The following is a 126546-nucleotide window of genomic DNA, read 5'->3' on the forward strand; positions in this document are numbered from 1 at the left end:
CAACAGTAGAACAAGGTCTCCCAGCATCATGAGTACTGGTTTAGCGGTAAGGGAGGACTGAGAACTGAAACTGCAATAAATCTAGCAGGCCTTTCTGTAATGTCCACAGTCAAGACACACACACACACACACACACACACACACACACACACACACACACAGTGCTCTCATTCACTTTGGATTAGTGAGGGCTTTCCCCTCTGCTGAATGCTTTTACGACCATTGGTTTTTGATTTTTGAGCTTTAATGTGACTTTGGTTGCTGGGGAACTGTTCCCCCCTAAAAGTCACAGTGAGAAATGGGGCAAATGCAGATGCAGCTGTTTTGGGTCTAGGAGGTACAGGGTTTGGGAGATTCTGTCTCTCACTTTGTCTCACCACGTCCTTGCCTTAAGCCCGCCACACATTAAATGCTCTCATTACGAGCATGCCAAGCGTCCACCTGTGACTTGCCCTAATCCAAAGCGGCCACTTCAATGCCCTCAGGAGGCACTGAGGTCAAAGTTACCCCCCCCCCCCCCCCTCCAACCAACCTGGCGGTCTTCAGTACCAACTTCCCATAGGAACAGCCCCTCCACTCATAAAACCCACAGCCACAAAACACTGCAGTGTTAATGAGACATGTGCTGCCCTAACGGTGTATCTATTTCATCCATTAAATAGCACATATGACATTCATGTAGTGCATTGTTGTTGTCGTTATGAGTGTGCACCTCATAAAGATGAGAAATACTATGAAAATGACGTGTTGCAATCAGGGCTGGGGTCAAATTGAGGGTAGTACAATCAGGAAGTGATTTTAATAAAAACATGTTAAACTTTGGAAATAAATAGCTTCTACTCTTCAGTTTATTGAGAAGTCATTTAAAAAACGTTTTTTCAAACATTGAATTGTTATTTAAGTTTACTTCCTGAATTGACTGCCTTCAATAGCCCTTGGTTCTCCCCAGACCTGACTGTCCTTAACCAACACAAAAACATCCTATGGCGTTCTGCATTAGCATCAAACAGCCCCCGCGATATGCAACTTTTCAGGGAAGTTAGAAACCAATATACACCTGCAGTTAGAAAAGCTAAGGCTAGCTTTTTCAAGCAGAAATTTCAAAAAAGTTCTGGGACATTGTAAAGTCCATGGAGAATAAGAACACCTCCTCCCAACTGCCCACTGCACTGAGGATAGGAAACTCTGTCACCACCGATAAACCCACTATAATTGAGAATTTCAATAAGCATTTTTCATTGGCTGGCCATGCTTTCCACCTGGCTACCCCTACTGCAGTCAACAGCACTGCACCCCCCACAGCTACTCGCCCAAGCCTTCCCCATTTCTCCTTCTCCCAAATCCATTCAGCTGATGTTCTGAAAGAGCTGCAAAATCTGGACCCCTACAAATCAGCCGGGCTAGACAATCTGGACCTTTTCTTTCTAAAATTATCTGCCGAAATTATTGCAACCCCTATTACTAGCCTGTTCAACCTCTCTTTCGTGTCGTCTGAGATTCCCATAGATTGGAAAGCAGCTGCTGTTATCCCCCTCTTCAAAGGAGGGGACACTCTTGACCCAAATTGCTATAGACCTATATCCATCCTACCCTGCCTTTCTAAGGTCTTCGAAAGCCAAGTCAACAAACAGATTACCAACCATTTCGAATCCCACCGCACCTTCTCCGCTATGCAATCTGGTTCCAGAGCTGGTCATGGGTGCACCTCAGCCACGCTCAAGGTCCTAAACGATATCGTAACCGCCATCGATAAGAAACAAAACTGTGCTGCCGTTTTCATTGACCTGGCCAAAGCTTTCGACTCTGTCAATCACCACATCCTCATCGGCAGACTCAATAGCCTTGGTTTCTCTAATGATTGCATCGCCTGGTTCACCAACTACTTCTCTGATAGAGTTCAGTGTGTCAAATCGGAGGGCCTGTTGTCCGGACCTCTGGCAGTCTCTGTGGGGGTGCCACAGGGTTCAATTCTTGGGCCAACTCTTTTCTCTGTATACATCAATGATGTCGCTCTTGCTGCTGGTGAGTCTCTGATCCACCTCTACGCAGACGACACAATTCTGTATACTTCTGGCCCTTCTTTGGACACTGTGTTAACAACCCTCCAGACGAGCTTCAATGCCATACAACTCTCCTTCCGTGGCCTCCAACTGCTCCTAAATACAAGTAAAACTAAAGGCATGCTCTTCAACCGATCGCTGCCCGCACCTGCCCGTCTGTCCTGCATCACTACTCTCGACGGTTCTGACTTAGAATATGTGGACAACTACAAATACCTAGGTGTCTGGGTAGACTGTAAACTCTCCTTCCAGACTCACATCAAACATCTCCAATCCAAAGTTCAATCAAGAATTGGCTTCCTATTTCGCAACAAAGCATCCTTCACTCATGCTGCCAAACATACCCTCGTAAAACTGACCATCCTACCGATCCTCGACTTTGGCGATGTCATTTACAAAATAGCCTCCAATACCCTACTCAACAAACTGGATGCAGTCTATCACAGTGCCATCCGTTTTGTCACCAAAGCCCCATATACTACCCACCACTGCGACCTGTACGCTCTCGTTGGCTGGCCTTCGCTTCATAATCGTCGCCAAACCCACTGGCTCCAGGTCATCTACAAGACCCTGCTAGGTAAAGTCCCCCCTTATCTCCGCTCACTGGTCACCATAGCAGCACCCACCTGTAGCACGCGCTCCAGCAGGTATATCTCTCTGGTCACCCCCAAAGCCAATTCCTCCTTTGGCCGTCTCTCTTTCCAGTTCTCTGCTGCCAATGACTGGAACGAACTACAAAAATCTGTGAAACTGGAAACACTTATCTCCCTCACTAGCTTTAAGCACCAGCTGTCAGATCAGCTCACAGATCACTGCACCTGTACATAGCCCATCTATAATTTAGCCCAAACAACTACCTCTTCCCCTACTGTATTTATTTATTTTATTTTGTTCCTTTGCACCCCATTAACTATTTTTCTACTTTGCACTTTCTTCTACTACAAATCTACCATTCCAGTGTTTTACTTGCTATATTGTAATGGTTTTCTTAGAGAAGTGGAGGAGTCAGGCGCAGGACACAGGGATAAAGGTAAACAAACGGGTTTACTAAAATTATCAATAAAGCTTCTCATCGAAGAATACATAGTTTGGAGAAAACACCTCCAATTACACAAAACAGACAGACAATCACCGACAAGACAAACAGGAAATGCAGATGTTAAATAATGAACATGATTAGCGAAATGAAAAACAGGTGTACACAATAAAGACAAAACCAAACGAACAGTGAAACATCGATCGGTGGCAACTAGTAAGCCGGTGACGTCGACCGCCGAACGCCGCCCGAACAAGGAGAGGGGCCGACTTCGGCGGGAGTCGTGACATATATTGCATTTACTTTGCCACCATGGACTTTTTTTTGCCTTTACCTCCCTTATCTCACCTCATTTGCTCACATTGTACATAGACTTATTTTTCTACTGTATTATTGACTGTATATTTGTTTTACTCCATGTGTAACTCTGTGTTGTTGTATGTTGTCGAACTGCTTTGCTTTATCTTGGCCAGGTCGCAGTTGTAAATGAGAACTTGTTCTCAACTTGCCTACCTGGTTAAATAAAGGTGAAATAAAATTTTTAAAAATAAAAAATTCAAATTGACCCCAGCCCTGGTTGCAATAGTTAGTTTACTCTGTACTGGTACTCCTTGTATATAGCCTGTATATAGCCTCGTTATTGTATTGTGTTACTATTTTATTTGTATCTATTTGTAAAGCTTTTAACTGCATTGTTGCGAAAGGGCTCGTAAGTAAGCATTTCACGCTAAAGTCTACACTCGTATTCGGCACGTGACAAATAACATTTTATTTTATTTGATTTAATTAGTCACCTAATCCCATCAGTCCCTTCCAAGATAAGAGATCTCTATGATTAGTAGTAAAGCATACCTCAGCTTCAGTCTGTTAGTGTGGAAGGGTTTCATGTGCAAATGATGCATAGAAACTATCCACAGTGTTCCCTTGATTGGAAATACAAACAGCATGCATTGTTTGTCTGAATTTAAAACAACATCATATTATGTTATAAGATTACAAGAGGAACACATGCCCACTGGCATAGCACACATCCCCACAGCCCCTGCAAGGTGGGATTTGGGGGCCCCCAACCCCCCAACAATTTTTTTTTTTTTAAGTATGGGTGGGGTCCCCTGGGGGTCTGGCCCCCCAGATAGCATATGAACACGTCATAAACCATGCTAAAAAAATGGAATTACAGGAAATTAGCTTACATTATCTTTGTTTTGAGTCTCAGCCTCATAATAATAATAATAATACAAATGTATTCAGCTTCTATAGCACTTTTCATTACAGAAAGAACCAACCTCCCCTAAAAAACATTGAGTGATTGTGTCTGCCCCTGATTCGTTGGGCTGACCGAACCACCCTCTGGAGTGCCTTGGTGGTTGTGGACGGTGCAATTGCCGTACCAGGCGGTGATACAGCCCGACAGGATGCTCTCAATGGTGCATCTGTAGAAGTTTGTGAGGGTCTTAGCTGTTGCGCCTTCTTCACCACACTGTCTGTGTGAAGGGACCATTTCAAGTTGTTAGTGATATGCACTGGAACTTGAAGCTTTGAACAGCTTCACTGTGGCCCGGTCGATGTTAATGCTGTCTCCTGTAGTACACGGTCAGCTCCTTCGTTTTGTTGAGATGTTATTTTCCTGGCACCACTCAACCAGGACTCTCCCCTCCTCCCTGTAGGCTGTCTCGTAATTGTTGGTAATCAAGCCTGCCACAGTTGTGTCATCAGCAAACTTGATAATTGAGTTGGAGACGTGCGTGGCCATGCAGTCATGGGTGATCAGGGAGTACAGGAGGGGGCTGAGTACGCACCCTGTGGGGCCCCCGTATTGAGGATCAGAATGGCAGAGGTGCTGTTGCTTACCTTTACCACTTGGGGTCGGCCCGTCAGAAAGTCCTGGTCCAGTTGCACTGGAGGGGTTCAGACACAGGGCCCTGAGCTTAGTAATGAGCTTGTAGGGCACTATGGTGTTGAAGGTTGAGCTGTAGTCGATGAACAGCATTCTTACTTAAGTATTTCTCTTGTCCAGATGGGATAGGGCAGTGTGCAGTTCAATGGCGATTGCGTCATCCGTGGATCTGTTGGGGCGATATGCGAATTGTAGTGGGTGAAGGCTGTCTGGTAAGGTGGAGGTGATATGATATAGCCTCTCAAAGCACTTCATGATGACAGACTTGAGTGCTACGGGGCGATAGTCATTTAGTTCAGTTGCCTTCGCTTTCTTGTGTACAGAAACAATGGTGGACATCTTGAAGCAAGTGGGGACAACAGACTGGGATATAGAGAGATTTAATATGTCCGTAAACACTCCAGCCAGCTGGTCTGCACATGCTCTGAAGACGCGGTTTGGGATGCCTGGTCCGGCAGCCTTGCGAGGGTTAACACGCTTACGTTGGCCACGGAGATCAAGAGCACACAGTCCTCATGAGCGTCGTGGGGCTGCATTGGCGACTCAATGTTGTTTTCCTCAAAGTTTAGCTCTTCTGGGAACGATGCGTCGGTGTCCTGTGGCTGTCTTTCCCTTTATAATCTGTGAATGTCTGAAGTCCCTGACACATACGTCACTTGTCTGAACCGTTGAGTTGCGACTCCACTTTGCCGCTGTACAGTCGTTTTGCCTCGTTGATTGCTTTACGGAGGTCATAGCTGGTCTGTTAATATCCGTCCATGTTCCCAGTCACCTTGCCATGGTTAAATGCGGTGGTCCACACCTTCAGTTTTGTGCAAATGCTGCCATCTATCCATGGTTTTTGGTTTGGATAAGTTCTAATCTTCACAGTGGGAACAACATCAACTATGCACTTCCTGATGAATCCAGTCAATGAGTCAGTGTATACGTCTATACGTCGGAACATTTCCCAGTCCGCGTGATCAAAACAATCCTGACGCATAGATTCCAATTGGTCAGACCAATGTTGAACAGTCTTTACCACGGGAGCTTCCTGTTTAAGTTCCTACTTATAGGTGGGAAGGAGTAGAAAGGAGGTGGGATCTGATTTGCCGAAGGGAGGGTGGGGGAGGGCCTTGTAGTCGTCCCGGAAGGGAGAGTAGCAATAATCCAGGGTCCATTTTGCACGTGTAGCAAAGGAGATGTGTTGATAGAATTTTGTTAGCTTTTTCCTCAGATTTCCTTTATTTAAGTCCTCAGCTACAATAGATGCGGCCTCAGGATATGCGGTTACCAGTTTGCACATGTAGGTAATAATACAAGAAATGTTCTGAGCAACTAATGTAATAAATTAAACAACCAAAAATACGACAAAGTTGGCTAGGAGCTAGAAAAAGGGTGACCGTGTCTCATCTTGCTTTCTGATTCACCATCAGATTCACGGGTAGGAAACAATCAATCAATCAATCAATAAAATGTATTTATAAAGCTCTTCTTACATCAGCTGATGTCACAAAGTGATGTAAAGAAACCCAGCCTAAAACCCCAAACAGCAAGCAATGCAGGTGTAGAAGCACGGTGGCTAGGAAAAACTCCCTAGAAAGGCCAGAACCTAGGAAGAAACCTAGAGAGGAACCAGGCTATGAGGGGTGGCAAGTCCTCTTCTGGCTGTGCCGGGTGGAGATTATAACAGAACATGGCCAAGATGTTCAAATGTTCATAGATGACCAGCAGGGTCAAATAATAATAATCACAGTGGTTGTAGAGGGTGCAACAGGTCAGCACCTCAGGAGTAAATGTCAGTTGGCTTTTCATAGCCGATCATTCAGAGTATCTCTACCGCTCCTGCTGTCTCTAGAGAGTTGAAAACAGCAGGTCTGGGACAGGTAGCACGTCCGGTGAACAGGTCAGGGTTCCATAGCCGCAGGCAGAACAGTTGAAACTGGAACAGCAGCACGACCAGGTGGACTGGGGACAGCATGGAGACATCAGGCCAGGTTGTCCTGAGGCATGGTCCTAGGGCTCAGGTCGTCTGAGAAAGAAAGAAAGAAAGAAAGAAAGAAAAAGAGAGAGAATTAGAGAGAGCATACTTAAATTCACATAGGACACCGGATAAGACAAGAGAAAAACTCCAGATATAACAGACTGACCCTAGCCCCCCGACACATAAACTATTGCAGCATAAATCATGGAGGCCGAGACAGGAGGGGTCGGGAGACTCTGTGGCCCCATCCGACGATACCCCTGGACAGGGCCAAACAGGCAGGATATAACCCCACCCACTTTGCCAAAGCACAGCCCCCTCACCACTAGAGGGATATCTCCAACCACCAACTTACCATGCTGAGACAAGGCCGAGCATAGCCCACAAAGATCTCCCCCACGGCACAACCCAAGGGGGGCGCCAACCCAAACAAATAGATGGAACCCAGACTTAGTCTATGCTCACTTAGCTATTCCCCCCCAAAACATTATAATAAAAATAAATATTTACAAAATGTACTGTACAGGAGTTCTCTGCCTAGGCGACCTCATGTTGCCATGGCAAAATGGCAAATAGTGTAAAATAGCATGAGATTACCAATAAAGCAACACATTTTTCATTTTTGGGGAGGCGGGTCTAAATCGGACCTTGCGGTGGGGCCCGTGATACTGCGCTAAGCTATGCCTCAATTTGTTTAAATTCTGCTAAACACACATGCATGCTAGTATAATGTGCATGTATGCACACAAGGGTGTGTCCACAGATTAGTTGGCATGTAGGTTTTATAAGGAAAAGAAGGTGTGTGTATGTGTGTGACTGTGGCCACATAGTTCTTATAGTTCCCCCAACAATGTGACACTGCTGAGGGGGGAGTCGGCAGTGTTTGATCATACCAGCCAACATCTGGTCATAAGGAGGAGCTAAAGTTAGCAGCAGCACATGCTGCTCTCATTACTGTAAAATGGGAGTCACATTCATGCAGGCATGACCCCCACTACAGCCCAGCGCTGTAAAAGCAGGAGAGAGGGAGGAAAAGAGAGGGGGAATAAAGCAGGGTGGGTGGAAGCCAAGATGAGATCCTGGGCGAGAGAGGCAAGAGAAAGGGATGAGAGAAGTGGTGGGCGTGTTGGGGCTAATGCGGTTGTTTCGTGGTTGATGGTATGCCAGCTGGTTAGTATGAGGATGGCTGCTGTGGCGCTGGACTGGAGGGAGAGAGGAGAGGGACTGGGAGAGGGGCTGTTGGGTAGATCAAAGCTATGACAAGCTTGTTCGATTTTAATCAGCTCTACACACCGAGTGCTGCTAACCACACCTCTCGGCCCAACAAAGCCCAGCACAGTGGTGGATTCTAGCTCCAGCTTTGACCACAGAGCCACCCGCCATCCCTGGCAGGCAGCCATGTTTGAGGACCACCACCCCATCAGAGACTCTGGGGCTAATATGGTTTTCTTTGGATCCCTCTGGGTAATTCTTCTCACTGATCTCCTCAACATGATCAGACACCAGCTAATGACTCATAAGCCACCCAGGCCAGGAAAGGTTGTCAGCATCAAACAGCTGAGGGCTCTGATAATGTCATCAGATGTATGTTATTCCCTCATTGAAATCAAAGGGACTGGGCTCCCCCAAAGGGTGAGGTCATCACTTGGAGATACAGACACGTTGTAGAAGGGTCTATGCAGTCAGAAGTTAAAGTATGATGATCATCACTGTAACTGGGGTCAATCCAGGGGATGTAGAGAGGGAAGAGAAAGAGAAGAAAGATAGGAATAGGGTCCTTAAGTTCAATAAAAGTGATGATGTTTGAGCCTACGTTATCAGAATATTAAAGCAAGAGGATAATATAACCAGCCCCCCCGGCCCCATATGTTCCTTCCCTACACACAATTGTCTTTCTTGGAAAAATACTCCTAATCATCTCACTGCTCCCTGTCCTCTCCAGTTCATTAGAGGTGATGTGGATCCCCATGGCCACGGCAAGTCAGAGGCCCTCACATGGCCTCACTTTTTAAACAGAACCCCACCCCTCTACCCTCCTACACCTCCTCCCTCTACCCCATCTCATCCTGACTGTCCTAGTCTGCAGTGTTGTTTATACACGTGGAAGTTCAGACACATGAAACAAGTAATTTGTGCTCTTTTACACAATCCAAGGCTGCTGTGGTGGGTGTAGACCAAGGTGGGTGGTGTCTGTGATCTGCCATGAGAAACAGAGCAGGATATGGAGCACTTGTGACGTGGTGGTGTGGGGATCGTACAGGTCAGAAGGGTTTCTCCCCCACCAGACACATTCAGGGTGGGCCCGGAAGGAATTGCTCATTTGAGTACATGAACATGTCCATTCCAATGTTCTAGCTAATCATCATTACCATCATTATCATTACTATCAATATCATTACCTTCGATGTTAACACGTTAGGAACACACGTTAGGAACATTACCTTAGAATTAAAAGTTTTAGTAGCCCAACACCCAGATTGAAATGTATTTTCTACAACTATTGCAGTTTTGGAAAAATGTAGTAGATTTTGATATTGATGTGCTACAGAACAGATAGCACTGCCCACCAAATCTTATAATATAATGATAGTCCCTTTATTAGCCTTTTCCACTTAATTTGCCAAACTTTATATATACATATATTTATTAGCCCTAAACAGCCAACGCTAACATAGTATGGTCTGTCTAGAGCACCGTAGTAGGCCTACTAATTACTTTCAGTTACTTTTGGGTTACTTTCCCTTTAAGAGACATTAGAAGTCAAACCACCGCTCTAACCCCCAGCTGTTTGATAGACCTCCCTGACAACCGTTGCCGCGTCCTCAACTAGCGCACTTGGAAACCGAGATTTCAGCACAGAGTGAAGGAAGTTGAAGGTGAATTTGAAGTTAACAAGTGGCAAGTTTTGTCTATTAAAACTCATAGCATCTCCGAGGGCTATTTAAGGTTTAATGTTCTTTAATATATACAGCCTGTTAGAAAGTTTCAAACGATATTATTTACTCCATCATGTATCCTACATTCTGTGTTTTCTAACTAACGTTAGCTAGCTAGCCAGCCAGCAAGGTCATCAGCCAACGTCAATTTAGTTGCTAGTCCATGACATGTATTCATTTCAAGTACTTTTGTCCTAAATTAGCATAATGTCTAAGTTTTCTAGCTAGTTATGTAATAGAAAATTAGGCATTTGCGATTGACCAGGTCTATCTGTCATGATAAAAGAATGGGTTGGGCATTGAAAATAATAAATACTGGTAGCTACAAAGAAGCGCGTGCTGGAATGCTTACTAACGCTTATTTTGTGAGGCAGACATCTACAGATGTGTGTCTGAAGATGGAAGCAAAGCAGGTTCCCCAAAACCATCCCCATGGGGTTGGTGTATTTGTGCCACACAACCCTAGCAAACTTGCAGAACACAAGTTACCCCCACTGCAAAGTCACAGGAGCAAACTCCCCCCTGTCAGAAAGTACCCTGTGATTGAGCAGAAAGGGTACTACTCTGAGCTCATCACTACAGCAGCAAAACCCCACCTACAGGTAATAATTAGCCTACACATTCAACTGTAGTCAGAGGGCAGCTAAAAACACTACCCTGTGATACGTTTGCTCTAAGAAATATTTTATGAGGTTACACTAACTGCCTATTCATGTATCAGTCCTGTACAGATGGGCCAGAAACCCAACAGAGCTTACTGTGTCAAGCGGGCTATGAGTCCAATACTCCTAAAGGTGAGACTTTTACCCAGGGCCCATTGGATGATTAAAAATTACACTAAAATACATCAGCTACTTTACATTTGTGTATGTGTAAATATGTATTGGTATATTCTGTAAATAACAATTGATTTATTTGGGCCCATATGTATTCTGTTCCTCAGTAACCACATTCCGGACTCCGTCTGACCTGCACAGTCTGGTTGAGAGGGACAAGCATGGACCCACCACCCAGCACCAGCAGCACACGGACTTCTCCACTGGAGGTTACACAGCCAAAGTCCAGCTGCCCTACCACAGCCTGCCTGGACAGCACCTCCGCAAGATAGAGATAGAGAGGTGTGTGCATCTGTGAGGGTCACAGCTAAATACACACAAACAGTATGGGGAAGTGAATGCTCTGACATGTGTTGTGTCTGTTCTCAGGCGCCGACGGGAGTACCTGAAGCTGGATATTGCCCAGCTCCTGACAGAGCAAGGCATAGACTCCAACCTCCTGATGCCTCGACATCATAGCATTGAAGAACATGTGACCACACCAGAGAATCCACTCCCTCCTGTCTCAAACTACCTACCTCTGGAGGTGAGCTCCTCAAACATCTTCATTGTTAAAACATACATTTTTCGTTAATAAAACACTATCACATTGTGGTCACTCGTCTTTCTTGGTTTTCTCCCCTAGGTGTTTGACAATGAGGAGTTTGACTGTCGCACTCCTCAAGACTGGCTTGCCCTGGGCTATGAAAATGGATCAACTGATCACAAACCCATACCTGCCAAAGCTCTGCTGCCCACCACTGACAAGATACCACCAGGTTGGTGCTTTGATAATAGCTCTTAATTTGAATGAGCTGTTTACACAGGGATGTCCCAAATATAAATTATTGTAACCTACAGGTTCTGTCTGTTGTAGTGAACAGTGTACCATATCATCATTCTTCATCATGAGAACAGAAAATAGTTAGACATTTTCCTCTCTCTTGTCTTCTCTGGTTCTGTAGAGGACCCCAAAAGCCCCAACCTGGAGTACAGCTGGCAGTTTGTTGGGGTTCTTGACTACAACCAGGAGAAAGGGCTTTATCTGGTCCAGAAGGCCGACAAGAATGGCAGAGTGAGGGATGCCAATGGAAAACCAGTCCTAAACGAAGGACAGAGAACAAGTAATAGTTTATTACCACTTCTAGTGTATCAATGCAGTATTTTCTTGACCTGTATACAGCATACACAAAGTCTCATTCTCTGTCCCATCTCCTTGACTTTAGTAGGTGTGTTTCTGCTGTCAGCCACTCAGTACTGGATTTCCAGGATCAGGCTGCTGTTCAGTGCAGAGGACCCTCGTCTGTTTTCCCAGCGGGTGCAGTTTGCCCAGCGCTGCAGAGAGAACACAGAGGCCCTGCTGCTCTACCACCTGTCTGTAGACTGTATGCCAGTGTGGAGTGGCACCTCGTCTCTCAATGCACAAAGTCTTGCCCGTGTCAAAGAGCATGCCCTCTCTACACCTGGCCTTCGACTCAAACTGTGAGAGACATCCCTCATTTTCTAATCTAATACTCATATTTTACAGTTAGCCTTTCATTCATGGTAGAGACTGTTTAGCTATCTTTTTTCTAAAGCAGACTGACCATCAGGCTGTGTTTATTGAATAAGAGCAGGATATGAATGTCAGGAGACTGAATTGTGCATAATACTGTACAGTAAATGGAGCATTACCTTTAGGATGCATTTCTGTGTAATGTTGTGTTGTGGTGGCAGGCTGCAGGAGTGTATTGTACGTCTGGAGAAGGAGATCAATCTGGAGTATGACCGCACCATGAACCGGATCAGCTTTGATAGGGTAGTGCTCACCAACCCTGAGGATTTCTCCCACATCACCCTGCCCCAGAGAGAGCCAGAACGTGTGCCCCAGAATGGTGAGTTCACTGGAGGGTTTTTTGTAGACATAAGGATGGGCATGTTTATTCAAATATCCAAACGGAGTGGACGTTAGTGTTCGATTACTTGTGTGAGTGTTATACTACAGTTTACTATAGAATAGTACAGAATAGTACAGTACTTACTATATAATTATGTAGTAAACTAGTATATTGTAGAATACTATTCTACACACTGTTGTACCCCTCGATCGTGTAGTATTTACTATATATCGTTTTGTAATATACTATAATAAATAGTACGGTATACTACAGACCGCAAAAACGCGACAGTAAATACTACAGTAATGACCTCAAAAACTCTACAGTCCGCAAAAACACTACAGTAATTACTGTAGCATGTATTACAGTATTTAATTTTTATATACCCTGCCCATTCCCATTCTCCTCTCCCATATCCCAATTTGTGCCACCCGTAAGTGAGAAACCTACATGACAAGTATAGATCATATATTGTGTTCCCTACAGGTTATAGATACGAGCAGAAGCTCTGAACTATCCATTCAGACCTCAGTCCTACTTACGTATAGGTTATGGAAAATGTGCTCTTTGAGTATTTTGTCCAATAGGTTTCCTCAAGGAAGCCCCCACTGGTATGTCAAAGATAATAAAACAAAAACACTATAGTAAATACTACAGTAAGGTCTGCAAAAACACCACAGTAAATACTAGCAGTCCGCAAAAACACTCAAGTAATTACTATAGTATATACTACAGTTTTTTTCAGTATTTATACAATAGTAAACGGTAAATACTACAGTATACTAAAGCCATGTCTGCAATACTACAGTAAATACTACAGTAAAGTCCGCAAAAACATTACAGAGAAAACTATAGTATTTTTTCCTGTGGGATTATAACAATGAAAAAGCTTTGTCTAAATTAAATTATCTTTGTGACATTGATACATACAGGGATATACCATGACATTTGAATTTCTTTTATTTAATAAAACAACAAACTTTTGAATGTAGTTTTTATGATGGTGTCATGAGCTAGCGCATTTAGCCCTCCAGTCAGCCCTGACAACGATATGCTATTTTCTCCTCTTCAAATAGCAATTACATGCGCACACAGGAAGTTCCACAAGACCTGATGTACATTTAACATTTTAGTAATTTAGCAGATTTTTCACCTAGTTGGCTAATCCTCTTAACTGCTAGGCTACCTGCAGCTCTGATGTAACGGCGTTAAGAACGTTCCGTAAGCTCACACCGCAGCTAGCTTGAAATGTTGCGGATGGAATCATCCAATCGGTACCTTTTGGGTGGCTCAACCCACTGGCTCAACCCACTGTTTCCAATAACTACCGGAGAACTGCAGGCGGGGGGATATCTGAAAAAAAATCATGATATTATTGGAATAGTGAAACATTTAAAATGACCATCCCCAGCCTCCCGAGTGGCACAGCGGTCTAAGGTACTGCATCGCACTGCTTGAGGCGTCACTACAGACCCAGGCTGTGTCACAACTGGCCGTGAATGGGAGTCCCATAGGGCGGCGCACAATTGGCCCAGCATCGTCAAGGTTAGGGGAGGGTTTGGCCGGGGGGGGCTTTACTTGGCTCATCGTGCTCTATTGACTACTAGTGACGGGCCGGGCGCCTGTAGACTGACTTCGGTCGTCAGTTGAACGGTGTTTCCTCCAACACATTGGTGCAGCTGGCTTCCAGGTTAAAGTGTTAAGAAGTGAAATTGGGGAGAAAAAGGGGTTAAAAAAAAAAGCCCATCCCTCTACTAGTAAGACATAAGATTGGGTTCAGGGGGCCAGGGTCTCTTCGTGAACCCTGACAGAAATGAGTTTACGGGATGAGCAGTCGATGACACCTGTAATGACTCCTCTTAAACATTGTACACCTGATATGTCCACAGGCTTTGTGTCTGTCCCTACATACCCCTTTGAGAAGAACCGTGCTGCGTTTGCCTTCAACTCCCTGCTCACCAAGCCGGAGGTGATCTCTGCCTTGTCCAAAGTGCGGGGCGAGTGCAACAGGGTGGCTGCTATGAGTCTGTTCCATGTCACCTTCACCAAGTCGTTGCGTCTAGAGGAGTTTGAGCTCACCCAGTCTCAGACACATGCACAGGTATTGTAACACACAGCCCTAGAAACATTATGATACTCTGCTGGCATCAGTCCTGCTCTCTGAAGAATATCTTTGAAGAATTCTAATTGTTGCGAAATTCAAGACACTTACTAGCAGCCATACACCGCCATACATTGAAAGCCATACACATCAAAAGCTAACCCATCCCTGGTCCCTCGTGGCCCCTCAGGTGCAGCTGTTCCTGCGAGACTCATGGGTGACCACCCTGTGTAAGGGCATCCACACCAGCCTGAGAGACGTGGGCCCTGGCTGGTTTAGTCTGACGGAGTCCCGCTGGGAGGTGTACAGGATGTCCAAGCTGTGCAGCCTCATGGCCCTGGTACGCTACAGCCTGCAGGACTCACTGCGCTTCCTGGTGCAGGACTCCCTGGTCAGCCTGGCTCAGCTGCTGCTGGACGCCTGCCACAGTGTTCTCCACTGCCCACAGGACCTGACCTGGGGCTCCAACCTCATCAACAGCCCCTACAAGTGAGATCACATCACCACTCTGTCTCTATTGCTCTCTCTTTCTTTCTAACTACTCTCTATTGTCTTTCTTTGTCTCCCTCATAGGGTTGCAAAGTGAGGGAGTTTACAAGTAAACTACCAGATTCTGGTAACTTTCAAGTTTTTTAATAAACTCAGCAAAAAAACAAACGTCCTTTCACTGTCAACTGCGTTTATTTTCAGCAAACTTAACATGTGTAAATATTTGTATGAACATAACATGATTCAACAACTGAGAGATAAACTGAACACGTTCCACAGACGTGTGACTAACAGAAATTGAATAATGTGTCCCTGAACAAAGGGGGGGTCAAAAGTAACGGTCAGTATCTGGTGTGGCCACCAGCTGCATTAAGTACTGCAGTACATCTCCTCCTCATGGACTGCACCAGATTTGCCAGTTCTTGCTGTGAGATGTTACCCCACTCTTCCACCAAGGCACCTCTTTCTAAAATGATCTGCCGCAATTGTTGCAACCCCTATTACTAGCCTGTTCAACCTCTCTTTCGTATCGTCTGAGATCCTTAAAGATTGGAAAGCTGCCGCGGTCACCCCCCTCTTCTAAGGGGAGACATTCTAGACCCAAACTATTACAGTCCTATATCTATCCTACCCAGCCTCCCTAAAGTCTTCGAAAGCCAGGTTAACAAACAGATCACCGACCATTTTGAATCCCACCGTACCTACTCCGCTATGCAATCTGGTTTCAGAGCTGGTCATGGGTGTACCTCAGCCACGCTCAAGGTCCTAAACGATATCATAACTGCCATCGATAAGAGACAATACTGTGCAGCCATCTTCATCGACCTGGCCAAGGCTTTCGACTCTGTCAATCACCGTATTCTTATCGGCAGACTCAACAGACTTGGTTTCTCAAATGACTGCCTCGCCTGGTTCACCAACTACTTCTCAGACAGAGTTCAGTGTGTCAAATCGGAGAGGCCTGTTGTCTGGACCTCTGGCTGTCTCTATGGGGGTGCCACAGGGTTCAATTCTCGGGCCGACTCCTTTCTCTGTATACATCAATGATGTCGCTCTTGCTGCTGGTGATTCTCTGATCCACATCTACGCAGACGACACCATTCTGTATACTTCTGGCCCTTCTTTGGACACTGTGTTAACTAACCTCCAGGCGAGCTTCAATGCCATACAACACTCCTTCCATGGCCTCCAACTGCTCTTACATGCAAGTAAAACGAAATGCATGCTCTTCAACCGATCGCTGCCCGCACCCGCCCGCCCGTCTAGCATCACTACTCTGGACGGTTCTGACTTAGAGTATGTGGACATCTACAAATACCTAGGTGTCTGGTTAGACTGTAAACTCTCCTTCCAGACTCGCATTAAGCATCTCCAATCCAAAATTAAATCTAGAATCGGCTTCCTATTTTGCAACAAAGCATCCTTCACGCATGCTGCCAAACACCCTCGTAAAACTGACCATCCTACCGATCCTTGACTTCGGCGATGTCATTTACAAAATAGCCTCCAACACTCTGTTTCCCATGCTTGTTCAGCAAATTGGATGTAGTCACAGTGCCATCTGCTTTGTCACCAAAGCCCCATGTACTACCCACCACTGCGACCTGTATGCTCTTGTTGGCTGGCCCTCGCTTCATTTTCATCTTTGCTAGGTAAAGCCCCGCCTTATCTCAGCTCACTGGTCACCATAGCAGCACCCACCCGTAGCACGTGCTCCAGCAGGTATATCTCACTGGTCATCCCCAAAGCCAACTCCTTCTTTGGCCGCCTTTCCTTCCAGTTCTCTGCTGCCAATGACTGGAACGAATTGCAAAAATCACAGAATCTGGAGTCTTATATCGCCCTCACTAACTTTAAGCATCAGCTGTCAGAGCAGCTTACCGATCATTGCACCAGTACACAGCCCATCTGTAAATAGCCCACCCAATTACCTCATCCCCATATTGTTATTTATTTTTTGCTCCTTTGCACCCCAGTATCTCTACTTGCACATTCATCTTTTGCACATCTATCACTCCAGTGTTTAATTGCTAAATTGTAATTATTTCACCACTATGGCCTATTTATTGCCTTACCTCCCTAATCTTACTACATTTGCACATACTGTATGTAGACTTTTCTATTGTGTTATTGACTGTATGTTTGTTTATTCCATGTGTAACTCTGTGTTGTTTGTGTCGCACTGTTTTGCTTCATCTTGGCTAGGTCGCAGTTGTAAATGAGAACTTGTTCTCAACTGGCCTACCTGGTTAAATAAAGGTGAAATAAATAAAATAAACACCGCCCCAGACCATGATGGACCCTTCACCTCCAAATCGATCTCGCTCCAGAGTACAGGCCTCGGTGTAACGCTCATTCCTTCGACGATAAATGCGAATCTGACCATCACCCCTGGTGAGACAAAACCGCGACTCGTCAATGAAGAGCACTTTTTGCCAGTCCTGTCTGGTCCAGCGACGGTGGGTTTTTGCCCATAGGCGACGTTGTTGCCAGTGATGTCTGGTGAGGAACAGCCTACAAGCCCTCAGTCCAGCCTCTCTCATCCTATTGCGGACAATCTGAGCACTGATGGAGGGATTCCTGGTTCCTGGTGTAACTCGGGCAGTTGTTGTTGCCATCCTGTACCTGTCCCGCAGGTGTGATGTTCGGATGCACCGGTCCTGTGCAGGTGTTGTTACACGTGGTCTACCACTGCAAGGACGATCAGCTGTCCGTCCTGTCTCTCTGTAGCTCTGTCTTAGCCGTCTCACAGTACGGACATTGCAATTTATTGCCCTAGCCACATCTGCATTCCTCATGCCTCCTTGCAGCATGCCTAAGGCACGTTCACGCAGATGAGCAGGGACCCTGGGCATCTTTCTTTTTCTCTTTAGTGTCCTAGGTTTTCATAACTGTGACCTTAATTGCCTACCGTCTGTAAGCTGTTAGTGTGTTAACGACCGTTCCACAGGTGCATGTTCAGTAATTGTTTACGGTTCATTGAACAAGCATGGGAAACAGTGTTTAAACCCTTTGCAATGAAGATCTGTGAAGTTATTTGGATTTTTACGAATTATTTTTGAAAGACAGGGTCCTGAAAAAGAGACGTTTCTTTTTTTGCTGAGTTTAGTTTTTATCACATGATATCTTGTGGCCTTTTTGGGTACTTCAGATTTAAAAAATATGATTTAAAAATATTTTATGTCCAACGTTTCGACAGACAAGCTGTCTTCATCAGGGTATAATGACAATCACTATTGGGTGACTCGTTTATATATTGTCAAAAGACAGACACAGGTGTGTTCCACTCTGCTAGCCAGCACCTCGCCTAAATAGGTGTCCATTTCTTTCACCTCTGGGTAATTCAGATTATCACAGGTGTCTGTAATTAGCTTTGGCCCTCTCTGTGACCTTATCAAATGTAAAATATATAAAATAAGATTATTTTAAATTGTAAACTGAGTGGTTTGAGCCCTGAATGTTGATTGGGCTATGTCCAGGCACTCCACGATGCGTCGTGACTAAGAACAACTCTTAGCCGTGGTATATTGGCCATATACCACACCCCTCGTGCCTTATTGGTAAATTTTACCATGGCATTGAATACTTGTTTCTGATTGGCTTGAAGGGCTTTCTAGAGTGTGCATTATTTTCCTATAACGCACGTTATATCAGCACGGTAGAATTCAATGGCTGTAGTTCAATCTTACGTGTTTTGTTTGAGCTGCTTTTGAAACCAAAAGTCGAATTGAAAACATTGGCATTGTTGAATTCGATTTCCATAGTAGCAAGCTAGGACTGATGGTTTGGTTAGCTAAACTAGAAAGTCTGTTTGTTTGGTTCACATGACAGCTACTGTGGCTATGGGCATCCACACCAAACTCGCTCCTGTCACGCAGGTTGAAATATCAAAACGAACTCTGATATTTATTATTATATTAATTTGGGGACAGGTCGAAACACATGAAACATTCATGAACATTTAGCCAAGTTCTATTTTACCGCCTGGCTACGCAGACGCTCATTGACGAGCGCGAGCAGTTTAGATTAAATGATTGAACAACATGTATGTGTACATTTATTTTGCAACGCTTGCACACACAACGCGAGCGGTGTGGTCAGCATTTTAGTTATGCACTCCTATGTATCTCCACAGGCCGAAGAAGAGCCCGCTGTTCTTGGTAGATCTGGTTCTGGATGTGACTGGGGTCCACTACAGCACTCCTCTGGAGAACTTTGAGACTTCCATCATTACCCTGTTTGATAAGGGGATCCTTTCCACCCACAATGTGCCTCAGCTGGATAAGGCAAGACAAGACACCATGCATTCCAACATTTTGACAATTTATTTAAATTACAGTAATGAAGTTAGAATTGATTTGCTTCACACTTCTGCCGTTTATGATGATGGCTTTTTGTGTCTCTCAGTTTGTGATGCAGAAGATGTTCATCAGTGGCACTCCTCTGTTGGAGTCAGTGGGTCTGTGGGAGCCTGCGGTGGCAGAGCTGAGGGAGAGGGTCCGTGCCGCCCTGCGTCAGGCTGCCATCCCACTCCGGGCCTACGCCCGCGAGTATGAGAGATACCTAGAGCTGCACAACTCAGACATAGAGACCTTCCTTAAGTAAGACCTGTCTCAGTAGAACTTGTAGTTGTAGCACTTGTGTCTGTAACTAAGTCTTTGTGTGTATGTGTCCCAGGGCCCACAGCCAGGAGGAGCAGACTCCCCAGGAGGTGAAACGGGAGGTGGTACAGCACCTAAAGGAGAAGGAGCGTCTAGACCACTCCTTCCCATCCTCCATCGTCATCGGCCCCTTCACCGTCAGCGTGGAGAGTGTCCGCCAGAGCCTGTCCAAGAAACGCAGAGCCCTGGCTAACGCCGTGCTCGACCGGCTTGCCCTCAAGCTCCGCAAGCAAGTGGAGGACGTAAGTCTCAAGACTTTTCAAGAGATTTGTGTAGCAAAGTACAGGAATATCATACTTGAGGATATACAATGGTCAATGTTGTTTAGTAGGCATTGCATGTGATGTTAAGTGCAGATATGTTTGTTAGTATTTGGCTCAGACCAGTCTATACTGTGTGTTTTGTTTTTTTCCAGGCATGTGAAGAGTGTAAGGCCATCAGCAGGAAGCTGCATGAGAAGCCGAACAGCATTGAGGAGCTGACCGACCAACGTGAATGGATGAAGCAGATCTCAGATCAGCTCAAGGCCCATGAGGTACAGAGAATAAATTATACAGACTTGCAGAGAATAGAATACATCATTTTTGGTACTGTAAAGATCATCCTCTTGATTAGAGAGTTCTCATTTTGTGTGTCACTTTCCTCAGGAGCTCCAATCCAAAGCCATGTCAGATTACGAGTTGATCGATGAGTTCTTCTACACCCTGTCAAATGAGGACTTCAATGGAAAGTAAGGCTGGCTGTTACAACACGTTGAAAGATTGAGATACTGGTTTTGTATTGGAGTGAGAACGAGAGGTCAAACTAGGAGTGTAGAAAGTAAATAATAGGTTTGAGTGAATGCTGGAAATGAGAGCGCGAGTGTCTGTCTCTTTTGCTGTGCAGGTGGACAGCCATTGGGTGGCCACATAAGATTGTGACCCAGATGGAGACGGTATCGTCCCAGCATGTTGAGGATGAAGAACGCTTCAACAAGATCCAGCAGGCTGACCAGAACAACTTCCAGGAGCGCCTGGACTCTCTACAGGTGAGCCATGCTTTCAAATCCCCAGACTTTGACAAAAATTACCCTTTTCTGTTGCCTGCCTCTGCATGTTGTTGCAGATGGTGGTGGCTGGCTTTTCTGGGTACACGGACATCAGCCGAGCCCACGAGGTGGCCAACGAGGTACGACGTGTGGGCAAGCAGCTGAAGGAGTCCCAGACCATGGCCCAGACATACAACAACCGGGACCGTCTGTTTGGCATCCCTGTCACCAACGTGAGTGTGGCGTTATTGACTCGATCTGCCTCCCCAATGGCTTCTACTTGAGTTGATGTAGACTATGCTGTTGTTGAGCAATCAACCAACATGTAAAAACAAAGACTGACATGTACTGACTGGCTGCTGTGTCTGTGTTGCAGTACGACCGTCTGCAGAAGCTGATCAGGGACTTCCAGCCGTTCAGAGACCTGTGGACCACCACGTCAGACTGGCTGCGGTGGCACGATAGCTGGCACAATGACCCCCTTTCCATCATTGACCCCGAGCAGCTGGAGCGCAACGTCACAGACGCCTTCAAGACCATGCACAAGTGTGTCAAAATGTTCAAGGACATCCCCGGTGAGCAGTGGTGGAAAAAGTACTCAATTGTCATACTTGAGTAAAAGTAAAGATACCTTAATCGAAAATGAGTCAAGTGAAAGTCACCCAGTTAAATACTCCTTGAGTAAAAGTCTAGATCAGATCAGAGGCAGTAGGGATGACCAGGGATGATCTCTTGATAAGTGTGTGAATTGGACCATTTTCCTGTCAAAATGTAACAAGCACTTTTGGGTGTCAGGGAAAATGTATGGAGTAAAAAAAAAAAAAGTACATTACTTTCTTTAGGAATGTAGTGAAGTAAAAGTAAAAGTTGCCAAAAATATAAATAGTAAAGTAAAGTACAGATACCCCCAAAAATGACTTAAGTATTACTTTAAAGTATTTTTACTTAAGTACTTTACACCACTGCCGGTGAGTGACGCTTTATCAAGTAATCAAATCTGATTTGTATACAAAGTGCTTAACATAACCATGGCCTAAACCTCCCAAAAGCAAGAATCAATGAGTGGCAAGGGGAAAAAAAATATCTGTCTCTCTACCTCTTTCCTTCTCTCTCTCCCTCCCTACCTACCTACATACACATACACACCAGCGTGTCAGGAGGTGGCTTCTGACATCCGGGGGAAGATAGATGACTTCCGTCCCTACATCCCTCTGATCCAGGGCCTGAGGAATCCTGGGATGAGGGGCAGACACTGGCAGCTGCTGTCAGACCGCATCCACATGAATGTCAAGCCCAAGGCCAACCTCACTTTCTCCCGTTGCCTGGAACTAGGCCTGCAGGACCATGTGGATGTGATAGCACAGGTGGCCGAGGTGGCAGGGAAGGAGTACGCCATCGAACAGGTACTGGATAACTGCAGGCAGTAATAAAGTGGCTAATATCTGTTACAGCCAATAGCGCTGACGGACACAGTTATCTAATATCCTAATTTTGGACTGAACTGAATGTGTCCCTGTCCTCCCTCTCCCCATTCAGGCTCTGGATAAGATGGAGCATGAGTGGTCGACAGTGGCCTTCGAGGTGTTGCCCTACAAGGAGACGGGCACTTACATCCTGAAGAGCCCAGACGAGGCGTCACAGCTGCTGGATGACCACATCGTCATGACCCAGAGCATGTCTTTCTCCCCCTACAAGAAACCCTTTGAGGAACGCATCAGCTCGTGGGAGAGCAAGCTCAGGATGACTCAGGTACAGCAGAAAGATACATACGTCTGACTGGGTGTCATTGGAAGGAGAAGGAGGCTAAAGTAACATTGAAAGTGTCCTACTAGGTGAATGGAGAGCCTTAAAAGGCTGATTGGCCCATTCTCACCATTTAAAATCCCTGTAGTAGATGTTGTTCATTCTTCATGAGATGTTTCAAAACCTCATTAATGTTGTGTGACTGCCCTCTGCTGGTGCTTGCAGGATGTGCTGGAAGAGTGGCTGACCTGCCAGCGCTCCTGGCTTTACCTGGAGCCTATCTTCAGCTCTGACGACATCAACCGCCAGTTGCCTGTAGAGGGAAAGAGGTACCAGACCATGGAGCGCACCTGGAGGAAAGTGATGAAGAGCGCCTACGACAACAAACAGGTGAGATACTGTAATCACAACACAATACAACAACAACCCACATCATGCTTAGATTGACTTCAATAAGGTTTAGTGTTGATACTGAGTGTAAACTAAATGTTTATTGTGTGTGTGTGCGTACGTGCATGTGTGTGTCTAGGTGATTGACCTGTGCCCGGACCCCCGTCTGTTGGACAGTCTGAGGGACTGTAATAAGCTGTTGGAGCTGGTGCAGAAGGGTCTGAGCGACTACCTAGAGACCAAGCGTGGCTCCTTCCCCAGGTATGCTGTCACTACTGACTGTGTTTCAGCTCTAAGCAAAATGACTGTTTATTTAGATTCAGTTTTACAGATGTATTCGATAGTTGTTGATTAATACCATAACAAACAGCTTTGAAATTATCTTTCTCAGAAATGGCAACATAGAGAACTTTTGCCTTTGCAGGTTCTATTTCCTGTCTGACGACGAGCTCCTGGAGATTCTCTCCCAGACCAAGGATCCCACAGCAGTACAGCCTCATCTGCGCAAATGCTTCGAGAACATTGCACGGGTTAGTCTGTCTCTCTCTATCCCCCTGCGCCCCTTTTCAAATATTCCTTTTCTCGAGTTTTATCTCTTTCTATCTCTTCTCCTTCTCTGTGTCCCCCAGCTTAAGTTCCAGTCAGACCTGCAGATCACTCATATGTACTCTGGGGAGGGGGAGGAGGTCAAGCTCTGCCTTCCAGTGTGGCCCTCTGGGAATGTGGAGGACTGGCTGAGGGAGGTGGAGAAGTCTATGAAGGCCTGTCTGAGGGACAACATTGAACGCTCGCTGAAGGTCTACCCACAGGTCAGCCCCTTACCAAATCTACAGTAGCAGTGCATGGGTCAAATTTTTGGGGAAGCCAAGCCAAGGGGGGAAAAAGTCATATTACAATCTATGTGTTGTGATAATTGCGTTGTTTGCTCTATAACCTGTTAGTTCATATGCCACCGTGATATATAGGCCTAACGCCCAGACAATAAGAAGACAACAGTCACACAGTGGCAGAATAAATTCAACCACATGGTTGTTTCATTGCAAAACCGGAGAGCAACATCTGTCTGGTGAAGTCTACAAAGGATATTTGAATGTAACAGTTACATGACCTACAGCATGGGCAAGCAAGTTAATGTTTCGGACATTTTCGAACTAGTAAATAACTACAGATTTAGAACCACAGAGTTACCGCAAGTCACAAAGAAAACAGGAGCTGCCTCCTCTATTCAAGCACCATTTCAACTTCAACATTTCAATATCATCAAATCACTTATGCTTGTTCTAATACAGTGACAACTTAAAGATACCAAAAACAATTTAGACCAATTAACGTAAGCTAAATATGTGTGGCTGTCCATGGTACTGATTTCTGTGCGTGCAAGTAGAAAAACATGTAGACTCGCCGTACTTGTAGAGAAATGCCAATGCCATTCTCCTGTCTTTCATGTTGCCCAAATGGTCTATGACTGTCATACAGTAAATGCTTTTTAGTTTTTGTTGTCCTAGGCTACCTGGCTAAAATGCTTGCTCGCTAACCTAACTTCCTTTAATGGGCAATAATGAGCCAGCTAGTTAATATTAGTCTTCTACATCTAGCTACATATTGAACTCACATCCTCTCAGGCCAGGGGCACAAGGTATGAATTTATAGTTGGATCAGATTCACCATTGTAATCATTGGCCAGTACGGAGAATTAAGTAAAAGTCCAAATCCTTATCTCCATCCATGGCTAATTTACGAAAGGGACGATTTTAACTAGTTAGCTAGCCAGCCATCGGAAGACAACGACACTACGAGATGCAACAATTGAAGTTTTTTCTCTCAATTACGTTATGCTTTTGGTGTGAAGATATTTCCGAACTGACTTCCCTTGACACCTTTTTTTGGTTCGCCAGGACCAACCACAGTTGAGCTCACTGAGTTTAGCTCAACGCTGATTTGCTATTATTTTAGAATGTTTTTATCAAGGGAGACCAAATGCTTGTTGACTTCCCTTGCTATTGAATTCAATGTTGTGGGTGGCAATGATATCATACACTTTTAGGCCAGACATCCTCAGATACTTAAGTGATAATGGCCGAAAAGGCGATGTTTGGAGGATAAATTGGCATGGGTTTTGTTAGGCTTTCTAGGGTTGCTACCCAGGCTGTCTGGTCGTTCATTGTATCAGTTCCATTGCCTTAGACGTGACCCAGTCTTTCAGTCTTTTTGTTCTGTATCTATGGACGCGACCCAGTCATACCTTCTAAATGTTCTATTGCCATACTGGCTAGCAACGTTCTTATCCCTTGCTTGCTAGCTAGCCAACTATGGCTAACTTACAGTCACGTCAAAAAGTGCAGGCAGAATAAAAGCAAAGTAGCTGCATTTGCATTTGTTTAAGCTGTTTTCTAGTGACATTTATTTGGATAATGTTACAGCCAGAACATTGAGCTAATGAGGCGCGATTTCGTCTGGTATAGAAAATGTGCTCACTCGTCAGGACACTGTTGTTCAGAGAAGCTATCTAACAACACAATCACTTCAAACTGAAGCTGGAAAGACTGCAAACTAGCTGCACTTCGTTTTGTTTTACCGTTTTTCAATTTACATTTCTTTGTATATATCCATGGATATGATTGTTTTTTACTTGGTCTATTTTTGGGGGAAGCCTGACTTCCGTTGGCAGCCATGAATACACACAACTGCCAATATATCAACCAGTTGACAGAAAACTACACAGTTCAAACATTATTTTGTCTTATTGTATTGTCATCTGTTACACTGGGCTGAGGTTTTTGGATTTTCCAAATAGTGTCCAAGCTTTGTGAAACGCACTGATGACTGTAATGTGTGTGTGCCCTCCTGTCCCTTCCCCTTAGCAACCGCGTACAGAGTGGGTATTATCATGGCCTGGGCAGGTGGTGATCGCTGGCTGCCAGACCTTCTGGACCACTGAGGTGTCAAATGCACTGGAGCAGGGAGACCTGACTGACCGACTCTATCCCCAGCTACAAACACAGGTGTGTATCCTAAGTTTTCCCAAAGCTTGGCTAGACCCTGACCATACATGGGTTAGTTTACAACGTTACGAAACTATGTGTATATTGTTGTGATTATGGATGGCCAGATTGCTAGCAAGAATGACAAGAAACTGCCATGTGGGGAATCGTAAGTGTCTTGTTTTTAAGTGTTTTGACTGATTTCATGTCAATACTATTGCTAAAATGTGCTAGCTAGCTAACCAACAACCGTAACAATGTATTTGAGAGACAACAAGTGCTCATTGTGCAAATATAGCTTACATGTTGTCAATCTAAGCCAACCTCATCTGTTTAGCCCATAGTTGCACACAAGTCAGTTGTTGCTAAACAACCAACATGTCTATTTTGTAGCTGAAGTTCAGATGTGCATGGAACAAATTGGACATTTTAGTCATTTAGTACACTCTTATCCAGAGGGACTTACAGTAGAGTGAGTGCATAAATGTTCATACTTTTTTCTCTGTGGGAATCAAACCTACAACCCTGGTGTTGCAAGCGCCATGATCTACCTACTGAACCAACTGGGACTATCAGTATGGCTTCAATGGGCTATGATATCATATCATTGTGAAGAATGTGAAAGATAATATGTGACTGACAGTGTCCTCCCCTTTGTTATGGTGTAGCTGGGAGACCTGGTGCAGCTGGTGAGGGGCCGCCTGTCTAAGATGCAGAGAGCCGTTCTGTCTGCCCTCATCGTCATAGAGGTCCATGCCAAGGACGTTGCAGCCAAGCTGGTAGAGGAGGGCGTCTCCAGCATCAATGACTTTGAGTGGATCAGCCAGCTCAGGTTTGACCTGCCCAACAAAATATACCTGCTGCTCATATGATGTACTTCTGCCTTAGAGAGCTAACGATTTGGGTTGAACCATTGTGTGTAGATGACATGCAGAAATCTGTGAACATTCCAGATTCCCCTTAATTCATATTTGTTTGTAGGTATTACTGGGCTCGAAATGACCTGTATATCCGGGCAGTGAACGCAGAGTTCCTCTATGGATATGAGTACCTGGGCAACTCAGGACGCCTGGTCATCACCCCACTCACAGACCGGTAAGCTTTGGCTACCCGCCAATGGGTCTCAATGACTCCCGCCCTTGTTATGAAAGCATGTCTCACCCATAGAGATAGATTGAGGACTCTAGTGCCCAAAAGCCCGTTTTAGCATAGGCAGCGCCATTGAGGACTTTTCCCATTTTGAAGTAGTCAATTGGGTGGGTCTTCCTATGTATTAAGGAAGGATCACATAATTACATTTAGATGACCAGGAAGGATCAGCCAATGAATTATACTTGTGATGAAACATTGCATAACTGTAGTTGGCAGTAAATCGCCAACCTTGGCTTTAAACCTGTTCAAACAACACACACTAGGTGGCAGTGTGCAGTTTGTTTGCCAACTCATAGAAGTAGTAGAAGTAGAAAATGGACTACTTCAAAATGGAGACGGCCTCAATGGCGCTGGCGATGCTCTCACAGACGCCATAATGGGATAGATACAATGATGCAATGTCTATCTAAAGCTGAATGTCACTCAAACCGACCACTTTGAGCACTTCAATCACTCGATCACTCGATATGTGTGTTCACGAGTCAATCGAGTCAATCTCAAACGCTAGTTGTCGAGTCATCAAGGGCTCCACGGCGCCTTTTGGAAGCCTCTTTATTGAGTGGGCATCCTATGCCGACTGCGCCCTTGGTAGCAACTTCTTCCCATGAATCTTAGCATGTTGCCAAGCATCAACCGTCACTACTGTGACGCCCTCAAAAGCAGTCAGAATAAATCAAGATAAATCAAGAAATCTGTAATTAATTCATTTTCAAGTTTAATTTTGAGGATGTCTGAGTCTAGCAGTTTACACCTAGCAAAGTAGTCCAGTGTATTTCTGAAGTTTGATCATGTACATGAAAACTTGTCCATTATTACCTTGCTAGCTGAGCCTGAGCCAGTCACTGACTTATATAAACGAAAGAGAAGGTAACCAACCAGCTAGTGCAACACTAAATGCAATTCTCCTTCTATAAGCAAGCTAGCTAGCTACTGTAAAATGCACTGATGCTTCTATACACAAGTTAGCTAGTTAGCTAGCTATTTTAGTAACGTTATTTTATAATAATGAATGCTTTTTAATGAAGCAGCAAGCAACGTGCTCTGCCGTGAGTCTGTACAGTATCGAGTCTGCTGCTGCGCTGTGCATTTATCTGACTCAACGTTACAACATAGCAATTGTTGCTTTGGAAACATGCTGAAATACAGACTGACTGCTGGGAACATGTCTACAACTTATCAGTAAACTGTTAAACTATCGTAAATAAGTGACAAGCTACACACTGTTTATAAGTGCAGTGCCCAAAATCTATAGCTAGCAGGAGATAAAATTCCATCTCAGTGTTTGTCAGTGAAGCTAGCAGCAGGCAGGCTACAACAAGCTAAAACCAGTTGATGAAAACACTGGCGACTGATATACTTGCACATGGCTGTTCGATAAAGGATTTAGGGTTTGTGAGTCTATGGTCTCACCCCTCTCTCCCTCCCCCTCTCAGGTGTTACCTGACCCTGACAGGGGCACTGCACCTGAAGTTCGGAGGGGCCCCTGCGGGTCCAGCAGGAACAGGGAAGACAGAGACCACTAAAGACTTGGGGAAAGCCCTGGCTATCCAGACTGTAGTCTTCAACTGCTCGGATCAGCTGGACTTCATCGCCATGGGCAAGTTCCTCAAGGGACTGGCCAGGTTAGTCCTTATATAAAACACCAAACTGGCAAAAATATAAATTGTATGTGCTACAAAATAACACAAGCCTTATTCTAAAATGAATTAAATTGTATTTTTTCCTCATCAATCTACACACAAGACCCCATAATGATAAAGCAATTTTTAGCACATTTATTAAAAATAAAACACTGAAATATATTACATTTCCATAAATATTCAGACCCTTTACTCAGTACATTGTTGCGATTACAGCCTCGAGTCTTCTTGGGTACAACGCTACCGTCTTGGCACCTGTATTTGGGGAGTTTTTCCCATTCTTGTCTGCAGATCCTCTCAAGCTCTGTCAGGTTGGATGGGGAGTGCAGCTTCACAGCTATTTTCACGTTTCTCCTGAGATGTTCGATTGGGTTCAAGTCCGGGCCCTGGCTGGGCCACTCAAGGACATTCATAGACTTGTCCCGAAGTCACTCCTGCGTTGTCGTGGCTGTGTTCTTAGGGTTATTGTCCTATGGGAAGGTGAACCTTCGCCCCAGTCTGAGGTCCTGTGCGCTCTGGAGCAGATTTCTATCGAGGATCTCTCTGTTCTTTGCTTCGTTCATCTTTCCCTTGATCCTGACCAGTCTCCCAGTCCCTGCTGCTGAAAAACATCCCCACAGCATGATGCTGCCACCACCTTGCTTCACCGTACGGATGTGGCCAAGTTTATTCTAGACGTGACGTTTGGCATTCAGGCCAAAGAGTTCCATCTTGGTTTCATCAGATCAGAGAATCTTGTTTCTCATGGTCAGAGTCCTTTAGGTGCCTCTTGGCAAACTGCAAGCGGACTGTTGTGCCTACTACTGAGGAGTGGCATCCATCTGGCCACCCTACCATGAAGTTAGTGCTGCAGAGATGGTTATCCTTCTGGAAGGATATCCCATCTCCACAGAGGAACTCTGGAGCTCTGTTAGTGACCATCGGGTTCTTGTTCACCTCCCCGACCAAGGCCCTTCTCCCCTGATTGCTCAGTTTGGCTGGGCGGCCAGCTCTAGGAAGAGTCTTGGTGGTTCCAAACTTCTTTCATTTAAGAATGATGGAGGCCTCTCTATTTCTGTCAACTGTAGAGGTGTGTGCCTTTCCAAATCATGTCCAATCAATTGAATTTACCACAGGTGGACTCCAATCAAGTTGTAGAAACATCTCAAGGATGGATCAATGGAAACAGGATGCACCTGAGCTCACTTTCGAGTCTCATAGCAAAGGGTCTGAATACTTATATAAATAAGCTTTCTGTTTTTTATTTTTAATACATTTGTAAAAATGTCTAAAAACCTGTTTATGCTTTGTCATTATGGGTTATTGTGTGTTGATTGATGAAGAAAAAATACAAAAAATACAATCCATTTTAGAATAAAGCTGTAACGGAACAAAATGTGGAAAAAAGGAAGGGGTCTGTATTCTTTCCAAATGCACTGTATATCCTGTTGAATGTATTTAAATTGTTTTGTGGGGCTACTGTGATCTACTGTATCTCCTGTAGTTCTGGAGCCTGGGCATGTTTTGATGAGTTTAACCGCATTGATGTGGAGGTGCTGTCAGTGGTAGCCCAACAAATCGCCACCATCAATAAGGCCCAGCATCAGAGGGTGAACAAAAACATACACAAACACAGTCATAGACAACATGTACACAGTCAAAAGTGCATACACACATGAAAATATTACAGATTTGTATGTCTGTGCGTGCGTGCGTGCGTTTGTGTTTGTGTCTCTCAGGCGGAGCGATTTGTGTTTGAGGGGCAAGAGATCCCTCTTGTTGCGTCTTGTGCTGTTTTCATCACCATGAACCCTGGTTACGCCGGCCGCACTGAACTACCAGATAACCTAAAGGTAGCTACATAAAATTGCCCAAAAACATTTAAAAGTTCACATCCCTGGCAGGGTATTGTAAAACGAAGCACTGAGGTGTGACTGTAACACATTATATTTCTATCTGTTTGTCTTAAGGCTCTGTTCCGTCCTGTTGCTATGATGGTCCCTGATTATGCTATGATCGCTGAGATCTCTCTCTACTCCTTTGGCTTCAGCGATGCTAAAGTCCTCTCCAAGAAGATCACCACCACCTTCAAACTGTCCTCCGAGCAGCTCAGCTCCCAGGTGGTACCCTAGTCTACATAGAATCTTTGCCCCAGTACCCATACCCGCAGCATGCCTTATTGAGGGTCAAGCTTTATATCCAGTGCTCTATTTCTTTGTGAAATTTGTTGTGGAAATTATAATCAATAATGAGTCGAGACAAGGTCAGTCATCAATCAGGATATTACTTTATTCAAAATGTATTAATAACATCAATAAATTATTGCAATAATGAAGCTGGTCGACGACCCACCCGTAGGTGATTCGTTGACAGCCCAACGAGCGGATTTGAGCCACAGCATTTTATAGCAAAGTACATGCCCGGAATGTTCATGACAAACAACAGATGTATGGAATGGGTCACAAGGTTAGGATTTGTATGAAAGACACTAATAATTTACAGCAGATATAGTCTGCTGTAAATTATTAGTATCTTTCATACAAATCTGTTCTCATTGTGTAGAAACCAGGGTCTGACCCCCAAAACAAAGTTCCTCTCATCATTATCCATACCGGAGCCATCTCCACCCTGGTGCCTCCCAGCACATAAACACCAACTCATTCTATGGAATGCGGGCTCCGAGAGAGGACAAGACCATCATAAATCAGTTGTTAGAGTTAAATCTCAGAAGCTCGTCTCAGTTCACACAGACACAATAGAGTTCTAAGAACCCTATTTTGTTGTATAAAACAACCATTTGATGCAATAACGTATTATTAACATAATCATGTATTTTCTCCACGATAATACCCCATTTTGAGATTTTTCTCAACCTAATAGAAAATTACAAGGTTTAAAACATTAATTCACATGTAGAAAACAAATAAGGCATCAAACCACTTATCTCAAACTTATAGGAAGAAAAAAAACTTCCTTGCACTAGTATACTACCATTGTAAATGACCAACTGTTGGTTCATTGTGCCTTTTAACTTAACATAATATGTCCTTCATTGGGAATGATATAAACATTAAAATATTGTTAAGAAATTATCAGCAATCTAATCAGAGTACATTTTTCATCAGTATGAAACAAATCATCTTGTTGATACTGAGTATACTCCCATTGGTCAGCATAGTGGAAATAACTATTTCCATCTCCAAAAACCAAAAATGTGCATATCTTGTTGGATAAATCCAGGTAGTGACTCCTGGTTTAAGGGACATTTATTCCATTGGTGCCTAATGAATATGACCCAGGGCAAGCATCATGATTCCACTATTTATAAGGTAACTCCTGTAGTCTCTGTGCCATTAGCACCATACCTGCTATAGTTCCTGAGTATTATCATTGTCATCAAAAATGTAATTTGGTAATGGATATAAATCAAATAGATTAGGATCAGTTTCACCCTCTCCAGTCACCAATCAATCCATTATACATGAGTTGCTTCACTCAAAGTTAAAAGCCTCAGTTTTAAGAACCCTATTTTGTTGCATAAAACAACCATTTGATGCAATAACAGTGTTATTAACATAATCTTGTAATTTCTCCACAATGAAGTTTGACTGATGTATATGTGTGCAGGATCACTATGACTTTGGTATGAGAGCTGTGAAGACTGTGATCTCTGCTGCTGGAAACTTGAAGAGGGAGAATCAAGATATGAATGAGGTTAGAACAACACTTTATATGCCTAAATACACTGACCAGGCTATCAATAACCTGATGTAATCAGCCCGTCTCCCACCTCTAACTTCCAGGAACTGATCTGTCTACGGGCCATACGAGATGTCAACGTCCCCAAGTTCCTCCAAGATGACCTCAAGCTTTTCAACGGCATTGTGTCCGATCTCTTCCCCAAGATACGGGAGGAGCCCATCGACTACGGCATCCTGGAGAAGTCAATTCGCAACGTCTGTGCCAAGAAGAACCTCAAGGATGTGGATGGTTCGTACTCTATGGGGACACACAGCTTGTTTTTGTACTGTCTAACCTACATTATATCTGCTTATTAGTGATACTGTGCTATTGAGATTAGAATATAGGTATAAGTTAGGAGGGAAATAATATATATTTTTTAATATGGTTTAATTTCCCATGTGTAAATGCAGGATACATTACCAAGTGTATTCAGTTGTATGAGACTACTGTTGTGAGGCATGGACTGATGTTGGTGGGACCGTCCGGCTCCGGAAAAACCAAGGTCTGCATTCCCCAAAAACCTCTCTTTACCAGCAGCACATGATATGTATTTGAAGATGATTCTAGTATTACAAATGAATGTAATATATTGCCATTGGCTTGGTTTGTGTGTCAGTGTTATGAGATCCTAGGGACAGCGATGACGGCTCTGCAGGGCCAGGTCTCTGTGAGTGGTGGTGTTTATGAGGCTGTACAGACCTATGTCCTCAACCCCAAGTCCATTACCATGGGACAGCTCTATGGGGAGTTTGACCTGTTGACACATGAATGGTGAGTAATTGCTCCATGTGCACATAACAGACCATCGTATACCATCTGTAGATTTGGGCACATACTGTACATAAACACTTATACACCTGGTACATTGCAAACACATATACAGTAGATAGCATATTGAATATCCTGAACACTCTCACACATCCATGCACACACACTCATGCTTCTTCTCCCTCTGTGTGTCTCCCTTCAGGTCGGATGGTATCCTGTCCTCTCTGATCCGTGGGGGGTCGTCCTCCATGGACGAGGAGAAGAAGTGGTACATGTTTGACGGGCCAGTGGACGCTGTGTGGATCGAGAACATGAACACTGTGCTGGATGACAATAAAAAACTCTGCCTGAGCTCTGGAGAGATCATCAAACTCACAGACGTGAGAAACCTTTACATCTCTTCTGTCAGCTTTCCCTCTCTCATTTTGTTCTATACTAGTTATGCACATTCAGAGTACATGTGTGTATCCTCCTCCAGGTGCAGACGATGATGTTTGAGGTGCAGGACCTGGCGGTGGCGTCCCCAGCCACAGTGTCTCGTTGTGGGATGGTGTACCTGGAGCCTAGCATCCTGGGCCTCGCACCCTTCACTGAGTGCTGGCTGAGGACGGTCCCCGAACCCCTGAGGCCCTTCACAGACCAGCTCAATTCCCTCTTCATCAGGTTTCTCCAGGTAACACAGACAGCCGCTCAACAGGCATTTTACTAATGTTTATTCCACTTTACAACTGTATCATAAGTTACTTGTTGTGAATGTCTGGCTGTGTCAGGCCTTGTTCTGTTGGGCCTCAGGGGAAATTGAATCTGTGTGTCTCTAGGATTCTATCACGTTTGTAAGGAAGTCTGTGAGAGAGGTCATCTTCTCCATGGACAGCAACCTCACATGCAGTCTGCTCAAACTGCTGGACTGTTTCTTCCAACCTTTCATCCATCGAGAGGTCAGTGAACACCGCTCCATGCCACAAACACCCACACAATCTACCCACCATCAGGAGACAAAAGGGATGAGTGATCTGCTGAGGTGACGGAGATGTTCATCTCTTGATGACTAGTCTGTGTGGTGGATGAATTAGTTGGGTAACATAGATAATTAAGATGTTTTATTCGTATAATATGCTTATGTGAGATACTTGTCATTAGAAAGTGTCCTTTGGACTCTGGCGTCTTTCAGTTGCTCAGTCACTTGGGGCCCAGAGAGGGGAGAGGTCAGACTTGTTTTTTACATGTCTCTGTTGCTATGCAGAATATCAGCAAGAGAGGAGGACTGAATGAAACATTGTCTTCATATGTGAATGTCTTTACCTATTCTTAAACCATGTGAAGGGATGGCGTGATTAATGGGGAACCAATTAATCGTCTCCACAATGTCTGTGCGCAAGTCACTCCCCTCAGTGAGCTTGTCCAGGAGTGGGAACAAGAGGTGTCTTACTGAGGATGGACCTCTATGAGATAGCACTGACAGAGGAGATTTATGATGTATTTTGATAAGAACGCCTAAAAAGCATTCCAGAGGACATGAGCTAATGGTTTTGTTCTATACCGTACCAGGGAGGGACGGTTCTAGGGAGACCAGACACCGGTCTATATATGAACACTGTTGAGATAGCAGTTGCTGTCTGCTGTGTTTTATAGATATCTTTTCATACAAAACTTAACCTTTGTGAACTGTTCCTAAGATTTGTCGTTCGTCAATATATGTTGAAGGGGTGGATTCATGGGTATAAAAATATAAAAAGCTCTTTGTATTGTTGTATAGTGACCTTCCTGGTTCATTCGAGAGAGTGCATTATTGAAGGTCAAAGTACTTTTCAAAAGTATCTTAATGATTAAATATGTAGTTTAACTCAGACTGGTGTGTTTGTAACTCTCCTCATTTGGTAATGCAGAAATTAGCCACCACATCTGTCATATGTACTCTGTGTTTGGCCAGGGGGAGAGGCCTCTTCTGCAGGAGAAGCTGGACCGGTTGAAGGAGCTGATTGAGCCCTGGTTCATCTTCTCTCTGGTGTGGAGTGTGGGAGCCACAGGGGACGCCCCCAGCTGCCAGCGCTTCAGTGCTTGGCTCAGGGCCAAGATGGCAGAGGAGAAGGTTGAGTTGTGTTTTCCAGAGGAAGGCCTGGTGTATGACTTCCAGCTTGATGATGCAGGAATCAGCAACATGGGAGATGAAGAGGAGGAGGACAGAGGGAGGAAGGTGAGCATTTGAAAAGCAAACATTCTGGAAATACCTTTAGGAACATAAAGGGCCATACAAGTGACATACATCCTGTTGTGTAGGTGCACTGGGTCAGTTGGATGAAATCTGCCCAGAATGTGGTCATCACGCCAGAGACCAGCTACTCTGACATCATCGTACCCACACCAGACACAGTCCGCATTTCCTTCCTGATGGATATGCTGCTGTCAAACAAGAAGCCTGTAAGTGCCGTCCAATCAGGCACTCATAAATAGTGTATTATCAGTGTATCATTCCTGGTGAAAGCTTTTGTGAGTGTAATGGAGGAGTCTTTCTGTGAGTAGAGTTGTTTTTAGTCAGAGGCTCTGTGTTGACCAGGTGCTGTGCATTGGACCGACCGGCACAGGAAAGACCCTGACCATGTCTGACAAGCTGCTGAAGAACATGCCTGCTGAGTACATTACACACTTCCTTATGTTCTCTGCTCGCACCTCAGCCAACCAGACACAGGATTATATTGATAGCAAACTGGACAAGAGGTAAGCCTTTTACCAACATCTCTCTTTGTACTGTATGATCTGTGCTGTAATGTCTAAAGGCAGTCTCATTCCTTTAAATACTGACCTCTCTAACCAAAGCATGTATTTGTCAGGCGTAAGGGTGTGTTTGGGCCTCCCCTGGGGAAGTATTTTATCTTCTTCATTGATGACCTGAACATGCCCATTCTGGAGACTTACGGGGCCCAGCCCCCCATCGAGCTTCTCCGCCAGTGGATGGACCATGGAGGCTGGTATGACAGGAAGCAGATAGGTGAGGACCTTTCCTCCAAAGCTGAGTCTGCACGTCCAGCTCCCATGGCTCTGTGAAAGCTACCACATTGAACTCTGCTTTGTCCTGCAGGCACTTTTAAACACCTGGTAGACATCAACTTTGCGTGCGCTATGGGACCCCCAGGAGGGGGCAGGAACCCCATAACCCAGCGTTTTACACGCCACTTTAACTTCCTCTCCTTCACTGAGATGGAGGACGCCAGCAAGAAGAAGATCTTCTCTACTATCCTGGGCAACTGGATGGGTGAGACGGCCTGACTGCCAAAAATGTATCCAACTGATGTTCATTTTGGTGAAGGGTTGAGGGAGGCTAGGTATGGTTGAGGCACCAGTCACATTGAGGAGGTCGTTTGTTAAGTTGCTGCAATCCTTTCTAATATATTTTTTGCTTTCTTACAGATGGAAATATAAGTAAAAAGGAACCAGGGAGTAAGTCAGAGAGGGAGACAGAGAGACAGAAGAAAGAGAGAGAGAAAGAGAAGACTGACGCTCTAGAAATGTGTTACCATGTATCATTATTTTAAACTCAGCAAAAAAGAAACGTACCCTTTTCAGGACCCTGTCTTTCAAAGATAATTCGTAAAAATCCAAATAACTTCACAGATCTTCATTGCAAAGGCTTTAAACACTGTTTCCCATGCTTATTCAATGAACCATAAAAAATTTATAAACATGCACCTGTGGAACGGTTGTTAAGACACTAACAGCTTACAGACGGTAGGCAATTAAGGCCACAGGTAAGAAAACATAGGACAGTAAAGAGACCTTTCTACTGACTCTGAAAAACACCAAAAGAAAGATTCCCAGGGTCCCTGCTCATCTGCGTGAACGTGTCTTAGGCATGCTGCAAGGAGGCATGAGGAATACAGATGTGGCCAGGGCAATAAATAGCAATGTGAGACGCCTAAGTGGCAGACCACGTGTAACAACACCTGCACAGGATCGGTACATCTGAACATCACACCTGTGGGACAGGTACAGGATGGCAGCAACAATTGCCCGAGTTAAACAAGGAATGCACAATCCCTCCATCAGTGCTCAGACTGTCCGCAATAGGCTGAGAGAGGCTGGACTGAGGGCTTGTAGGCCTGTTGTAAGGCTGTTCCTCACCAGACATCACTGACAACAACGTCGCCTATGGGCACAAACCCACCGTCTCTGGACCAGACAGGACTGGCAAAAAGTGTTCTTCACTGACGAGTCGCGGTTTTGTCTCACCAGGGGTGATTGTCGGATTCGCCTTTATCGTCGAAGGAATGAGCGTTACACCGAGGCCTGTACTCTGGAGCAGGGTCAATTTGGAGGTGGAGGGTCCATCATGGTCTGGGGCAGTCTGTCACAGCATCATCGGACTGAGCTTATTGTCATTGCAGGCAATCTCAACGTTGTGCATTACAGGGAAGACATCCTACTCCCTCATGTGGTACCCTTCTGCAGGCTCATCCTGACATGACCCTCCAGCATGACAATGCCACCAGCCATATTGCTCGTTTTGTGTGTGATTTCCTGCAATACAGGAATGTCAGTGTTCTGCCATGGCCAGCAAAGAGCCCAGATCTCAATCCCATTGAGCACGTCTGAGACCTGTTGGATCGGAGGGTGAGGGCTAGGGCCATTCCCCCAAGAAATGTCCAGGAACTTGCAGGTGCCTTGGTGGAAGAGTGGGGTAACATCTCACAGCAAGAACTGGCAAATCTAGTGCAGTCCATGGGGAGGAGATGCACTGCAGTACTTAATGCAGCTGGTGGCCACACCAGATACTGACTGTTACTTTTGATTTTGACCCCCCCCCTTTTGTTCAGGGACACATTATTCAATTACATGTCTGTGGAACTTGTTCAGTTTATGTCTAAGTTGTTGAATCTTGTGATGTTCATACAAATATTTACACATGTTAAGTTTGCTGAAAATAAACGCAGTTGACAGTGAGAGGACCTTTCTTTTTTTGCTGAGTTTAGTAATTTATGTAGATTATTAATAAAAGTAGATGTTAATGAAATTCTAAAGTATTAAATTGCTACTGGTCTTTTACACACACAAAAAGGAAAGTTCTCTATATGTCTTTGCTAATTTTATATCCAACCCATCTCCCATACCCCTCTCTTCCCTCAGGACCTGTTCCAGAGATCCAGCCTCTGAACGGGCCTCTAGTGGACGCCACTATCCGTGTCTACGCCACCATCACTTCCCAGCTCCTTCCCACACCAGCCAAATCCCACTACACATTCAACCTTAGGGACCTTTCCAAGGTCTTCCAGGGCATCTTGATGGCAGAGGCTACCAAGATAGAGGTAAATGACTGACGGCTCAAACAGGAGATCATACAGTATAGAAACCCTGAAAGGGTCTTCAAACGGAGGATGTGCTGCTTGTTTTGATTCTCAGGACAAGATGCACTTGCTGCAGTTGTGGTACCATGAAAGCTGTCGGGTGTTCCAGGACCGGCTGGTGAGTGCTGAGGACCGGGACTGGTTTGATAAGCTCCTACAGGCCCGCATTGAGGAGTTTGGCTGCAGCTTTGAGGATGCTGTGCCCTGCCAGCCGGTCCTGTTTGGAGACTTCATGATCCCCGGAGCTGACAACAAAGCCTACCAGCTCATTGAGGACAGGGAGAAGGTGAGACTTCACTGCTAAACTTAAAGGGCAACTCCACCACTTTTCAACCTTGTTTTCATTAGCTTCAGAACAATACCAGTGCCAACAAACAACACATTTCTACAAAAATATAAAGTTACAAAGTTCTACCCGATGGCTTCATCAAAAGTTAAAGCATTTTAAAAACAGTGATTTTCAAACACTGAGATTTGCGGTGACGTGGGGAGCAAGAAAATACCCTCTCTTGGACTAGAAACTCGTTCCACTTTTTGAAAATCACTCTTTTTTTAGGACCTTTCTTCTTATCTTTTTAACCAGAGATCATAGAATCACGCTGTTTTCACATATGTAGACACTGGTTTGGTATGGGAAATGATGAATATGAAGTTCAAAAGTGGCGGTATTGCCCTTTAAAAGACTTCCACAAAAACGTTTGGTGACACTACTAGGATAGTAGTGAGATTTATGGGTGTTTTTCATCTCAATACTGTCTTGTAACTCCCACAGCTGGCCAGAGTCATGGAGGAGTACATGGACGACTACAACCAGATCAGCACCACCAAGATGAAGCTGGTGCTCTTCATGGATGCCATCCAGCATGTGTGCCGCATCAGCCGCATCCTACGCCAGCCCCTGGGAAACGCCCTGCTCCTGGGGGTCGGGGGCAGTGGGCGCCAGTCACTCACCAAGCTGGCCACACACATGTGAGGCTCATACCTTCTATTTTATTTAACATCTGAAAGTATGTTACTGTGATAATATGGTGTTAATATGTTGTTTTACATCTCAGGTCAGACTATGAGTGTTTCCAGATTGAGCTCGCTAAGAACTACGGCCACACAGAGTGGAGGGAAGACCTCAAGAGCATCATGCTGAAGGCTGGCCTGCAGAATGTACAGATCACCTTTCTGTTTGTAGACACACAGGTGAGGACTTTTTCACAGTGTCAGCACTTACACATACCCAGTTATCGACATGTCCTCTAACCCTGTGTGTTTGACCTCAGATCAAGAGCGAGTCGTTCTTGGAGGATGTGAATAACATCCTGAACTCTGGTGACGTCCCCAACCTCTATGCGGTGGACGAGCAGGAGCGCATCCTGACCGCCATGAAGCCTGTGGTGCAGGACCTAGGCCAGCAGCCCACCAAAGCCAACCTCATGGCTGCCTACATAAAAAGAGTCCGCAGTAACATCCACACTGTGCTCTGCATGAGGTCAGCCTCATGGCACCGTACCCTTACATGTACAGTGCATTCGGAAAGTATTCAGAACCGTCGACTTTTTCCACATTTTGTTACATTACAGCCTTATTCTAAAATTAATTACATTTCATTTTTCCCTCATCAATCTACACACAATACCATGTAATGACAAACCCCCCCCCCAAAAATGGAAATTTTTGCTAATTTCTTACAAATAGAAAAACAAAATATCTAATTTGCATAAGTATTCAAACCCTTTACTCAGTACATTGTTGAAGCACCTTTGGCAGCAATTACAGCCTTGAGTCTTCTTGAGTATAACGCTACCGCCTTGGCACACCTGTATTTGGGGAGTTTTTCCCATTCTTGTCTGCAGATCCTCTCAAGCTCTGTCAGGTTGGATGGGGAGTGCCGCTGCACAGCTATTTTCACGTTTCTCCAGAGATGTTCGATTGGGTTCAAGTCCGGGCCCTGGCTGGGCCATTCAAGGACATTCATAGACTTGTCCTGAAGTCACTCCTGCGTTGTCGTGGCTGTGTGCTTAGGGTTATTGTCCTGTGGGAAGGTGAACCTTCGCCCCAGTCTGAGGTCCTGTGCGCTCTGGAGCAGATTTCTATTGAGGATCTCTCTGTTCTTTGCTTCGTTCATCTTTCCCTTGATCCTGACCAGTCTCCCAGTCCCTGCCGCTGAAAAACATCCCCACAGCATGATGCTGCCACCACCACGCTTTACCGTACGGATGTGGCCAGGTTTCTTCCAGACGTGACGTTTGGCATTCAGGCCAAATAGTTCTATCTTGGTTTCATCAGATCAGAGAATATTGTTTCTCATGGTCAGAGTCCTTTAGGTGCCTCTTGGCAAACTGCAAGCGGGCTGTCGTGCCTACTACTGAGGAGTGGCATCCCCCTGGTCACTCTACCATGAATGCCTGATTGATGGAGTGCTGCAGAGATGGTTATCTTTCTGGAAGGTTATCCCATCTCCACAGAGGAACTCTGGAGCTCTGTCAGAGTGACCATCGGATTCTTGGTCACCTCCCTGACCAAGGACCTTCTACACCGATTGCTCAGTTTGGCTGGGCGGCCAGCTCTAGGAAGAGTCTTGGTGGTTCCAAACTTCTTCCATTTAAGAATGATGGAGGCCACTGTGTTCTTGGGGACCATCAATGCTGCATTAATGCTTTGGTACCCTTCCCCAGATCTGTTCCTCGACACAATCCTGTCTCGGAGCTCTACTGACAATTCCTTCAACTTCATGGCGTGGTTTTTGCTCTGACATGCACTGTCAACTGTGGGACCTTATATAGACAGGTGTGTGCCTTTCCAAATCATGTCCAATCAATTGAATTTACCACAGGTGGACTCCAATCAAGTTGTAGAAACATCTCAAGGATGATTAATGGAAACAGGATGCACCTGAGCTCAATTTTGAGTCTCATAACAAAGGGTCTGAATACTTATGTAAATAAGGTATTTCCGTTTTTTTATTTTTTTATACATTTGAAAACATTTCTAAAAACCTGTTTTTGCTTTGTCATTATGGGGTTTTGTGTGTAGATTGATGCGGAATTGTATTTTATTTGATCAATTTTAGAATAAGGCTGTAATGTAACAAAATGTGGAAAAAGTCAAGGGGTCTGAATACTTTCCGAATGCACCGTATATCTGCCTATCACGCCTACACTGTCACTGTTGCGCACACACTCCCTCACACACTCACCACCATGCACACACCCACCCACCCACCACTTTTGCTGCTGCCATACTGTTTACTATTATTAATCCTTCTACCGGTCACTTTCTCCTAATCCCCGCCTTCATGTACAGTACCAGTCAAAAGTTTGGACACACCTACTCAGTCTGGGGTTTTTCTTTATTTTTACTATTTTCTACATTGTAGATTAATAGTGAAGACATCAAAACTATGAAATAACACATATGGAATCATGTAGTAACCAAAAAAGTGTTAAATAAATCAAAATATATTTTATGTTTGAGATTCTTCAAAGTAGCCACCCTTTGCCTTGATGAAAGCTTTGCACACTCTTGGCATTCTCTCAACCAGGTTCTGGAATGCATTTCAATTAACAGGTGTGCTTTTTTAAAAGTTAATTTGTGGAATTTCTTTATGCGTTTGAGCCAATCAGTTGTGTTGTGACAAGGTAAGGGTGGTACACAAGAACTGCTCAAATATGCAAAGAGAAACGACAGTCCTCATTACTTTAGACTTCAACATTTCAAGAACTTTGAAAGTTTCTTCAAGTGCAGCCATAAAAACCATCAAGCACTATGATGAAACTGGCTCTCATGAGGACCGGCACATGAAAGAAAGACCCAGAGTTACCTCTGCTGCAGAGGATAAGTTCATTAGAGTTACCAGCCTCAGAAATTGCAGCCCAAATAAATTCTTCACAGAGTTCAAGTAACAGACACATCTCAACATCAACTGTTCAGAGGAGACTGCGGGAAACAGGCCTTCATGGTCAAATTGCTGCAAAGAAACCCCTAATAAAGGACACCAATAAGAAGACAATACTTTATTGGGCAAGAAACACAAGCAATGGACATTAGACCTGTAGGAATCTGTCCTTTGGTTTGATGAGTCTAAATTTGAGAGTTTTGGTTCCAAACTCTGTATAGGTGAACGGATGATCTTGGCATGTGTGGTTCCCACCGTGAAGCATGGAGGAGGAGGTGTGATGGTGTGGGGGTGCTTTGCTGCTGACACTGTCTGTGATTTTTTTTTATTTAATTCAAGGCACACTTGAATTCTGCAGCGATACGCCATTCCATCTGTTTTGGGCTTAGTGGGACTATCATTGTTTTTCAACAGGACAATAACCCAACACATCTCCAGGCTGTGTAAGGGCTATTTGACCAAGAAGAAGAGTGAGGGAGTGCTGCATCAGATGACCTGGCCTCCACAATCACCCGACATCAAACCAATTGAAATGGTTTAGGATGAGTTGGACCGCAGAGTGAAGGAAAAGCAGCCAACAAGTGCTCAGCATATGTGGGAAATCCTTCAAGACTGTTGCAAAAGCATTCCAGGTGAATCTGGTTGAGAGAATGCAAAGAATGTGCAAAGCTGTAATCAAGGCAAAGGGTGGCTACTTTGAAGAATCTCAAATATAATATATATTTTGATTTAAGAGTTTTTTGTTTACAACATGATTCTATATGTGTTATTTAATCATTTTGATGTCTTCACTATTATTCTACAATGTAGAAAATAGTAAAAATAAAGATGAACCCTTCGATGAGTAGTCCAAACTTTTGACTGGTACTGTACATATCTACTTCATATTCTCCAGTATCCCTGCACATTGTACATTTTGGTACTGGCACTGACCCTGTGTATAGCTTTCTCTCTTATTTGATATTTGTCATGTTTTCTTTATTATTTATAGTTATATTTGTATTAGTTATACTACTGCACTGTTGGGAAGAGCTTGCAAGGTAAGCATTTCACTGTTCTTGTGCATGTGACAATAAAACTTGAACTGAACTGCTCACTCACAGCATCTGAAAGGTACAGTAAAGAGATCAGCTAATGACTTGAACCTCTACTAATTTCTCTTTACCTCTCTCCACCCTTTTTTTTTTACCTCACTTCCATCTCTTCCCTCACTCTCCTGTCCTCACCTATCTTCTCTCCACCTCTCTGTTCCTCACCACGCCCCTCCTCCTTGCCTCTTTTCCTCCTCTCCCCATGTCTAGTCCGATAGGGGAGGTGTTCCGTGCACGGCTCAGACAGTTCCCGTCTTTGGTGACCTGCTGCACTATAGATTGGTTCAGTGCCTGGCCAGAGGAGGCCCTCCAGTCTGTGGCTGCCTCCTTCCTCTACGAGCTGCCAGAGCTGGAAGCCAGCCCCACCGCAATGAAAGGCCTGGTGAGGAGAAACAGAGAGTGTTTGTTTGTGTTCTCGTCTCCTGCCAGCCTCCCCTCACCACTGTTGTGTCCCTGTCTAGATTATGATGTGTATGGAGATCCACCAGATGGTAGCCAGGAAATGTGCACAGTACCTGGCTGAGCTGTCCAGATATAACTATGTCACGCCCAAGAGCTATCTGGAGCTACTCGCAATCTTCTCCTCTCTCATCGGCCGCAAGAAACAGGAGCTTCACAGTGCCCGGCAGCGCATGAAGACTGGCCTGGATAAGGTGAGAGGAGGGACCCTCAATGCCACAATTTTTGTATCTAAGAGGTAGTCTTCTATTCTGTGTCTTTTGCATCGAATGTATTTTGTATGTTGCTTTAAATGTGTGTCTGTGTTCATATGGAACTGCGTTTAACCGTGTGATTTTACTGTGTGTCTGTGTGTGTCTATAGCTATTGAGGACAGCAGAGGATGTGAGTAAGATGCAGGAGGAGCTGGAGATGATGAGGCCTCTGCTGGAGGAAGCTGCCAAGGACACAGTGATCACCATGGAGAAGATCAAGGTAACTTAGACCAGGAAACCTCATCAGGCTCTTCAAACGCCTACATATGCTGTATCCTTTATATAGCACGTGTTACGCACGTTAATCTTTTGTGTGTGTGTGTATGTGTGTTGACAGGTAGACACTGTGGTTGCAGAGGAGACTCGTACGGCAGTGCAGGCAGAGGAAGCCAAAGCCTCACAGAAAGCATGTGTGGCCGGGGCCATCGCTGAAGATGCCCAGAAAGACCTGGATGAAGCGCTGCCAGCTCTAGACGCTGCCCTCACCAGCCTCAAGTCTCTCAACAAGAACGACGTTGTTGAGGTGACATTCTTTTTCCCAGTAATGGTTTATGGTTGTACTTGTACTTTTGACTTGCAGTTTTCCTAGATTGCTCTATACTCTATGAGGGCTGTTGTACTGTATGTAATGGTGTGACTGGGGCTGGGGCTCTCCAGGTGAGGGCCATGCAGCGCCCGCCCCATGGGGTGAAACTGGTGATAGAGGCTGTTTGCATCATGAGGTCCATCAAGCCTAAGAAGGTGGCCGGAGAGAAGCCAGGCACCAAGGTGGACGACTACTGGGAGCCTGGCAAGAGCCTTCTGCAGGACCCCGGGAAGTTCCTAGAGGGCCTCTTCAAATTTGACAAAGTATGTCAGTGTCCTGAGGACACGTTATCCCAAACAAAGCTTTTTACTTTCCTTCAGTTTAAAGGGAGCTTTTTGACTGGAATCATTTTGGCACTGATCTCCTCTAGGAAAATATCCCAGACTCCGTGATCAAATTAGTGCAACCCTACATTGATAATGAAGAGTTCCAGCCAGCCAACATTGCCAAGGTGTCCAAGGCCTGCACCTCCATCTGCCAGTGGGTGCGAGCCATGCACGTGTACCACTTTGTGGCCAAGGGTGTGGAGCCTAAAAGGGTATGAATATATTTGCTTTAAATGCTGCCCTCTCTTGTATAACAAGACTATTGCATCTGTATATACACGATTTGTGTGAGTGTTGATGTGTATATCTTTCATTCCTGTGCGTGCTCGCGCAGAAAGCTCTGCAGGAGGCCCAGGAGGACCTGGCTGCGACCCAGCTCATCCTGGACGATGCCAATGAGAAGCTGGCACAGGTGGAAGAGGGCATCGCAACGCTGCAGGCCAAGTATCATGACTGTCTGGCCAAGAGGGACGAGCTGGACAACAAGTGCCAGCTGTGTGAGAACCGCCTGGTCCGCGCAGACAAGGTCAGAGAGAGAGAGAGACGGGGACAAAGCTTCTGCATTGCTAAACTGGGTTTCTGTATAGCACTTTGTGACATCTGCTGATGTAAAAAGGGCTTTGTAAATGCATTTAATTGATTGATTGAAAGCTCACTGATAACAACACACATATTTGCGCTGGCTTGGCAGGTGCAGGACAAATCTAAAAGGATATAGAGGCCAGACCATACACTGCTTGACTTGGGTTGCAAAGACTTTTTACAAAATTACCAGATTTAAAAGAAATCTGGGTTATTGATGGGTCATTTTGGTAATCTGTGTAAATTTTGGTAATTTAAACTTGAGTAATATACAGTTGAAGTTGGAAGTTTACATACACCTTAGCCAAATACATCTAAACTCAGTTTTTCACAATTCCTGACATTTAATCCGAGTAGCAATTCCCTGTTTTAGGTCAGTTAGGATCACCACTTTATTTTAAGAATGTGAAATGTCAGAATAATACTAGAGAATTATTTATTTCAGCTTTTATTTCTTTCATCACATTCCCAGTGGGTCAGAAGTGTACATGCACTCAATTTATATTGGTAGCATTGCCTTTAAATTGTTTAACTTGGGTCAAACATTTCGGGTAGCCTTCCACAAGCTTCCCACAATAAGTTGGGTGAATTTTGGCCCATTCCTCTTGACAGAGCTGGTGTAACTGAGTCAGGTTTGTAGGCCTGCTTGCTCGCACACGCTTTTTCAGTTCTGCCCACAAATTTTCTATAGGATTGAGGTCAGTGCTTTGTGATGGCCACTCCAATACCTTGACTTTGTTGTCCTTAAGCCATTTTGCCACAACTTTGGAAGCATGCTTGGGGTCAATGTCCATTTGGAAGACTCATTTACGACCAAGCTTTAACTTCCTGACTGATGTCTTGAGATGTTGCTTCAATATGTCCACATAATTTTCCTACCTCATGATGCCATCTATTTTGTGAAGTGCACCAGTCCCTCCTGCAGCAAAGCACCCCCACAACATGATGCTGCCACCCCCGTTCTTCACGGTTGGGATGGTGTTCTTCGGCTTGCAAGCCTCCCCCTTTTTCCTCCAAACACAACGATGGTCATTATGGCCAAACAGTTCTATTTTTGTTTTATCAGACAAGAGGACATTTCTCCAAAAAGTACGATCTTTGTCCCCATGGGCAGTTGCAAACCATAGTCTGGCTTTTTTATGGCGGTTTTGGAGCAGTGGCTTCTTCCTTGCTGAGCGGCCTTTCAGGTTATGTCGATATAGGACTCGTTTTACTGTGGATATAGATACTTTTGTACCTGTTTCCTCCAGCATCTTCACAAGGTCCTTTGCTGTTGTTCTTGGATTGATTTGCACTTTTCGCACCAATGTACGTTCATCTCTAGGAGACAGAACGTGTCTCCTTCCTGAGCAGTATGACGACTGCGTGGTCCCATGGTGTTTATACTTGCGTACTATTGTTTGTACAGATGAACGTGGTACCATCAGGTGTTTGAAATTGCTCCCAAGGATGAACCAGACTTGGTGGATTTGTTGGATTTATTTAGATTTTCCCATGATGTCAAGCTTAGAGGCACTGAGCTTGAAGGTAGGCCTTGAAATACATCCACAGGTACACCTCCAATTGACTGAAATGATGTCATTAAGCCTATCAGAAGCTTCTAAAGCCATGACATCAGTTTCTGGAATTTTCCAAGCTGTTTAAAGGCACAGTCAACTTAGTGTATGTAAACTTCTGACCCACTGGAATTGTGATACAGTGACTTATAAGTGAAATAATCTGTCCGTAAACAATTGTTGGAAAAATGACTTGGGTCATGCACAAAGTAGATGTCCTAACCGATTTGCCAAAACTATAGTTTGTTAACAATACATTTGTGGAGTGATTGAAAAACGACTTTTAATGACTCCAACCTAAGTGTATGTAAACCTCCGACTTCAAATATATATATATATATATATATATATATATATATATATATATATATTATATATATTTTTTTGTTTATTTTTATTTATTTTTTTTTATTTCCCCCCCTTTATATCTGTGTCCATGTTGTCCGTGATTTTCTGGTAGATAGAACATATGGTTCAAGAGAAAGTAGCAGTACTTAATTTGTAAATTGGGAGGTGCTGGAAACAAAAAGTTAGCACAAGAGGAGGGTGACCTGAGGAGCTCTGAGGTACCGGAACACATTGAAAGAATCGCATTTATAATAAAACATTGCATGCATATCATCATATTTGTGTAGTGGCATAGAGAAGTAGAGTAGGTAGAGGCACTTGCAGAGGTTGCACACATGGGAGAAATTTGGCCTGTTATAAACACATTTCATGCAATTCTATGCCATTTTACATGGCTGCTGACTTAAGCAGAATCTTTTTTTAATACTGCAAAAATTATTGAAATGACAGATGCCTTTTACATGGACTAACTGAGAATATGAGATCAATTAAAAACAACCTTGTCTTGAATCCATGAATATCCTAGGCCTAGGTGTGAACAATATGAGGAGGAAATTATAGTCCTAAAAAAGCTTTCCACTTTCACTGACTCACCCAATGATGCACAGCTCACTCACCGGCGATGGCCGATGCGCTCGTGCCAAAAGCCTATCTCGCTCAAATGCTGTTCACGCAATAGGCCAATTTGGAAGTTGATAAAATATGTTGGTAGCCTACAGACACATTAGAGTCTTCTCTTTTTAGCAGGAGCCATTTGCATTAAAACCCGCGATTGTATTTGAAATATTGCGAAAGGCCTGTTTTGGCTGTATGCTGTTCACTGACAGATTTGCCGCACTTTACCGAATGAAGGCGATGCCTTGTGACTGGGCTACACACAATCCACAGCTAGGCTATTTAAAGAAAAATAAGCTATTGATCTCTAGGTTACGATGTTGCGCAAACCATAAACCCGGGCCGGCCAAACCAGAATCAATTCTAGAATATCAGGCACGGGCTAAAAAAAAACGTTTTCAAATTTCTTTTTTTTAGGGGGCAGCAGAATTACAGAGGAGGCAACTCAAATTAACTCTGACCACTTTTATTTGAATCTTTACATTTCAGACTGATTTTTTTTTTCATGCCTCGAGAAGTACTGGATCCTGGCATATAGGTTACGTAACGAAACAGTCCAAAACGGAGAGTTGACTGATCCTTTTCTGGCAGGATCCGGCTCAAAGCACTGCAAAATAGCCTAATTAATGAAAAAACATCAAATGACTTTTAATGTAATTGCAATTAACTCTTCCAACTATTGACTTATTTCACAACTGCCACCAGTTTGGCCCTGCAACATTTGCAACAAAGATATGTTGACAAACAGTACTTCAAGGGCGACTCCACTTCCTGATTTGGCCACGTTTGGTTTATTAAGAAATGCTAGCGGCTGTGACTGAATTCAAACGTGAGTTGGTTTCGAGGTGTGGTTTGATGTGGGTGTCTGTTGTGTGTGTTCGCAGGTGGGAAGAGTAAGCCAAATTATTTTTGCCAATTAGATTCATTCGGCTGGTGTGCGACTGTGGCAAAATTGGTTTGATTTTGGATAACCTATCTCTGGGGATAGTTAGAAACAGTCAATAAATTACACAATGTAAATTGAACAATATAGTCCTATTGAACATCTTTTAGGTGTCTCATTAAATGATTTCAATATTTGTATATTAATTTCTACAAATTAAGTTGATTAGGGTTTTTAATTCATTGAAATTTGGAGCTATTGACATTTTAAAATATTGTACATTGTGTAATTTACTAATGGTCCATAACTTGCCCCATAGGGATATTGAATGTCAAACCAAATTGGCCATTAAAATAAACCCAACCCATGGAATACTATTACGGTACCCTTCATTGAGTGACATATAATTTTTTTCCTATCATCTCGCAAATCTCCATTTTGGACGAGACTGAATTATCCTATTTACACTTTGTAGTAAATTTTGACACTAGAGTAAATGTTTCTGACTCATATCGATGCCACATAGGCCATTTTCAAAATGAGAAGTTGTTTTTTAGGGGAAGTCACTCTTTAAATAAAAGAATAACTTGTAAAAATATAAAGGATATTCCCTGTAGAAACAGCAACGTATTCAATTTGTTGATGGGTTATACTTAGTATAATGTTTCACAGCTTTGTGATTCTATTTTCCACATTAAAAATATCATATTTTATTATTTTATATATTTTATATGTTATTAAAATTACCTAAAATCCTTGGAAGTAAAAAAAAAAAATGATGTGAGTTTACTGGTACATTTCCAAAATTACCAGTAATATTCCCCACTTTGCAACCCTACTGTTAACTGTTACACTGTCACTTTGTTCTTTTCATTTTACACAAGTTTTTTTTTTTCCGCTTCCAATGTAATTTTTGCAATGCCCTATTTATTTACTTCAGACATAACTCAGTGTTGTCTACTGTGTCTGTGGGTGCTGATGTTATGAGTGTTGTGTGTGTCTCTCCAGCTGATTGGAGGGCTAGCGGATGAGAAGGTGCGTTGGAGGGAGACCGTGCAGCACCTGGAGTACATGGTTAATAACGTGTCAGGAGACGTGCTGCTAGCAGCAGGATATGTGGCCTACCTGGGACCCTTTACTGTGAGTGCTGCTCTGTTGTTGTGCTACTGTTACATGTATGTGTTATGCTGTGGTATTAGTCAGAGTTTTGTCACAGTAAGTAGTGCTTTTAGGTATTTTGTGGAGAGAATGACCCATGGATGACCATTGTGTTGATTTGGTGTGCTGTCTGTATATGACCTTGTCAGGGAGAGTACCGGGCCTCCATGGCAGATGAGTGGCTGCGTGGCTTTAAAGAGCAGGGGGTGCCCCACACAGAGGAGCCCAACCTCATTAGCACTCTAGGGGACAAGGTCAAGATCCGCTCCTGGCAGGTCAGAACCCCTCACAACACTACTAGCACAGATACAACATAATATTCTATATCAGAAGACTGACCCGGGGTGTCAAATAATATAGCAATGTAAAATAATCCCAATATCCCATTGTGTGCATGTGTGTGTATAGATCACAGGGCTGCCTAAGGATAACCTGTCGGTGGAAAATGGTGTGATAACACAGTACTCTCAGCGCTGGGCTCTTTTCATCGACCCACAGGGACAGGCCAACAAGTGGGTCAAAAACATGGTGAGAATGTTCAGCGATTCCTGTGTACTGGTCTGATTCCAAACATAGTCCACAGAGGGAGCCATAGAGCTAATACTCTCATTATCCACAACCATTACTGCACAGCTTTAGATAGTATCTTTAGAAAATAGAGAGATCAAATGTCCTGCTTTACATTGTGTAAGTAAATGTTGTTTTATTTCAGCATCTGTATGTAATGAGACACCTGTATTTAAAAGGGGATATGGTCATATATTTCCTATGTACATGCAGAAGCTATTGGTTAGACATGATGGTTGAACCCTGCTTCCTTCTTCCTCTCAGGAGCGTGACAATGGATTGGACGTGATGAAGCTGAGTGACCGAGACTTCCTGCGTAGTCTGGAAAATGCCATTCGCTTCGGGAAGCCTTGCTTACTGGAGAACGTCGGAGAGGAATTAGACCCTGCTCTAGAACCCGTCCTACTGCGACAGGTCCTTGCCTAGGGCACATAACACGTCGATATGACTCAGTCAACACACAATAAAGTCAACTCATTGCAGTTGTTGCTTGTTGTTACCCTCAGACGTTCAAGCAGCAGGGCAGCACAGTTCTGAAGCTGGGAGACGCTGTCATTCCCTACCACGATGACTTCAAAATGTACATCACCACCAAGCTACCCAACCCACACTACTCCCCTGAGATCTCCACTAAGGTTACCCTCATCAACTTCACCCTGTCCCCCAGGTATTGTGCTCACCCACCTTCACTTAGACACTGGCCCCTACTCCCTGGCCGGTTGACTTCTGACCTGGTGTGTGTGTGTGTGTGTGTGGGTGTGTGTGTGTGTGTGTGTGTGTGTGTGTGTAGTGGTCTGGAGGACCAGCTGCTGGGTCGGGTGGTGGCTGAGGAGAGGCCTGACCTGGAGGAGGCTAAGAACCAGCTGATAGTGAGTAACGCTCGTATGAAGCAGGAGCTGAAGGAGATAGAAGACCAGATCCTGTTCCGCCTCAGCTCCTCAGAGGGAAACCCTGTGGACGATGAGGAACTCATACGGGTGCTGGGAGCCTCCAAGATCAAGGCCGGAGAGATCCAGGTCAGACACGGGGAGCAGTGTAACCACCACACTTCAACTTGACCCCTTTGGATTTCCCAAAATAAGGCTTTTACATGTTATTTCCAAGTGTATTTTTAACTCTGCCCCTTTGTGAAGAACATACTGTTACTGTTCAATCAACTGTTGAGTCGTTGATGTGGCACTATGACCATACAAAGGCTGATGTCATTGTCAGGCCAAAGTGATGGTGGCTGAGGAGACAGAGCGGGACATTGATGCCACTCGTCTGGAGTATGTCCCTGTGGCTGTGCGTACTCAGATTCTCTTCTTCTGCGTATCGGACCTTTCCAACGTGGACCCCATGTACCAGTACTCCCTGGAGTGGTTTTTGGGCATCTTCATGTCAGGCATTGCCAACTCCGAGAGGGCAGGTAAAGATAACTCACACACCCACATAAATGTAGACACACATACTGTATCTGTATGCATTTTAGGACAACCCTTTCACAACTGAATGCTTAACTGCTAACATCACAGCAATGCAAAAATCGTGGCCAAACACTTTTCTGTAGCATGTATCATTAAGCACCAAAGGTAGCATGAATATATCCAACCCCCTTAATAAACTCTTTTCTCATTGTGTTGGCCCTGTGTGTCCCTCCCAGACACGGTGGAGCAGAGGATCATCAACATCAATGAGTTCTTCACCTTCAGCCTGTACAGCAACGTGTGCCGCTCTCTGTTTGAGAAGCACAAGCTCATGTTCGCCTTCCTGCTGTGTGCTCGCATCATGATGAATGAGAACAAGATCGATATGGTAGGAGGAACTGGTGGTGTTTATTGTTTGGTCTGTATTGTTGTTTTTAAAGTGTATCTGTGCTCATACTCTGTTTGTGTTCCACCTGCCAGTCCGAGTGGCGGTACCTGCTGGCGGGGGGCATGCCCCAGCAGCAGCTGTCCAACCCTGCAGTGAGGTGGCTGTCTGAGCGTGCCTGGCAGGACATCTTGGGCCTCAGCGCTTTGCCCACCTTCAACAGCCTGGCAGACAGCTTCCCCAAACACATGAAGGCCTTCAAGAGGATATTTGACAGCAGCGAGCCAAACAGGTCTTCACACACACAAATACTTTCTTCCAGATTCACAGAGATGTGCTGTATACACACACGAACACAGAAGCTACATTTTTTATAAGCACAGCTAGGGTTGTCCTGATACCCATATCGCAATACCACAATACTTGATTTTCCATGTCAAAAAAGAAAACACCAAGCAGACTGAACTTTATGGTCCTATGTAAACTATTGTGTACTATAGCCAAGAAATATAGTCCTCTTCATGTTTTGTTCACTTGCCATGATACTTCTGATTATCGTGCCACTGATATTGTGCCTGCCAACCCTTCACTCTTAGAAAAAGGGTTCCAAAAGGGTTCTTCGTTTGGCTGTCCCCATAGGAGAACCCTTTTTGGTTCCATGTAGAACCATCTTTTGAAAGGAGTTCTAGATTGAACCCAAAAGGGTTCTACCTGGAACCATAAAGAGTTCTTCAAAGGGTTAGCCTATGGGGACAGCTTAAGAACGCTTTTAGGTTCTAGATAGCACCTTTTTTTCTAAGAGTGTAGACACAACACATGCTAGTTTGCAGTGTGTTAATAGATACTGCAAATTACACCTACTCTGACTGCTGGCTGGTGTCCGTGGATGTGTGCGTGTGTGTCTAGGGAGCCGGTCCCAGGGGAATGGAATACCCAACTGGACTCTTTCCAGAAGCTGTTGATACTGCGCTGCCTGAGAGCTGACCGCATGACTCACGGCCTGCAGGACTTTGTTGCTGCTCAGCTGGGCCAGCGCTTCATAGAGCCACAGGTGCTGCACTTTTGCCTTTCTGGGTAGTGAAGACATCCTAAGTTGCATTTACCTCAGTGCCACTGTCAATGCCATCTTTGGTATGTTGTTTTGCCTTGTATCCAACTCAGTGTAAACACTTTGCCACCAGGTTTATTCTAAAGCCATTTGGCTTAAATATTTACAATATAAACTCATCAGAGTTTTTCCCAATGTAGGTCACCTCATTGTTTATTTGATGTTTCTCATACCTCGTTCTGTACTGTACCTCTCTCTCCTTACTCCCTCCCTCCCTACCTCCCTCCTTCCTTCCATCCCTCCTTCCTTCCATTTCTCCCCAGGCATCAGATCTGTCTGTTGTATTTAAGGAGTCGTCCCCCTCCACGCCGCTCATCTTCGTCCTATCTCCCGGAACCGACCCTGCCGCTGACCTCTACAAGTTTGCTGACGTCATGAAGTTCTCCAAGAAGATGAGTGCCATCTCCCTGGGCCAGGGGCAGGTCAGTAGGGCCTGGGGAATGCCTGGGAAAACTCACTCCTCCCACCCACGGGACATCCCACTGGAAATTAATCCTCCCAATGAGGTCACTCTCATTTGTCATGCTAAGAAAAGCTTAGTCTCCCCACCTCAGTGATAATTACCAGTCTATTTCTAGCCAGAGGACTAGGACTCTGTGTCCTGTATGTATCCCCTTCTAAAGACGTGCTACATTCACCATCACCATGAGTGCAAGCCAGTCTGAGAAATAACTGAGACAGAATTAATCCTAGGCTCAAAATCATGATGTTTGAACCGAAGCCTTGTGATATCTACAGTATTTCACTGTCATGTTGGTATCATCTCGAGACCTCTGTGCAACTGGTCCTGTGTGTTGTGGTTGTGTGTCAGGGTCCCTGGGCTGAGGCCATGATGCACAGTGCCATGGAGAGGGGTAAGTGGGTCTTCTTCCAGAATTGTCACCTGGCACCCAGCTGGATGCCCTCCATGGAGAGACTCATTGAGAGCATTGACCCAGATAAGGTGGGCTCACCTAGAAGAACACACATCCACACAAACACACAACTGAAGCTATACAGTAAAGCGAGATGTAGAAACCTTTGTCACTCTTAAACCTGCCAACACCCTATTCACTCCTCTTCAGGTACACCGGGATTTCCGTCTGTGGCTCACCAGCCTGCCCAGCAACAAGTTCCCCGTGTCTATTCTACAGAATGGCTCTAAGATGACCATCGAGCCTCCCAGAGGCATCAAGGCCAACCTGTTGAAGACCTACCTAAGCCTGAATGATGACTTCATCACTACCTGCACCAGGGTCTGGCTCCTCTCACTCCCATACTATACTGTGTACTTCTGTATTGTGTAATTCAAGTGGAAAACTACATACCCAGACCCCTCGTCTAACGCTGTCCCCTGTTCCTCCTCTCCTCTCCAGGCTGCAGAGCTTAAGTCCCTGCTCCTGTCTCTGTGTCTGTTCCACGGTAATGCCATTGAGCGCAGAAAGTTCGGCCCACTGGGGTTCAACATCCCGTATGAGTTCACTGACGGTGACCTGCGCATCTGTATCAGCCAGCTCAAGATGTTCCTGGATGAGTACCAGGACATCCCCTATAAGGTGGGGAAGACACTCTCTCTAACTCTCTCTAACTCTCTCTCTCTCTCTCTCTCTCTCTCTCTCTCTCTCTCTCTCTTCCTTCTCTTCTAGCTTCCTTCTCTTCTAGCGTTTCCTTTAGTATTTCTCTTTTCATCTCCCCTCTCCTTCTTTATCTTTTATCTCCTCTCATTTCTTACCCTGTTATCTCCTCTCATTTCTTACCCTTTTATCTCCTCTCATTTCCTACCCTTTTATCTCTGGTTCCATTCTTTTAGCTATTCTCCACTGTCCACTATTCCTGTCTACAGTCCTAAAACGTATCTCTCTTCTCTCCCTGTAAAGCTTCACCCGTCCTTGTCCACTGTCTGACACACTGCAAATATTCCAAATTGGTTTCTATTGTCATTGAAATGTTATTCTTATTACAAATATTTGAACTATCAGCTGAAACAAATACTTCTAGCAAGATTGTGCATTTTGTATTTTTCAGTGTGTCTTTTTTTTCTGGTGCGTGTATGTGCCTGCGTTCTTTCAGTGATTGATTGTGCCGTCGTTCTCTACTCCATCTGTCCAGGTTCTGAAGTACACTGCGGGGGAGATCAACTATGGTGGTCGTGTGACCGATGACTGGGACCGCCGCTGCATCCTCAACGTGTTGGAGGACTTCTACTGTCCTGCTGTGCTCGGCACCGACTACGCCTACTCTGCCTCTGGAGTCTACAGGCAGATCGACACTGAGCTCGACATCAAGGTCAGAGAATGAGACGGTTAGTTTGGTCTGATTAAGCATTAATAAACACTGGTTAATTCCCAACCAACAACTACTAATATCCGTTTTGCTTGTCTCTCAGGGCTACCTGGCGTACATCCGTGGCCTGCCCATCAACGACACACCTGAGATCTTTGGTCTCCATGACAATGCTAACATCAGTTTTGCCCAGAACGAGGCGTTTGCCCTGCTGGGAGCCGTGGTGCAGCTCCAGCCTAAAGCAGCAGCCAGCGGGGGCAAGGCCAGAGAAGAGGTACTGTGTGTACTGTGTGTGTCCTCTCCTGTGTCTACTCTCGCTGAAACTCTACCCCAGCAAGAAACAGGTTTTGAACTTTTGTTTTGTTTATTGTCCTATCTGGGTCCATGTCAGCAGCTAGTCTTACTTATATTTGTTGCTTATACAGCTCTTACTCTAGCCTCCTTAGCTGTTAGACTTGTTGACAAAAGCTCATAGGTAATACTCAGGGTACCATTCTGTTGACATGCTAACATACAATGCCTTCAGAAAGTATTCACACCCCTTGACTTTTCCCAAATGTTGTTGTGTTACAACCTGAGTATAAAATAGATTCAATTGAGATGTTGTGTCACTGTTCTACACACAATACCCCATAATGTCAAACTGGAATTATGTTTTTAGACATTTTTTGAAATGTATAAAAAATGTACATCTGAAATTTTCTTGAGTCAATAAGTATTCAACCCCTTTTTTATGGCAAGCCTAAATAACTTCAGGAGTAAACATGTGCTTAACAAGTCACATAATAAGTTGCATGAACTCACTCTGTGTGCAATATTAGTGTTTAGCATGATGTCTGAATGATTCCCTTGATCTCTGTTACCCACACATACAATTATCTGTAAGGTTCCTCAGTTGAGCAGTGAATTTCAAACACAGATTCAACCACAATGACCAGGTAGGTTTTCCAATGCCTCGCAAAGAAGGGCACCTATTGGTAGATGGGTAAAAAAACAAAAAAACAGACATTAAATATCCCTTTGAGCATGGTGAAGTTATTAATTACACTTTGGATGGGGTATCAATACACCCAGTCACTACAAAGATGCAGGCTTCCTTCCTAACTCAGTTGTCGGAGAGGAAGGAAACCGCTCAGGGATTTCACCATAAGGCCAATGGTGACGTTAAAGCAGTTACAGAGTTTAATGGTTGTGATAGGAGAAAACTGAGGATGGATCAACAACATTTTAGTTATTCCACATTAGAGGTCGACCGATTATGATTTTTCAACGCCGATACCGATTATTGGAGGACCAAAAAAGCCGATACTGATTAATCGGCCGATCTTTTTTTTTTTTTTTTTTATGTATTTCTTTATTTGTAATGACAATTACAACAATACTGAATGAACACTTATTTTAACTTAATATAATACATCAATAAAATCAATTTAGCCTCAAATAAATAATGAAACCTGTTCAATTTGGTTTAAATAATGCAAAAACAAAGTGTTGGAGAAGAAAGTAAAAGTGCAATATGTGCCATGTAAAAAAGCTAACGTTTAAGTTCCTTGCTCAGAACATGAGAACATATGAAAGCTGGTGGTTCCTTTTAACATGAGTCTTCAATATTCCCAGGTAAGATGTTTTTAGGTTGTAGTTATTATAGGACTATTTCTCTCTATACGATTTGTATTTCATATACCTTGACTATTGGATGTTCTTATAGGCACTTTAGTATTGCCAGTGTAGCAATATAGCTTCCGTCCCTCTCCTCGCTCCTACCTGGGCTCGAACCAGGAACACATCGACAACAGCCACCCTCGAAGCAGCGTTACCCATGTAGAGGAAGGAAAAAAACTACTCCAAGTCTCTGAGCGAGTGACGTTTGAAACGCTATTAGCGCGCACCCGGCCCACTAGCTAGCCATTTCATATCGGTTACACCAGCCTAATCTTTGGAGTTGATAGGCTTGAAGTCATAAACAGCGCAAAGGGCTGCGCGAAGGGCTGCTGGCAAAACGCACGAAAGTGCTATTTTGAATGAATGCTTACGAGCTTGCTGGTGCCTACCATCGCTCAATCAGACTGCTCTATCAAATCATAGACTTAATTATAACATAATAACACAGAAACACGAGCCTTAGGTCATTAATATGGTTGAATCCGGAAACTATCATCTCGAAAAAAAAACGTTATTGCTGTTACATTGCACAACCTTCAGTGTTATGTCATAATTCCGTAAAATTCTGGCAAATTAGTTCGCAACAAGCCAGGCGGCCCAAACTGTTGCATATACCCTGACTGCGTGCAATGAACGCAAAATGACACAATTTCACCTGGTTAATATTGCCTGCTAACCTGGATTTCTTTTAGCTAAATATGCAGGTTTAAAAATATATATTTCTGTGTATTGATTTTAAGAAAGGCATTGATGTTTATGGTTAGGTACAGTCGTGCAACGATTGTGCTTTTTTCGCAAATGTGCATTTGTTAAATCATCCCCGTTTGGCGAAGTCGGCTGTCTTTGTTAGGAAGAAATAGTCTTCACAGTTCGCAACGAGCCAGGCGGCCCAAACTGCTGCATATACCCTGACTCTGTTTGCAAGAGAAGTGACACATTTTCCCTAGTTAAAAGAAATTCATGTTTGCAGGCAATATTAACTAAATATGCAGGTTTAAAAATATATACTTGTGTATTGATTTTAAGAAAGGCATTGATGTTTATGGTTGGAGCAACGTGTACCTAAGCGATTATATGCAACGCAGGACAGGCTAGATAAACTAGTAATATCATCAACCATGTGTAGTTAACTAGTGATTATGATTGATTGATTGTTTTTTATAAGATAAGTTTAATGCTAGCTAGCAACTTACCTTAGCTTCTTACTGCATTCGCGTAACCTCGTGGAGTGCAACGTAAAGCAGGTGGTTAGAGCGTTGGACTAGTTAACCGTAAGGTTGCAAGATTGAATTGCTGAGCTGACAAGGTAAAAATCTGTCGTTCTGCCCCTGAACAAGGCAGTTAACCCACTGTTCCTAGGCCGTCATTGAAAATAAGAATGTGTTCTTAACTGACTTGCCTAGTTAAATAAAGGTCTAAAAAAAAAAAAAATAATACATTTCCGATTGTTATGAAAACTTGAAATCAGCCCTAATTAATCGGCCATTCCGATTAATCGGTCGACCTCTATTCCACAATACTAACCTAAATGACAGAGTGAAAAGAAGTAAGCCTGTACATAATACAAATATTCCAAAACATCATTCTGTTTGTAATAAGGCGGTAAAGTAAAACTGCAAAAAAAAATGGCAAAGAAATGAACTTTATGTCCTGAGTATAAAGCGTTTTGTATGGGGCAAATCCAACACAACACATCACAGTACCAGTTTTCATATCTTCAAGCATCATGTTATGGGTATGCTTGTCCCATCGGCAAGGACTAGGGAGTTTTTTTTTAGGATAAAAATAAACTGAATAGAGCTAAGTATCGGCAAAATCCTGGAGGAAAACCTGGTCCAGTCTGCTTTCCAACGGCCACAGAGAGACAAATTCACCTTTCAGCAGGACAATAACCTAAAACACAACTATACACTGAAGTTGCTTACCAAGATGATATTAAATGTTCCTGAGTGGCCTAGTTACAGTTTTGACTTAAATCGGCTTGAAAATCTATGGCAAGACTTGAAAATGGCTGTCTAGCAATGATCAACAACCAACTTGACAGAGCTTGAAGAATTTTCTCAATAATAATAATGTGCAAATATTGTACAATCCAGGTGTGCAAAGCCCATAGAGACTTAACCAGAAAGACTTACCCAGAAATTGCTGCCAAAGGTGATTCTAAAATGTATTGACTCCGGTTGTGAATACTTACTGTATGTAAATGCGATTTTTCTGTATTTCATTTTCAATACATTTGCAAAAATTTATAAAAACTTGTTTTCACTTTGTCATTATGGGGTATTGTGTGTAGATAGGTGAGGAAAAACACATTTCATCCATTTTGAATTCAGGCTTTAATTAACGCAACAAAATGTGGAATAAGTCAAGGGGTATGAATACTTTCTAAATGCACAGTACCTTCAGAAAGTGTGGGGGGGTTGTGTTGAGTGATTGTGTGTTGTAAGTTTGAAGGAATTCAGGCTGGGCTGGTAATGGATCTTGTTTCTTTCCCTGTAGATCGTAGAGGAGATAGTGGCAGGCATTGTTGAGAAGGTCCCCCAGCCTATCAGTGTTCAGGAGGTGATGACTAAGTACCCAGTCCAGTATGAGGAGTCCATGAACACAGTCCTGATCCAGGAGGTCATCAGGTAACCTAGTCCTGTCATAAACCACTGCTGAAGTCCCTAACATTCTGTCTAGTGCCATATCTGTTTCTCCTACCATTAACTTCAAGACAGTTCCAGTTACCATCACAATATTCCATATCAGAGAGCTCTTCTATAGTCAACATTCTCCTGAGAATCTCATTCTTTCTCTTATCCCTCTCCGCCCACCCTTCTCTCTCAGGTATAACCGGTTGTTAGTGGTCATATCCCAGAGCCTCAGTGATATTGTGAAGGCTCTGAAGGGCTTAGTGGTGATGTCATCAGAACTGGAGCTTATGGCCAACAGCCTATTCATCAACAAAGTCCCTGACATGTGGCAGGCCAAGGTATTTACTGGAACATATACATGAACATATTTAGAGTTACATTATTGTAGTCCTCTATGCTGAGGGACCTCAGTTAATATCAATTTGAACCTAGTATCTAGGTGTGTGGCAATAATAAACTATGTAAGCATGTGAAAATTTAGTGTGTGGACTGTGTTGGGCCTAACCTAGTAGGTAATATACCCCTAAAGAATATATAGTTTACCCACTATGAAATATAATATGCACACACAGTATTGAAATACACACCAATTAGATATCCCTTGAACTATGCAAAAGAATAATCACAAACAACCGATGGTTATAAATTATTATTAAAAGGAAAACATGTCAATTCAGTTTCAATAAACAACGCAAGTTAAAAACATGGTATACACCTACAGTTATCAACCCCTTTTGAATCACTAAATCAATCACAGCTACTGTATATACACACTCATGTAATTAGTACAGATCTGGTACCAGAGTTTAGTTCAACACCTCAGAGCGCTCATAGATACTTTAAATGAGGATCCCCTTCAACACAATAAAAGAAACACGAAAAAATGCAAAGTCACAAATAGACTCACGAATCGTTCTAAACTTTACTGCCACGTCACCGAGGCGCAGCGTGCAAATGGAAACCACTAGTCAACGGACCTGTGGCTATCCAAAATAGATGCAATCAAGGAGTCAATGGAAGATTGGCGCACATTCCACAAATCTGATCTAAAAAAGTGAATATTCGTCAAATCCGTCATGATTTATGTATTGTAACAGGACTACAATGTGCTTACTTAAGTCCGATTTGGCTGTTTTCGCTGTATGACATGTAGAAGTTAACCCTTTTCAGATTTAAAAGTAGTGACTGGTAAATGCTAACTCCCGTTTATATAAGCTGGTTAGCATATCTAGCTTACATAAATCGTTGATGGTAGTCAAACTCGTGTTCAACTGTAATGCAGTTGATTGGTAACCATGACATGAACATGTGTTAGGGATGACATCTATACAAGCATTATACTCAGATTTTTACCTCAACATAGTGTGAAATACACATATAAACAATAGCCTAAATATAGACAAACTTTGCTGGGGGGCAATAGAGCCCCACAGTGGAGGTGTCATAATACCCATAAAACCTAGCGGTCAAATAAGGAAATGGTTACAATCGTTTTTCCACCATTCAGTTTTCCCATAGGGAATTTTATAAACACTTAAAATAAGGGCTGTGTTTTGTGTACGCCTACCCTGGCGTGACGTTTTTTAATAACCATGTAAATCTCTCGGACAAGGTGACTTTTATAAATATATTCGGCTCTATTAACTCTCAGATTCAAAAATGCTAATTAGCATCAAAGTAGATATCATGCAAGACTACAAATCCCTGCAAGCTCCTGCAAATCATATCTAGCAGATACCTTTGCTAACAGGTATTGTGTCAATTTAAAACTTGCCCAAGACAGTTCACAGAATTATCCATTTAAAGAAATGTAGGCAATTTATGAATTCCTAAATTTAGCTAACATTAGATAGTTAATCCAGAGATTCTTACCTTTGCCTCGATTCGGCAGTCTTGTCCAGATCGTCATGACATTTGTAGTTCTTTGATAGCCACATTAGTAGCTAATTAGCATTTCGTTTTTGGGGGGTAAATACAGGCGAATATATTGATAAAAGTCACCTTGTCCTAGAAAGACTTACACGGTTATCAAAATGTCATGTCAGGGTAAGCCTACACGAAACACAGCCCTTAAAAACCCCTATGGGAAAAACTGATTGGAACCATTTCCTTGTTTGACCGCTAGATTTAATGGGTATTATGACTCATACTGTGGTACTCTATGAGGAGGTTCAGAATCTTTCCCCCATGGCTGTTTCCCCCAGCCCTTTCCATGGTAATTCCATTGTTTTGGTCAAGTTCGATTGACCTCTTTACCGCATCTATGAAACACACTGAAATCACTCTACACTTTTCCTTTTGTGAAAACCCCCACGGGACCACTCAAACTATGAATTCCTCTCTCTTTTACCACGATCGTTGTAACGCAGTCTCTCAGCATAGCGGTCGAGAGGCAGAAAGAACAGCCTGTTGATGACAGTTGATCGTCTCAGTCCGAGAAAGTAGAAGCAACAATTCCCTCACTGAGCTCACTGTGATCGGGGATCCTCAACTAAATGTTCATCATTTCTACTACATTTATTTTCCCTCGTGAGCGAGGTACACATTTTTAAACTGCTTGAAACAACTAGTTACAAACGTTGATAGTTTGTAGTTTTTGTGAGCGGACCAAGTCATTTGGTGTCACTCTAAAGTGGAAAGGTGGAATAAACAAGTCCAGAGTAGGTTTTCTTGATTCAACACAGTTCTCTATTGAGGGATTTCTGACAATACAAACACTCCAACACAGTCAATGAGAATCTCCAAAGGAACAACATACATCTTCTTTAGATGACACAGGATCACATTACGATTATCTTCAAACTATAACAACAATCACATATTCGTCACCGTCTTAATGGATCTTCTTGGATAGCACCTCGCTCTCCGTAGCCATTCTCCAGAGATAGTTTATCTTCCTCCCTTCTTGCTGGTTCCATCCTCTCTCTTGTAGGGGAAAGAGAATATCTCATTAGTACCGTCAGCTGTGCTTAATTGACTCTGGTTACCTGGTCTCACATGCCTTGTTGGGCTACTATCCGTGAGCCCAGCCGGCCCTCTGGTGGTCCTTCCACATTTTCTTGAGTCCTCTCTCTTCTCTCTCATGTGTCGCACTGTTGACTAACTGGTCCATCTCCCAAATATGTCCCACAAGCAACAATGTCAGCACACAGTAAATAATTCTGTCCGTGCTAAAAAAACAACAAAGTCACCAGGGTTACATTATGTTCTGTAGTTTTGCCTTAAATGTATTGGTATTTAACCTTTATTTAACTGGGCAAGTCAGTTAAGAACAAATTCTTATTTACAATGATGTCCTATCCCAGCCAAACATGGACAACGCTGGGCCAATTGTGCGCCATTCTATGGGACTCCCAATTACAGCCGAATGTGATGCAGCCTGGATTCGAACCAGGGACTACAGTGAACCCTCTTGCGCCTTAGACCGCTGCACAACTCAGGAGCCCAATTCGTTATTCGTTTTACAATACATTGTTTCATCTGTATACCGGTGTCTGATTCCTGTTCATTTAAGAACCCCATTGAAATGTGTACATGTCATTAAGTATTCCCTCTGTCTCTCCCTGTCTTCCACCAGGCCTACCCCTCTTTGAAACCCCTGGCCTCCTGGGTGTCTGACCTGCTCCAGAGGATCAAGTTCTTACATGGCTGGATCTCTGACGGTGTCCCACCTGTCTTCTGGATCAGTGGCTTCTTCTTCCCCCAGGCCTTCCTCACAGGAACACTGCAGAACTTTGCCCGCCGCTCCGTGGTCTCCATAGATACCATCGGCTTTGACTTCAGGGTGAGATAGCAGCACACTCTCATTCCCTTCCTCCCTTCCCTCCTCCCCAAATGAGAATTTATTTCATATTGGAGGTTACATTTATCGTGAGCAATTAACCCTGTTGGGAAATGGATTACTTGTTTTGATTGGGTATTACTTGGCCGATTTCTACGTTGGAAGTTTTTGATGACATCCTTGAACTTAATGACATCTGTGCCTTCTCCTTTATGTCCCATCCCAGGTGATGAGGGAGTCTGCCTCTGCGCTGAAGGAGAGGCCTGAGATGGGTTGCTACATCCACGGCTTGTTCCTGGAGGGGGCGCGCTGGGACGCCAAGGTAGGCCGGCTCACTGAGTCCCGGCCCAAAGAGCTCTACACTGAGATGGCTGTCATCTGGATGGTTCCTGAGCCCAACCGCAAACCACCCACTTCAGGAGTTTACATCTGCCCCATCTACAAGACCCTCACACGCGCCGGTCAGTGCCTGAGCAATACAACAGGCCAATACTGCACCTACTGTATACACTCATGTACAAGGATCTGGCTCCAACAGTGTTTGTGTGTGTGCTGGTGTTTGATTGCATATCCTTATATTAGTGTGTCTGTCTGTGTAATAGTGTATTAGCCCGTGTGCTTTTTTTAGGTGGTTTATTACATGCCCAAAATAGACCCGGTGTCTAATAACGAAATGCTTCATACTGTAGCTATGCATTTTCCATCGTCAGCTTCCAGGGACTATTACAGTTTGTTGACAGATGAGATCACCATGATTTACCTTAATCAACATAAAATGGAGTACAGTAGTTTGAGTCTGGTCCTGACTGCAGCTCCGTGTTTCCTCTATAGGAACTCTGTCTACGACGGGTCACTCTACTAACTACGTGATCGCTGTGGAGCTGCCCACACACACCACCCAGAGATACTGGATCAAACAGGGAGTTGCCCTCATCTGTGCACTGGACTACTAAACACAATCAACACACACACACAGTTTCTCTTTCCCTTACTACATACACAACAAAAACATCAAAATCAAACAAACTGGACTTTCCTGGCAGGATGCACATTTTAACTGAGGGGGAATGTTTCTATGTTTCTACAGTGCCTTCAGAAAGTATTCATACCCCTTGACTTATTCCACATTTTGTTGTGTTACTGCCTGAATTCAAAATTGATTAAATTGACATTTTGTCTCACCCATCTACACACAATACCCCATAACGACAAAGTGAAAACATGTTTTTAGACATTTTTGAAAATGTATTGAAAATGAAATACAGATATCTCAGTTACATAAGTATTCACACCCCTGAGTCAGTACTTTGTAGAAGCATTTTTGGCAGCGATTACAGCTATGAGTCTTTCTGGGTAAGTCTCTTAAGAGCCTTTCACACTGGGATAGTGCAACATTTTCCCATGATTTTTTTCAACGTTCTTCAAGCTCTGTCAAATTGTTGATCATTGCTAAACAATCATTTTCAGGTCTTTTCATAGATTTTTAAGTAGATTTAAATCAAAACTGTAAGTCAGCCACTCAGGAACATTCACTGTCTTCTTAGTAAGCAACTCCAGTGTAGATTTGTCCTTGTGTTTTAGGTTATTGATCTGCTGAATGGTGAATTCATCTCCCATTGTCTGGTGGAAGGAAAGCAGACTGAGGCTGGTTTTCCTCTAGGATTTTGCCTGTGCTTAGCCATTCCATTTATTTTTTATCCTGTAAAACTCCCCAGTCCTTAATGATTACAAGCATACCCTTAACATAATGCAGCTACCAATATGGAGAGTATAACTCAATAATGTGTTGTATTGGATTTGCCTCAAAGTTAATTGCTTTGACACATTTTTTTCCATTATTACTTTAATGCCTTGTTGCAAACAGGATGCATGTTTTGGAATATTTTAACAGGATGCATGTTTTGGAATTTTTTATTCTGTACAGGCTACCTTCTTTGCACTTTTTTAATTAGGTTAGTATTGTGGAGGACCTACAATGTTGTTGATCCATCCTCAGTTTTCTCCTTTCACAGCCATTAAACTCTAACTGTTTTAAGTCACCATTGGCCTCATCGTGAAATCCCTGAGCGGTTTCCTTCCTCTCCGGCAACTGAGTTAGGAAGGAAGCCTGTATCTTTGTAGTGACTGGGTGTATTGATACGCCTTCCAAAGTGTAATTCATAACTTTACTATCCTCAAAGGGATATTCAATGTCTGCATTTTTTTTACCCATCTATCAATAGGTGTCCTTCTTTGCGAGGCATTGGAAAACCTCCCTGGTCTTTGTGATTGAATCTGTGTTTTAAATCCACTGCTCGACTTAGGGACCTTACAGATAATTGTATGTGTGGGGTACAGAGATGATGTAGTCATTCATAAATCATTTTAAACAATATTATTGCACACAGAGTGAGTCCATGCAACTTATTATGTGACTTTTCAAGCACCTTTTTATTCCTGAATTTATTTAGGCTTACCATAACAAAGGGATTGAATATTTATTGCCTCAAGACATTTCAGCTTTTCATTTTAAATGAATTAGTAAAAATGTCAAAAAACATAATTACACTATGACATTATGGGGTATTGTGTGTAAGCCAGTGACAAAAAAATCAACATTGAATTCATTTTAAATTCAGGCTGTAACACAAATGTGGAAAAAGTCAACAGGTGTGAATACTTTCTGAAGGCATTGTACATTGCCAACCGCAGTGAAGTTTATTTTAGTTGTGCTATTTTGGAAGAGGAGAGCAATAAAGCAGTTTCCTCCACTATAATCCGATAATATTTAAACTGATGAACCAGTAAATCACACCGTTTATTCAATGTACTTTAAGACTGTATGCAAAGTTTAGTTCAGTCTATATTTAGTCTCTCTGCAATAAATGATATTCTCTCAGATGTCAGAATAAGCTATACCGTCATACTATTTATGTTGGATTACGTGTTTAAAATGACTGCCAGAATGACAGTTTAGCTAAGCAGGTGATGTGGCCTGCTTCCCCTTTCAAGGATGTCCATCCCTCTCTCTTTACCCCCACCCTTCTCTCTATATATCTGTTTCTCTCTCCCTCTCTCTTGATCATCAGTTTTTTCCTTGCCACTCATTCATTTTTGCATTTGGGGAGGGTTTAAGCCTGGGTTATATTATTAAGCACTTTGTATTCAAATCACTCACCTGGGATGTCCTTCAAAATGTTGACACACTTGTGCATGCTTGAAGGAGAGTTTGTTTAAAAGCAGATACATTTAAAAACACAAATTACCATCTACTCTGACAGATTGCAGTTAGTCTAGGGTATATATATTTTTTATTTAATTCCATTCAACTCTACCCTGTCGGGCCTAGCTGTCCTAGTACAGACTACTAGTTATTTGCCGACAAATGTACTGCTCCTTTAAGAGAAAGCCTGTTGAGAAATGACTTGAGTAGAGGGTAATGCTTACGGAAACTCCCCCAGTCATTAGCCCATGTGACAAAAGGACGTTGGAAAGTTACGAGGCCAGTTTCACCGAAGGCATCTGACCAGAATTCCCAATTTTCTACTCTAGCCTATTCAAATGTGGACATGTTTATTGTGGATTTTTTTACCCTGTGGATATGCAGGATTATTGTATTGAACTTGAATTGAATAATTGATTGAAGAAGATCAATAGGCTGCTGTTGTGTATATACCGTAAAGTATTTTCCATTTTATGTTTTCATTTTAGAAAAGTTTTAGTACAAAACCTTTTTAATCGTGGGACTATTGACTCTTAGGCTATTGTCTTTTCAATGTTTTAAACATCCCGAGGCACACAGGAACTGGCCAAGAGAAAGTGAACACCGAATGCGTGCCCTTAGCGGTGTCAAGGAGTCATTTCTGCTTAGGGTAAATTACGGACAATTGCGTCATTTCACTTTCAAAATCATATTAGCCTTTTGAGGTCTTTTTTTTTTTTAGAGCCTAGGTGACCACTCACAGACACATTTGTGTGACCATGCTACAAAATGGTAATGGTAAGGAGCAACCTTCTGAATCGCCGAAGGCTGAGCCAGAACTTGACACCCCATCAGAACCTCAAACCGAACCAGACTCCACTGACAACGCGGCGCCGGCTGCACAGGAAGACACGAATTCCACGCAATTCCCTATGCCCGTTTACCCAAAATTGGAGATAAAGCGTAACGCGGTGACAGACGAGTATAAGATCTCCAGTCAGGTCCTTGGGTTGGGGATCAATGGGAAGGTTCTGGAATGCACCAATAAGAAGACTGGGGAGAAGTGCGCACTGAAGGTAATATCACCTAGCCTGTTGCTCAGAGTTTGAGTCCCGATGCCATTTGGTGGTATTGGGATCTTGCATAATATATCCCTAGTCTTGATCAAATCAGCTAGAAAAACTAAGAACTTTGACCTTCTGAGTATTATTTTTATCAGATTTCTCTGCCTCTACAAACTAATGACATTGTGCATACGTCTTCTATTGAGGAAAAGCAAGGAAAGGCCATGATGGTGTAATAGCACAGCAATTAACGTGTGTTTGTGTGTGGTGTACCACTATCCGTGTGTGTGTAATGGATCTTCTACGTATCTATGTGTTTTACGGTGTGCATGTGCTGGCAGTGGAATATGACCCTTGTGTAGGGTATCCGTTCCGGTGCTGACTGCACCTGGAAGATGGGCATGGTGGAAAATGCGATATGCTGAGGCTCAGAACAAATGTGTTACCCTGGTTTTGATTTACACATGTGTGCTTTGCATGTTACATACTCTATTCTGGTTGAGAGTCAACAAACTTGTGATCTGACCAAATAGAACCAACATCATTGGCATGATGCAAGATACTGTTATCCTGCTGAGCTAAACGCCTAGGTTTTGCCCCAGAGCTGGTGGAATTCAAGATTTCTCATCTCATACCTCAAATCAACATTTATTGGTCATGTAAACAGTTTAGCAGATGTTATAGTGGGTGCAACGAAAAGCTTATGTTACTAGCTCCTAACAATGCAGTAAAGTACACAAATAATACAAAAAAGAAGGAAAAACAATTTTTTGAAATGTAACTAATCCAATTAACAAGCCAAGTAGTACTGTAACAGTAATTCAAATGCAATCTATACAGTGATGTAAAGTACTTAAGTAACAATACTGGAAAGTACAATATTTTTGACTACTTCACTTTACTACATTCCTAAAGAAAATAATATATTTTTTTCTGACATGCAAAAGTACTTGTTCCATTTTGAATGCTTAGAAGGACAGGACATGTGTCAAATTCACACACTTATCAAGAGAACATCCCTGGTCATCCCTACTGCCTTTGATCTGGTGGACTCACTAAACACATGCTTTGTTTGTAAATTATGTTTGAGGGTTGGAGGGTGCCCCTGGCTATACATAAATAAAATAAATAAAAAACAATGGTGCCTAGTTTGCTAAATACTTTTGCTTTTGAAACTTAAGTATATTTTAAAAATTACATTTACTTTTGATACTTAAGTATATTTAAAACCAAATACTTTTAGACTTTTACTTAAGTAGGATTTTACTGGGTGACTTTCACTTTTACTTGAGTCATTTTCTATTAAAGTATCTTTACTTTTACTCACTATGACAATTGGGTACCTTTTCCACCACTGAATCTATACATACAGTGGGGGGAAAAAGTATTTGATCCCCTGCTGATTTTGTATGTTTGCCCACTTACAAAGAAATGATCAGTCTATAATTTTAATAGTAGGTTTATTTGAACAGTGAGAGACAGAATAACAACAAAAAAATCAAGAAAAACGCATGTCAAAAATGTTATAAAATGATTTGCATTTTAATGAGGGAAATAAGTATTTGACCCCTCTGCAAAACATGACTTAGTACTTGGTGGCAAAACCCTTGATGGCAATCACAGAGGTCAGACGTTTCTTGTAGTTGGCCACCAGGTTTGCACACATCTCACGAGGGATTTTGTCCCACTCCTCTTTGCAGATCTTCTCCAAGTCAGTAAGGTTTCGAGGCTGACGTTTGGCAACTCAAACCTTCAGCTCCCTCCACAGATTTTCTATGGGATTAAGGTCTGGAGACTGGCTAGGCCACTCCAGGACCTTAATGTGCTTCTTCTTGAGCCACTCCTTTGTTGCCTTGGCCGTGTGTTTTGGGTCATTGTCATGCTGGAATACCCATCCACGACCCATTTTCAATGCCCTGGCTGAGGGAAGGAGGTTCTCACCCAAGATTTGACGGTGCATGGCCCCGTCCATCGTCCCTTTGATGCGGTGAAGTTGTCCTGTCCCCTTAGCAGAAAAACTCCACCAAAGCATAATGTTTCCACCTCCATGTTTGATGGTGGAGATGGTGTTCTTGGGGTCATAGGCAGCATTCCTCCTCCTCCTCTAAAAACGGCGAGTTGATGTCAAAGAGCTCCATTTTGGTCTCATCTGACCACAACACTTTCACCCAGTTGTCCTCTGAATCATTCAGATGTTCATTGGCAAACTTCAGACGGGCATGTATATGTATTCTTGAGCAGGGGGACCTTGCGAGCGCTGCAAGATTTCAGTCCTTCACGGCGTAGTGTGTTACCAATTGTTTTCTTGGTGTCTATGGTCCCAGCTGCCTTGAGATCATTGACAAGATCCTCCCGTGTAGTTCTGGACTGATTCCTCACCGTTCTCATGATCATTGCAACTCCACGAGGTGAGATCTTGCATGGAGCCCCAGGCCGAGGGATATTGACAGTTCTTTTGTGTGTCTTCCATTTGCGAATAATCGCACCAAATGTTGTCACCTTCTCACCAAGCTGCTTGGCGATGGTCTTGTAGCCCATTCCAGCCTTGTGTAGGTCTACAATCTTGTCCCTGTGTCACGTCCTGGCCAGTATAAGGTTAATTGTTTTTGTAGTTTGGTCAGGGCGTGGCAGAGGGTATTCGTTCTATGTGGTTCGGGGTGGTGTGTTTTGGTGAAGGGTCATTTGGTTTAAGTATTCCGGGGTTTTTGGGCACTGTTTGGTTTTCAGTTATTCTATGTCTAGTCTAGTATGTCTGTTTCTATGTCTGGTTAATTGGGGTTGGGACTCTCAGTTGAAGGCAGGTGTTGTCTATCTGCCTTTGATTGAGAGTCCCATATATGAGGGTGTGTTTGTGTTTGATGTTGTGGGTGAGTGTTCTGTGTTCAGCCCTAGGCTTTGCCAGACTGTTTGTTGTTCGTTCGTTTTCTTGTTTGTTGTTTTTGTATTCGTGTGGATTTCATTAAATGTTCAAGATGAACTCTATCGACTCTGCTGCGTATTGGTCTACCTTTTCCGACGATGATTTCGTTATATCGTCTGAAGACGAAGATACGTGTGAAAGAATCACCCACCACTCAAGGACCAAGCAGCAGAGGAAGGAGCAGACGGCGTTCGAGTTGGACTGGCGGGAGAAGTGGACTTGGGAAGAAATTCTGGACGGGGCCGGACCTTGGCATCAGGCTGGGGATTATCAGCGCCCGCAGTGGGAAATTGAGGCAGCCAAGGCGGAGAGGCGATGGTACGAGGCCAGAGACGCGCTGAGGGAGAAGCACGAGAGGCACCCCCAAGAAATGTTTTGGGGGGGCACACGGGTAGTTTGGCTAGGCGAAGGAAGAGCCGGAAGCCAGCTACCCGTGGTTATATGGAGGAGCGTATGAGGTGGGGAGCGCCATGTTTTGCTGAGAAGCGCACTATCTCACCCATACGCACGCACAGTCCGGTGCGAGTTATTCCAGCCCCTCGCAGGTGCCGTGCTAGAGCGGGCATCCAGCCTGGTAGGAGGATGCCTGCGCAGCGCATCTGGTCGCCGGTACGCCTCCGAGGACCAGGCTACCCAACTCCCGCTCTACGCACGGCTACCATCAGGCCCCTGCACAGCCCAGTCTGCCCTGTACGAGCACTCCGCTCGTACAGGGCTACTAGTTCCATCCAGCCAAGGCGGGTTGTGCAGGAGGTAAGATCTAGACCGGCTGTGCGCCTCCATAGCCCTGGGTTTCCAGCTCCTGTCTCTCGTGCGGACCCGGAAGTGCGTCCACCCAGTCCGACTCGTCCTGTTCCCGCTCCCCGCACTAAACGGCAAGTGCGTAAACCCAGCCTCGCCAGTCAACAGTCGTCGGAGCTGCCCGCCAGTCAACAGTCGTCGGAGCTGCCCGCCAGTCAACAGTCGTCGGAGCTGCCCGCCAGTCAACAGTCGTCGGAGCTGCCCGTCAGTCAACAGTCGTCGGAGCTGCCCGTCAGTCAACAGTCGTCGGAGCTGCCCGTCAGTCAACAGTCGTCGGAGCTGCCCGCCAGTCAACAGTCGCCGGAGTGGTCAGACTGCGCTGAACTGCCGGAGTGGCCAGACTGCACTGAACTGCCGGAGTGGCCAGACTGCGCTGAACTGCCGGAGTGGCCAGACTGCGCTGAACTGCCGGAGTGGCCAGACTGCGCTGAACTGCCGGAGTGGCCAGACTGCGCTGAACTGCCGGAGTGGTCAGACTGCGCTGAACTGCCGGAGTGGTCAGACTGCGCTGAACTGCCGGAGTGGCCAGACTGCGCTGAACTGCCGGAGTGGCCAGACTGCGCTGAACTGCCGGAGTGGCCAGACTGCGCTGAACTGCCGGAGTGGCCAGACTGCCCTAAACTGCCGGAGTGGCCAGACTGCCCTGAACTGCCGGAGTGGCCAGACTGCCCTGAACTGCCGGAGTGGCCAGACTGCCCTGAACTGCCGGAGTGGCCAGACTGCCCTGACCTGCCGGAGTGGCCAGACTGCCCTGACCTGCCGGAGTGGCCAGACTGCCCTGACCTGCCGGAGTGGCCAGACTGCCCTGACCTGCCGGAGTGGCCAGACTGCCCAGACTGTCCCGAGTTGCCAGACTGCCCAGACTGTCCCGAGTTGCCAGACTGCCCAGACTGTCCCGAGTTGCCAGACTGCCCAGACTGTCCCGAGTTGCCAGACTGCCCAGACTGTCCCGAGTTGCCAGACTGCCCCGAGCTGCCAGACTGCCCCGAGCTGCCAGACTGTCCCGAGCTGCCAGACTGCCCAGACAGGCTGGAACGGCCTGAGCCGAAGCCACCTCCAGAAATAGGTGGGTTGGGGAGGGGGGGTGTAGCACAGTGCCGTCGTTGACGGCAGCCACCCTCCCTTCCCTCCCTTTAGTAAGGGGGAATTTTTCTTTTGGGTGTTGTTTGGGGTTATTTTTTGTTAAGGTGCTTCCAGGGTAGCACCTTTAAGGGGGGGGTACTGTCACGTCCTGGCCAGTATAAGGTTAATTGTTTTTGTAGTTTGGTCAGGGCGTGGCAGAGGGTATTCGTTCTATGTGGTTCGGGGTGGTGTGTTTTGGTTAAGGGTCATTTGGTTTAAGTATTCCGGGGTTTTTGGGCACTGTTTGGTTTTCAGTTATTCTATGTCTAGTCTAGTATGTCTGTTTCTATGTCTGGTTAATTGGGGTTGGGACTCTCAGTTGAAGGCAGGTGTTGTCTATCTGCCTTTGATTGAGAGTCCCATATATGAGGGTGTGTTTGTGTTTGATGTTGTGGGTGAGTGTTCTGTGTTCAGCCCTAGGCTTTGCCAGACTGTTTGTTGTTCGTTCGTTTTCGTGTTTTGTTGTTTTGGAGTGTTCTTTTGATAGTCAAATAAAAGTCAAAATGAGCATACACGTACCTGCTGCGTATTGGTCTACCTTCACCGACGACAACCGTGACACCCTGACATCATTGGAGAGCTCTTTGGTCTTGGCCATGGTGGAGAGTTTGGAATCTGATTGATTGATTGATTGATTGCTTCTGTGGACTGGTGTCTTTTTTACAGGTAACAAGCTGCGTTTAGGAGCACTCCCTTTAAGAGTGTGCTCCTAATCTCAGCTCGTTACCTGTTTAAAAGACACCTGGGAGCCAGAAATCTTTCTGATTGAGAGGGGGTCAAATACTTATTTCCCTCATTAAAATGCAAATCAATTTATAACATTTTTGACATGCGTTTTTCTGGATATTTTTGTTTTTATTCTGTCTCTCACTGTTCAAATAAACCTACCATTTAAAATTATAGACTGATCCTTTCTTTGTCAGTGGGCAAACGTACAAAATCAGCAGGGGATCAAATACTTTTTTCCCCCACTGTATATACAACACATGAATTTACACAAGATATACTAAGAATGATATGTACAGTGGTAGGTAGCGTGCGCTATTTCAAGAATATGGTATATAAATAAATATGTGGTGTTTATAAACAGTGTACTGAAAATGCAATGTACAGTCCTAGGAGTATTAGGAACATATACACACGTGACACACACAGACGTTGTTCTGGTCAAGCAATGGAAAGCTGTCACCGCCAGTACAGGGTTACAGAGGGAGCGATTTACTGTCTACAGCAGTACAGCCGGATCAGAATCCCCAAACCAGGGGCACAGAGTCACACACATAGGACAAGAGGGGGGCGGGGTCAGGACAAAATGATTGGATAGAGTACAGAATCAGAGAAGAGAGGGAGAGGGGAACAGAAGAGAGAAAGTCATTTTACAGGGGAGCAGAGTCTTATGTGTCTGAAATTGTCCTGAATTCAAATCAATCTTGTCATTCACATTCAGTTATTAGAGTTTTCAGAGTTTGAGACAAAATACTGCAGAGTGCAATTAGTCGGGAAAACACCATTTGTCAAGTGGATGCTGTGGATAATTAGTACTGAGCATGTTAAATTGGATGACTTTATATTGGCCTGCTGCCTGACATTGTCTGCTATAGTTGCCTATTGCAGGTAAGAAGTTGTGTTGTTTTGGTCTGGCTGACACCTAACTCAAAGTCCTCCTGACTTCAGAGTCTGGAAAGGCTATTTTGATGATGTCGGCACGATGTGTTGATAATGGGATGTCCCTTTTTACTGATTGGTTTTCTTCTGTGTCTCTCACTCACACCCACATGGACAACCACACACAGCCCTCCAAGCCCCGCCCCCTTACAATACAACTGTTGGATTTTTAAATCCAAACAACATAAGGTATTAACCTCCCAGGATTTTAAATTTTTATAGAGAACCAATCCAAGCTCAGCCCATTTCTGTGTGAATACTGCATTCACAACGGACTCCTGTCCAGACCAGTGTGTCACTGCGCCCCCTCTGCTGTGCACCATCATCCAGTCTAGTGTTGTTTAGCCATTTCATTGCAATCACAGCTGGGTGTCTCACCAGGTGCCTGATCACAGCAGTGTAGTTAAGGTTAGGGATAAGGTTAGGGTTAGGTTTAAAATCAGATTTTAAGATGATAAATTGTAGAAATAGGCAGAGTTTATGACTTTGTGGCTGTGGTAACTAGTGACGACCAGGTCACAGTAACCAGGAACTACCCAAGGAGTCACAGGGAAAAGCTGCCCTACATGGGCCCTCACTCAGACCTCATTTACAAGCTTGTTTAAGGCTGGAGAGCGAGAGATTGAAATAATTAAAATATTGATTGCAGGGACACCACCACCCACTGTATGCCAAATAAAACACAAAGTGTGACCTGGATTGGAAAATATATTCTGCCAGGTGTGTGGTGGTGTTTGTGATTGCACAGAAACCAGCCTCTCTGTTTATACAGTAGTTATTAAACCTTCAGTTGCCTGGGTGAGCCTTGTGCATAAAGAATCACATTGACACTGCTGGTAATTTACAACTCGATTTCCCCTTTGTTTCTAATGCAAGACAAACAGGCATAGAGAGAACGAGGCATGGGGGTGAAAGGCTGTCAAGCTCAGTCACTTTTTAATTAAGTCCACTCCTGAGTGCTAAGTGTAATGGATGGGTATAGGTTTAATCCACTCTACTAGACCTGGAGTGAAGCCATTATTTTAATCTAATTCAATTAAAGCGATCAGGGTTCTCTCGTCTTGGACTTGCCTGGCTGCCAGCTCTAAGAATCAGTGTCTAGCCTGAAAAGACCCTTTTGTTCCATGAAGGAACTCCTGAGATTCAATTTGCTGTATGTTCCATTAGAACCTCTGTTTGGCAGGTGAATGTTCCATTCTGGAACTCCCATTTCTTCCAACAAAACTTTTACAGCACTCTCTTCATAGCCAAGCTCTTCTTCTTTCAAATAGTTTCTAGATTCATTTCATTGTAAGGTTTTGCATCTATCTGGCTTTAGTCCACTGTTCAGTTTCTTCAGCTTCTGTTCATCTTTGTGGTTGTTCTTCTTATATTATAAGCCATTGGCAGGGCTTTTCCTTCTTGGCAGGGTTAGCAGGGTCGTGGTCCATCTGTGTCCCATTTAAATGACTATGCTTTCGGTTCACATGAAAGTGATCTGAGAATCTGTAGTGTGTAGCAGAGTGAACCTACTAACAGTGGCCCCAGGAAAGTCGGCCATGCCAATAAAATCACTTAATCAGTCAGAGAGGGATGGTGTGATGATATCTATTATAGATTAAACACGTGCTGTTCATGTGAATGTATATTTCAGGATTATATCTGACTACATACCTCAAAGAGGTATTACTATGAAGTACTATATTAGTACAATGTAACAATGTCTACCTGTGTAGCCTACAATATATGTTATTACGATATATTTGCAAAGATTTAGCTACATTTTGTTTCAAGTGGGATCTTATTTTCTCTTGAGTATCATATGTTACTAATCTAATATCAGCAGTATCTATTCATCTTCACATTCATAAGACCTTCAGTATACACTGAGTGTACCAAACATTAGGAACACTACTCGTTCCATGACAGATTGACCAGGTGAATCCAGGTAAAAGCTATGATCCCTTATTGTCAGTTGTTAAATCCACTTCAATCAGTGTAGATGAAGGGGAGGAGACAGATTAAAGAAGGATTTTTAAGCCTTGAAACAATTGAGACATGGATTGTGTATGTGTGCCATTCAGCGGGTGGATGGGCAAGACAAAATATTTAAGTGTCTTTGAACGGTGTATGGTAGTATGTGCCAGGCGCACTGGTTTGAGTGTGTCAAGAACTGCAACACTGCTGGGTTTCACGCTCAACAGTGTTCCGTGTGTATCAAGAATGGACCACCACCCAAAGGACATCCAGCCAACATGACACAACTGTGGGAACCATTGGAGTCAACATGGGCCAGCATCCCTGTGGAACGCTTTCAACACATTGTAAAGTCTGTTGAATGAATTGAGGCTGTTCTGAGGGGAAAGGGGGGGGCAACGCAACAGTAGGAAGGTGTTCCTAATGTTTTGTACACTCAGTGTACGTGTTAGCTTATTCTTTTTTTAATTCCTGGAGTTTGTGGTTTTTTTACACTCCCTAGCTACTTACTCGTTTAATCTATTTTCTTCACTTTATTGGTTGAATAGAGACTTCGGGCTCTATTCAATCCATACTGTGGTAGTTCAACGTTACAGCGTGATATCCATGTAAAGACAATGTTCCCGCGTTAGTGGAGACTGCATTCCCGGTAAACGCTGCATATGTCAGAAATGACCTTTACATTTAACACGCTATCTGTATACAGATTGAATAGAGCACATAAAGGGAAAGGTATGTTAGACAAACTGTCACTGAGATACACAGATCAATATGCAGACTGCCCTCAACCATGAACAGTCTCTAAACTTCCTCATTTACATCAACGTGTAAAGCTTTGATGTTGTGCCAGTGTGTGTGAAAAGGTCTATGAATTGAAAATATGAGATTCTTAAATGGATATCAGGACACAATGCTCTGTTAGGAAGGGGCTGGGTAGATTAAACCAGATTAAGCCTGTCTCACTGCCGGAGCATCATCAGAGAACGGGCTGATTGGTTTAGAGAGGAATCAGGGACAGGTGTGCTCTTAGGGCCCATAGTGTCTGCAGAGGGCCCAGATGATGTCACCTCACATTAGAAATGAGTCCATTTGAGGATCAACTCACTCAACTTTGTGTGTTCTTGTGTGACTCAAATCAAATTCATTACAACAGGTTTAGAATTTACACTGAAATGCTTACTTTTGAGCCCTTTCCAAACAATGCAGAGATAAAAAGTATGAAAAATTAGCTGGAAAAAAGGAAATGGCAACACAATAAAATAACAATAACAAGGCTATAAGGGCACAAGACGAGACACAAATGCAGACACAGGAGGCAGATGGTAAAGCTCCGATTATTTATTATAACAAAGGGAGTAGGCAAAGGTAGGTCGGGGACAGGCGAGAGTTCGTAAACCAGGTCAGAGTCCAAACAGTACCAGACGATAGGCAGTCTCGAGGTCAGGCCAGGCAGGGGTCAGAAACCAGATCCGAGTCCAAAACAGTACACGGGGATAGGCAGGCTGGTAGTCAGAACAGGCAGAGTGGTCAGGCAGGCAGGTTCGGAGTCAGGACAGGCAAGGGTCGAAACCAGGAGGACTAGAAACAAACAGAGACTGGGAAAAATAGGAGCAAGGAAAAATGCTGGTTGACTTGGCAAACAAGATGAACTGGTACAGAGAGACAGGAAACACAGGGATATATACATTGGGGATAATAAGCTACACATGGAGGGGTGGAGACAATCACAAGGACAGGTGAACCAGATCAGGGTGTGACAAAGGCTATTGTTACGAACCGGCTCGTAGCCCATAACAAAGAGGAAGACAATGTGGGGATAGAACAAGCATATTTATTAAATAAAGTAAACTATATCCATGTAACAATAGTATGTGTAGTCAGTAGCGTGAGTGAGTGGATGTGTGAATAGATGTTAATAATGAGGGGTTTTGAGAGGTGCCAAAACTAATTAACAAAAAGATGCCACAACCAAAAAGCAACAGTGGGTCTGCATGGAGAGAGTCTTCTCAATCTATGGGAGAAAGGTGTATTTATCCCCGAGACACACCCGAGCACAGGCTTGTCCAATTTTGCTGAAGACCCTCCCGGCTCCGCCCACCGACATCCTATTAACCTCTCTGGGGTAGCTGAGCGTCCCACCTGCGGGACACACTATTCAACAGCCAGTGAAATAGCAGAGCGCCAAATTGAAAACAACAAAAATCTCATAATTCACATTTCTCAAACATAGAACTATTATACACCATTTTAAAGATAAAATTCTCCTTAATCTAACCACAGTGTCCGATTTCAAAAAGGCTTTACGGCGAAAGCATAATATTAGATTATGTTAGGACAGCACGTAAACAAGAAAAACCTCACAGCCATTTTCCAAGCAAGGAGAGGCATCACAAAAAACAGAAATACAGCTAAAATGAATCACTAACCTTTGATGATCTTCATCAGATGGCACTCATAGGACTTCATGTTACACAATACATGTATGTTTTGCTCGATAAAGTTCATATTTATGTCCAAAACCCCCATTTTACATTGGCGTGTAATGTTCAGAAATGTTTTGCCTCCCAAAACTTCCGGTGAATGAGAACATCAATTTACAGAAATACTCATCATAAACGTTGATAAAATATAGAACAGTTATTGAAAGAATTATAGATACACCTCTCCTTAATGCAACCGCTGTGTCAGATTTAGAAAAAAAGCTTCACGGAGAAAGCACACTTTGCAATAATCTGAGTACGGCGCTCAGAAAACAACAACCGCCATTATAGTAAGCCGCCATGTTGGAGTAAAAAAAAGTCAGAAATAGTGTTATAAATATTCACTTACCTTTGATGATCTTCATCGGAATGCACTCCCAGGAATCCCAGTTCCACCATAAATGTTTGTTTTGTTTCGATAATGTCCATATTAATATCCAAATACCTCCGTTTTGTTCGCGCGTTCAGACGAGTTATCCAAATGCGCCTGTCAACATGTCAAACGATGCATAGCATCAATCTTTAGGATGTTTTTATCATACTGTCACGGTTGTCGTCGGTGAAGGAGGACCAAAACGCAGCAGGTATGTGCAGGCTCATCTTGACTTTTATTAACTACAAAATGAACGTACAAAAATAACAAAACCACGAACGATCAACAAAAAACAGTCTGGTAAGGCACAAGGCGAAACACAGAACAATCTCCCACAAAAGACAAACACAAACACACCCACATATATGGGTCTCTCAATTGAAGGCAGGTGTTGTCTAGACACACTAGACTCAACATAGAATTCATGAAACTCACCCAGTGCCCAAAACCCCGGAATACTAAATCAAATGCCCTCCTAACTCATACAACACCCAGAACCACATAAAACAAATACCCTCTGCCACGTCCTGACCAAACTACAATACCAATTAACCTTTATACTGGCCAGGACGTGACAGTACCCCCCCCTTAAAGGTGCTAACCCCGGAAGCACCTTAAAAAAAAAAAAAACAACAACCCCAAAAAACAACAACAAAAACATTTCCCCCTTACTAAAGGGAGGGAAGGGAGGGTGGCTGCCGTCAACGACGGCACTGTGCTACACCCCCCCTCCCCAACCCACCTATATCAGGAGGTGGCTCCGGTTCTGGCCTTTCCAGGCAGTCGGGCCACTCTGGCAGTTCGGGGCAGTCGGGCCAGTCTGGCAGCTCGGGGCAGTCTGGCAACTCGGGGCAGTCTGGGCAGTCTGGCAACTCGGGACAGTCTGGGCAGTCTGGCAACTCGGGACAGTCTGGGCAGTCTGGCAACTCGGGACAGTCTGGGCAGTCTGGCAACTCGGGACAGTCTGGGCAGTCTGGCAACTCGGAACAGTCTGGGCAGTCTGGCAACTCGGGACAGTCTGGGCAGTCTGGCAACTCCGGCAGTTCAGGGCAGTCTGGCCACTCCGGCAGTTCAGGGCAGTCTGGCCCCTAAAAAATTATTGGGGGTTCCTCTCGGTCTCCCTAAACTCCTCCATCGCCCTGGAAACGCTCCTCCTGAGCTCTGCCCACGTCCATCCTTCCTCCTCGTTCCTCTGCTGCTTGGTCCTGGTGAGGTGGGAGATTCTGTCACGGTTGTCGTCGGTGAAGGAGGACCAAAACGCAGCAGGTATGTGCAGGCTCATCTTGACTTTTATTAACTACAAAATGAACGTACAAAAATAACAAAACCACGAACGATCAACAAAAAACAGTCTGGTAAGGCACAAGGCGAAACACAGAACAATCTCCCACAAAAGACAAACACACCCACATATATGGGACTCTCAATCAAAGGCAAATAGACAACACCTGCCTTCAATTGAGAGTCCCAACCCCAATGAATCCAAACATAGAAACAGACACACTAGACTCAACATAGAATTCATGAAACTCACCCAGTGCCCAAAACCCCGGAATACTAAATCAAATGCCCTCCTAACTCATACAACACCCAGAACCACATAAAACAAATACCCTCTGCCACGTCCTGACCAAACTACAATACCAATTAACCTTTATACTGGCCAGGACGTGACACATACATCTTCGATAATATTCCAACCGGACAAATCCTTTGTCTTCAGAAAGGAAAAAGAAAGCACCTCGCGCTGACGGCCACGCACATTAATGATCTAATGGCACTCAGCCAGACACCTGATACAAATGTATCTCATTCCCTTCCAGGTTACAGTAGAAGCCTGTAACAACGTTCGAAAGACTGTTGACATCTAGTGGAAGCCTTAGGAACTGCAAAATGACCCCTAAGTCACTGTAGTTTGAATAGGGAATTTATTTTTAAAAAACTACAAGCCTCAGATTTTCAACTTCCTGGTTGGATTTTTCTCAGGGTTTTGCCTGCCATATGAGTTCTGTTATACTCACAGACATCATTCAAACAGTTTTAGAAACTTCAGAGTGCTTTCTATCCAAATGTACTAATAATATGCATATCCTACCTTCTGGGTCTGGGTAGCAGGCAGTTTACTACGGGCACACTTTTCATCCGGACGTCAAAATACTGCCCCCTACCCTAGAGAGGTTTTAAGGAAAACAAGAGCAAAGAGAAAATAATTTGTCAGACAGAGTGGGAGGCTCGTCACCCCCCCCCCCCCCCCCCCCCTCATAAAACCGGGGACCACCAAGGACCCCGGAACACAACACCATCCAAACGTAAACAAACTAAATACAATGATCAGATGACAGGAGCGACAAAACAGGACAATACAAAGTAAACAGTGGCCAGTCACGTGGACGACACGCACATGTCACAACACGCTGTTTCTCTGAAGAAACTATAGAACCACTGACGGATGGGGTCAGCATCCCCAACGTCAATATCGTGTTCTATTAAGTTTGTAGGTGTAGTTGTATCAGGAAACATAACTGGAAAACTCAGAATCAGTCAGACCAGCTCGTCTCGCCAATCAGCAGGTAGATGAGTGAGAAGGCAATCCAAAATATCCAGTGACTCTGAATTTTTTATATCTACCCTGCAGTACGCAATCATTGGGACATCCTCCTCACCATGCACAGACTTAGCATGACAAAAACAAGAACCCAACGATGTAACGGTACTGGCCAAAATAACAGGTTTACCGTCCTCTGCAGACTCCCACTGTTCAGTCCCAGAGGAACGTGCGTAATAGGGTTTTAGCAGATTTATGTGGCACAGTTGGTGCGCTTTCCTTCATTCCGGAGTGGCAACTAGATCGTTTTGCTCAGTGCACTGGTGCACAACTGTATATGGACCTTGGAACTTGGCTTGAAAAGGTGAAGCAACAATTGGCAGCAGAGCAATAACCTGGTCACCTGGACTAAAGTGACACGGCTCAGCTCGCAGATCAAATATTCCTTTCATCCTCACCTGTGAAGATGATAGCTTCTCTTTAGCCATCTCACCAGCGGCGTACAGGCGTCACCGGAAATCACAAGATAACAGGGACTGAGGTGGCTTGGGAGACTTCCGGTCATCCTGGAGCACCGCTAGAATCCCACCAGTAACCATGGCAACACCTCCATCTCCGTACAATAAGCTCTCGGCAAAGACTTAAGTGTTTGATGGAAACGTTCCAGCGCTCCTTGACTCTGCGAGTGATAGGCGCTAGCCAAATTGTGTTTAATATGGAACTGTTGGAGAACCTGACCAAACAGATGAGAGGTGAAATTAGAACCTTGGTCATTGAATAACCTTAGCGATTTCAAACAGCGAGAAACTGAGTCAAAGCTTTTAACACAGACTTAGTTGTGATAGACCGGAGAGGATAGGCAGCAGGAATCCTAGTGGTCTGATATCACAGTCAACAGGTAACTACTACCATTCATAGATCGAGGCAGAGGGCCAACAGTCAATAATCAGACAGTCAAAAGGCTGGCTGAGTACGGGAATAGGAAATAGCGGTACCGGCTTAATAGCTTGACTCGGTGAGTGCGTTTATAAAGAAGTGCATTGGAGATGTTGTACCCACTGTGACTATTAAAACCTACCCTAACCAGAAACCGTGGATGTGTGGCGAAATTCGTGCAAAACTGAAAACGCGATCCACCCCATTTAACCATGGAAACCATATAAACAGTGTAGCTATTCCCTCTGCAAGGCAATCAAACAAGCGAAATTCCAGTACAGGGACAAGGTTGAGTCGCAATTCAACGGCTCAGACACGAGACGTATGTGGCAGGGTCTACCGGAAATCACAGACTACAAAAAGAAATCCAGCCACGTCACGGACACCGACGTCACGCTTCCAGACAAACTAAACACCTTCTTTGCCCGCTTTGACGATAATACAGAGCCACATTCTTGGCCCGCTAACAAGGACTGCATCACCCTCCCTCTCCTTCTCCGTGGCTGATGTGAGTAAAACATTTAAACGTGTTAACCCTCGCAAGGCTGCTGGCCCAGACAGCATCCCTAGCCGGGTTCCTCAAAGCATGCACAGACCAGCTGGCTAGTGTGTTTACGGACATATTCAATCTCTCCCTATTCCAGTCAGTTGTCCCTACATGCTTCAAAATGGCTACCATTGTTCCTATACCCAAGAAGGAAAAGATTAACTAAATGAGTACCACCTCGTAGCACCCACTTCTGTCATCATGAAGTGCTTTGAGAGACTAGTCAAGGATCATATCACCTCCACCTTACCGGCCAACCTAGACCCACTTCAATTTGCATACCACCCCAGCAGGTCCACAGATGACGCAATCGCACACTGCACGCTGCCCTATCCCATCTGGACAAAAGGAATACCTATGTAAGAATGCTGTTCATTGACTACAGCTCAGCATTCAACACCATAGTACCCTCCAAGCTCATCATCAAGCTGGAGGCCCTGGGTCTCAACCCCGCCCTGTGCAATTGGGTCCTGGACTTTCTGACGGGCCAGGTGGTGAAGGTAGGAAACAACATCTCCACTTCGCTGATCCTCAACACTGGGGCCCCAAAAGGATCCGTGCTCAGCCCCCTCCTGTACTCCCTGTTCACCCACGACTGCGTGGCCATGCACACCTCCAACTCAATCATCAAGTTTGCAGATGACAACAGTAGTAGGCTTGATTACCAACAACGACGAGACAGCCTACAGGGAGGAGGTGAGGGTGTGTGGTGTCAGGAAAACAACCTCTCACTCAGCATCAACAAAACAAAGTAGATGATTGTGGACTTCAGGAAACAGCAGATGAAGCACCCCCCCTATCCACATCAAAGGGACAGCAGTGGAGAAGGTGGAAAGTTTTAAGTTCCTCGGTGTACACATCACAGACAAACTGAAATGATCCACTCAACAGTGCCTCTTCAACCTCAGGATGTGGCTTGTCACCCAAAACCCTGGCAAACCTTTACAGATGCACAATTGAAAGGATCCTGTCGGGCTGTATCATAGCCTGGTACGGCAACTGCACCGCCCTCAACCGCAAGGCTCTCCAGAGGGTGGTGCGGTCTGCACAACGCATCACTGGGGGCAAACTACCTGCCCTCCAGGACATCTACAGCACCCGATGTCACAGGAAGGCCAAAAAGATCATCAAGGACATCAACCACCCGAGCCACTGCCTGTTCACATCGCTACCATCCAGAAGGCGAGGTCAGTACAGGTGCATCAAAGCTGGGACTGAGAGACTTCTATCAGCTTCTATCTCAAGGCCATCAGACTGCTAAACAGCAATCACTAACTCAGAGAGGCTGTTGCCTCTTTAATAAATGGCCACTTTAAATGGATCACTAGTCACTCTAAATAATGGCACTTTAATAATGTTTACATATCTTACATTACTCATATCACATGTATATACTGTTTTATACCGTCTATTGCGCCTTGCCTATGCCGCTCGGCCATCGCTCATCCATATACTTACATGTACATATTCTCATTCACCCCTTTAGATTCGTGTGTATTAGGTAGTAGTTGGGGAATTGTTAGATTACAAGTTAGATATTACTGCACTGTCGGAACTAGAAGCACAAGCATTTCGCTACACTCGCATTGACATCTGCTAACCATGTGTATGTGACAAATAACATTTTATTTGATTTTAAATGACAGGTTTTGAGGAACGCAGAAACATCCCTCTTTAAACTAGGCCAAAATAAATGTTTCAGTATGCGATTGTAGGTTTTCCTGGAGGATCAGATGTCCAGCAACATCATCGTGGGAAGTTTTCAACATCAACTCACAAAACTTGACTGGTACAATATGACATAATGGCGCCGGAGGGGATGGCTGCCGTTTCACTGGCCCCTAACCAACTTTGCTATTTTGTTTGTTTCTTCAATTTTTTTGTAACTCATTTTGTATCTAATGTTGTTGCTTCCATCTCTTATGACCGAAAAGAGCTTCTGGACATCAGAACAGCAATTAATCACCTCGAACTGGATGAAGATTATCTTTAATGAGTCTGACATGAAGGATATACTGCTTCCCGGAGACCAGGCCCTCATCCCGTCATTCGCGTGAAGAAAAGACAGAAATACAGGGGGCAGAGGTCTGGATGCCTTGCGAGAATTTATCGGCGAGTGAGTAAACCACCACTACCCTCGGTATTATTGGTAATTACGCATTGTATCCCACTGTCATGGAAAAACCCCCAGCACGCTGGTGGATTCCCCCCAAGCCATGGATGTGCCCCCGAGACAACTGCTCAATCCACTGACACCACACAAAAATAACAAACCAAATAACCATGCCCAATGTATTCCAAAGTGGAACACGTCGCTAAGCCTAACAAGGGAAAAGAAAGTCTTAAGCTTCGGGTAGCAAATAGCACTAACATACCCAATCTCCCACTGAGGTACACAGCAGACTGTACTCACCTCCTCGGACCGATGTCCCAACAGCAAGTAGAGCAAGAGTTTCCAGCCTGGGAAAGGGCCTGGAAAGTAACTAATGTTACTCTCTCCAACGCAGCACACAACCAACTATCCACTGCAGTGGCAAGTTTACCAAACAAACAGCAACCAAAACTAAGGACCAAACAGCACAACTCAAAAAAATGAGCAAAAGATGCAAGCAAAGCACCTAAAGAGTTTAACACTAACTCCACGTTTTCTCCCAAACATAATACACTTAACTTAATAACACTAGTATTAGGCCTACTGGCATAGTTTTTCATGCAACGCACCTGTTTGATGACGTCACTGGACAATCAAAATTACTGATACATCTGGAGTGCAATAGAGATTGTGTCATCTGTGGATCTGTTGTGGCGGTATGCAAATTGGAGTGGGTCCAGGGTGTCTGGGATGATGGTGTTGATGTGAGCCATGACCAGCCTTTCAAAGCATTTCATGACTACAGATGTGAGTGCTATAGGGCGATAGTCATTTAGACAGGTTACCTTGGCATTCTTGGGCACAGGGACAATGCCCACAGGGACTATGGTATAGTATGTTTGAAACATGTAGGTATTACAGACTGGGTCAAGGAGAGGTTGAAAATGTACTGAAGTTTTCCAACGTTGCTGGTCTTGCCTACATTACATTTACATTTTAGTCATTTAGCAGACACTTATCCAGAGCGACTTACATTTACTCAAATTAGGAATTAGTCACAGGGAATTTCTTCACTATACAGGAAGTTAAGGGCATGAGGCCATAAGCTGTCTGTTTCTTCAAATGAGGACCCATAGAACACAATAAGGCGAGGTCGAAAAGGTTAGGATAATGTAATAATTTAATGTGGCAGCGTTCGAAAATAAACAAATTCATTGGACCAGCGCCATTGCTGATTATATTCTACAGGATTAGCATTGAAAACGTGACCAGAGATCGGGTAGTAGAGTGCCTGTAGATAATTTGAAAAACGTTTAAATTTAAACAATAACAGTAAAATAGTTATGCTATGTGTTTGCTGAGTAGTTAGCTGAAATTCACTACGATTGTGTTTATTTTCCAAGTTTGATGGTAAACTTTGTGTACTGCTAACATTCACTTCCTGTCATTTTCTCTCATATTGCTAGTCCCATTGTTTAGAATTCTTCCGCATTTATGCAAAGACTTATGGGATATCAGAATCCTCTTGTCCTAACCTGTGTATTTTCGACCTAGCAATAAGGTATCCAAGATTCACTCTCACATGCTCTCCAGATACTGGACAGGATTACGGACCACTCTTTTAGAGGTACCCTGGGCACTGTGGGTTGTGAAGCTAAACAGACATCAGTTAAAGAGGCCAACGGAAGTCCTTTGCTTCCACTTTCAACACACCCTGCAACAAAAAGGGAAGGACTTCCTCTTTATGGAGACTATCACTATAGGCATGGGTATAAAAATACACTCACACACTCATTAATGATAAAGAAGACACGCCTAAGCACATGCATACTCTAAACCAGCCAAACTCAACTGGCGGATTGCGGTCCGGGTCCGGACCCAGAGAAGGGTCAATCCAGACCGGACATCATCGCATTTTCTTATATAAAAGCTTTCAAATCAACCGGGCGCAGCAGCCTCTTTATCACTGTCTCTCTCAAAGCAACACCCGCCTCTACTAGTCCCCGTCTAATCCAATCCCGTGGTTATATGCAAATACAAAGGGCCGCGTCTTACCCAATCACATTAATCCAAATATCCTCCGCGGAACCTTGGGACAAGCAGGCAGAATGAAACAGAAAGATTTGACAGCGGTTCAACTGTAAATATCACAGCTAGAAGGAGCTTAGTCACGAGTATCTTTGTTAATATGGCTTGTTAAAAATGTTTTTGCACAAAACCAATGTGCCTGATATGCAGTGAGTCCGTGGCTCTCGTGAAAAGTGCCAATGTTAAGCGCTATTATGACACCAGGTATAGTAAATTCGATCAGACGTATCCCCTGAACACGGAGGTGAGAACAAACAAGATAAACCAACTCATATCCCAATATGAAAGGTCCACCAAAGTCCTTGTCAATTCCCTTACAGCCCAACAACATGCAATGGAAGGTTCACTGAGGATAGCTTTGGTTTTGGGAAAACACAAAAAATACTTTTTCAGACGCTGAGATGATAAAAGGATGCATGTTTGAAGTTGCTGACACCTTGCTTGAAGGTAAACAAAAAGATGAGCTCAGGGAAAATCTCAAACAGATCCCACGGTCAGATTCCACAGCAATGAGGAGAACTGAAATATTAGCTGAAGATTTAACTCCACAACTTGATGTTGCCATTCAGAATGCAGCATGCATTTCATTATCTGTGGATGAATCAACAGATAACACTGAAAATGCCTAGCTTCTGGTGTTCGTCAGATTTTATAACGAAGCTGCTGCCAATGACTGGAACGAATTGCAAAAATCACTGTAGCTGGAGACTCATATCTCCCTCACTAACTTTAAGCATCAGCTGTCAGAGCAGCTCACAGATCACTGCATATGTACATAGCCCATCTGTAAATAGCCCATCCAACTACCTCATCCCCATATTGTTATTTTTTATTTTTTTTGCTCCTTTGCACCCCAGTATCTCTACTTGTACATTCATCTTCTGCACATCTATCACTCCAGTGTTTAATTGCTAAATTGAAATTACTTCGCCACTACGGCCTATTTGTTGTCTTACCTTCCTAATCTTACCTCATTTGCACACACTGTGTATAGATTTTTTTTCCTATTGTGTTATTGTTTTGTTTATCCCATGTGTAACTCTGTGTTGTTGTTTGTGTCGCACTGCTTTGCTTTATCTTGGCCAGGTCGCAGTTGTAAATGAGAACTTGTTCTCAACTGGCCTACCTGGTTAAATAAAGGTGTAAAAAATATATAATAATCTAGAAGCACACACACGAGGAGAGGATATCCATGAGGCCATCAAAGGGATGCTGACAAAAAGGGGGATAGATCTGAAGTCAGTAGTATCCATCACCACAGATGGAGCTCCAGCCATGATAGGAAGAGGGAGGGGACTGGTTGCACATTTGAAAGAGGACCACTCTGACCTGACATCATATCACGGCATCATCCATCAATCTGTCCTGTGTGCCAGTTTGGGAAAATAGTATTCTGAGGTCATGACAACGATGATGAAACTGATAAACGTTTTGAGTGCCACATCATCCCTACAACACCGCCTGCTACGAGGCATCCTGACAGAGGCCAATGCCAGTTTTGATTACTTACTACTGCACAACAATGTCAGATGGCTCAGGAAAGGCAGGGTTTGGGAACGCTTTTGGGCCATTCAGGAGGAAATCAAAGCTTTCTTATCACAGCAAAAGAGTGACAAGGCAACTCAGTTTTCTCTGCTTTTGGAAGATGAGGAGAAGATGGAAACAGTTGCATTTTTGACAGACATTACATCACACCTTAATCAACTGAATGTTAATCTGCAGGGACGGTTCAACACCGTGTGTGATATGATAACAGCAGTCCGGGCTTTCCACAAGAATTTGGAGCTTTTCAAGAATGATCCCCAGGGAGAACTTGTCTACTTCCCCAATCTTCTGGTGCAAACTCAGGGAGACAAAGATGTTCTCAACCATGTTGATTTCATCCAGAAGCTGATGGATAACTTCAAGGCTCGCTTTGATGACTTCACTGTTGGGAGAGAACTGCTGCTGCTCATCCAGAACCCTTCTTGGTCACAAGTGTGGCAAAGTTGTCAGAAGAAGCAAAACAGATCTTCAGATGGGTAGATGTTGCATCACTGCAGATGGAGTTGATTGAGCTGCAAGAAAATGTGTCTTTGAAGGAGCAGGCTGGTGATTGTAACCCTGTCACTTTCTGGGGAAAGATGGTGCCTGCAGCTGATGTCCCTGTTCTCAAGAAACTGGCACTTTACATCCTGACCATGTTTGGCTCCACATACAGCTGGGAATCACCCTTCTCCACAATTAACTTTATTACAAACAAATACCGCACCAGGCTCACCAATGAACACCTGCTCCAGTGTCTCAGAGTTGCTCTCACACTTTTGTGCCAAAGTTCTCCTGGCAATGCCAAAGCATTGGCTGGAGACAGAAAGTGTAATTTCTCTCATTAATGCAGGGCAAGGCCCAGAGTGACTTATACATGAACATTGCATGGCCCACAGTGACCTTCTGTGCATTCAGATGATTATTTTTGTTGAATTATCCTTTGTTCTCCAGAAAACATGCACTTTATTTTATTTAAATACATTTGTTTTTATTCAAGGCCCAATGGTTCACGGTGCACTTTTTGCATAGACAATTATGCAACCACTTTTGTTTTTCAGCAATGTTGTAATTCATTCAAATTCTTAGTCTCATTTAATGTATTTAATGTACATTTTATATAACAACATGTTTCCAAAGTCGTAGATGACTATGTTTGTTACTACGCTGTACCACAGCGCCAATAAAGGACAATATCCAACCAGACCTTTGCCACCTCGGGAATTTGTGTCACTGGACCTTCTCAAATAGTAGTTGAGTACTTCTGCTCTAAACACACAAATAAAAACACACACTAATTCACAATATAAACATGCATCTACCCTAAAACGAAGAATCATTTTTATTATTTTGTGTGAAATGTATTTTAAACCTAGTTCCTGCTTCCTATAGTAACATTGTAAATCTTCAAAAAGGGTTGATGACTGTTTTGGTTGAAGTTTTGACTGTGTATTTTATTAACTGCTCTTAACAACACATGCCTAACTTGGCCACTCATAGGCCATTCAGTTTGGATGGATGATGCCATGAGGATATGATGAGAGCTTGTCTCTTAGGACCAAATCCTAACTTTTGTCCACTTTACCTGTGTTAAAAAAATGCATTAATTGTTCAGTGAGGGAGACAGGCTGCCGATTATGACTTCTGTTATCGAATGAGACCTTTAAGTCCGTTTATAGCCAGTCATTCTAAAACCACAGCTGTCTAGATGAAACTCCATCTCTATCCGCAAGGGAAATGTACAGTAGCTTCCACATTTCTCACCATCCACATTATCATATCATTTAATCTGTAAAAGGTGTGTTAGAGATTGTGTAAGGTTGTGGTAAAGAATGAGTGGTAGCCAGACTGGCTGTGTTGTGTTCTGTTCTCAGCTGCAGCTCTGTGACTGGCTGGTCTTGTATCCAGCTGGAGCCCACTCTGTCACTGTCAGCACCCAAAAATATCCTCTGATGGAAGACAGGTGCTATGTCAAGGCCTGCTGTGTGTATGTGCATGCGTATTCGTGTGTGTGTGTCTGTGCATGTGTTATGTCTATTTCAAGTTTTGTGTTTCAAGGTTTGTGTTTAAGTCATTGCACACACAGGCCCCCTAACATGTATGGTAGGGAAATGAAAGAGCGAAAAAATACAATTCCTACCCCACCTCTTCCTGTTTCTCTCTCTCAGATCCTCTATGACAGTCCCAAGGCGAGGCGGGAAGTTGAGCTACACTGGCGGGTGTCGGGGGGGCCATACATCGTTCGCATTCTCAGTCTGTACGAGAACATGCATCATGGGAAGAAGTGCCTGCTCATCATCATGGAATGGTAGGATCCTGCCCTATCAGCTCTTTTACCCAGAATCCTCAGCTCTCTGTGGGAATACAAGTTGTATTGCTCTGTCCTCAGCCACTAGCCATAAACTATTGACATTATGCCAATCCCTCATAGCTTCTCTTTGACACCATTAGGCTTGATGGAAAGCTCACTCACTTGGCCTTGGTATGTCTATGCAGGCCAAGTATGTGGCAGGCCTGGGCCATGGCTGGGGCTCCACCTGTGCCTCACAAAAAAATTACACCCGACTCTCTTGATATACTGTAGTATTCTCTCATCCTCTGGTCAATAAACCAGTCAAGTGCCAAGGAAATAAAGAACATATGGTATGTGGAATTTTAAACATGACATAAGAAACATAAACCTCATGTTTAGATACTGACAATTATTTCCCTTGAAGTGCATTTTCAGAGACATGGGAGTATAGTGCACTGACCAGTCGTAGACAGGGAGCCTGACGGTTCAGAGCTGAGTTAAGGGTGTGTTCTCTGTAAAGTCATTTCTCTTTGTGGTCAGCTCTTTCCAGTCTCAGAGAGGGTCAGAGGAGAGCACCAGCTCAGCTTAGCTAGCGTAATGAAGGAGAATAGTCGGTAACTGAGTTGGACATAGATGTTGGATTTGCATTTACATTACATTTACATTTACATAATTTAGCAGACGCTCTTATCCAGAGCGACTTACAAATTGGTGCATTGACCTTATGATATCCAGTGGAACAACCACTTTACAATAGTACATCTGTATCTTTTGGGGGGGGAGGGGTTAGAAGGATTACTTTATCCTATCCCAGGTATTCCTTAAAGAGGTGGAGTTACAGGTGTCTCCGGAAGGTGGTGATTGACTCCGCTGTCCTGGCGTCGTGAGGGAGCTTGTTCCACCATTGGGGTGCCAGAGCAGCGAACAGTTTTGACTGGGCTGAGCGGGAACTGTGCTTCCGCAGAGGTAGGGAGGCGAGCAGGCCAGAGGTGGAGGAACGCAGTGCCCTTCTTTGGGTGTAGGGACTGATCAGAGCCTGAAGGTACGGAGGTGCCGTTCCCCTCACAGCTCCGTAGGCAAGCACCATGGTCTTGTAGCGGATGCGAGCTTCAACTGGAAGCCAGTGGAGTGTGCGGAGGAGCGGGGTAACGTGAGAGAACTTGGGAAGGTTGAACACCAGACGGGCTGCGGCGTTCTGGATGAGTTGTAGAGGTTTAATGGCACAGGCAGGGAGCCCCGCCAGCAGCGAGTTGCAGTAATCCAGACGGGAGATGACAAGTGCCTGGATTAGGACCTGTGCCGCTTCCTGTGTAAGGCTGGGTCGTACTCTGCGAATGTTGTAGAGCATGAACCTACAGGATCGGGTCACCGCCTTGATGTTAGCGGAGAACAACAGGGTGTTGTCCAGGGTCACCCCAAAGCTCTTAGCACTCTGGGAGGAGGACACAATGGAGTTGTCAACCGTAATGGCGAGATCATGGAACGGGCAGTCCTTCCCCGGGAGGAAGAGCAGCTCCGTCTTGCCGAGGTGGTGATCCGTCATCCACACTGATATGTCTGCCAGACATGCAGAGATGCGATTCGCCACCTGGTTATCAGAAGGGGGAAAGGAGAAGATTAGTTGTGTGTCGTCTGCGTAGCAATGATAGGAGAGACCATGTGAGGATATGACAGAGCCAAGTGACTTGGTGTATAGTGAGAATAGGAGAGGACCTAGAACTGAACCCTGGGGGACACCAGTGGTGAGAGCACGTGGTGCAGAGACGGATTCTCGCCACGCCACCTGGTAGGAGCGACCTGTCAGGTAGGACGCAATCCAAGAGTGAGCCGCGCCGGAGATGCCTGACTCGGAGAGGGTGGAGAGGAGGATCTGATGGTTCACAGTATCAAAGGCAGCAGATAGGTCTAGAAGGATGAGAGCAGAGGAGAGAGAGTTAGCTTTAGCAGTGCGGAGAGCCTCCGTGACACAGAGAAGAGCAGTCTCAGTTGAATGACCAGTCTTGAAACCTGACTGATTTGGATCAAGAAGGTCATTCTGAGAGAGATAGCAAGAGAGCTGGCCAAGGATGGCACGCTCAAGAGTTTTGGAGAGAAAAGAAAGAAGGGATACTGGTCTGTAGTTGTTGACATCGGAGGGATCGAGTGTAGGTTTTTTGAGAAGGGGTGCAACTCTCGCTCTCTTGAAGACGGAAGGGACGTAGCCAGCGGTCAAGGATGAGTTGATGAGCGAGGTGAGGTAGGGGAGAAGGTCTCCGGAAATGGTCTGGAGAAGAGAGGAGGGGATAGGGTCAAGCGGGCAGGTTGTTGGGCGGCCGGCCGTCACAAGTCGCAAGATTTCATCTGGAGAGAGAGGGGAGAAAGAGGTCAAAGCATAGGGTAGGGCAGTGTGAGCAGGACCAGCGGTGTCGTTTGACTTAACAAACGAGGATCGGATGTCGTCAACCTTCTTTTCAAAATGGTTGACGAAGTCATCCGCAGAGAGGGAGGGGGGGGGGGATTCAGGAGGGAGGAGAAGGTGGCAAAGAGCTTCCTAGGGTTAGAGGCAGATGCTTGGAATTTAGAGTGGTAGAAAGTGGCTTTAGCAGCAGAAACAGAGGAAGAGAATGTAGAGAGGAGGGAGTGAAAAGATGCCAGGTCCGCAGGGAGGCTAGTTTTCCTCCATTTCCGCTCGGCTGCCCGGAGCCCTGTTCTGTGAGCTCGCAATGAGTCGTCAAGCCACGGAGCAGGAGGGGAGGACCGAGACGATTTGGACTTGGATCTCTCTCTTACTCACTTCCTCCATACTCACTCTTTCTATCTCTCACATACACACACTCAAAAGATCATACACTGAGTGTACAAAACATTAAGAACACCTGCTCTTCCCACGACAAAGACTGACCAGGTGAAAGCTATGATCCATTATTGATGTCACTTGTTAAATCCACTTCAATCAGTGTAGATGAAGGGGAGGAGACAAGTTAAATAAGGATGTTTAATCCTTGACACATTTGAGACATGGATTGTGTATGTGTGCCATTCAGAGGGTGAATGGGCAAGAAAAAAGATTTAAGTGCCTTTGGTAGTAGGTGCCAGGCGCATCGGTTTGATTGTGTCAAGAATTGCAACGCTGCTGGGTTTTTCACACTCAATAGTTTCCCGTGTGTATTAAGAATGGTCCACCACCAAAAGGACATCCAGGCAACTTGACACAACAGTGGGAAGCATTGGACTAAACATGGGCCAGCATCCCTTTGTAACGCTTTTGACACCTTGTTGAGTCCATGCCCCGACAAATTGAGGCTGTTCTGAGGGAAAAGGGGAGTGCAACTCAATATTAGTAAGGTGTTCCTAGTGTTTTGTACACTCAGTGTATAAACAATGCTTTCCACATAACAGAGAGTGATTCAGTGTTTTTCTAAAGACAGAGATTTTGAAGGAGGGTAGAGGAGTTACAGTGTGTATGGACTTTTGAATGTCATTGTGTGTTTATGTGTATAATGACAAAATGGGAAGACAGAGGGGGAGATGAAGTGCATAGCATACTGTTCTGTTCCCAGTCTAACGTTGTCCCACTAACGGAATGCTCATCAAGACTGCTTCTAAATGGTTCCCCTTTTCAAAGTAATATTTTAGGGCCTTTTATTGACGTAGCAGAGATTATCTTGTAGAAACATTTATAATGTGGGAGAGTGATAAGCAGTGTTGTTTTTAGAATGATAACTCCATGACAGCATCTCAATATTAACTCAATGTGTGTGTTTCTCTGGTTCCAGTATGCAAGGGGGAGAACTGTTCAGCCGGATCCAGGCCAGAGGGGACCAGGCTTTCACTGAGAGAGGTGAGGGGGCTCAGAAGGGAGGGAGCCATGGAAGGAGGATGTACATGTTTCTACATGTTTCTGGGAATGGAGGGACGACAGTGCCTTCCAAAAGTATTCATGCCCCTTGGCGTTTTTTCCTATTTTGTTGCATTACAACCTGTCATTTAAATAGATTTTTATTTGGATTTGATGTAATGGACATGCACAAAATAGTCCAAATTGGTGAAGTGAAATTTAAAAAATAACTTGTTTCAAAAAATAAAAACGGAAAAGTGGTGCGTGCATATATATTCACCCCCTTTGCTATGAAGCCCCTAAATAAGATCTGGTGCAACCAATTACCTTCAGTCACATAATTAGTTAAATAAAGTCCACCTGTTTGTAATCTAAGTGTCACATGATCTGTCACATGATCTCAGTATATATACACTTGTTCTGAAAGCCCCCAGAGTCTGCAACACCATTAAGCAAGGGGCACCACCAAGCAAACGGCACCATGAAGACCAAGGAACTCTCCAAACAGGTCAGGGACAAAGTTGTGGAGAAGTACAGATCAGGGTTGGCTTATAAAAAATATCTGAAACTTTGAACATCCCACGGAGCACCATTAAATCTATTATTAAAAAATTGAAATAATATGGCACCACAACAAACCTGCCAAGAGAGGGCCGTCCACCAAAAACTATTGGACCAGACAAGGATGGCATTAATCAGAGAGTAAACAAGAGACCAAAGATAACCCTGAAGGAGCTGCAAAGCTCCACGGCGGAGATTGGAGTATCTGTCCATAGGACTACTTTAAGCCGTACACTCCACAGAGCTGGGCTTTACGGAAGAGTGGCCAGAAAAAAGCCATTGCTTAAAGAGAAAAATAAGCAAACACGTTTTGGGAGACTCCCCAAACATATGGAAGAAGGTACTCTGGTCAGATGAGACTAAAATTGAGCTTTTTGGCCATCAAGGAAATGCTATGTATGGCGGAAACCCAACACCTCTGATCACCCCAAGAACAACATCCCCACAGCATGATGTTGCCCCACCATGCTTCACTGTGGGGATGTTTTTTATCGGCAGGGACTGAGAAATTGGTCAGAATGGAAGGAATGATGGATGGCGCTAAATATAGGGAAATTCTGGAGGGAAATCTGTTTCAGTCTTCCAGAGATTTGAGACTGGGATGGAGGTTTACCTTCCAGCAGGACAATGGCCCTAAGCATAGTGCTAAAGCAACACTTGAGTGGTTTAAGGGGAAACATTTAAATGTCTTGGAATAGCCTTGTCAAAGCCCAGACCTCAGTTCTATTGAGTATCTGTGGTATGACTTAAAGATTGCAGTATACCACCGGAACCCATCCAACTTGAAGGAGCTGGAGCAGTTTTGCCTTGAAGAATGGGCAAAAATCCCAGTGGATAGATATGCCAAGCTTATAGAGACATGCCCCAAGAGACTTGCAGCTGTAATTGCTGCAAAAGGTGTCTCTACAAAGTATTGACTTTGGGGGTGAATAGTTATGCACGTTCAAGTTTTCAGTTTTTTTTGTCTTATTTCTTGTTTGTTTCGCAATAAAAAGTATTTTGTATCTTCAAAGTGGTAGGAATGTTGTGTAAATCAAATGATACAAACCCCCCAAAAATGCATTTTAATTCCATGTTGTAAGGCAACAAAATAGGAAAAATGCCAAGGGGGTGAATACTTTTGCAAGCCACTGTATATACTGTATGTGTGACACCTCTTTCTTCAGGAAGCTTTGTTCTTACTTTAACTAGGCTAGTACTAATAAGATAAGACCTGGGTTCTATATCTATCTATCTATCTATCTATCTATCTATATATATATATATATATATATATATATATATATATATATATACACAATTGAAATCGGAAGTTTACATACACCTTAGCCAAATACATTTAAACTCAGTTTTTCACAATTCCTGACATTTAATCAGAGTAAAGATTCCCTTTCTTAGGTCAGTTAGGATCACCACTTTAATTTAAGAATGTGAAATGTCAGAATAATAGTGGAGAGAATGATTTATTTCAGGTTTTATTTCTTTCATCATATTCCCAGCGGGTCAGAAGTTTACATACACTCAATTAGTATTTGGTAGCATTGCCTTTAAATTGTTTAACTTGGGTCAAACGTTTCGGGTAGCCTTCCACAAGCTTCCCACAATAAGTTGGGTGAATTTTTGGCCCATTCCTCCTGACAGAGCTGGTGTAACTGAGTCAGGTTTGTAGGCCTCCTTGCTCGCACATGTTTTTTCAGTTCTGCCCACACATTTTCTATAGGATTGAGGTCAGGGCTTTGTGATGGCCACTCCAATACCTTGACTTTGTTGTCCTTAAGCCATTTTGCCACAACTTTGGAAGTATGCTTGGGGTCATTGTCCATTTGGAAGATCCATTTGCGACCAAGCTTTAACTTCCTGACTGATGTCTTGAGATGTTGCTTCAATATATCCACATAAGTTTCCTACCTCATGATGCCATTTATTTTGTGAGGTGCACCAGTCCCTCCTGCAGCAAAGCACCCCCACAGCATGATGCTGCCACCCCTGTGCTTCACGGTTGGGATGGTGTTCTTCGGCTTGCAAGCTTCCCCCGTTTTCCTCCCAACATAACAATGGTCATTATTGCCAAACAGTTCTATATTTGTTTCATCAGACCAGAGGACGTTTCTCCAAAAAGTACGATCTTTGTCCCCATGTGCAGTTGCAAACCGTAGTCTGGCTTTTTTATGGCGGTTTTGCAGCAGTGGCTTCTTCCTTGCTGAGTGGCCTTTCAGGTTATGTCGATATAGGACTCATTTTAGTGTGGATATAGATACTTTTGTACCTGTTTCTTCCAGCATCTTCACAAAGTTTTTTGCTGTTCTGGGATTGATTTGCACTTCTCGCACCAAAGTACGTTAATCTCTAGGAGACAGAACGCGTCTCCTTCCTGAGCGGTATGACGGCTGCGTGGTCCCATGGTGTTTATACTTGCATACTATTGTTTGTACAGATGAACGTGGTACCTTCAGGCGTTTTGGAAATTGCTCCCAAGGATGAATCAGACTTGTGGAGGTCTACAATTTTTTTCTGAGGTCTTGGCTGATTTCTTTTGATTTTCCCATGAGGCACTGAGTTTGAAGGTAGGCCTTGAAATACATCCACAGGTACACCTCCAATTGACTCAAATGATGTCAATTAGCCTATCAGAAGCTTCTAAAGCCATGACATAATTTTCTGGAATTTTCCAAGCTGTTTAAAGGCACAGTCAACTTAGTGTATGTAAACTTCTGACCCACTGGAATTGTGATACAGTGAATTATAAGTTAAATAATCTGTCTGTAAACAATTGTTGGAAAAATTACTTGTGTCATGCAAAAGGAGATGTCCTAACTGACTTGTCAAAACTATAGTTTGTTAACAAAGAATTTGTGGAGTGGTTGAAAAATGACTTTTAATGACTCAATCCTACAGTGAGGGGAAAAAAGTATTTGATCCCCTGCTGATTTTGTACGTTTGCCCACTGACAAAGAAATGATCAGTCTATAATTTTAATGGTAGGTTTATTTGAACAGTGAGAGACAGAATAACAACAAAAAAATCCAGAAAAATGCATGTCAAAAATGTTATAAATTGATTTGCATTTTAATGAGGTGGGGGGGTGCACACAATGCAAATAGTCCGGGTAGCCATTTCATTACCTGTTCAGGAGTCTTATGGCTTGGGGTAAAAACTGTTGAGAAGCCTTTTTGTCCTTGACTTGGTACTCCGGTACCACTTGCCATGCGGTAGTAGAGAGAACAGTCTGTGGCTGGGGTCTTTGACAATTTTTAGGGCCTTCCTCTGACACCGCCTAGTGTAGAGGTCCTGGATGGCAGGAAGCTTAGCCCCAGTGATGTACTGGGCCGTACGCACTAGAGGTCGACCGATTATGATTTTTCGATGCCGCTGCCGATTATTGGAGGACCAAAAAAATCCGATACCGATTAATCGGCCATTTGTTTTATTTTTTTATTTATGTGTTGTCCTGAGACTGTGTCTCTCTGCTCTCCTCTTCTAGAGGGCTCAGAGATCATGCGGGATATTGGCACGGCCATCGAGTTCCTCCACAACATGAACATCGCACACAGAGACATCAAGGTGAGCAATGTCACTCACTCACACACAGATCAAGATAAGAGCAGCAGGTAGTGTCAAACAGAGTTGGCATGCATTTATTAATACTATGTGTAAACAGTGACATGTTTAATGATGGATACATTTCACTTCCTCTCCCCGTAGCCTGAGAACCTGCTGTACACCCATCAGGAGCGCAATGGTACTCTCAAACTGACAGACTTTGGCTTCGCTAAGGAGACCACGCACAACCTCCTGCAGACCCCCTGCTACACCCCTTATTACGTGGGTAAGTTACTATACTACTGTAGGAATATGTGTGACAATAAGATTTATTACACTATATTATGCATACTTTGGACTTAAGTGGTTTCCATCATGTAATTGTATTTTCCGTCTGTCTCTATTTGTGTGTGTTGCCATGTTGCTAAGCCCCTGAGGTTTTGGGCCCAGAGAAATATGACAAGTCGTGTGACATGTGGTCTCTGGGTGTCATCATGTACATCCTGTGAGTACTGTGTGTGTGTGTGTGTGTGTGTGTGTGTGTGTGTGTGTGTGTGTGTGTGTGTGTGTGTGTGTGTGTGTGTGTGTGTGTGTGTGCGTGTGTGCGTGCGTGCGTGCGTGCGCGTGTGGTTGATTGGTTGGTTCTTCATCCTTGTGGGGACCTAAAGTCCCACAAGAATAGTAAAACAAGGAAAATTCCCCCTCGTGGGGACATTTCCCACGTCCCCATGAGGACAAAGGCTATTTTAAGCTTAGGGGTTAGATTTAGGGTTAGGGTTACAATTAGGGTAAGGGGTTAGGATTTAGGTTTAGGGTTAGGGTTATGGGTTAAGGTTAGGGTAAGGGTAAGGATAGGGTTAGGTCCCCACGATGATAGAAGAGCATAACTTGTGTGTTAGTTTTCCTGTGTGTGCATATACAGTACATATATAGTATATAATCATATGAAAGTCAGTGCAACTTAATAACTATCAACCTCTACGCAATTGTCTCCTCTGCAGGCTGTGTGGGTTCCCTCCATTCTATTCTAACACAGGCCAAGCCATCTCTCCAGGGATGAAGCGGAGAATCAGGCTGGGCCAGTACGAGTTCCCAAAACCTGAGTGGGCTGAAGTGTCAGAGGAAGGTGAGACTGGATCGGGTTAACCTGGCTTTTGTTTAGTTAGTATAGCGTTGCATTCCTCCAATGATGTCAGTCCCAGGGACCTTTTACTCTAGAAAACATGAGCAAACTTTTAAATAGTCAGTTTCACTGCACAACACATCCAAAAGCACACACAAACATACACAAGGCACAAAAACACAGAATAGCGAGTCTTAAATTCCAGGGATAATCTGACTGAATCTCTGAAGTCACACTGGTGGGGCATCCTACTCATGTCATACCGCTCAGGAAGGCGACGCTTCTGTCTCCTAGAGATGAACGTACTTTGGTGCGAGAAGTGCAAATCAATCCCAGAACAACAGCAAAGGACCTTGTGAAGATGCTGGAGGAAACAGGTACAAAAGTATATATATCCACAGTAAAACGAGTCCTATATCGACATAACCTGAAAAGCCGCTCAGCAAGGAAGAAGCCACTGCTCCAAACCAAAATTTGATTTGTCACATACACGTGTTTAGCAGATGATATTGCGGGTGTAGCGAAATACTTGTGCTTCTAGCTCCGAATGTGCAGTAATATCTAATAAGTAATATCTATATACCAAAAATAAAAAATACACGTATATCTAAGTAAGGAACGGATTAATAATATATATACATATATGTTAGTGCGGCATTGGACTAAGATACAGTGACATAGTATAGAGTACAGTATATACATATGAGATGGGTGATGCAATATTTACAAACAATTAAAGTGACTAAGATACCATAGAATAGTATAGAGTACAGTTTACACATATGAGATGCGTAATGCAAGACACAGAGACATTATTAAAGTGGCTAGTGTTTAATTTCCTTAAAGTGGCCAGTGATTCCAAATCTGTCTATAGGCAACAGCCTCTGATGTGCTGGAGATGGCTGTTTAACAGTCTGATAGCTTGGAGATAGAAGCTGTTTTTCAGTCTCTCGGTCACAGCTTTGATGCACCTGTACTGACCTCACCTTCTGGATGATAGCGGGGTGAACAGGCAGTGGCTCGGGTGGTTTATGTCCTTGATTATCTTTTTGTCCTTCCTATGGCATCGGGTGCTGTAGGTGTCCAGGAGGACGGGAAGTTTGCCCCCGGGCAGACTGCGTTGGGCAGACTGCACCACCCTCTGGAGAGCTTTGCGGTTGTGGGCGGTGCAGTTACCGTACCAGGCGGTGATGCTGCCAGCCGGGATGCTCTCAATTGTGCATCTGTAAAAGTTTGTGAGGGTTTTAGGTGTTAAGCCAAATTTCTTTAGCCTCATGAGGTTGAAGAGGCGCTGTTGCGCCTTCTTCGCCACACTGTCTGTGTGGGTGGACCATTTCAGTTTGTCAGTGATGTGTACGCTGAGGAACTTGAACCTTTCCACCTTCTCCACTGCGGTCCCATCGATGTGGATAGGGGAGTGCGCCCTCTGCTGTTTCCTGGAGTCTACGATCATCTCCTTAGTTTTGTTGACGTTGAGTGAGAGGTTATTTTCCTGGCACCACACTCCCAGAGCCCTCACCTCCTCCCTGTAGACTGTCTCATCATTGTTGGTAATCAAGCCTACTACTATTGTTTCATCTGCAAACATGATGATTGAGTTGGAGGCGCCACGCAGTCATGGGTGAACAGGGAGTACAGGCAGGAGCTGAGCACGCACCCTTGTGGGGCCCCAGTGTTGAGGATCAGCGAAGAGGAGGTGTTGTTTCCTATCTTCACCACCTGGGGGTGGCCCGTCAGGAAGTCCAGGACCCATTTGCACAGGGCAGGGTTCAGACCCAGGGCCTCGAGCTTGATGATGAGCTTGGAGGGTACTATGGTGTTGAATGCTGAGCTATAGTCAATGAACAGCATTCTTACATAGGTATGTCTCTTGTCCAGATGGGACAGGGCATTGTGCAGTGTGGTGGCGATTGCATCGTCTGTGGATCTATTGGGGCATTAAGAAAATTGAAGTGGGTCTAGGGTGGCAGGTAAGCTGGAGGTGATATGATCCTTGACTAGTCTCTCAAAGCACTTCATGATGACAGGTGAGTGCTACGGGGCGATAGTCATTAAGTTCAATTACCTTTGCTTTCTTAGATACAGGAATCCTTAGTGACCACAGAGTTGGGACACCCATTTAAAGTCCCATCTTCTTAAATGTAATTGAGGAACATTCCATTGTTAGTTAGTACTTCAACATTATTAAAATGAAATTAATGTTTTAAAAGTGTATGGTATAAATTACAGTGATCTGTATTTGAACTTTTAGCCTTGTTAATTTCAGCAGTATATTTCTCTTTGGCTTTTGTTTGTCTGACTTTCCCTGTGGTATTCAATGCCTTCGTGCTAACAGCTTGAAAGGGAACACCATTGAATAGGAGATTTGTACTCTCCCAACTGAGTTTTTTTTCCTGCCAAAGGCTGTGCATCTGTTGAATGTCGAGAATATGATATATTACTATTAGAATGAATAGTATCAAAAATAATAACTTATCTGTGCTTGGAATGGAATCCCTTATGCTAGCTAGCTAGCTCATTTTAGATGAGAGTAGCAAAAGTTAGCTACTAGTTATCTAAAAAATAAAAAAGCCAACTTACCCTTTTGCCCAAAAATGTTGTCCTTTCTCAATGTTATGAATTTTAGTGAGGTTGCCGATTCTCGTTTCTAAATGTATTTAGTTATTTAGTACTCAAATTATAACTTGAGATATGCCATTTCAATAATGTGGCGCTTCCCGCAACCAAGAACACTCCCTCATCTGATTGGTCAGGTAGGCGGGGCCTTCTGAGCCGGTATCAAATCAAATATTATTTGTCACATTCACCAAATACAACTTGTGTAGACTGTGAAATGCTTGCTTCCGAGCCCTTCCCAACGTTGCAGAGTTTAAAAATAACAATGCAAATGAAACAGTAACAAAAGAGGAACAAAATACACAAGAATGGAGCTATATACAAGGAGTACCAGTACCAGATCAATGTGGAGCTATATACAGGGAGTACCAGTACCAGATCAATGTGGAGCTATATACAGGGAGTACCAGTACCAGATCAATGTGGAGCTATATACAGGGAGTACCAGTACCAGATCAATGTGGAGCTATATACAGGGAGTACCAGTACCAGATCAATGTGGAGCTATATACAGGGAGCACCAGTACCAGATCAATGTGGAGCTATATACAGGGAGTACCAGTACCAGATCAATGTGGAGCTATATACAGGGAGCACCAGTACCAGATCAATGTGGAGCTATATACAGGGAGTACCAGTACCAGATCAATGTGGAGCTATATACAGGGAATACCAGTACCAGATCAATGTGGAGCTATATACAGGTTGTACCAGTACCAGATCAATGTGGAGCTATATACAGGGAGTACCAGTACCAGATCAATGTGGAGCTATATACAGAGAGTACCAGTACCATATCAATGTGGAGCTATATACAGGGAGTACCAGATCAATGTGGAGCTATATACAGGTTGTACCAGTACCAGATCAATGTGGAGCTATATACAGGGAGTACCAGTACCAGATCAATGTGGAGCTATATACAGAGAGTACCAGTACCATATCAATGTGGAGCTATATACAGGGAGTACCAGATCAATGTGGAGCTATATACAGGGAGTACCAGTACCAGATCAATGTGGAGCTATATACAGGGAGTACCAGTACCAGATCAATGTGGAGCTATATACAGAGAGTACCAGTACCATATCAATGTGGAGCTATATACAGGGAGTACCAGATCAATGTGGAGCTATATACAGGTTGTACCAGTACCAGATCAATGTGGAGCTATATACAGGGAGTACCAGTACCAGATCAATGTGGAGCTATATACAGGGAGTACCAGTACCAGATCAATGTGGAGCTATATACAGGGAGTACCAGTACCAGATCAATGTGGAGCTATATACAGGGAGTACCAGTACCAGATCAATGTGGAGCTATATACAGGGAGTACCAGTACCAGATCAATGTGGAGCTATATACAGGGAGTACCAGTACCAGATCAATGTGGAGCTATATACAGGGAGCACCAGTACCAGATCAATGTGGAGCTATATACAGGGAGTACCAGTACCAGATCAATGTGGAGCTATATACAGGGAGCACCAGTACCAGATCAATGTGGAGCTATATACAGGGAGTACCAGTACCAGATCAATGTGGAGCTATATACAGGGAATACCAGTACCAGATCAATGTGGAGCTATATACAGGTTGTACCAGTACCAGATCAATGTGGAGCTATATACAGGGAGTACCAGTACCAGATCAATGTGGAGCTATATACAGAGAGTACCAGTACCATATCAATGTGGAGCTATATACAGGGAGTACCAGATCAATGTGGAGCTATATACAGGTTGTACCAGTACCAGATCAATGTGGAGCTATATACAGGGAGTACCAGTACCAGATCAATGTGGAGCTATATACAGAGAGTACCAGTACCATATCAATGTGGAGCTATATACAGGGAGTACCAGATCAATGTGGAGCTATATACAGGGAGTACCAGTACCAGATCAATGTGGAGCTATATACAGGGAGTACCAGTACCAGATCAATGATGTAGCTATATACAGGGAGTACCAGTACCAGATCAATGTGGAGCTATATACAGGGAGTACCAGTACCAGATCAATGTGGAGCTATATACAGGGAGTACCAGTACCAGATCAATGTGGAGCTATATACAGGGAGTACCAGTACCAGATCAATGTGGAGCTATATACAGGGAGTACCAGTACCAGATCAATGTGGAGCTATATACAGGGAGCACCAGTACCATATCAATGTGGAGCTATATACAGGGAATACCAGTACCAGATCAATGTGGAGCTATATACAGGTTGTACCAGTACCAGCTCAATGTGGAGCTATATACAGGGAGTACCAGTACCAGATCAATGTGGAGCTATATACAGGGAGTACCAGTACCAGATCAATGATGGAGCTATATACAGGGAGTACCAGTACCAGCTCAATGATGGAGCTATATACAGGGAGTACCAGTACCAGATCAATGTGGAGCTATATACAGGGAGTACCAGTACCAGATCAATGTGGAGCTATATACAGGGAGTACCAGATCAATGTGGAGCTATATACCTGGAGTACCAGTACCAGATCAATGTGGAGCTATATACAGGAGTACCAGTACCAGATCAATGTGGAGCTATATACAGGAGTACCAGTACCAGATCAATGTGGAGCTATATACAGGAGTACCAGTACCATATCAATGTACAGAGGTACGAGGAATTTGAGGTAGATATGTGCATGAAGGCAGGGTAAAGTGACTAGGCATCAGGATAGACAATAATAAGAGTAAAATAAGGAACAGAGTAGCAGCAGGAAATGATTTGTGTAAAAGTGTGTGTGTGTGCGTGTGTGCGTGCGTGCATATGTAGTGTATGTGAATGTGTGTGGGAGTGTAAATGTAGTGTGTGAGTGTGTATATGGTGTGTATAAACGTTATCACACTCCCTCATCTGATTGGTCGAGTAGGCGGGTCTTCTGACTTTGTGGCTGTGGTAACTAGTGACGACCACTCGAGGAGGCAGACTCAATGCTGCAGGACTGTTTTGAGAATACTGATACTGTATGTTCAAATATTCATCCACCCAGGACCCATCCATCCACATTGAAGAATATACATTGTCAGTCACAGACTTCATTAGAAAATGTGTTGATGATGTTGTACCCATAATAGCAATCCGGACATACCCCAACCAAAAACCCTGGATGAACCTCAATGACTCGGTGGCGCGTGATGCTTACAAGGCAAGCAGGTACGAGCTCCGCAAATCCATTAGGGATGCAGAAGACAATACAGACTCAAACTTAAATTGATGTTCGACAACTCAGACTTGCGTCGCATGTGACAAGGACTACAGACAATCACAAACTACAAAGGCAAATCCAGCTGTGTGGTGCCCACCCTCCCAGACGAGCTTAACACATTCTATGCTCGCTTCGAGTCAGACAATACCGAGCCATCCAGGAGGACTCTCGCTGCTCCGGAAGACCAGGTCAAACTGCTTTGCTTTATCTTGGCCAGGTCGCAATTGTAAATGAGAACTTGTTCTCAACTTGCCTACCTGGTTAAATAAAGGTGAAATAAAATAAATAAATAAAATGTTCTCTGACATTTTCAACCTGTCCCTGTCCCAAGCTGTAGTCCCCACCTGCTTCAAGGAGAACACCATCATCCCAGGGCCCAAGAAAAACAAGGTGACATGACCAAATGAATATCGCCCCATCGCACTCACCCCGGTCATCATGAAGGGCTTTGAGAGGCTGGTCATGGCCCACGTCAAGGGGAGCATGCCAGGAACACTGGACTCAGTCCAATTTGCCTACCGCTCCAACAGATCCACAGAAGATGCCATTTCCATCGCTATTGACACGTCCGTAACACATCTGGACAAGACGAACACCTATGTGAGAACGCTGTTCATTGACTACAGTTAAGCATTCAACATTATTGTTCCTTCCAAACTCAGAGCCCTGGGTCTGGACACCGCCCTCTGCAACTGGATCCTGCACTTCCTGACGGGCAGACCACAGGCTGTGAGTTTTGACAACAACACCTCCTCCACACTGACTGTTAACACAGGGCCCCCTCAGGGGTGTGTCCTCAGCTCTCTGCTGTACTCCCTGTTCAGCCACGATGCGTGGCTTTGCGTGACACCAACTCCATCAACAAGTTTGCTGACGACACCACGGTTGTTCGCCTGATAGCCAACAACGACTAGTCAGCCTATAGGGAGAAGGTAAATGAACTGGCATTGTGACGCCAGGACAACAACCTCTCCCGCAATGTCAGCAAAACACAGGACTTGATTGTTGACGCATAGGTAAGCAATGCGCAAATGTGTGTCTTTCATTGAATGTTGACCTCTTTCCTCATTGCTTTTCCTCTTTCAGCCAAACAGTTGATCAATCAGCTGCTGAAGACAGACCCTAATGAGAGAATGACCATCACACAGTTTACGAACCACCCCTGGATCAATGTGAGTGTGTGCACGCTTGTGTGTGAAAGCGTGCATCAGTTCATGTATGTCAGTCTGTAACCTCATGCCTGATGGTGTGTCTGTGTTCTGTCATTGCAGCAGTCCATGGTTGTTCCCTCCACACCGCTCCACACCACACGGGTTCTGACTGAGGACAGGGAGATGTGGGATGACGTGAAGGTCAGAATCAGACCAGCACTGACACCTTCTGGCCATCCAGGGACTTACATATCTTTCCAGGATCAGCAGAATCAAATCAAATCAAATTGTATTTGTCACATGTCCCGAAATAACAACAGGTGTAGGCCTTACCGTGAAATGCTTACAAGCCCTTAACCAACTATGCAGTTCAAGAAATAGAGTTAAGAAAATATTTACTAAACTAAAGTTTTTTAAAAAACGTACTAAATAAAATAACAATAACGAGGCTATATACAGGGCTTCCGGTACCGAGTCAATGTGCGGGGGTACAGGTTAGTCAAGGTAATTTGTGCATGTAGGTAGGGGTAAAGTGACTATGCATAGATAATAAACAGCGAGTAGCAGCAGTGTAAAAACAAAGGGGGGGGGGTCAATGTAAATAATCCGGGTGGCCGGAGTCTTATGGCTTGGGGTAGAAGCTGTTAAGGAACCTTTTGGACCTAGACTGCTCCGGTACTGCTTGCCGTGCGGTAGCAGAGAGTTGGGTGACTGGAGTCTGTAGTGTCATGGCTGTAGTGCCACGACACTAAAGCCCCGTCGATGTGAATGGGGGCGTGTTCGGCCCTCCTTTTCTATAGTCCACAATCAGGTCCTTTGTCTTGTTCACGTTGAGGGAGAGGTTGTTGCATCGACAAATTTTCTTGTTTGCTTATGGCCTTATACAGCTCATTGAGTGCGGTCTTAGTGCCAGTATCGGTTTGTGGTGGTAAATAGACTGCTACGAAAAGTATAGATGAAAACTCTCTCGGTAAATAGGTTTGTCTACAGCTTATCATGAGGTACTCTACCTCAGGCGAGCAATATCTCAAGACTTTCTTAATATTAGACTGTTATTGACAAATAGACACATACTCCCACCCCTCATCTTACCAGACGTAGCTGTTCTGTCCTGCAGATGCACGGAAAACCCAGCCAGCTGTATATTATCTATGTCGTCGTTCAGCCAAGACTCTGTGAAACAAGATATTACAGTTTTGGTACGATAGTCTCAAAACGGAGATCATCCAGTTTACTCTCCAGTGATTGCCTGTAGAACGGATGGTAGAGGCGGATTACCCACTCACAGACTAATTCTCTCAAGGCACCCCGATCGCCACCCCCTGTATTTCCGTCTTTTCTTCACACGAATGGCGGGGATTGGACCTAGTCTCAGAGAAGCCGTATATCCTTTGCGTCAGACTCATTAAAGAAAAAATCTTAGTCCAGTTCGAGGTGAGTCATCACTGTTCTGATATCCAGAAGCTCTCTTTGGTCATAAGAGACGGTAGAGGCAACATTAAGTACAAAATAAGTTACAAACAATGCTAAAAAACACAAAATAGCACAGTTGGTTAGGAGGCCATAAAACGGCAGCCATCCCCTCCGGCGCCATTGAGTTTACATCCAGAATTTGATATACGGTTGATATTATGAACATTACACATGGTTTTCCCATGTAGATATCTCAAAATATGAGTGGAATTTCATTCCTTTTGTGGAATTCATGTGAAATGGAATTGCTCCCAAACTTTGGAGATGACCTTGGAGTGGTTGACCTTCCACAAGTGGAGGCAGACATCACAGTCTGGTTTGAGGCCATGTTTATTAACAGAGGGCTTATTCCCTCCTCTTTATTATGCTGTATATTCAGAGCAGAGCTTTATCTTCTGTCTATCTACCTTCTCCTATTTATCTATCATGAAATGCAACCTCCCTCACTCTGAATCTTGTTATTTCTCTTCTCTATTTCCCTCTCCCCTAACTCCTTACGCTCTGTGTACTATAGGATGAGATGACCAGTGCTCTGGCCACCATGCGTGTGGATTACGACCAGGTGAAAATCAAAGACCTGGACACTTCCAGCAACCCTCTGCTCAACAAGAGGCGCAAGAAGGCCGCTGCCGGGGGCAAATTGGGAGGCACAGTCTGCAACAGCCAGTGAGGGAAGCCACACATGGAACAGCAGAAAAAGTGGAAGGGAAGCCCAGAGGAAGGAGGGTAGATACAACTGGAACAGCTGACAGGGAAAAGGTTGTGGGAGGTCTGGGCAGGAATGTGTAGAAGAGACTTAGCATGAGGAGTGTGTTCATACAGCAGAGGGGGAAGAGTAATGCCTAGAGGAGGGAGGGGGTACTGCTAGGGAACAGCAGGGAAATGTGATTTGAAGCTTCTCAGCAATCAGTCGAACTGAAGGACACATGAAGTGATGGCAAAGTCTGCATCTCTTATCAGCAGGCCTTCATACTGTAGGCCTTCCATCATTTTAATTTGATTGTGTTTTTGTGTATGTGCGTGTTAATTTGAAAGGTTGTTCAGGATCTGCTCTATATAAGTTCATGTATGTTTGTTGTGTGTGTTGGTAAGGGAAAACGGGGTTGGTTGTCTCACGGGTTGGTTGTCACAGTGCTAATTACTCCCAATCTAAATGGCAATGTGTAATTTGTAAGGTAAAAATTTGTGAATTATTATAGGAACTCATCCAGCTGGTCAATTCATGTCAGCATGACAAAACATTGAGTTGAGGGGAATTTATGTTTTTCATAGGTGGAAGTAAAATATATATATATTGGTATTTTCTTTGTAAATGTTTGAATTGTGGGAGTATCCATGAACAGTTATGTTTGTTGAAAAGAGGAAAGGGAGAACTATATTTCAAACATATTTCTGAGTTCCAAGGTCAAGCCATGTGGTAGCCAGCATCTTAGTTAGCTTTGGGGAGCTGGTTGGGGATGGTTGTCACTTGGAATGTGGGGTTGGCTGTCACTATCAACTCCATTATAATAAATCCCAAGCTGTTTTGTGCTTGTGCTATAAAGAGCTCATTTAGTTTCCTCTCCCTCACACACATATTTTTTATGCAACACGCACATGGGTGCAAACACACGCATACACACAAATGTACTCAAAATGCCATATTTTATTCTCACGGGATAAAATGCAGAATTTTGTTAAGAATATTGTTTGATCAAAGAAAGGCTATTTCTAAGACTATACTATATTGCTTAATTTCCTGTTATAAAAGGCATGAGCTACCAGCAAACAGCCAACCCCATACTGTCCCACTGGGCACACACTGGTTGAATCAACATTGTTTCCACATCATTTAGTGCGACAGGTGGTTAAAGCTTAGGGCCTGTAACCGAAAGGTTGCTGGATCAAATCCCTGAGCCGACAAGGTAAAAAGCTGTCGTTCTGCTCCTGAACAAGGCAGTTAACCCACTGTTCCCCGGTAGGCCGTCATTGTAAATAAGAATTTGATCTTAACTGACTTGCCTTGTTAAATAAATGTAAAACCTCCAAAAATCCATTCATTGAAATTAGATTGAATAGACGCTGAGTTGATGACTGTGTCCAGTGGGGTGTGACATCCAATCCCACGATTGTGTTTGATGGATCATAACTCCATGTTGGAATAATTAATGAGGATAGAACGCAGTCTCTATTTCAAGCCAAGACCTTGGTCTTTCTCCTAATATTGAAAAGAGTTTATAAGATCTACTGGTGCTGAGAAATACACACAAGAGTAAAAGGTGTGACAACCAACCCTGGTTTCCCCTAATGATGATGAACTGTGCTGGATTGCCATTTCAGGTTCTTTCTCTTTCCCATGCACAATAGAGGATCACAGATCATACACCTGAAAACATGGGTGCATGGTGGAAATGATGATGAGGTAACTAGACAGACCAACCTTTGACTGTCAGTGACGCCAGCACACTCTAGTCTAGATTATCTGTGCTGTTTTGTTACAATGTCTGTGTTTTGGTCCTTTTTTCAGCGATTAAAACAAACTTTGGAACATTTTTGTCCTGCCAATTGCTTATGGCCTAAAATAGAGTCATGGCAGTCTCACTCACACACAGAATTGGCTCACAGGCATCAAAGTCAACACAGGCAACTCCCATCATCTGACAAGTTTCCTCAAAATGGTCTTCTTCCCTACTAACTTGATGTCATTACTTAAAAGTTAGATGCTGGCTGGTAATTATAGTCTAAACAGGTTTATAACAGGTACCTTTGTAGGCTTGCTTGTACACATTACTACAATAACAAACTGTTTTTAATAAGGTCCTTCATGCAGTCCAGGGTAATCTCTGGGTAATATAACCCTGATAGATACTGTAGCACAGCAGTCACTGTCATGGTTGTGAGATCAGGGCAACCTTAGGGATGGATCAAAATGTACAGTACAGAATGGGTACCTGGAGGAAAATGGGGAACGGTAATGGTTTTTCAATTTCAGTCAAGGGGAGGGTTTACTATTTTTTTAAATCTAGTCCAGGAGAGGGTCCTATCATTTGTAATTGCTGAAATGTCCAAATTTCTCATTGTTTAAGGCTATATATCGATGTGTGCCCAAAAGATTTAGATGCACTATTGTAAAGTGGTTTTTCCACTGGATATCTTAAGGTGAATGCACCAATTTGTAAGTCGCTCTGGGTAAGAGCGTCTGCTAAATGACTTAAATGTAAATGTAAAATGCCCGATGCCACCGCTCATCTTTGATTCTCGGCTGGGCGCGCAATATCAAGTGCGCCTATAAGCTATTTAGTGTGGTCTCAGTCAAATTAACCATAGCCTATAGGCTATGAAGTGCATGCTCGGAGAAGCACAGAGCAAAGTAATATTTCTAAGTTAGCTGCTGGGATCAGTGGAGGCTCCTCAGAGAAGGAAGGGGAGGACCATCCTCCTCAGTGAATTTCCTAAAAATACAAATTGTGAAACATAAAAAAAGTGATATGAAGGTTTGGCTTGGAAAGGTTTTTTCACCTGGACACAGACAGCTAATGTGTTTTGCACTGAAGTCCACAAGTGAAGGGAAAAGGTGAGAAAGGGGGAGAGCACGTAGATGCGAGCAAAGTGATCATGCTGTTTGTATGTGACTGCTATGAAAGTGAACTGTGTTTGTGTGTGAATCCATTACACAGGTTCTGTTAGAAAAACATTTCTTAAACGGAAGCAAACGGAACAAAATGCGGATAAACATACCCGGAAATTGTCCAATAGAAACTCTTGTTTGAAATTAACTGTTGGACTAATGATTACACCCTAGATCAGCTAGATATAGGTAAGAGTGTGCAAGGCAGTATTGAATGTGTCACTGTCACCTTGATTACTAGAAATTAACTCAACCTGTGCACCTACGTTGTAAACTTTCATTCATAGGCTAGCTTGTAGCAACCTCATGATGGGTATAGGGACAATTAGAGTATCATGTAGTAGCCTAAACCTATCAATGTTACATTGAGCTGGGTGAATGGAATATGAATGACAGTCATCCAATATTCTGTAAAAGAAGTAAGGCCATGCTCCTAGAAAAATGTAACGTCCTCCCTCATCTTAAAAGGCACCGACCGCCACTGGCTGGGATGGTGTAAATAAAACTAAGCTGAATGACACACTGCAATGGATATTCTAACCTTGAGCCCCAGCCTGCTTTGCTCATGCTGATCATAAAACGTTTTTGTGTGCTGCCTAACCAATGGCTGTGCTGTGTAGGCCTACAGTGGCAGTTCAGGAGGAGAGTCAAAGGCTTCTTCCGATTTTTTTTCAGATTAGGCCTAGTCCAAATGCCCTGTTTTGCAGGTGGACTAGCCTATAGCCTATGTACTGTTCATTTTGAGAAGGAGAGCGTGTAGACGAGAAGGACCGGAGGTCAGAGGTCAACTTTGATAGTGTAATACCACTATAATTGATTTTATTAAAAACAATATGTTTCTTGCCCATGATGTAGGCCTATTTATCAGAGTTATTGACCACACAATAAGCTAGATTGAAGTAATTTACATTGTGGTGCTGAAACTTGAAGGAGCAGCAGTAGCACAATCGGAAATGGACAGCTCATGTTGCTGAAAGTAGGCAAATTCAAATAGGCATAATTCATTTCAATAGTCTACATTTTAATTAGACTTTACTGACATCAAGAGGGCTTTGTGTTGGAGCCTATTTATTCCTATTGAAGAAGAGTTAGGCCTAACTGTTTGATGGAAGAAATTAGGCTAATATATCCATAGATTTAACAGTCAATTCCTCCACCCACATGCACTCTTTAAATAGCCAACCTCCTTGCCAGTGAAGGGCTGTTAGGTTAAAACCAAGACAGTTACGCGGAGTGGAACAGGGGAACCCAAGAGCAGACTCCGATGAGGAAACTGGGATGAAGTAACCAAGGTATTTATTGAAACACGGGGAAGATGGAGTGCAGGTCAGGGGAAGCTCGGACAAGTTGCTGGAAACCAGGTGCGGAGGCTGAGGCTGGAGTGAGAAGGGTTGAGACAGGGTAAGCAGGTCCGGAGGGGAATCCAAGGGAGTAGTAGAGTGGGGAATCCAGGACAGAGTAGCAGGATGATGAGATGTGGGACTGGAGACAGGGACCAGAGTCAGAGCGGGCAGAACTTTAGCAGAGAGGAAAACAGCAAGAGTCAAGGAAAACAGGCACAACAGGATCTGAATAGTAACAAACGGCTAGAGACGTTGACTGACTGAGCAGAGATTACGATCTGGCCTAGTGGAAGTGGCAGGGCTGAGTATTTGTAGAGGTCTTGATTATGGAACAGGTTGCAGCTGGTGGGGATCTTCTCTGACTCCAGCACACCTGTCTCTGCCCACACAATCACACAGAGAGAGAGAGGGAGAGGGAGAGTCTACTGGGGGAGTGGCGGCAGGTCAAGGAGACACAGGATGAGGAGTAGAGAGCGTTGCAGGAGCAGATGTGACAAAGACTCGAATTGAGGGTACAGTTGAAGTCATAAGTTTACATACACCTTAGCCAAATACATTTAAACTCAGTTTTTCACAATTCCTGACATTTAATCCAAGTAAAAATTCCCTGTCTTAGGTCAGTTAGGATCACCACTTTATTTTAAGAATGTGAAATGTCAGAATAATAGTAGAGAGAATGATTTATTTCAGCTTCCATTTCTTTCATCACATTCCCAGTGGGTCAGAAGTTTACATACACTCAATCAGTATTTGGTAACATTGCCTTTAAATTGTTTAACTTGGGTCAAACGTTTCGGGTAGCCTTCCACAAGCTTCCCACAATAAGTTGGGTGAATTTTGGCCCATTCCTCCTGACAGAGCTGGTTTAACTGAGTCAGGTTTGTAGGCCTCCTTGCTCACACACGCTTTTTCAGTTCTGCCCACAAATGTTTTATAGGATTGAGGTCAGGGCTTTGTGATGGCCACTCCAAGACCTTGACTTTGTTGTCCTTAAGCCATTTTGCCACAACTTTGGAAGTATGCTTGGGGTCATTGTCCATTTGGAAGATCTATTTGCGACCAAGCTTTAACTTCCTGACTGATGTCTTGAGATGTTGCTTCAATATATCCACATAATTTTCCTCCCTCATGATGCCATCTATTTTGTGAGGTGCACCAGTCCCTCCTGCAGCAAAGCACCCCCACAACATGATGCTGCCACCCCTGTGCTTCACGGTTGGGATGGTGTTCTTCGGCTTGCAAGCTCCCCCTTTTTCCTCCAAACATAATAATGGTAATTATGGCCAAACAGTTCTATTTTTGTTTCATCAGACCAGAGGACATTTCTCCAAAAAGTACGATATTTGTCCTCATGTGCAGTTTAAACCGTAGACTGGCTTTTTTAATGGCGGTTTTGGAGCAGTGGCTTCTTCCTTGCTGAGTGGCCTTTGAGGTTATGTCGATATAGGACTCGTTTTACTGTGGATATATATATACTTTTGTACCTGTTTCCTCTAGCATCTTCACAGGGGCATTTTCTGTTGTCCTATGATGTCAAGCAAAGAGGCACTGAATTTGAAGGTAGGCCTTGAAATTCATCCACAGGAACACATCCAATTGACTCAAATGATGTCAATCAGCTAATCAGAAGGTTCTAAATCCATGACGTCATTTTCTGGAATTTTCCAAGCTGTTTAAAGGCACAGTCAACTTAGTGTATGTAAACTTCTGACCCACTGGAATTGTGATACAGTGAATTATAAGGGAAATAATTTGTCTGTAAACAATTGTTGGAAAAATTACTTGTGTCATGCACAAAGTAGATGTCCTAACCGATTTGTCAGGTGGTTAATTTCTTTACTATTAAATGAGGAGAGACAAACTTATCACCAAGTCAGAGTTATACTTAAACTAAATCTTTAATCACTTATTAATAAGGGAGCAGGTCAATACAACGCACACATATAAAGTGAATCGATTGAGTGCTCTACGATAATGATGGCTGGTGATGGCTGGTTGACGATTCATGATCAAATGATTCGTTGAGAGCCCCGAGACAAAAGTACAAAGGTCTTTTATAGCCAAGATACACCCCTTTCAACCTACATGACAAACAACAGATATACAGAATGGGTCACAAGGTAAAATTTGTATGAAAGATACCTATAATACATAGCAGACAGTATCTGCTGTGTCAACAGTTTTCATTGTGTAGAGACCAGTGTCTGGCCCTCCAAACCCAAAGTGGAACCATTTCTCCCTGCTACGGTATAGAACAGAAACATTAACTCATGCTCTGGAATGATCTTTAGGTTTTATCACCCAAAATACATTTTAAATCTCGGTGTTATCTCCCAGAGGCCCATCCTCAGTAGAACACACACAATAGTTAAGAAAATACTCTATTCTGTTGCATAAAACAACCATTTGATGCAATAAAATAATTATAACATAATCTTGCAAATTTGCTCTCACACTTGCCAAAACTATAGTTTGTTAACAAGACATTTTTGGAGTGGTTGAAAACGGGATTTAATGATTCCAACCTAAGTGCATGTAAACTTCCCGACTTCAACTGTATATGAGGCCAATGGCATACCTTCTACTTTTATGAAAGAAAATGACAAAAAGCACAGGCCTACCCCTTGTTAGGTTAAGATTTTGAAGAAAATGAAAAGGATCAGATTATATAAAGTGATCTATAACAGTGCTTTGGTCCACTATGCTTTCTGCTAGAAACAAGCTGTAAAATTGTCGGGAAAGACGTGACTCCGATGCATATAGGGATATCATTTCATTATCGTTTCTTTGACCTTCCGAGGCTGAGCTACAACCTTCTATAGCAGGGGCAGTGGCGATTTTAGCATGTAAATCTTGGTGGGGCAAACAAACAAAAAAATGTGGGATGCGTGCCAGCAAAGCCACAACACAACACAACACTAAACAATACATGAATTGTACTATAACAGTGACAAACTGTGCCCACCAACTGTTAGGGCCTACATAAAGCTGTCCCAACAGCAGAGTCCCAATAGCAGTCCCAACACCTTACCACTGCTACACCTGGCTATCAGCAGAGCCTTGTCTGGCAGCAAAACAGTTAATTCAGCCTCATTTACTGCCTTTTAAAAAACATAGCTGATATGGCAGACTTGCTTAAACAAATGTGGTTTCTACTGACAATTGAGAAGTACAAACTATAGCATAAGGGGACGACAAGCTGATAAGAGGCAATCCGTAATTTCGATTAAGACATTCATGAGCGAGCGAGGACGGACGTAGTCAATATAATAATTTGTTCAGTACTTTTGAAATGTACAGCGACAGAATTCAAAACATGGCCTGTTTTTACAGTGTTCTCCCTGTACATTAAGTCAGAACTGTAGGATAAATAAAGGGGGCATATAACATGACAAATCAAATCAAAGTTTATTCGTCACGTGCGCCGAATACAACAGGTGTAGACCTTACAGTGAAATGCTTACTTACAGGCTCCAACCAATAGTGCAAAAAAGGTATTAGGTGAACAATAGATAAGTACAGAAATAAAAACAACAGTTAAAAACAGTAGCAAGGCTATATACAGTAGCGAGGCTATAAAAGTAGCGAGGCTACATACAGACACCGGTTAGTCAGGCTGATTGAGGTAGTATGTACATGTAGATATGGTTAAAGTGACTATGCATATATGATGGACAGAGAGTAGCAGTAGCGTAAAGAGGGGTTGGCGGGTGGTGGGTGGCGGGACACAATGCAGATAGCTCGGTTAGCCAATGTGCGGGAGCACTGGTTGGTCGGGCCAATTGAGGTAGCCAATAAGACAAAAGCTGCGAAAGGAGAGTTGAAAATAAAGAAAAGGGAGGGTCAGAAAAATAATGTCTGGAAAAGATTTGGTGAAGTGGTAAAATAGGATGGTAGCAGTGCTATGTTACCAGCTATGTTATGTGTGTTGACTGTGAGGCGCTATACACATTCAAGACGAGAATTTCAAATAGGCCTATGGCATGTCAAGGCAACTGTGGCCTACTGTTTAGATTGGTTAAATGGAAACTGAAATATGGACACTGTCTGTAGGTCTATAACCTCTCATATAGCTTTAATAATAACTCTTGCAGAATTAAGCATTTCTTGTAGTAAAATGGTACACCAAATGTAGGCAACGTTTTGATTTGGGAACAGGAGTGGAGAAATATGATTTATGTATTTCTGCATCTTGTGAGAACGCAATTAGATACCATCTGCAGAGGTGCCATCTTCTTCATAAATGCATAATAAAAGCTGATAGAATTTCAAACACGTAAAATATGCATCAAAGCCGATCTGAAATCTTATCAGAAACATGTTGGGTTGTTTTCACAGCTTTATTTTTCCTTGCAACCGGTCAAATTGATGACATTTTGACATTTTGCACAGAAAATCTTTCCCGTTTCTTTTTTGCGTTATTGTCTTTTCTCCCCAGTCCCTAAATGTCTTTCCTCCGAGAAAGATGACAGAGAAAACTTTACAGATGTCAACTAGATTGAAGCATTCATTCATTCTATCGATCTATTACATTATTATGTTGAGAAAGTGTTTATTTAGTCTTCTAGGGCATCATATAATGACAGAAGAGAAGCTACATGTGTCTAATAATTATAGACAAGTTAACTAACAAATAGCCTAACAAAATGTCGGAAATTATTATCAGAAACATATCTAAATTGGGAAAAAACTAAAAAATCTTGCACCCCTTGTCAAAAAATCGTTCTGCTGTGTTTGAACATAGCACATTTTCTATATTTGCGGGTTAGTGTTGGATGCGGGGCCTCAGATTTTCACCTTATCACATTTAGTTGGGCGGTTGCAGATGGGTTATTAGCAATTACGGGCAGGTGAAGGTGAACAAGCAGCTGACCCGCGGGCCACTACTTTCCACCCCTACTCTTGTCCACGGTGGTTTGCGAACCCTCAACCTTCCGCCCCGCAGCCCTGTGTGGTATCAAGGTTCCTGCGTAGCCACACAGGATGAATAGTAGTGTGTAGTGTGAGAAGTGTGAGAAGTGTTCCTGTGTATGAATATATCAATGGATGGATGAACCATGAGTGTCTCTGATTCAGAGAGGTTGGGTTAAATGCGGAAGACACATTTCTGTTGAATGCATTCAGTTGTGCAACTGACTAGGTATCCCCCTTCCCCTTCATAGTACAGTCGTGGCCAAAGGTTTTGAGAATGACACAAATATTAATTTCCACAAAGATTGCTGCTTCAGTGTCTTTAGATATTTTTGTCAGATGTTGCTATTGAAGTATAATTACAAGCATTTCATAAGTGTCAAAGGCTTTTATTGACAATTACATGAAGTTGATGCAAAGAGTCAATATTTGCAGTGTTGACCCTTCTTTTTCAAGATTAAATCCGCCCTGGCATGCTGTCAATTAACTTCTGGGCCACATCCTGACTGATGGCAGCCCGTTCTTGCATAATCAATGCTTGGAGTTTGTAAGAATTTGTGGGGTTTTGTTTGTCCACCCGCCTCTTGAGGATTGACCACAAGTTCTCAATGGGATTAAGGTCTGGGGAGTTTCCTGGCCATGGACCCAAAATATCGATGTTTTGTTCCCCGAGCCACTTAGTATCACTTTTGCCTTATGGCAAGGTGCTCCATCATGTTGGAAAAGGCATTGTTCATCACCAAACTCTTCCTGGATGGTTGGGAGAAGTTGTTCTCGGAGGATGTGTTGGTACCATTCTTTATTCATGGCTGTGAGTGAGCCCACTCCCTTGGCTGAGAAGCAACCCCACACATGAATGGTCTCAGGATGCTTTACTGTTGGCGCTCACCTTGTTTTCTCCGGACAAGCTTTTTTCCGTATGCCCCAAACAATCGGAAAGGGCTTGCAGCTGTAATTTTTGCAAAAGGTGGCTCTACAAAGTATTGACTTTGAGGGGTGAATAGTTATGCATGCTCAAGTGATTTTTTGTTGTTGTTGTCTTATTTCTTGTTTGTTACACAATAAAAAATATTTAGCATCTTCAAAGTGGTAGGCATGTTGTGTAAATCAAATGATACAAACCCCCCAAAAATCTATTTTAATTCCAGGTTGTAAGGCAACAAAATAGGAAAAATGCCAAGCGGGGTGAATACTTTCGCAAGCCACTGTATATAATATATATTGCATATATAATATATACAGTATATATTTCCTTATTTATATATATTTTTTTCTGCCTCTTGGGCCCCCCACGGCCCTGGGCCCAGTGGCTTCAGCCCTGATAAGCCCCTACATTAATCTGGCACCGGATGCAGGCCTATAATCACTGGAGTAGCCTACAGTTCAGTTGTACTGCATGCAACCACATGTGGGGCGCACTAGTCTTGACCCACCAGGGTATAGAGCAGGCGGATCACTAACAGTAGGGTGGTATTGTAGCGGGTTTCTTATGCACCACAGGAGAACCAAGAAATGAAGAGCGACACCACGGCTGTCTTTAAGGCTTTTATGTTGATCTGCAATAGTATTATGAAAAGACAGGACAGGAACACATCAGTCTCCAATGCAACACCTGACAAGTTGTTCTTTCTCTCTCAGTGTTTTCTCAGACTCTCACAATCACACTCATACATAAAGCCATAATGTATAGTATAAAATAATAACCAGTCCTTAATACAAAGAATGTATAATCTTAATTCTTAGACAATAGAACCATACCTGCAATAGTATTATGAAAAGACAGGACAGGAACACATCAGTCTGCAATGCAACACCTGACAAGTTGTTCTACACAGGAGCATGAAGAAAGGTAAAACACATATCCTGTCTCACATCCCCAATACATTGCTAGGTACTTTCAGTGTTGATAGTAGCAAAATACAACAACTCATGTACAAAACCACTGCAACACAAACAAGTTACAAGGTAAAATCGCCGTAGAGGGCAAAAACTACATCCCCCATAATGCAACACCATCACTAGTCGGCAGCTCAGCTAGCCGTCTGCATCACAGAAAGAAAGTCATGCTAGCTAGCAACACTTTTAGCACTCTGTAACTATATTAATAACAACAAAACTCTGAAAGTTACGTGTTTCGATAGTCTCACATCCCCTTATAACAATATCTACAGCATTAACCTTGGGACGTTTTATTTATTTCACGTTACGACTTCTACAAAGGAGTAATCTGCAACCCGTACCTTTCTCTCTCAGTGTTTTCTCAGACTGAGGAGAGCGGGATCTATGGGTAGTACCAGGGTGTTAGTAGGTGACGTAAGCACCCAGATAAAATAAAATACATTTAATGAAACAAAACCTGAAGATGTTAACATCATTCAGCTACTGTAGCTGCCTACCTAACATCAACAGGCATCACCAGTAGCGCAACAATTAAAATTAGAAACCAAAAGTAAAGTTCCTGGCGATCTGACTCCCCCCTTCTGTCTGAACTTGGAATATTCCTGTTCGCGGGCTTTGGCCACTGACCCTCAACCTGATTGTTCTGTTCTGCGTTGTGTACTATTCTAATAATTTGAAGTTTGCTGGAATAACCATTTTAACTCTACTACAGTATAGTTAAGCAATAAGGCCTGAGGGGGTGTGGTATATGGCCAATATACCACGGCTAAGGGCTGTTCTTATGCACGACGCATCGCGGAGTGCCTGGATACAGCCATTAGCCGTGGTAGATTGGCCATATACCACAAAGCCCTTAGGTTCCATATTGCTATTATAAACTGGTTACTGAAGTAATTTGATCTTGGATCAGTAAAACAAATGTTTTGTCATACCAATGGAATACGGTCTCATATAGCACGGCTGTCAGCCAATTAGCATTCTGGGCTGATAGTTTATAATGACTTGTAACATCAATGCCTTGCAATGCAACATCCGTCCGCTCTGAGCACCGGTAGACCTAAAGTGAGTGATTTTTTTGTACATGCCACCTTGTGATTCAGTGAATGAATTAATATCGATATAACTGTCCAACAAAGAGCTGGAAATAATCATTGAAAAGTGCATAATTGTGAGCTTCTCCCACATAGCCGGCTTATTTGCAGTGGCGATTTTAGCATGTAAATCTTGGTGGTGCAAACTCCAAAACAAATGTACATGCACACCAGCAAAGCCACTGCACAACTCTAAACAATACATTAATTGCACTAGAATGGTGACAAACGGTGCCCACAAACTGATAGGGCCTACATAAATCAATCCCAACAACAGAGCATTCTTTTCAGCACCATGGACTGAATCCTTACCACCTGGCTATCAGTGGAGCCTTGTCTGACAGCGAAACATTTAAGTCAGCCTCATTTACTGTCTTTTAAGAAAAAATAGCTGATATGGCTGACTTGCTTAAACAAATATGGTTGCTACTGACAATTGAGATGTACAAACTATGGCATAAGGGAACGATGAGCGGATTACAGGCAATCGGTAATTTTGATTAAGACATTAATGAGCGAGATAAGACGAATGTAGTCAATATAGCTATTTGTTCAGCACTTTTGAAATGTAGAGCGACAGAATTCAGAACATGGGCCATTCTTATAGTATTCTCCCTGGAGAACAATAGGATAAATCAAGGGGGCATATGAGAAGACAATGAAATCTCTTACAATATTCATTGATGACATTTCTCTAAAACAGGCTATAGGCTACATGTGCACCACCAAGTCAGAACAGTCGGCTAAGTTATGAGGGAGAAAGGGACCAAATTATTAGGGTGAGGCACATGGGCTACTAACAGCTTACTACACAACATACACTTAGTATTACTTTCTTAGCTACAGTATTCATATCTCCCTGGCATATTACATAGTTTATGCAGCAGCATACAAGACATTTTTGGACTCACCGTTGTTGTGCTGTGCTCACTTGAACAGGAAGGTGGCGTGGGGATTCTTCTTGTGGGCAAAGTTTGTCATGAAACTTTGTCATGAAAGTCTGGCATTCATTGGATTTACGGTGTTTTCAAGACAACTGGATACTCTGAAAAAAAACAAGGTTGGATCATGATGTCAGTGATCTTCAGGTCGGAGCTCCAGAAAGAGGCCCGAGTTCCGAGTTGGATGACCGTTCAAATCTTATTTTCCCAGTCGGAGGATGTTTTTTCCCGAGTTTCCAGTTGTCTTGAACTCACTGAAGTCTGAGATTTCCCAGTTCCGAGTTTCCAGTTGTTTTCATTGACAGCATGGCCAATATATTCTGGCCCATGGTGTTGCGTGGGAATGTTTATCCTTTTAAGCTTGGAAAAGAGACCCTTAAGCACAGACTTGGACCACACACCCTCTCCACCGAATAGCAGGCAGGGGATGAAAAATAGTGATTACTTTGCAACGCTTGCAGGTAGCCACTGAATCCTTCAAAATCACTCATTGTTGAATTTGCGATTTCTAACTTGTTGTGTAATGTTTATGTCCAATGGCCGATGAGAACCGATACGTTTTATCTATAATTACTCTTCATATGACAAGGATTGAAAAGGATTTGCCAGTAGATTGTCGACGTGATTCATGATGATGACTGGTTGCCTAGCTTGCTAGCTAAGATTTTGAAAGCATGACGTTGACATGATCAGTCCAATCAAAGCTACGGTAGATATAACATGATTAAACATACTTTTATCTGTGGCCAATGACCTTGAGCCTTCTTCGATGGGCATTTATAAGATAAATCTATGGCAGCACCCAAGTGGGTTTGAAATTTCTAGATCACCCTGTAGATTTTGCATTGACGTAGTGTCCCCAACACTGAGCCAATCACGGCGCAACTAGAGACGATTACTCACCCCTACGCTCTGTGTTTTCCGCTGGCTGCCCCTCCACCACAGAAAGCACTGAGCGAGGCTGAAACACCTGCATTTTGGAGCTGCCTTTAACAAGAAAGGAAAAAAGAGACCAGGTTGGTATGCGACTTTATTAACTCAATACATTTTTTATTTACATTGTTTAGGAATTGATATGTGACACATATTAATGCCAAGATATAATGCAAAACAGGCTGAATGACGGGTCGCCACTGCTTATTTGTCTCTCTCTTTTATAAACTGCAGTTGCCCATGTTTCTTCAACATTCATTCAACCAATTAAAAAATAATATCACTGAAATGTATTGAAATCACTTATTAGTGTCAATGACCTTTCCAAACCAAGTTTTCATTGATTGTAACTCAATGTAATTGTATACTAATTGTTGAAGTTTAATCAGGAAAGGGGAAAATACTTGTAACAAGCATAATGTCTGCCATTCTGTATGAACAAAAGTTTCCTACCAAACCTTTGCACTGATGTTCTTGGAGAAACTCTTGCTTGGTTGGTAGTGGGACAGGAGGGACGAGTCAGAGTCTGTGCAGCTTGTTGGCACTGTGTGGTAAAACATAAAACGAATTGTTACTTTAATAGTGCACGGTACAATGCAATGATATATTCCTGTATACACCCCACTGTATCCTGTGCATATGCCAAATAAACATTGATGTTGATTTGATCATATAATTTTGATGGGAGAGAGGAGATAGGTAATATACTGTCCATGGTCTCACCTGAGAGAGAGGAGATAGGTAATATACTGTCCATGGTCTCAGGTGAGAGAGAGGAGGTAGGTAATATACTGTCCATGGTCTCAGGTGAGAGAGAGGAGGTAGGTAATATACTGTCCATGGTCTCAGGTGAGAGAGAGGAGGTAGGTAATATACTGTCCATGGTCTCACCTGAGAGAGAGGAGGTAGGTAATATACTGTCCATGGTCTCAGGTGAGAGAGAGGAGGTAGGTAATATACTGTCCATGGTCTCAGGTGAGAGAGAGGAGGTAGGTAATATACTGTCCATGGTCTCAGGTGAGAGAGAGGAGGTAGGTAATATACTGTCCATGGTCTCAGGTGAGAGAGAGGAGGTAGGTAATATACTGGACATGGTCTCAGGTGAGAGAGAGGAGGTAGGTAATATACTGTCCATGGTCTCAGGTGAGAGAGAGGAGGTAGGTAATATACTGGACATGGTCTCAGGTGAGAGAGAGGAGGTAGGTAATATACTGGACATGGTCTCACCTTAGAGTTTAGTTTATTAGGATCCCCATTAGCTTCTGCACATGCAGCAGCTACTCTTCCTGGGATCCACATAAAACATACAAGTACATGGCAAAGTACAGAACAGTTATAGACAAGAACAACATAAGATATAACATTAAGTCAAAAATGTATTATTATTATTTATTGTTGAAGAATGGTGTCACATCCCTCTAATAGAGTTCCAGATACTAAGACGCGTTGAAGCTGTTCTGGCGGCTCGTGGTGGCCCAAAGCTCTATTAAGATGCTTTATGTTGGTGTTTCATTTATTTTGGCAGTTACCTGTATATCCATTGTCAAAATTGCTCATGCTCAGTAAATTTGGTTGGGAGTCATTAATGGACAGCAATATTCAAACATTGTCTCTGATTTTGAAGCAGATTTACACTATATATACAAAGGTATGTGGACACCCCTTCAAAATAGTGGATTCAGCTATTTCAGGAACACCGGTTGCTGACAGGTATATAAATCGAGCACACATCCATGCAATCTCCATAGACAAACATTGACAGTAGAATGACCTTACTGAAGCGCTCAGTGACTTTCAACGTAGCCCGGTCAACTGTAAGTGCTGTTATTGTGAAGTGGAAACATCTAGGAGCAATAACGGCTTAGCCACGAAGTGGTAGGCCACACAAGCTCACAGAACGGGACCATCGAGTGCTGAAGCGCGTAAAAATCCTCTGTCCTCGGTTGCAACCCTCACTACCAAGTTCCAAACTGCCTCTGGAAACAACGTCAGCACAAGAACTGTTCATCGGGAGCTTCATGAAATGGGTTTCCATGGCCGCGCAGCTGCAAACAAGCCTAAGATCCCCATGCGCAATGCCAAGCGTTGGTTGGAGTGGTGTAAAGCTCGCAACCATTGTACTCTGGAGCAGTGGAAACGCATTCTCTGGAGTGATAAATCATGTTTCACCATCTGGCAGTTCGGTGGACGAATCTTGGTTTGGCAGATGTGAGGAGAACGCTACCTGCCCCAATGCATAGTGCCAACTGTAAAGTTTGGTGGAGAAGGATTAATGGGGCTTTCGGGCTTGGCCCCTTAGTTCCAGTGAAGGGAAATCTTAACGCAACAGCATACAATGACATTAGACAATTATTGTCACGCCCTGACCATAGAGAGCCCTTGGTTCTCTATGGTATAGTAGGTCAGGGCGTGACTAGGGGGTGTTCTAGGTTTATTATTTCTATGTTGGTGTGCTTGGTATGGTTCCCAATTAGAGGCAGCTGGTAATCGTTGCCTCTAATTGGGGATCATATTTAGGTAGCCTTTTTCACACCTGCGTTTTGTGGGATATTGTTTTGAGTTAAGTGCATGGAGCACAT

At 43.8% G+C, this 126546-nt stretch overlaps 2 protein-coding genes across 7 annotated transcripts; both read left to right on the forward strand.

The window, feature by feature from the left end:
- Positions 1-9753: 9753 nt before the first annotated feature.
- dnah1 (dynein, axonemal, heavy chain 1) lies at positions 9754-65341 on the forward strand. Of its 6 annotated transcripts, XM_029774909.1 has the most exons (78): positions 9754-9832; positions 10267-10494; positions 10614-10686; positions 10836-11010; positions 11098-11254; positions 11354-11486; positions 11673-11831; positions 11934-12189; positions 12424-12581; positions 14474-14685; positions 14876-15174; positions 19310-19460; positions 19582-19775; positions 19852-20077; positions 20251-20370; positions 20483-20565; positions 20721-20862; positions 20940-21095; positions 21239-21437; positions 22012-22265; positions 22399-22611; positions 22831-22995; positions 23135-23256; positions 23420-23525; positions 23625-23804; positions 25857-25997; positions 26645-26808; positions 26958-27071; positions 28562-28750; positions 30252-30357; positions 30487-30600; positions 30718-30867; positions 32375-32461; positions 32551-32737; positions 32902-32993; positions 33108-33262; positions 33462-33639; positions 33738-33932; positions 34078-34197; positions 35190-35453; positions 35537-35677; positions 35814-35974; positions 36088-36245; positions 36336-36509; positions 36665-36694; positions 38378-38556; positions 38651-38881; positions 39368-39564; positions 39651-39786; positions 39867-40075; positions 43783-43954; positions 44034-44225; positions 44395-44505; positions 44623-44808; positions 44943-45134; positions 45242-45409; positions 45532-45723; positions 50190-50321; positions 50489-50614; positions 50748-50867; positions 51171-51320; positions 51413-51573; positions 51697-51922; positions 52119-52314; positions 52549-52700; positions 52793-52989; positions 53604-53748; positions 54069-54227; positions 54617-54748; positions 54870-55040; positions 55161-55340; positions 55894-56070; positions 56171-56341; positions 60229-60359; positions 60559-60703; positions 63943-64149; positions 64373-64607; positions 64978-65341. In XM_029774909.1, exons 2-78 carry the CDS (start codon positions 10291-10293, stop codon positions 65097-65099), a joined length of 12657 nt encoding a protein of 4218 aa, XP_029630769.1. In that variant the 5' UTR covers positions 9754-9832; positions 10267-10290; the 3' UTR covers positions 65100-65341. The 6 variants fall into 6 exon arrangements, with proteins under 6 accessions (XP_029630769.1, XP_029630767.1, XP_029630770.1 ...); XM_029774907.1 differs by having other exon boundaries at positions 51413-51922; XM_029774910.1 differs by having other exon boundaries at positions 44175-44225; positions 51413-51922.
- Positions 65342-67576: 2235 nt separating this feature from the next.
- On the forward strand, positions 67577-111769 carry LOC115207630 (MAP kinase-activated protein kinase 3). The gene is made up of 10 exons (XM_029774914.1): positions 67577-68403; positions 91609-91748; positions 95489-95553; positions 99593-99672; positions 99814-99937; positions 100081-100156; positions 100653-100777; positions 107705-107790; positions 107890-107970; positions 109757-111769. The coding sequence occupies exons 1-10, from the start codon at positions 68107-68109 to the stop codon at positions 109910-109912; spliced, it is 1230 nt and encodes a 409-aa protein (XP_029630774.1). The 5' UTR covers positions 67577-68106; the 3' UTR covers positions 109913-111769.
- The last annotated feature ends 14777 nt before the right edge of the window (positions 111770-126546 follow it).

The sequence above is a fragment of the Salmo trutta genome, chromosome 14 (genome assembly GCF_901001165.1).
Source record: "Salmo trutta chromosome 14, fSalTru1.1, whole genome shotgun sequence".
NCBI classification, from domain to species: Eukaryota; Metazoa; Chordata; class Actinopteri; order Salmoniformes; family Salmonidae; genus Salmo; species Salmo trutta.

Bases quoted from the DNA above. Each gene is read 5' to 3' on its own strand.
- dnah1 (XM_029774907.1), top strand. From the start codon at position 10,291: ATGGAAGCAAAGCAGGTTCCCCAAAACCATCCCCATGGGGTTGGTGTA. The intron at 11,011-11,097 runs GTGTGTGCATCT...GTCTGTTCTCAG, and splicing joins CGCAAGATAGAGATAGAGAG to GCGCCGACGGGAGTACCTGA. The intron at 55,041-55,160 runs GTCTGGCTCCTC...TCTCCTCTCCAG, and splicing joins TCATCACTACCTGCACCAGG to GCTGCAGAGCTTAAGTCCCT.
- LOC115207630 (XM_029774914.1), top strand. From the start codon at position 68,107: ATGCTACAAAATGGTAATGGTAAGGAGCAACCTTCTGAATCGCCGAAG. The intron at 99,938-100,080 runs GTAAGTTACTAT...CATGTTGCTAAG, and splicing joins CTACACCCCTTATTACGTGG to CCCCTGAGGTTTTGGGCCCA. The intron at 100,157-100,652 runs GTGAGTACTGTG...TCTCCTCTGCAG, and splicing joins GGTGTCATCATGTACATCCT to GCTGTGTGGGTTCCCTCCAT.